Here is a 123,645-nt window from a genome sequence, read left to right on the forward strand (position 1 = left end):
TCGTGATGGTGACTGATGAATGACATATTTAGAGCACTCACTTCCTAAATCCAGATCTGGATTATCAGCTGAATCTTTTGATAATGTGAATTAGCTACTACTTCCAATGAACTAAGCATCCCATTACAAAATTCAGAAAAGGAATGCACTGAGAAGTTAATAGCTTGCCTGTAAATACACAGTCATCAGGTGGTGGAACTAATAGGAAAGCTCTAGTACCTGAAAGCCATTCAAATTTCAGAATGAACTTTAGGAAACTCCCCCGGAAGAAGAAGTAGGAGCTACATGTTTTAGTGTCAAAAAATGCTATCTCACAAAGAAAGCATGCACAAGCATCCCATCAGCAGGGAAAAAATGCACAGACACTACAAACAATTGACACGTTGTTTTTGTAGAACAGGATGTAAATATGGTTGTCTTTGACCTGGGAGAGGTGTGGGCGGCATGCTTGAAAGAAGAAATAAGGGGGTTGCAATTGCATGGGGAATATAAAAATAAAATTTAAAAAATAATGAAAAAAAAAATAAATTGTGAGCTGCTCTAGCTGGTATTTACTTTGTGGCCAGTGAAAGAAAAGAACCAGTGTGGATCTTCAAATGGATGAAGAATTTACAGGATATTATTTATAGTTTCACTGAACAATACTTTCCCTAATAAGCGAACAGTCTGCCTGACTAAGCCTTTCTCTCTGTTATTTCCTCAGGCAAAGGAGGTCCTCCAGAGCTTCCTGAAGTCACAGGCACCAATAGAGGAATCCATCCTGCAGGCAGACAAAGCCCTAACTGATGGGGAGAAGGCCATAGCAGGTATGGGGCAGAGAGGGAAGGTCCTGCAGTGCACTGACACAGGTGAAAGCAAAACTTTCCTGAAACAACCAGCATCCTCTATTTCTATGGGGAAAATGATACCTGTGAAATAAACCAGATGTGTGTTGTTGCTCCTGCAACCAACAGTGCCTTCCCATCACATTCTGACACATTCTCCATGTGTGACTACTAGGTGGTTTTAGAGATTTCCCTGACATTTTATAGACTATTAATATATATAGAATATATGGTAATATACTACGGAACTATTAAAGTCTATTAGCTCAGAAGGGTGCAGCTCTGCATTACTGTTATTTTCTTCCCCTGCAAAAACCATTGTGGAACAGCTGAGCGGGCCAAGAAGGAGGCAGCTGAGCAGGAACAGGAGCTCCTAAAAAAGAGAGAGAAGGAACAACAGGAAATAATAGAGGCTCAAGAGAAAACTTTCAAGGAAAACATTGAACAACTGAAAGAGAAGATGGAGAGAGAAAAAGAAGAACAACTTAGAGAGCAGGAAAAGATGCTGGATCATAAGCTGAAGGTATGTCTTCATGGCCTGAGCAGTGACTGAGGGCATAACTATGATTCCTCAGTAGGAAGAGAACAAAAAATTGAACTAAAATCATGGCCTAGAAGTAAATCCAAGACACATTTATTACCTGAAATATCAAATAAACCTGGATCGTGTGAAGCCTTAAATGTATAAGATTCAACACCTCCAGTGGCATTTCATTTTGCAGAATACACAAAAACACATGTTGTTTAGATTATTATAAGATCAGATTCTGATCCCAAAGTCAATAGGACAGTAGTCTTAGAGCCCTTAATGATACATAAAACCACAAAGAAACATGAAATAGATCCATTTGGTCTTGAAAGTATCAGATTTATGGTTGATATAAAATAGGAGATGCTGAAAACACTAAAATTGGGTCAATTATATTCCAAATTGCCTAATTCATTCCCTAGAGATAAGAATCTATAGAATGTGCATGAATAAGCCAGGAGGGCATTCTTAGAAGCATTCTTTGTCTACAACCTGGAATGCATTAACTGTGTTCTATAGAGAGCCAGCACTTCCCATTATTTGTTATGTCTGTTCTCATACCACCTCAGTGGAATCAAGAGATACTCAGAATTACATCTATATCCCCCTCCAAAGTGCACTCATAGGATTTGAACACATTGCTGGCATAGTGGTCAGGCCTGGCTCAGCCCCAACACATCCCACTGCAGTGATTGCTTTCAGGGGTCATAGGGAGATACAAACCATGGATACTTCCACTTTGCAGGTCCAAACATAGGGATATATTTTACAAACTCATCAAAAAGCACCTATGGTAGTTGGAAGTAGCAGGACATACTTAGCTGCTGAAATTGTTAAATAGAAAATACTGATAATTGGGTATTTTCAACAGGAGACTCTCTTCTTTTTTACAGATGCAAGAAGAACTACTTACTGAAGGATTCCAAAAGAAATATGAGGAGATGAAAAAAGAGGCAAATAATCTGAGAGAAGCTATTCAAGAAACTAGATCCAAAGGAATCCTTGATGGCCTCCTTGATGCTTGTAGTATATTGACTGCAGTAGTGCCCGGGCCTTTTAAGGTCATTGCTGCAGGCCTGTCTGCTTTGGGCACATTTATGAAATCTTGGTTGAAAAGAAAAAAGTTATTACCATAGTATATCAGGGGTTGACATCTTTAAAACAACATTCGTTTTGACTGAATTAATATAAGTTAATGGGAAACAAAATAGAATATAATGACTCAATAAGAGAAATGTTTCCCTCAAATGAAAAAGACAAATAATAAGATGAAGAAATCATCTGTAACCTACAGTATAGGCATGGAGATAATGTCTGTAAGCTATAATGAGATTATATCATCGGTGAGGAATTATTAGGAAAAAATTAAACTTTACAGATTATTAAAGATAGTCAAAGTAAAATTAGGAGTTGACTGTATCATCTGTCGAATATCACCTGGACAACTTTTCATAGTAGACCAGATTGGCACATTGGGAAACTGGCAGAGTCTCATATTTGCAGCAAGAGTGCAAATGGTAAAAATATGTATCTCAAAAATTGAAACGAAAACCTGTTGATTCAGCAAGTCTATATTGACCTTATAGATTTTATTTATCCAATTTGAAATAAGATAAATAGTAATGTATTTGTTGCAAGATTTTTGTAACTTTAAAAGATGAAACAACTTTAAAGTCCGTCTGTGAGTTATTGGTAGGGTAACTCTCAGTACATACTTTAAAAAGAAGACTCTACAGTCACTAACATGAAAAAGTAAAGTTAAATTTTACTGATTTTAATTTATTTAAACACAAGTAGATGCAATTTCTAACATGTGACCAGAATCAATAATCATGGATGGGGAGTTCCCACAGCAGGAGGAATAGGTGCTATACTAGGATTTCTGCTTAAGTCAGTTCCACAGAACACTCTGGTTACTACAGTAGGAAACAAAAAGTACAGATGAAAATCCTAATTTTAGCCTCTCAAAAAGCCTTGAAATTTTAGCCTCTCAAAAAGCCTAACCTATTTTCAGAATTAAGTCCTAAGATGTCGGCTGAAGTGGTTCCCAAAGTCCAGCACCACATTTTCAAGATGGTAAATTTCCAGGAAAATTTTGTTGAAAGAAAACTCAACATGTAGGAATTCATTCCAGCTGTCTAGAGCTTAAAACTCTTGGGTTAGAATGAAATGCTTGTCATTCCATAAACTGAACCTATTCTCTTGACTCAGCCTGTGCACACAGGACCCAAATTTCCTTAAACAGTGGTCTTCCTCATTCCCTACCCTCGATTTCCTGCCCTTTTCCTCCTCACCATTTCCCAACTGCCTGAGATGGGATAAAGTGTCTTCCTGTACTAACTTTGAACTACGATGGCTCTCCTATGGTGTCCTGACTAATTATGATTTAAAATCCAATTTAAAAATTTTTTTTGGATGGTTTGAACTTAATTTTGATGACTTGTTGGCGTGAAATTGTTTTCAAGTTGGACCTTTGGACTTTCTTAATCGCATGGACATTTGTCAGTAAAGTGTCATGCTGCTGAGTGATTATCGACTGGGACATACAAAAAAGTACGTCAGTATTAACGTAAGACAATGCTGGCAAAATTGTTGTCCTATCAATATGATATGCAGATGATGCTTCCATCATTAAAATTGTGAAATTGAGATGCCCTGTTTACAGCTATCTTCCTTACCTCATCACGAAAGGATATTGGATGGTTTTTGTTATCATTTATTTAACTGTTACTACCTGTCCAGCAAACAAGCACCATGTATTCCATAAGTATATGTGAATAAATATATGGGCCACTACTGTTTGGACAGGGTCTCAAAGTACCATTTCCTTTTTATATTGGCTGCTCTCTGGGTTTCTCAAAATAAAGAACTCAACTTTATGAATTCATGAAGAAGAGACTCAGAGGTAGTAAGGACATGAACGCCCTGCTGAATATGTCACCCTGTTTCTCTGAGAAACAGGTTTGGGTTCCTCAAGTTTCTTCTCCATGAAATTACCTCGCCATGAACAACAGACCCTGGCTCATAGGACAATTATGGTGATTAAAATTATAAAGCAAATCCTTCTATCACCCAAACCTCTCATTCCCACCACAATACCTCTGTCTCACAAGGTTCTGCTGAAATAGAATACTCTTTCGATTTAAGTAACAATTTAAGAAAAAAATTGTCTCCTATCAGATCTTAGAGGAAAAAACTTCATTTTTCACCTTGAATTTGACGTTAGTTGTGGCTTATATGGCCTTACTATGTTGAAGCATATCCCTTGTATTCTCATCTTTTGAGATTTTTAAATCATAAATGGATGCTTAATCTTGCCAGAACTTTTCTTGCATCTATGATCCACCATGAACATATATTGGAAATCCCCTGTAAGAACACCATATTTTCTATATCAAATACAATGCTGTAAGTAAAGAAGTTAGAGATAGTGATGAACATTGTAGTGTTCAGTTCACAGCTGGTTTCTTATCTCCATTTATACTGAAGGGTAAGAGTCAACTTACTCTCACTTCTTATCTTGCATAACTATGTATTCCGTTTCAAGGTATAAATTTTTCCATGTGAAAGGGGAAAACGTAATAGGGAAAATTTATGTACATTAAAGTGAACTATAAATGTTTCCCAAAGTGTTCACTATACTAAACAGTTATTTGTTATTGATGTTTTACTGACATGCAAATTTTGAAAAAAACCTCTATTTCACAATATATGAACTCAAAGATTTTCTCTTATTTGCCCTTACATTCTACACAATCCACAAAAACAGATTCAGCTACGCCTGGAGACAACTTCTTGGTACCTTACACATAAACAATACACATCATTCAGGAACATAAGCAGCTGATTTCTTAGCATTAATCCTATTTCAAAGCAGCACTGCTCTACTTTTTCTTTCAGTTACACTAATAATAACCTTGAAAAGCTTCCAATTGGTCTGCAGAAATAAGCGAAAGCATTTTCATGAACCGTAGAGCTAACATGTTTTTAAAACGATGTGATGAATTTGAAGAAATTTGTTACAGAAAATGTGGGTAAGCTAGATGAAAATATCGCTTTAACTTCAATATGCACTTTTAAATATGTGATTACTAAATTAACAAATGAATAAAATGTTCACTTAGGCATTTATTCTAATACACTTCAAAAGTTTATATATTCAAATGATCAGAATGGAAGGTTTCTCTCATATACTAATCACTGTATGTTTAGTGACATCATCCCATTGAGCCTGTTCTCTTTGCCAAGCTCTGTTCTAGGTGCTGGGGAAGCATCTGTGGACACAGGAGGTCCTTGCTCTCATATACATGAATTTCAGGTACTCATGAGGAAAAAATACAAATATCAAGGTGATATAGTGGAGAATAACAGAGGTTTCCGGACAGACCTCAATGAGTAGATGCCATTTTGCTGAGATTATTTGGAAGAATTTCAAACTAATACAAAGTAGTGTCAGCTTCAACAAATACCACTCATTACTATTTTTATTTCCTCCACGACTTTCCCTCTCTCTCCAATTATGTAATAGTTAATTCCATATACTTTCATCCAAAGGTATCAGCATCATATACTTTCATCCAAAAATATTTCAGATGTCTTTAACAGTAAGAACTTACCTCAAGTAAATAACCACAACATTATCAACTACAAAAACTAATTTCATAGAAACACCAAAAATCAAGATAGTGTTCAATTATCCCTCACTGTCTCTTTTCCCTAAAAGAAAATGTTTAAGAGAAGTTTAAGTTTACAATAAAATAGAGAGGAAGGAAGGTGGAGAGATTCTCATAAAATGCCTGCTCTCAGACATGCATGGTCTTCCCTGTTTTTAACATTATTAACCAAAATAGTACCTTGTTTAAAAGAACTAGACCACACATCGTAATTACCCAAAGTCCACTGTTTACTTAAAGGTTTGCTCTTGATGTTGCACATTCAGTGGGTTTGGTCAAATGCATAATCACATGTACTCTTCATCACAAAACCATACAGAATATTTTCATTGTTTCTTTCACTTATTAATATGTGTTTAAGCCTCCTTTTTGTCTTTTTGCAGGCTGATAGCTCATTACTCTTTAGCATTGAATATTCTTCCATTGTTAGGATCTAGCAAAGTTGATCTATTCATTCATCTACCAAAGAATGTCTTGGTTGCATTCAAGTTTTGTCAGCTATTAAGAAAGTGAGTTTTGTATTTTATATTATTTCCCCAAAGGAGCAAATATGGACCCTCTGTGGAGCTCTATGGATGCTCATTTCAGGAAAATAAGCCAGTCTAATGGGAAGAAGCTGTTAAAAATTACTTGAACATGTATCATGTTTGTTCACTATATACTGATTTTATTGCATGGGCCGTACAAGAACTGTATCAGGTAACTTCGGGTGCTTGCTGAGAAGACAGGGCTTGGGGTATTTTTAAACATTAGCCCAAGTGATTCTCATGAATCACAATAAAACTATTTCATTCTACTTGTTTATTTGGATTGGGCATTTCAGTGTGTTTTCAAAATGTGTTTAAAATGTTCTATTCATTCCCAAAGCTTTTTAAATATTTAGTCTATGCATCTTTGGATGCAACCAAAATTCTACAATTCTTCTTACACATAACACACAGGCGAGGGTTCACATTTAATTCCAAACAACCCTGCTACCACTAACTATTGGAAAAGAAATAAAATTATACAAATAAATTCTGATAAACAAATGAATGCCACTTTCTGATGAAAAGATTTGCATATGTTATTACTACTTAGATACTTGCAGCTCATTAAACACATTGATAAACTTTAATACATTGTTAAATTTGCTCATTTATTAAAGTGGTGCAGTAAACAGGAAATTTTTTTTGATTATTTAGATCCAGTCTGATAGCAATCTGTACAGTAATAATTAGGCAGGATTTATTTCTTTACCTATAATACTAGTTAGAAAATGGAGGCTTATTGGGCCTCCCTGTTGGCACAAGGGTTAAGACTCAACCTAAGAAGCTGTCCGCAGCTTCCAGAGCACAGTTCGATCCCGGCTGCCCAGGGAGCAACCCACATGGCACAGCAGACCTCTCCTGACTCGCCCGCTGCTCCCCTCAGCAGTGTACTTCTGTCAGTCTGCCTGTTCTGTTCCCCACTCTGGTGACCCCTCTCATCCCCCGCATCTTGGCCTGTACCCCAGCTCTTGCATGCATAAATAAATATATCTTTAAAAAAAGAAAGAAAGAAAGAAAATGGAGGCTTACAGATATACATTCCAAGGTCAAAGCTGTGAAAAACAATAAACATGTTGAACGCTTGGGGTTGAATCTTGGCAGTCTGACTCCAGAATGTGATATCCCAGGGTGGCTCTGGGTTCCTTTAACCTGACCCATCCTTGTCCACTTCCAGAGGGAAATCAGTCAGTGAGTCCCCCCACAGTGCTTATTTGGAAACAAAACAACAGAAGAAACAGACAGGCAGGGCGTGATCATGAAGACAGCATGTGCTCCTCCCTCTTTCCTCTTCCCACTGTCCTAGCTGACCTCTGAAAACCTCCTGCTAGCTCCCCTGGAAAAGGAAAGAGTGGGGAACGCCAGGCTTATGGGTTCTGTCATTTACTGTTTCACCCACACGCAGGTAAACTCTCTAGAGTCCTGACCTCGTTTAAATGGGTTCCGAATGTTGATTTCTACTTCCTCCACCATGTGGTCTCTCAGTCACCAAGCTGGTCCTCTCCTGCCTGCTCATCCTCCTCATGGCAAGTGTCCTCCACCTGCTTGCAACAGGGGAAAGTGTCCCCGCTTTAGTCCAAAGCCAATTCTTCACCCTATTTTAGAATCACCCTCCCTGCCTTCAGGGACACCCAATTTTTCATCAATATTGTATATAATTTACCACATATCAGCAATATTTTAGTAACACCATAAACATTATGAGATACGTGATCCTCTTAATGACTGTAACAGCAACAGTATTATTTTCTTTTTTTTTTTTTTAATATTTATTTATACAAGCACTGAGTACAGTCAGAAGCATGGGAGGGTAAGAAAATTCACCAGAGCCAGAGCGGGGAGCAGAGCAGGCAGAAGGACAGTATTACTTTCAATGTTCCCACTCACAGAAGAAAAAAATGGAGACACAGAGAAAATACTAATCTTTCCAGAGGTCACAAAACTAGGAGAGAATGGGAACATGTGAACGCTGCTTAGTAATGTATCTGAGGAAGCAAATGCACAGCCGAAATACTGGGACTGCTCGCTGTCTGTTGCTTTCATGAAGTAGCACATCATTTAAAAAAAAATTAACTAATATATTTATTTTTAATCAAAGCAACGTAGGGGTATTCCCACCAGGTATTCCCACCTCAGTGCACCCACCACCAAGTCACCTGCACTCCACCACCAAAGGCCATAAGCCTCCCTCTCTCCCTGTTCATCCCCCCACCACCCCGCCACTCTCCTTCCTGTTATCTCAGTTATCAAAGGTTAGTTCTGTAATCAGTGTTTTTTTTTTTAAATTTATTTATCTATGCATATAAGAGCTGGAGTACAGGCCAGAGATGCGGGGGGTAAGAAGATCCACCAGAGTCAGAGTGGGGAACAGAACAGGCAGAATGACTGAAATACACTGCTCATGGGAGCAGCGGGCGTGTCAGGAGAGGTCTGCTTCGCCATGTGGGTTTCTCTGTGGCCGGCTGGGGATCAAACTCCTGCCACAAAGGCTTTGTAGTGCTTCATGGACTGCTTCGTAGTGTGGTGCTTAACCCCTTGTGCCACCAGGGAGGCCCTGTAATCAGTTTTTAAAGGGTAGATTTTCAGCTTGTCTTTATTGGAATATTAATTTATTTACTTTATATTCCACATATAAGTGAAACCAACTAGTAATAATCTTTCTCTGATTTCCAGAGGGAAATCAGTCAGTGAGTCCCCCCCACAGTGCTTATTTGGAAACAAAACAACAGAAGAAACAGACGGGCAGGGCGTGATCATGAAGACAGTATGCTTACTATTATCCTTTCAAGTTCAATCCATGTGGCTGCCAATGGCATGAGTTTTTCCTTTTCTTTTACTTTATTTTATGTATATTTTACATCATTCTTCCTTTTTGTACAATGTATTCTTCTCAGGTGGTGTCGCTGTCAAATTCCAACCACCAGTTTACCCGTGCACTATTACCACAGTCCCTGACTCTTCCCTCCCCTGTTTTGATCCCTCTCCCTCCCCCTCCCCTGCAGAATGTTTCTTCTTTATAGTTTCCTGTTAATTTTGTTCTTTTCATTTATTATAATTATTATTTTCCTGATCCCTTATTTGGTTCCCCTACATTCCTCCTATAAGTGAGGCCATCCGATATTTTTCTCTTTCTTTCTGTTTTAGTTCACTGAGCATAATCCCTTACAGCTCCATCCATGTTGCTGAATGGCATGAGTTTATCTTTTTTGATTGCTGAGTAATATTCTATTGTGTATAATTACCACATCTTCACAATCCAGTCACCTATTTTTGCATATTTCTGATATGCACAGGGCTTGTGTCACCATTAGCTCTGACCTTCAGTGCTATTATTTTTTTGCAGTTGTTCCTCTGCATTACAGTTCACCGTGGCATCTGGATCCATCATGACAGTCCCTATCTGTCTAGTGGAAAAATGAGGAAAAGATGAGGGTAAATCAAGAAGCACTGAGGATTTTGGAGATCTCAGAGCCCGTGGTGGTGGTGGTCATTGCAGGGCTGTATCACACAGGAATTCCTACCTAATGAGCCGCCTGTAGGACAAAACCATGGTGAGTGCTGTTTTGAGGCAGGGGACACATGCTGGTTCAACAGTGAGGACAGAGGCTGATGGCATCTCCTTTAGGATCATTTAAGGAGAAGTCTAGCATTTTCCACTAAAGAACACTATCATTGCTACATTTATCACCTCAACCCCACCTGTCCCAAATCTCCCTTTCTTGCCCACTAATAAAAGAATTCCCCAATTTTATCAAAGGATACCTCATTAATTTAATCTTATTTGCTCTTATCTGCTCAGTAGCTCAGTTCCAGCAAGTATTCCCTTACTTGTTCCAGGATCAATTTGCCCTAAATTAGGGTCATTTCAAAAAACATACAAATATTGCTAAATAGGCCCTGTTTAAAAAAAAAATGGGTAGATGAAGAACAGATAGTGGAAATCCAGAATATTCCATATAAGTGATACTACCTAAAGCTTTTTTTCACATTTCATAGCAAAATATGATCAATTATACCCCCTTTTTTTCTCTATTTGGCATTTTCTAATGTGAAAACTATAATATATTCAGGGGTTGGCATAAAACCTATATATATAATGAATTTAATATAAACTTATAAGCTCTGTAATCACTGTCCACATGTAAAATTAAAAAAACAACAACATATAAAAGCCAATTTCCCTCTCCTACTAGAGTTCGCCAATGTTTGTTATTTTCATGGTACGTTCTTTCACTTTTCATTTTTAAATTAGTTTTATAATCAGCATATGCATTTTAAAAAATAGCTTAAACTTCATAGAAAGGGAATTATATTTCTGGTATTCCTGCTTCTATCACTCCACAGGACATATATAGTAAAGTCCTTAGAGGTTTTTTTTTTTTTTTTTTTTTTTTGTGGGACCCTCGCCAGCGGCTGGGGATCGAACCAGCACTGCAGAGGCTGCGGGCAGCCTCGCAGCCCTGTGCTCAACCACTGCGCCACCAGAGGACGCCCCCTTAGAGTTTGTTGTACATATATGTTATTTATTTTTACCACACTATCCTATACTATACTACTGTCCCAAAGGACCACAATTTATGTATCCATTTGTTGTTGATGAACACTGGTATTATTTCTAGTTTTATGAATGGTGCTGAATTCTTTTATTTAGATTCCTTGTGTTTGTGCTATTCCCAGAAGTAGAACTGTTTGTCCAAAGACTATATATATACTGTCAGCTTCTCTAGATATTAACAGATAGCTTTTCAAACTTACATGCAATTTATATGATTATTAGATAATAGCCATTGAGAATTATCCACACCGTCAAAAATGGTAAAAATACTAAGTACTGTTGATTTAGTGACTATTTATATGCATTATGTAGTTATTGGCCCCACTCTGTATAGTTTGAAATTTCCCCCGTATTTACTTACTATTTGCATTTCTTATTTCAAGAATTCTATTCTAACTTGTTGCCTCTTTTGGTATTTCCTATTTTTTAAGCTCCAAAAGAGGATGGATGGGTGTAGGGCCCAGAGCATGGAAGGCCTGAACTCTGGTGAGAACTATGGATGCCTTGATAGTGGGTGTGGTTGGTAATGTACACCTGAAGAGCTCAGTGAACCTATAACCTCCAATTCATATATGCTGTTATATACCATGTTACCGCAATAAAAATAAAACCATGTCTAAACACTTTTAAAAGAAACTAATTTACATAATTCAGTAATGTGACATAGTTTGAGTCCATAATAGTGTGAGATGAACCAGGAATACAAAGTCCTTCTTGAGAATTTTCTTTAGTGTAAAGTTGGATTGACTGTCCTTGCTGAAATAGTAGCAGTTTCCTCTCAAACAGGGACCAATTATATGCCCTCTCTTGGTATTTTCTATTGTGCAAGCTATACCACCACATAGACAGAATTGCATAAAACATACATATATGACAAATTTAGTCAATATAAACTGTTAAGTTACAGACAACAAGTTTAACCAATGTAACCCATGGACTTCCTGGACTATCTATTATCTAATTGTATATTACCAATAACACGTTCTCTCCTTCCATTTCAGGTTTCCCTCTGGGCTCACAGTGCAGTCTGAAACCAAGGCATCTGGATGTGTAGTGTGCCCCACCTCTCCAAGCCAAAGCACACCTGGTCCTTTTGGACACTGAGGGCCTGCGGGATGTGGAAAAGGTAAGGAAGACCATCTCCTTTGCACTCCATACCCTATTTATATTTCACTTTGTCACCTCAATTCATTTTTATGACATAATACTTTGAACAATGTGGTTACATTCTGTTTCTTGAATTCATTTCCTTTAAAAATCAGTACTTACTAGGAAAAGACATCATTTCTAATACTGCATTGAATGATACTAGTCAAAACCTTGCATGATTGCTGAATTGAGGTTTTGCATTAAGTACTATAGATACTAGAGTGAAGGAAGGAAACGCCCAGAGTCTAGTTAGGGAGATAAGAAATAAGCAGGTTATCAGTACAGGGCACTATATATATATAAAGTATGAAGTGAACTGTGCTATTCATGATAAAAAACATATGGAGGAAGCTATACCCTATGGGATGAATAAACTGTTCTAGTTAATGTGTGTGGGGGTAGTGGGCTGGGGAATTACTGGAGTTGAGAATAGGAACCGTGAAAATAGGAGTTCTGTGAAACAGTCTATAAAAATAATCCCCAGAATAGCTTCAATTATGCCAGGACTACTTATTAATTTTTAGTACAATTCTCTGAGTTTTAAAGATGAATTCTTCCTAATTATGTATAAGCATGAATAGATCCACCAAAAATATGCTAAGTGTAATAATTTTGATGTTATGTTTTTAGTCTAAGCGCCAAATAATTTTTTCTCCTTATTTATATAAGTCAGTCTGAATCGGAAGTAGCAGCAATGGTTCCTGGACTTCAATTACTACCAAAAGAGGGAGGGTATGAATTCAGAAATTCTGTATTTAAATATTTTGGCATAAAATACTCATAATCACCTCAATATAAACTCACAATGATCTACTGATTCTGAAGAGATTCTGCCCTTCATAAACCCCTATTGGAATGACGGTTATCAAAAAGACAAAGGACAAATATTGATGAGAATGTGGAGTACGCAACAGAATAACAGTGCATGTGTCTGGGCTATAAAATAAAGGATTAGACACACTTACTGGTATATATACTGTTGTAGGAAAAAAATCACAGTTGAAAGGGAAATTCTTTTTAAACAAATAAAATCAACAAGTAAATTGTTTTAAATGAGTATCTGTGGTAACTAAACCCAGTCCCTCACAAAAGTACCCAGGAGAGACAGACTGTTGAATTTTCTCAACCTACAATTGAAGACAGTGTGTGCTGTTACCATAATCACTTTCCTGCTGCTGCTGCTGCTGTTGCTTTTCACCCCATACCCTTAAATCACTATGGGTCTTGTCCTACAAATCTACAAAAGGGAATTCAGGGAAAACCTCTCAGAAAAATAAGCAAAGTCAAGGAAATCTTTACTTAGAAAGTAAAAAAAAAGTTTACTTATAGGAAAAAGAACAAGGGTGAAGAATCTAAGGCGGGAGCAAAAGATGCCTCTGAGGGCCCAGGTCTAGGAGATATTTTAAATTTTCTCCTCTATTCTAAAATCTCATCATCCTCAGCATCCTACTAAATGATGGGCTTTCTCTCCCAGTGTCTATTCTCTGGGCAGATGAGCCCATTTTCCCAGCTCTTCTCTTAGAGTTTCTCCTTTAACCTCCCCTGTCCAAGGTCTTATTCTCTCAAGATTTACTCTCCTTTTTTATTTAGTCCTCTGTAATTTCTCACCCCATCTCTCAGTATGTTTTGGTTGGCACCTCTTAGAATTTATTACCTTATCTCAGAAGCCTCTTTAACTCTCTTGAAGTCCCTGCTTGTCTGTATCTGAAGCTGCCTACTTAACCCTAACTAGCCTTAGGACTCACCATTACACTCATGCCTGCTTCTCTGTATTTATCCTGGAGTCAAAGAAGCTAAGTCACATGTAAAGGAGGAAAACCCTGGAATTCAAAACCAAGTGTGGTGGAACCTCACTTTTTCTCCCTCCTTATCACATGCCCCGCCTGGAAAAAAAAAAAACTGAAAATAAACTATCACTACCTAGAAAAAAGCACCTCCTTCCTTCTGGTTTCATTCTCTGAAAGCAGAATTAATGTTAATATCCATTAACAGGGCTAAACAGTCAAACATCTTGTTTGATCTTCAACTTAAAAAGAGAATCACTGCCTGAGTCCAAGGAAGGAGGAGAGGACCAGGGCAGCAAGGATAGCTGAGCACCCACTTGGCTACAGCACCCACTCCCGGTAAGTTCCCCCCTGAACTTGGTCTTGTATATTTATTTTAACAACAAAACAAATTCCCAAGTGCAAGGCCCACTCCAAAGGCAGCCAGAGGCAGCGTAAGAGTCCAGATGTAGTGAGGAGAGGGAGTGGGGTGTGGGAGTGGGGTGAAGTCAGGGTGGAGGGGTGAGGAGAGAACAGCGGTGTGAGTAGGGGTGGAGGAACGGGGGTGGGGGTTGTTCCATTAGCTCAGCCTCTCCTTTTGGACTTGAAGCAGCTGTGAGGTGAAGGTGCCCTCCTTCTCCTCAGGATCCCATCCAGGCTGCCTCAGAGAGCACTGCTTGGGAGGAGTGGATCCCCTCAGAACCCTGTCTGTGGAAACAGTGCTCGACCCATTTCTTAGTCCCACCCCCTCACAGAGGCACTGTGTGGGACTCCTGCTCCTCCATCTCCATCTGCCCCACCTCAGACATTTCCCGATTATGCCCTTCCCCCGCCTCAGTCCAACATCCAGCACCACCCCAGTCAGGCATTAGAGAATGCTGTTGAACAGTCATTAGAGAAACAGAGAGAAAAAAAGCTTCTTCATTTACAATTGGAATCCTTAATGATTGACTACAGATTATTTTTGTATTAGCAACATTTAATATTCCAAAGATACTACCTGACAGTGTTATATGGAATAATTCAACCTCACACTCACTAGTCCACTGTGAAAAATACCTGTAAGGTCTAATCATGTTTGTCTATCACTCACTGTGTATACTGCAAGGTCCACACAAGAGCTGTTTCAGAACAGTCCGATACTTGCTGAGAAGAAACAGTTTCAGGTATTTCCTTTTATCTGTCACTCCAGATGACGCTCATGAACAGAAAATTTTGGAAATTATCCAACAGGTGGCTCCATCTTATACAAGTGTTTCATAGGACTTTATTTGGAGTTTATAGCTGTGGGTGTTGTGTCTAAGTGGGTGCAGTGGCAGGGTCCAGATCAGCTCGGGTGGATTGTGGGAGAATCCAGAGACTGAGAGCTTAGAAGTAAAGAAAAGTCTTATTCCAAGGGAGGGAAAGGCAGAATTAAGTGACTGTCTGCAGAAGTGAGCAGCTGGAACCTAGCCTTTACATTTGAGTTTCCTTTCCCTTGGTTTCTTTATGCTCACTTAGCAAGAGCTGGGCTGGTGAATGCTGAGTACCTAAACTTTTTGTTAAAACTGTGACACAAGAAATAGCACAGGTAATTAGGGTGTTTATGGTGCCAATGAGGCAGATTTCTCACAAGAAATGCTGCTGGTGTCTGGGGTACCAATAAGGGCAACTAGCTCAAGGACCCAGTTTACTTTAATTTAAACCTATCATCATCAGTATACTTGCTGTAAACACAATTATTCCTTCCAACACTTTATTTTAAATTAATTTTAAAATTGTGGTAATATTAGGATTTCCACCATGAGTTATCACCACCATACTGCCCCCACTACCAAATCACCAGGACGACGAAGTCCACGCCCATAGTTCGCTGTGCTTCCTCCTTCCCTCTCTGTTCTTATGCCTCCCCCTCTGCTTTTGCAAAACTTTTAAAATATTCAATCTAAGAGGGCCTCCCTGGTGGCGCAGCGTTGGAGTGCTGGGTTGCAAAGCTGCCCACGGCCTCTAAAGCGCTGGTTTGATCCCCGGCTATTCCCGGGCCACTGGAGGAGGGTCCCACATGGCACGCAGACCTCTCCTGCCGCCCGCTGCTCCCCTCAGCAGTGTACTTCCTTCCTTCTGCCTGCTCTGCTCCCTGCTCTGGCTCTGGTGAATTCTCTCACCCTCCCGCGCTTCTGACTGTACCTGGTGCTTGAATCAATCAATCAATCAATCAATCAATCTAAAAAAAATCAATCTAAGAAATAAAGTCTATCATTCCTCCTGCATATAGCAAACACAAACAGACTTTTTCCATTCTTCTCACAATAACAATAGAAAATAGAGAGGTTTTTTACAGAAAACCTGTTAAACAAGTTGATGGTATTTTCTGACAAAATGGTTTTGGGTATTTTATATTTCCTGGAATTAGCAGCTCACTAATGTAACCATATAGTTTTACATATTTCCTAACATACTCATTGTCGAAATAGTACATTAATACTGGATTAAAAAATATTTAGTGCCTGTCTGTAAATAACCTGAATAATAATGATTCAGGCAGGAATTATTGTTCTTCCTATAACACTGATGACAATCGAAGACTAATAGATGTGCTCCTTTATCAAGGTCTCACAGACAAGAAGTGATCTGAACTCTGGGGATTGATCCCTGCCAGCCTGGCTCTAGCGTTTGTGCTCTGACACCCCAGGAATCTGCTTCCTCTGCCCTGACTCACTCTCCCTTTAATGCACCCTCAGCTGTCACCCTCAGCTGGTCCTCTCCTGCCTGCTCCTCCTCCTCATGACAGGTGTCCTCCCCTACTTGCTGCCAGGAGAGAGGTGCCACTGTTTCAGTCCAAAGCCAATCCTTCATCTTCATTTAGAGATTCCTCCCTACTCAACTTTTTATCATTACTTGGTCGCATTTACTTTGTACCAGCAATATTTGAAGAGCATTATAAAAATTATGAGATATTTGTCCACTAATTACCTTAATTATCCTCCCCAGGGGATTATGAATAGAAAGTGCAGTTTTCCAAAGAGTAACTGAGGCACAGTGACATTAATAATCTTTCCAGGGGTCACACAGCTAGGAAAATATGGGGACAGGTGAATGTTGTTTAGAATTTTCTTTGAGAACATGAAGTATTTGTCAAAGCTCTTTTCAGCTTTGTCCTGATTCATGTGATGCCCAATCACTGTGATGAAAAGTTAAACTAGAACGTTGCCCAGATGTAGGACTGTGACAGAGTTGGGAAGCTCCTAAATCGCCTTGACCACAACCTCTCTACCCTGTCACCCCATAAGTAAGAAATTTCAATCTGGCTACATAAATTAATTCCTGTACCCACTACAATTCCTACCCAGAGTCCTGGATAAGGTTGCACTTTAAGTGTGTTTCATCATAATTCCTGCACCCATAACTGTTCCAGGTATTATGGTGATGTGTTTTGAGAGAGTTCCATGCTTTCTCTGTTCTTTTGCTCAGGGTCACTCTTCTTCCAGCCTGTTCCTGCTGCCACCAATTCACCAACCTGTCCTCATCACCTTTGCTGATACATTTATTTTCTCATTCTAGGAAAGGCCTTCCATGACACAGCCCATATCTCTTCAACTACCTATGCCTATTACCTCATTGTTTTCAACCTTCCTATGCCTATTACCTTCAACTTCAACCTTCCTATGCCTATTACCTCATTATTTTCCTTGAGTATATACTGTATATACATGTGTGTGTGTTTTGTAATTTTGCTTCTTTGTTACTTGTCTATCTCTCCATCCCTCCAAACACACTAGAATTCAGCTCCGTGAACAAGTCTCACAGTAGGTACTCAAAAAATATTTCTGCATTAATGAGATATTGATTGATTCTAGACGCTCCTTATCTCTAGCTCCCTTTCTTTCTTCATTAGTCCCCAAATGTTAGTGTTTTACATCTTCATCATAAGTGCTCAGTTTTTATATTTTCATTCCATTCACTTTATAGATCAAGTTTAAAGATTCATCAGTAATATAAGGTTCATTAGGCCACTGCACCAATGTTGATGCAAGAGGCTATATGATGGTCTTTAGAAATACACAAAATGTCGAAAGTTGAGATATAGATTCCAAAGCAGAAGGCTGATATGTACATGGCTTGTGAAACCGTGAGTTCTGACCTGCAGTGCTCTTATTTTTTGGAGCTCTTCCTTTGGGTTACAGCTCACCATGGCCTCTGGATCCATCATGACAGCCCCCATCTGTCTAGTGGAAAATAGGAAAAAGCAGTTCACAGTAAATCCAGAAGCACTGAGGATTCTGGAGAAGATCTCGGAGCCCGTGGTGGTGGTGGCCATTGCAGGGCTTTATCGCACAGGGAAGTCCTACCTAATGAACCGCCTGGCAGGACAGAACCGTGGTGAGTGCTGTTCCGGGGCAGGGGACACATGCTGGTTCAGCAGTGAGGACAGAGGCTGATGTGGCATATCTTTTAGGGTCATTTGAGAAAAAGTCTAGCACTTCCCACTGGAGAACACTAATTATCATTGCTACATTTATCACTTCAACCCCATCTACCCTAAATCTCCCTTTCCCAAACTTTAACAAAGGATACCTCATTAATTAAATTTCCATGACTCATTTCTGCTTAGTAGCTCAGGCCCAGCAAGTATTTCTCTACTTGTTCCAACATCAGTTTTGTTCTAATTAGGGTCATATCAAGTAACACAAAAATATTCTCATAGGACTTCATTTTAAAAATGTATGGTTAAAGAGCAGTCAGTAGAAACCAGCATATTCCATATAACTGAGGCTATGTTAAAGCATTTTTGCATCATTTTATAGGAAAATTTGATCAGTTATATCCCTTTTTGTTCTCTATTTGGTGTTACCTAAGTGCAAGCTATAACATCGAGAGGGTTGCAAAATCATTGTCCTTATGTAAAAATAAAACATCAACAAAATACTAGAGTTCATCAATGTTGATGTTTTCACGGTGCATTCTCTCACTCTTCATTTCTATAATTAGTTTTACAATCTGCACATGTATGTCTCAGAAATAGCTTAAACTCTATATAAAGGGAATTATTTTTCTGCTATTCTTACTTCCATTGCTCAACAAGAGGTTTATAGTAAAGTCCTTAGACTTTGTCATAGGCATATGTTATTTATTTTTACCACATTATACTATACTAGTGTCCAATAATAGCACAATTGATGTATCATTTGTTCTCGATGAACACAGTATTATTTCTAGTTTTTATGCATGGTGCTGTATTCTTGTATTTAGATCTTTTGTGTTTCTGATATTCCCAGAAGTAGAACCGTTGCTTCATAGAATAGATATACTTTCAGCCATTCTAGATATTAGCAGATAGCTTTTCAAACTTTATCTGCAATTTAAATGCGTATTAGATATCAGCAATTGATATTATACACATCCTCAAAAAATAAAACTGGGAAAAAAGGCTGTTGAACTATTGCTGATTTAGTGACTATTTTTATGGAATATATAGTAATTAGTCTTCTGCAGTTATTGGCCTCACTCTGTATAGATTGAAATTATCCCCATATTTACTTACTACTAGCATTTGTTATTTCAAGAATTCTATTCTAACTTGTTGCCTCTTTTGGTACTTGCTATTTTTTGAGCTCCAAAAGAGGAGGGTAGAGGTGGGGAACAGAGCATAGAGGGCCTGCACTATGGTGAGAACTATGGATACCTTGATAATGGGTGTGGTTGGTAATGTAGACTGAGGAACTGTGTGAAATATAACCAACATATGCCATGTTACCTCAATAAAAAAAAATTCTAGAAATGTTTAAAATAAACTAGTTTACATAATTCAGTAATGTGACATAATTTGAGTCCATAATGGTGAGAGATGAACCAGGAATACAAACTCCTTCTTGAGAATTTCCTTAATAAGCATAAATTGTTTCCTTGTCCTTGCTGAAATAGTAGTTTTCCTTGCAATCAGGGATCAAATATATGCCCTTCTCTTTCTCTATTTGGTATTTTCTACTGTGCATCTATAACACACAGACAGAGTATATAAAACATACATACATAACAAATTTAATAAATGTAAACTGCTGAGCTACATACAAGTTTAAACATTGTAACCCATGGACATCCTGGACTATCTATTACCTGATTATGTATTATCAATAACACTCTCTCCCCTTCCATTTCATGTTCCCCTCCCGGCTCCACAGGGCAGTCTGAAACCAAGGGCATCTGGATGTGGTGTGTGCCCCACCCCTCCAAGCCAAAGCACACCCTGGTCCTTCTGGACACTGAGGGCCTGGGGGATGTGGAAAAGGTAAGGCACAGTATCTTCTTTGCTCTTGATACCCTACTTATATTTCACTTTGCCACCTCAATTTATGACGTAATACTTTGAACAATGAGGTTAAATTTTGTTTCTTGAATTTGTTTCCTTTAAAGACTAGTACTTTACTTATTAGCAATAGACCCTCTCATTTTTAACACCAAAAGTGACCTGGTTGCTGAATTGAGGCTTTTGTGTTAAGTACTATAGATACCACAGTGAAGGAAGGAAACACCCAGAGTCTAGTTTAGGGAGGTAAGAAATAAGCAGGTTATCAGTATAGGGCACCATGGATATAAAAATGAAGAACCAAACCTAATCATTCAGAATATGGGAAACATCTGGAGGAAGCTATAACCTATGGGGCCAATAGACTGTTTTAGTTAAGGTGTGTGTAGGGGGCGTGGGAGTTGGGGAATTAATGGAGTTGAGAATAGGAACCATGAAGACAGGAGATCTTGAAGTAGTCTATAAAAATAATCCCCAGAAGGCCTCCCTGGTGGCCCAAGGGGTTAGGATGCAACCTATGAAGCTATCTGCAGCCACTGCAGCAGGAGTTTAAGCCTTGGCCAGGGAGCTACCCACCTGGTGCAGCAGACCTCTCCTGACTTGCCCACTGCTCCCCTCAGCAGTGTATTTCAATCAATCTGTTATGTTCCCACTCTGTCTCTGTTGAATCCTCTCACCCCGCACACCTTGGCCTGTACCCCAGTCCTTGTATGCATAAATAAATAAATGTTTTTAAAAAAAATCCCCAGAAAAGCTTCAGCTGTGCCAGAACTACTTATTAGGTTTTAGTACAATACTCTGATCTTTGAAGAATTCTTCACTGATTATATAAAATCATGAATACACCCACCAAAAATATGATAAATGAAATAATTTTGATGTTATGTTTTTTAATTTAAAAAACTTTTTTTTATTTTTAAAATTTTTTATATTAATTTTTTTTAATTTTTTACATCATTGTTTATTTTTCAACAATATTTGCTTCCCCCCCCCTCAGGTGAAGTCCCCATAGAATTTTCTTCACCAATGCACCCCTGCACCATCACCTCAGTACCCTGTGCTCCTCCCTCCCTCCCTCTGATCACTCTCCCTCCTCCTCCCCTGCAGTATGTCAGATTTATATGTGTCCGTTTTTGCTTTGTTGTGTTTTGTACTGTTGTTATTTTTTTACACTGGTGTATTCTTGGGTTCCCCTATAGTCCTGCTATAACTGAAACCATCCGATATTTTTCTTTTTTTTTTTTCTGGCTTATTTTACTGAGCATAATTCCTTCTAGTTCCATCCACGTTGCTGCGAATGGCATGAGTTTATCTCTTTTGATTGCTGAATAATATCCCATTGTGTATATATGACACATCTTTTTGATCCAGTCATCAATTTTTGGACATTTGGGTTGTTTCCAGGTTTTGCCTAATGTAAATAATCTGCAATGAACATAGGGGTGCAGGTGTTCTTTTGAATCAATATTTTGTGTCCTTGGGGTAGATGCCTAGTAGTGGAATTGTCAGGTCATATGGTAGCTCCACTTTTAGTAGACTGAGGAACTTACAGACAGCTTTCTATAGTCATCAGAGCAGTTTGCACTCCCACCAGCAATGTAGGAGAGTTCCTTTTTCCCACATCCTTGCCAACATTTGTTGTTGCTTGTTTTTTTGATATGTATCATTCTTACTCGTGTAAGGTGGTATCTCAATGTGGTTTCAATTTTGCATTTCCCTGATTATTAGGGATGGTGAACATTTTTTCATATGCCTGTTCGCCATTTGTATTTCCTCTTTGGAGAAATGTCTTTTAAGTTCTTCTGCCCAGTTCTTGACTGGATTGTTTATTTTGTTTTTGTTGAGTCATGTGAGTTCTTTGTATATTTTGTGATCAGACCCTTAGCAGTTGACTGGAGTGCAAATATTTTTTTCCCCAATCAGTCGGGTGCCTCTCTATTTTGGTTAACGTCTCTTTTGCTGTGCAGAAGCTTTTCAGTTTGATGTAATCCCAGCTGTTTATGTTTTCCTTGACTTTCTTTGCTTTGGGTGATAAGTCTTTAAAGATGTTATCGTGATATATGTCTTGTAGTGTTTAACCTATATTTTCTTCTACATATTTTATGGTTTCAGGTCTTATGTCCAGTTTTTTTATTCATTTTAAGTTGATTTTTGTGCATGGTGAAAGGTCTAGTTTCATTTCTTTGCATGCGGTGGTCCAGTTTTCCCAGCACCATTTATTGAACAAACTTCTGTGTTTCATTGCATATTCATTGCTCCTTTGTCAAAGATCAGTTGTCCAATAAATGTGGCTTTATTTCTGGGCTCTCTATTCAGTTCCACTGGTTGGTGTGTCTGTTTTTGTTTCAAAACCAAACTGTTTTAATTATTATGGCTTTGTAGTATAGCTGAAGTTTGGAAGTGTGATACCTCTTTTCTCCTTTGTTTTCATCAGAAGGGATTTGGCTATTCATGTTTTTTTTGTGGTTCCATATGAATTTGATCAGTATTTGTTCTATTTCTTTGAAGAATGTCATTGAGATTTTTACTGGAATAGCGTTGACTCTGTATATTGTTTTTGATAGGTTGGACATTTTAATAATGTTAATTCTTCCAATCCATGAGCAAGGGATGTCTTTCCATTTCTTTGTATCTTCTTATATCTTTTAACAGTGTTTTATAATTTTCTTTGTATAGGTCTTGCACCCCTTGTTAGGTTTATTGCCAAGTATTTGATTTTTTTGTTTCAATTACAAAAGGGATGGTTTTCTTGATTTCTTCTTCTTCAGATTGATTGTGTATAGAAAGGCTACTGATTTTTGTGTGTTGATTTTGTTTCCTGCTACTTTACTGAACTGGTTGATTATTTTGAGTAGTTCTTCTGTGGAGTTTTTAAGGTTCTCTCTATAGATTATCATATTGTCTGCAAATAGTGATAGTATGACTACTTCTTTCCCTATCTGGATTCCTTGTATGTCTTTCTCTTGTCTTAATGCCCTGGCTAGGACCTCCAGTATTATAATGAGGAGCAGTGGTGAGAGAGGACATCCTTAACTTCTTCCTGATCTTTAAGGAAAGGACTTCAGCTTTTTGCCATTGAGAATGAGAATAATATTGGCTGTGTGTTTGTCATATATGGCTTTTATCATGTTAAGGTATGTTCCTTCTATCCCGAGAATTTCAAGGGCCTTCATAATAAATGGATGTTGGACTTTGTCAAATGCTTTCTCAGCATCTATTGATATGATCATATGGTTTTTATTGTTCTTTTTGTTGATGTGTTGGATTATACTGATAGATTTTCTTATGTTGTCTTTAACAGCAGCAGAGCCATTGCTGTCCTTGCAACTTGCAGTGCATTTGAGTGTTATCTGATTCTATGACAAGTCACTCATAACAGTCCCAAACCCCACTAAAGCCATGTCATCTACTGCCACACAAAAAACAAACCACAGTCAAATAAAACATTTGTAATACCTTATGTCTGCACTCTCACAGTTCCAATTGTCTTTTTTTGGTCCTTCTACATTTTGATTCATTAATCTTCACAATTCTACAACTGTCAATGCTTAGCCCATGCTGTTCAAAACATAATGCTATCATTCTATTTAGACATGAACACCTCTTACTCTGAATTAACAGAATACTTTTTAAAAAAATTTATTTATGCATACAAGAGCTGGGACACAGGCCAGAGGCACAGGGGGTGAGAAGATTCACCAGAGACAGAGTGGGGAACAGAACAGGCAGATTGACCAAAGTACACTGCTGAGGGGAGCAGTGGGGGGATCAGGAGAGGTCTGCTGCACCATGTGGGTTGCTCCCTGGCTGGCCGGGAATCGAACTCATTCTGCAGTGGCTGCAGATAGCTTCATAGGTTGTGTCTTAAGCCCTTGTACCAACAGGGAAACCCTGAATTAACAGAATACTTTTTCTGGTTTTTTGAAAGTCTCCTTTTGTCTTGAATATGCATTCATCATGGTTTCATTTCCATGGTGCCATGTATATCTGCTCCTCTCGAAAGATATCTTCTTGGGGCAGAAATTTTATGTTCACAAAAAGAAATTCAGCATCTGATATTTTGTTGATGTATAGTGAGAAGTGTAAACTTCATTTAATTGAATAATTGTGCCCCCAATAGAGCCAACGATTAAAAAAATATTACATAAGCATCATTGCTTACTTCTATGTCTAGTCATTGTCTTAAATATCTGACATACACTAATAGTGTTATTCATTGCTAAAGTTAATTGCAAAAGTATCTCAGGCCATGAGAGGAATAAACGTAAATTCCAAAATTGAGGTTTTCGTTTAGGATAGTTTTCAAAATTAATGATTTATACACCACTATTTAGCAACAGTACAAATGATGTAGTAAGTAAGGAAATGATTGATGAAAGAAGAGAAAGCTCCTACATCCCTTAATGTAATGACTTTCTAGGGTGACCCTAAGAATGACTCGTGGATCTTCACACTGGCCGTGCTTCTCAGCAGCATGTTTGTCTACAACAGCATTGGGACCATCAACCACCAGGCCCTGGAGCAGCTGCAGTATCCTTCATGGAGTGAGACCTCCTTGTATTACCATGTGTGTGGAAATAGCAATGACACTATTTTTTCTTTCCCGTAACTCAGTTCTCATGAATAACTGAGAAAAGGGAGAGGAGGGCAAATAGAAATGTTTCTAAAAGTGGCTTGGGAGTGAGATCTGAAAGTTTTGTTGAAAGACCCTTTTCTTTCCTTAGCTAAATCTCAGCTATGTGACTGAACTAGCAGACCTCATCAGGACAAAATCCTCTCCCAGATCTGATGAAAGAAATGACTCAGCCGAGTTTGTGAGTTTCTTTCCAGACTTTGTTTGGGCTGTCCGTGATTTCACACTGGAGCTGGAGTTAGATGGTCACCCGGTCACTGAAGATGAGTACCTGGAGAATGCCTTGAAGTTGATTAAAGGTATAGAGAATGTCCTGGTTGATGGAAGGTTCAGTGGAGGTAGGATGAACTATGCCCAGTCATTCAACAGTTGAGATGAATCTTTACTTGACTTTGGATTGAAATTTATGATATTGGTTATTGGTATATGATTGGTGGATATGGAGTCAATATCCTTACTGGAAAAATTCCAGTGATCAGAGTTTAAGCTCAACAATGAAATTTAGAATCCATTATTGGACCTAATGATTTCAGAAAAATTGATACCTTGAAAGTTCATACTTACAATGAGTGCTCAAGCTTTCTAAAGCCCAAATATCTTTCTTACTAATTCAGTTTAAGTGTTCCTCCATCTGTATTTAGAGAAAAAATGTCCATTAGATTAGAAATAGGTAAATCCAAAAGCACAAAGATATCTAATTACCAAACTTTCAAAATATATTTCATGTTTTATTTTACTAAGTTACATAGTTACATATAAATAATTTTATGCACTAAAGGTTTCCCCCAAAGCACTGATCTATCTCTCCAGTGAGACTGTCCCCTTCATTCTTGGTTCTGTATAGAGATAAGATTCTCCACATATTGTGTTGAATTATATAAGGTTGATTTACATGATCATAAAAAGAAAAATTTACAGGCACAGGATCTAGATGGATCAAAGATCCCTGGAATGAAAGTCTTCAGCTCCCGGCTTGAAAGCATTCCCTCAGTGATTATTTTTTCTTCACACATAAAGGTGATAATACCCAAACGCAAATGTCCAACCTGCCTAGAGAGTGTATCAGGAAGTTCTTTCCGAAATGGAAGTGCTTTGTCTTTGACCGACCTACAAGTGACAAAAAGCTGTTACACCGCTTGGAGGAAGTGTCAGAAAATCAACTGGATTCAAGTTTCCAAGAGCAATCCCGAAAATTCTGTTCCTATATCTTCACACATGCAGAAGCCAAGACCCTGAGGCAAGGGATCACTGTGACTGGACATGGTGAGTCTATTGTCACAACATGTCTCTGTGGCTCAGTGTGTGTGATGAAGCTCATTGCTCCCTGGACTTGTTGGCACTTTTGAGTCTTGTTCTATGTAGAGTAAGGCAGATGTTAATGTCACACATAGAAATGCATGTTCCTTCATTAAAATATCCCTGTTTTTTAATTTTAACATTTATCATTTTTTACCTTTTTTTAGACAATATTTGCTTCTACCCCACCCCTTCAGTTTGAGTATTCATAGAATTTCCTTCCCCAAGGCACCCATGCACAATCACCACAGTCCCCTGTGCTACTCCCTCCCTCACTCTCATCCCTCTCCCTCCTCCTTCCCTGCAGTATGTGTCTGGTTTATAATTGTCTGTTTCACTTTGTTCTGTTTTGTCACTGATGTCTTTATATGGTTTTTTTTTTTTTACACTGATGTCTTATATGGTTCCCCAATATTCCTGTTATAAGTGAAACCACCTGATACATTTCTTTTTCCTTCTGCCTTATTTCACTGAGCATAATTCCTTCTACCCCCATCCATGTTGCTGTGAATGGCATGAGTTTATCTTTTTTGATTGCTTTATAATATTCCATTGTGTATATATACCACATCTTCTTGATCCAGTCATCTATTTTTGGGCATTTGGGTCGTTTCCACACTGAGATTCCACGTTACACTAGTAAGAATGGCACATATCAAAAAAAAAAACAAAAAAAAAACAAGCAACAACAAGTGTTGGCGAGGATGCGGTGAAAAAGGAACTCTTCTACATTTCTGGCGGGAGTGCAAACTGGTCCAGCCACTGTGGAAAGCTGTCTGGAGGTTTCTCAGTCTACTAAAAATGAAGCTACCATACAATCCGACAACTCCACTCCTAGGGATCTACCCAAAGGACACGAAAACATTGATTCAAAAGAGCACCTGTACACCTATGTTTATTGCAGCACTGTTTACAATAGGAAAATATCTCTGGTAAAGTATTTTGAGCTCTCCTTTGTCTCATGAAACTTACACAGTAATGACATAAGCACCGGATTCTGTTAAGATTAGAAATCTGCATGCAGATGAGTTGATGTGAAAGTGTTTATTGGTGAAGAGACACAAGATGTACTGTGAATTTACAGCAGTTAGGAAATAAATAAGAGGACATGAGACTCTGAAAGCTCACTGAGTGTTTGAGAAACTGCTTAAATATGACCTTACCTCTTGAGCTGGATCATGGATAGGCCACCTGGGCAGACACACTGTGTCTTGTATACAGGTGGACTCATGCCTGAGGGAGGAGTGTGGCACTGGCCTGAAATTCATAATGATTTTTTTTATAAGGGGGCCCTTATTTTCATATGGAAAGAATTCCAATAAATTATGCACTTCACTTAGCTGTAAAGTAAGTTCCTTCTCATTTTATATCTGTGAGTAAAGTTTTCCAGAGAATCCTTGACTACATATTGATATCATTGACTTATGATTGAAACATGATGAATTAGAAAACCATAAAAGAGAGGTATAAAATATACAAAGTGATGTTATTGCCAGGATGTTGATTCATAGAAGAGGAAAGAGGAGAAGGCAATGATGAGAACAAGGTTGAAGATGAAGCAAAGATGAAAATGAAGTTGTTTCAATGAACTTTTTTTGATTTTTAGAATGTTGGTCTCCAAATGTTGTAAATTCCTTTTATTCCCTAAATATCATGACATTCAGGGCTGGGGACTCTAGTTGTGGCCTACGTGGATGCCATCAACAGTGGAAGTGTACCTTGTTTGGAGAATGCTGTGACAACTCTGGCCCAGCTTAAGAACTCAGAGGCTGTGCAGAAGGCAGCCGACCACTACAGCCAGCAGATGGCCCAGAGAGTGCAGTTCCCCACCAACACGCTCCAGGAGCTGTTAGACCTGCACACAGCCTGTGAGAGGGAGGCCATTGCAGTCTTCATGGAACATTCCTTCAAGGATGACCAGCGAGAGTTCCAGAAAAAGCTTGTGGTAATAAGTCTCATCTTTGTTTGCCTTATTTTTGTGTTTCCAGAAAGATGCCTAGATTTACCCTGCTCAGTCCTCGGATTCATGTGCTCTCATTACAGAAGGAACTTGATATAGTCCTTCCTTTTTCTAAAAGATTGAGTCGTTTTTTCCTATTATAACAAAACTAGTTACCATGAGCGCAGTATCTGCACTCTGCTCATGTACAATTAAAAAGCAAGTTTCAAATGAGTTTATTTACTATATGGAGACCCTGGGAACCAACCTTCTTTTTTTAATCCACCAAGAGCACATGCCATCCTCCTTTTGTTCTCAAATTTTACATGACAAACTTCTCTGCCCCAACCTACAGAAAATGCTTTTAAAGGATTTAAATGATTAGGTAATGACCAAGTGGAACTCTCTCTCAAAATCCATTATCTTTACATATCCCATTAATAGGATTGATATTCACAGTCCCAGAGAAAATGCAGAGTGTAAACATCAGAGATGAGACTATTGGGGTCTATAAATTCCTCTTAGAAAGGGCTCCTTTATTCTAAGTTTGCCTTTGAGTTTCCCTTTGACTATTTGACCAATCACAAATATCATTTCATTCATATAGAAGAGAGAACTGAAATTCTAACTAGACAAACAAGTTTTGTTCCTAATATTTATGCACACAAGCACTCATTTAAAGAACTTATGAGAAATTCAGAACTCTGTTCAGATACCACTTAATTCACAATGAGCAGCTGATATGCTATGTATATAATGTGCATCATACCACTCCAAGTAGAGAAGAAAGTCTACTTCTCATCATCCAATAACTTTCCATTATTCATTGTTGATGGATGGAGCATTGTTAATTCTACAATCTAAAGTGAACCATCGATAATACTTTATTGCATGTTTAAAGTGCTTGGGGGATAGATCATAAAAAATCTCAGTAAAAGGAAAAAATTCACAACTATGTAAGATGAAAAACGTTAACTAGAGTTATGTTGTGAACATCGTGCAATGTTGACAAATATCAAATTATTAAGTTGAACAAATGAAACTAATAAAATATTTTATGTCAGATACACCTCAATGAAGAAAATAATTGGTAGTTGACAGTTCATGACTACCAACCCCATCATTTCTGAGACAGTGACCTCAGCCCACAGGAGATGAGGGACTTTGAACCAGTTATGAAGAGAATTGATCAGAACTGGGACTAATACAAGACTCCTGGCTCCTGGTCATTTTGTGTTTCATCCACTCTTAGGTCACAAGACTGCTTCTTCCAGAAGGATCCCAGATGGACTTTACCTCCTAACAACTTCTTTTTTTGGATTTCTCCATTTTCCACTGGCAGGAAACCACAGAGAAAGAGAAGGAGAATTTCTTGCTGCAGAATGAAGATGCATCTCTCAAATATTGCCAGGCTGAGCTTTGGAAGATTTCAGAGTCCTTAATGGAGAGCATTTCCAGAGGAAGATTCTCTGTGCCTGGAGGACACAGTCTCTACTTAGAAGCTAAGAACAAAATTGAGCAGGACTATGAGCTGGTGCCCAGGAAAGGAGTTAAGGTGAGAAAAAAACAGAGCTGAGAAAAGCAAAATTGAGTGGTAGGGTCCAAGACTATAGTATTATTTGCATAGATAAAGGAAAATATAGAGGTAGGTCATTTTAGCTTTTATATCCAAATTACTTAGATTTTCTCAAATAAACCAGAAATATTTCTTCCCAAATGTAAGATGCATTAGCAGGAATCTAGATGAGAAAGACCATTCCTTTCACTTAGCAAACAATGTAACTCTTTTTGAGCTGCATATGGAAAATATATAATGAAAGAAACAAAAAATGTTCTCAGGAAGTTTAGTGTTTCAGAAAGGGACAAATAAATAGTCCATAGTTGAGGTAACGATTATCACAAAGGTATACACTGAGGGGATGATGACAGTGATTTTCGTGATGGTTACTGATGAACGACAATATTTAGAACACTTATTTCCTTAATCCAGATCTTGATTATCAATTTAATTCTGAGATATTGTGAATTAGCTACTACTTCCAATGAACTAAGCACCCCATTATAAAATTCAGAAAAGGAATGCACTGAGAAGTTAATAGCTTGCCTGTAAAGACACAGTCATCAGGTGGTGGAGCTAATAGAGAAGCTCTGGTACACGGCAGCCACTCAAATTTCAGAATGAACTTTAGGAAACTCCCCCGGAAGAAGAGGTAGGAGCTACATGTTTTAGTGTAAAAAAAAAAAAGTTATCTCATAAAGAATATGTGCATAAATATCCCATCAGCAGGAAAAAAATGCACAGACACTGCAAACAATTGACACTCTGTGTTTGCAGAACAGGATGTAAATCTGGTTGTCTGTGACCTGGGAGAGGTGTGGGTAGCATGCTTGAAAGAAGAAACTGTAGAACTAAAATGTGAGCTGTTCTCGCTGGTGTTTACTTTGTGGCCATTGAAGGAAAAGAACCAGTATGGATCTTCAAATGGATGAAGAATTTACAGGATATATTTTATAGTTTCACTGAACAATACTTTCCCTAATAAGAGAAGAGATGTTGCTGCCTGACTAGGCCTTGCCCCCTGTTGTTTCCTCAGGCAAAGGAGGTCCTCCAGAGCTTCCTGAAGTCACAGGCACCAACAGAGGAATCCATTCTGCAGGCAGACAAAGCCCTAACTGATGGAGACAAGGCCATAGCAGGTATGGGGCTGAGAGGGAAGGTCCTGCAGTGCACTGACACAGGTGAAAGCAAAACTTTCCTGAAATAACCAGCATCCTCTATGTCTGTGGGGAAATTGATACCTGTGAAATAAACCAGATGAGTGTTGTTGCTCCTGCAACCATCACATTCTAACACATTTTCCAGGTGTGACTACTAGATGGTTTTAGAGATCTCCCTGACATTTTATAGACTTAATATATATAGAACATATGTTAATATATTACTAGACTATTAAAGTCTATTAGCTCAGAAGGGTGCAGCTCTGCATTACTATTATTTTCCTCCCCCTGCAAAAACCATTGTGGAACAGCTGAGCGGGTCAAGAAGGAGGCAGCTGAGCAGGAACAGGAGCTCCTGAAACAGAAAGAGAAGGAACAACAGGAAATAACAGAGGCTCAAGAGAAAAGTTTCAAGGAAAACATAGTCCAACTGAAAGAGCAGATGGAGAGAGAAAAAGATGAACTACTTAGAGAGCAGGAAAAGATGCTGGATCATAAGCTGAAGGTATGTCTTCATGGCCTGAGCAGTGACTGAGGGCAAAACTATAATTCCTCAGTAGGAAGAGAATAAAAAATTGAACTAAAATTGTGGCCTAAAAGTAAATCCAAAGGCATATTATTACCTGAAATATCAAATAAACCTGGATCATGTGAAGCCTTAAATGTATCAGATTCAACACCTCCTGTGGCATTTCATTTTGCAGAATACAAAAAACACACACGACTATATTATTTATAAGATCAGATCTGACCCCAAATTCAATAAGACAGCAGTCGTAGAGCCCTTAATGGTACGTAAAACCACTAAGAATAAGGGGGGTGGGAATTATATGGACTATAACAAAGATGAAAATGCATACATTGTGCATAAATGCATATATTTATATCAAAATGAAAAATGATATAAAGAATATTTCTAAAAAAACTACAAAGAAACATGAAATAGATCCATTTGGTCTTGAAAGTAAAAGATTGTGGTTGATATAAAATCGGGATGCTAAAAACACTAAAATTGGGTCTATTTTATTCCAAATTGCCTAAGTCATTCCTAGATATAAGAGTGTATAGAATGTGCATGAATAATCCGGGAGGGCATTCTTAGAAGCATTCTTTGTCCCCAACCTGGAATGCGTTAACTGTGTTCTATAGAGAGCCAGCACTTCCCATTATTTGTTATGTATGTTCTCATACCACCTCAGTGGAATCAAGAGATACTCAGAATTACATCTACATCCCCCTCCAAAGTGCACTCAAAGGATTTGAACACATTGCAGGCATAGCCATCAGGCCTGGCTCAGCCCCAACACATCCCACTGCAGTGATATGTTCAGGGGTCATATGGAGATACAAACCATGGATACTTCCACTTTGCAGGTCCAAACATATGGATATATTTTACAAACTCATCAAAAAGCACCTATGGTTGTGGGAAGTAGCAGGACATACTTAGCTGCTGAAATTGTTAAATAGAAAATACTGATAATTGGGTATTTTTAACAGGAGACTCTCTTCTTTTTTACAGATGCAAGAAGAACTACTTACTGAAGGATTCCAAAAGAAATATGAGGAGATGAAAAAAGAGGCAAATAATCTGAGAGAAGCTATTCAAGAAACTAGGAGCAATAGATCCACAACAATCCTTGATGGCCTCCTTGAGGCTTGTAGTGTATTAACTAGAGTACTGTCTATGCCTTTTATGGTCATTGATACAGGCATGAAAGCTCTTGGCACAATTATGAATACTCTCTTTGGTGGCTGTTGCATTCAATAAATTCAAAAAGTAAAAAGTTACTACCATAGTATATCAGGGGTTGACATCTTAAAAACAACATTCATTTTGACTGAATTAATATAAATTAATGGAAAAAATAGGATATAATGACTCAATCAGAGAAAAGTTTCCCACAAAGAAAAAAGACAGTGAGCTGAAGAAATCATCTGTAACCTACAGTATGGGTATGGAGATAATTTCTCTATATAATGAGATTATATAATCTGTGAGGAATTAATAGAAAAAATTTAACTTTTCTGATTATTAAAGATATTCAAAGTAAAATTAGGAGTTGACTGTATCATCTGTCAAATATCATCTGGAAAACTTTTGATAGTAGACCAGATTGGCACATTGGGAAAGTGGCAGAGTCTCATATTTGTAGCATAGTGCAAAGGGTACAAATATGTATCTCAAAAATTGAAATGAAAATGCTGTTGATTCAACAAGTCTACATTGACCACATAGATTTTATTTATCCAATCTGAAATGAGATAAATAGTAATGTATTTGTTGCAAGATTTTTGTAACTTTAAAAGATGAAACAACTTTAAAGTTGCTCTGTCAGCAGGCAAGGTAACTCTTAATACAGCCTTTAAAAAGAAACCTCTACAGTCAATAACTTGAAAGTAGAAAATATCTTTATACTGACATGAAAAAACTCTATGATTTTTCATGAATCAATAAAAGATGCAGAAAATATATAAAGGTGTACCACTGAATTTACAAAATAATGAACAGATCATCTGTCTCCGGGAAGCACAACTAAATTGTTACTGTGGATACACAGTAGCAACATGGGAACATAACTTGTTTTACTTAGTATGTTCTTTGTGCCTCTTCTATCTAGTAAGAATTATAATTTATTTAAACACAAGTGGATGCGAGGGGCGGAGCAACATGGCAGCGAGGAGACGCTGCGAGTAAGATCTCCCATTAAAAAAAGTTAATAGGGAGGAAAAGCGGCAGGTCCCAGTGAGAACTGGGACACGGAAGATAAACGGACGACTCCAGCAAACTGCCCGAAGAAGAAAGTGGCCATAAAAGAGGACCAGAAGGGAGGGAAGCGCAGAACCCTGCTCCCCTCCCCCGCCCACAGAGGCGGCACTCTCCGACCGGCAGAGAGGAGGGAAACAACAAACCAAAACGGCCAACAAGAAAAACGGACGCAGCAAGTGGGACTGTGAGTGGAAAGGAACTATTTCAGCCACCACACCCCGTGAACGGGAGCTGTGGAGAACCCTGCAGGATCCGCCGAGGAGGTGAGCTCCAGGCGCCATTAAAGAGAGCCCCGCCCCCCAGGAGGAGACCAGCACCAGCACACAGCCCCGGCCGCCCGGTAAGCTTGCACAGAAACCTCGGAGGCCCTCCCTGAGTGAGCAGGAACAAGGCACCCAGGCAGGGGAGCGGGATTCAAAAGGCGCCATTCCCGCGCCACTGATCTGGGCTACAGCCCGCGTCCTGGAACTGAGGGCTTTGGAACTGAGACCCGGGGCACGAAATTAGGGGCGTGGGTTCCCCACGACGGTGGGGCACAAGGCAGACACAGCACCCCAAAGCCGTTGAGGTGTACCCTACCATCCCCGCTCTGCTCCCTGTCCCACGGGGTGGAAAATCAGCTCCCCAAGGGCTCTAGGAGAGATCTCTGGTGCCACCTAGCGACTTGACCCCAGCACAGGCTACTGAAGGAGCTAGTGGCCAGCTGGGGAGTTAGCCCACACCGGGCCCCTTCTGAACAAGTAGTCTGAGCCCACAGGGAGAGCGAGCACCCACAGCCGGGGCAGACCAGGCGCGCAGAAGAGTGTGCCTGAGACCAGAAGCGCAGGGAGTGTGTCCCACATCACCATTTTAGAACAGGGACATTTCTTCAGTAAAGACTACCTGCAGAAGGCTTCCTCAGGAGCCAGAGGTGAGCGGGGGAAGTTCGCCCACGCCAGACCCCCTCTGGCCTGCAGTCCAAGCCCAGAGGGGAGCAGGAACCCACCGCCGGGGCAGACCAGGCGCACAGGGGAGTGTGTCCCCACATCGGCATTTTAGAACAGGGACCTTTCTCCAGTAAAGGTTGCTTGAAACTGACAGATGACTCCTGGAAGAACCAGAGGGGAACAGAGAAGCCCACCCAAGATGCCGGCAAGTCCCAACAACACAGTGTCCCAACGCATACGGCAAATTAGAAAACAGACAGTAGGGAGGAGAAGAACCACACGCAACCTAGCAACTCTCCAGAGAAAAAGCACACCACAAAAAGAAAGCCAGCCCCCAGATTGCAACGACAATAACTTGGAAGAATTTCTGAGACTTCCAGAAAGAGAATTTAAAATTGCCGTGATTAAAAAACTGACAGAAGTCATAAAGGAAAACAATGATAAGGGAAAAATAATCAACGATCAGAAGAATGCAATTGAGTCCCTAGAGAGGGAAAACAATGGTCAGAAGAAAGAAATTGAGTCCCTAAAGAGGGAAGTAAAAGAAATGCAGGAGATCAAAGAATTAATGGAAGAACTAAAGAATTCTGGGAAAAGCAATGAAAGCAGAATAGATGAAATGGAAGAACGAATAAGTAATCTTGAAGACACAGAAATAAAAAGAACCAAAACAGAAAAGGAAAGAGAAGTACGAAGGAAAAAGAACGAAGAAAGACTTCGGGAACTATCTGACTCCATGAGGAAAGGAAATATAAGAGTTATAGGAATACCAGAAGGAGAGGAGAGAGATGTAGGAACAGAGAAAATATTCAAAGAGATAATTGAAGAGAACTTCCCAAATGTGAAGAAGGAGCTGAAAATTGATATACAAGAAGCAAGAAGAACACCAAACTTCCACGACGAAAGGAAAAATACAGCAAGACACATAATAGTAAAGCTCCCAAGAATCCAGGACAAGGAAAAAATAATGAAGCTGGCAAGAGGGAAGAAACAGATAACATTCAAAGGAAAACCAATCAGGCTGACATCAGACTTCTCCGAAGAAACACTACGGGCAAGGAGAGAGTGGAAGGACATAGTCAACAGACTCCAAGAAAACAGATGCCAACCAAGAATACTCTATCCCGCAAAGCTCTCCTTCCTCTTTGAAGAAAGAATATGGACCTTCCCAGACAAACAGAAACTCCGGAATTTCATTGCAACTAAACCCCCACTCCAAAAAATACTACAAGGAGTCCTAAAGCCAGAACCTCAGAGGGATGAATAACAATGAAAGAAGGCCAAAAAAAAAAAAGTTATTACAAGAATAAATAAATAAAATCAAAGGAAAGACAAACACAATGGCAAATACAGATGCTAACATATCAATATTAACTCTAAATGTAAATGGACTAAACTCTTCAATAAAAAGACACAGAGTTGCAGCCTGGATTAAGAAACAAAACCCAACCTTTTGCTGTCTCCAGGAAACACATTTAGCTACAAAAGATAAAAATAGGCTCAAAGTTAAAGGATGGAAAACAATCCTACAAGCAAATGGACCAAAAAAGAAAGCAGGAACAGCTATACTTATATCAGATAAAACAGATTTCAAACTCAAAAAGATAAAAAGAGACCCCAATGGTCACTACATTATGATCAAGGGGACAATACTTCAAGAGGAAATAACACTCATTAACATATACTCACCAAACGAAGGAGCACCAAAATATATCAGACAACTGTTGTCCTCTCTGAAAACAGATATCAGAGGAAACACATACGTAGTGGGAGACTTCAACACACCACTATCAACAATGGATAGATCAACAAGACAAAAAATAAGTAAAGAAACCAAAGCTCTAAATAAGGACCTAGAGCAATTGGGCTTAACAGACATCTATAGAACACTAAACCCCAAAAAAACGGAGTACACATTTTTCTCAAGCGCACACGGATCATTCTCCAGGATCGACCACATACTGGGGCACAAGACAAACATCAACAGATACACCAAAATTGAAATCATATCAACCATCTTTTCTGACCATGAAGGCATCAAACTAGAAATAAACCATAAAAAGAAGGCAAAGAACTTTCCTACCTCATGGAGATTAAAAACCACACTACTGGAAGACAATTGGACTAATGAGGAGATCAAAGAAGAAATTAAAAATTTTTTTGAATTGAACGACAAGGAGGACACCAATATCCTAAATGTATGGGATGCAGCAAAAGCAGTAATAAGAGGAAAATATATAGCAATAGAAGCTCACATCAAGAAACAAGAAAGAACGCAAAGAAACAACCTAATCTCGAAGCTCAAAGATCTAGAAAAAGAACAACAAAAAAAACCCAAAACCAGTAGAAGAAAAGAAATAATAAAAACCAAAGCAGAAATAAATGAGATCAAAACTAAAAAAACAATCCAAAAGATCAATGAAACCAAGAGCTGGTTCTTTGAAAAAATCAATAAAATAGACAAACCCCCAGCCAGGCTCACAAAGGAAAAAAGGGAGAAAGCACAAATAAACAGGATCATCAATGAAAGAGGAGAAATCACAACGGACACAGCAGAAATCAAAAGAATAATCAGTAACTACTATGAACAGTTATATGGAAAAAAGTTTAACAATCTAGAGGAGATGGACAAATTCCTACAACTCTACAATCACCCAAAGCTAGATAAAGAAGAAATAGAACACCTAAACAGACCAATTACAATTAGCGAAATTGAAATGGTAATCAAAAACCTCCCTAAAAACAAAAGCCCAGGACCTGATGGATTTACAAATGAATTCTACCAAACATTCAGAGACGAATTAGTGCCTATCCTTCACAAACTCTTCCAAAAAATTGAGAAGGAAGGGACAATACCAAACACGTTTTATGAAGCCAACATTACACTAATACCAAAACCGAACAAGGACAACACAAAAAAGGAAAACTACAGGCCAATCTCCTTAATGAACACTGATGCAAAAATCCTCAATAAAATTTTAGCTATCAGAATCCAACAATGTATCCATAAGATAATTCACCACGACCAAGTAGGATTCATTCCAGGGACACAAGGATGGTTTAACATCCGAAAATCAATCAATGTTATCCAACACATCAACAAAAAGAAATATAAAAACCATATGATAATATCAATAGATGCTGAGAAAGCTTTCGACAAAGTGCAACACCCATTCATGATAAAAGCCCTTGAAATTCTTGGGATACAAGGAACATACCTCAACATCATAAAGGCCATCTATGACAAGCCAACAGCCAGTATCATTCTCAATGGTGAAAAGCTGAAAGCAATTCCATTAAGATCTGGAACAAGACAAGGATGTCCACTGTCACCACTGCTTTTCAATATAATACTGGAAGTCCTAGCCAGGGCAATAAGACAAGAGAAAGACATCCAAGGAATCCAAATAGGAAAAGAAGAAGTCAAACTATCACTATTTGCAGACGATATGATATTATACATAGAGAACCCCAAAAACTCCACAGAAAAGCTAATTCAACTCATCAATCAGTTCAGTAAAGTGGCAGGATACAAAATCAACACGCAAAAGTCAGTAGCCTTCCTATACACAAACAATAAATCTGAAGAAGAAGAAATCAAAAAAACCATCCCTTTTGTTATTGAAACAAAAAAAATCAAATATTTGGGAATAAATCTAACAAAAGAGGTAAAGGACCTATACAAAGAAAACTATAAAACACTGTTAAAAGAAATAGAAGAAGACACAAAGAAATGGAGAGACATCCCCTGCTCATGGATTGGAAGAATAAACATTATTAAAATGGCCATCCTTCCAAAAGCAATATACAGATTCAATGCTATTCCAATCAAAATTTCAATGTCATTCTTCAAAGAAATAGAACAATTATTGATGAAATTCATATGGAATCACAAAAAAACCCCGAATAGCCAAAGCTCTCCTGAAAAAAAAAGAAGGGAATGGAGGCATCACACTCCCAGACTTCAAACTATACTACAAAGCCATAATCATCAAAACTGCATGGTATTGGAACAAGAACAGACATACAGACCAATGGAATCGAATAGAAAATCCAGAAATAAACCCACAGATTTATGGTCAACTAATCTTTGACAAAGGAGCAAAGACTATGCATTGGAGCAAAGAAAGTTTGTTCAATAAATGGTGCTGGGAAAACTGGGTCGCTACATGCAAAAGAATGAAGCTTGACCACTACCTCACACCATACACAAAAATCAACTCAAAATGGATTAAAGAACTAGACATAAGACCTGAAACCATAAAATATATAGAAGGAAATATAGGCGAAACACTACGTGATTTGCACATCAAAGACATCTTTACAGACACATCACCCAAAGCAGTGATAGTGAAGGTAAAGATAAACAGCTGGGACTACATCAAATTAAAGAGCTTTTGCACAGCAAAAGAGACAATAACAAAAACAAAGAGAAACCCCACCAACTGGGAGAACATTTTTGCACCCAACACTAATGATAAAGGACTGATCACAAAAATCTGCAAAGAGCTGATCAGACTCAACAACAACAAAGAAAATAATCCAGTCAAAAAATGGGCAGAAGAGCTAAAAAGAAACTTCTCTGAAGAGGAAATGCCAATGGCCAACAGACATATGAAAAAATGTTCAACATCACTTGTCATCAGGGAAATGCAAATCAAAACTACCATGAGATACCATCTTACACCAGTGAGAATGGCACATATTAAAAAAACTAGCAACAACAAATGTTGGCGAGGGTGTGGAGAAAAAGGAACTCTTCTGCACTGTTGGTGGGAGTGCAAACTGGTCCAACCACTGTGGAGAGCTGTGTGGAGATTTCTGGACCTACTAAACATAGAGCTTCCATATGATCCAGCAATTCCACTCCTAGGTATTTACCCAAATGACACAGAAACATCAATTCCAAAGAACACCTGCACCCCTATGTTTATAGCAGCACTGTGTACAATAGCTAAGCTTTGGAAACAACCCAAATGCCCAAAAATAGATGACTGGATCAAGAAGATGTGGTACATATATACCATGGAATATTACTCAGCATTCAAAAAAGATAAACACATGCAATTTGCAGCAACATGGATGGCGCTGGAAGGGATCATGCTCAGCGAAATAAGCCAAAAAGAAAAAGAAAAATACCGGATGGTCTCACTCATAGCAGGAATCTAGAAAACGTAAATAAGGGACCAGGAAAATGAATAACTATAAGAAAATGAAAATCAAAATCAACAAAAAACTATGAACCAGAGACACTTTTAGGGGGGCCGGAGGGGAGGGATTGGGGTCAGAATGGGGGGGCTGCAATTGTATGGGGAATATAACAATAAAATTTATAAAAAAAAAAAAAAGAATAAAATGTACTAAATTTAAAAAAAAAATAAAAAAAAATAAATAAACACAAGTGGATGCAATTACTAACATGTGACCAGAAACAATAATCATGGATGGGGAGTTCCCACAGCAGGAGGAATAGGTGCTATGCTAGGAGTTCTGCTTAAGTCAGTTCCACAGAACACTCTAGTTACTACAGTAGGAAACAAAAAGTACGAGATGAAAATCCTAATTTTAGCCTCTCAAAAAGCCTTGAAATTCTAATCCCTAACCTATTTTCAGAATTAAGTACTAAAATGTTGGCTGACATGGTTCCCAAAGTCCAGCACCACATTTTCAAGGTGGTAAATTTCCAGGAAAATTTTGTTGAAGGAAAACCTAACATGTCGGAATTCATTCCAGCTGTCTAGAGCTTAAAACTCTTGGGTTAGAATGAAATGCTTGTCATTCCACTGGGGTACAGGCCTGAGGTGTGGGGGATGAGAGGATTCACCAGAGACAGAATGGGGAACAGAACAGGCAGACTGATTGAAATACACCGCTGAGGGGAGCAGTGGGCAAGTCAGGAGAGGTCTGCTACCCCATGTGGACAGCTCCCTGGCCAGTGATCAAACTCGTGCTTCACTGACTATGGACCACTTCATAGGTTGCATCTTAACCCACTGCACCACCAGGGAGGCCTGGGTAGCCATTTTAAAGAAAATTATAGCTCAAACATAATATTGCACTTCCTCATTCCAGGCATCTCCAACGGATGCCTAAACCTAAGATACATTCTCGTATATATCATGGACACATTCCTAAAAAACACACGATTTCTAATACTTATAAAACCTTCCAAAAATTGAAGATTTTAGTTGAGAAAACATGTGAACCCATATAACCTCTTACTAGCACGACTTCCAGAAATCCTTTTCTGGTTGTTGACTCACTGCTTTGTCCCCTGTTCAGTTTCATGTTATTCTACATCTGTTAGAAGTTCCTTTACTTCTGACTATTCTCTCAAGGAAATCCAGAGAGCTGCGTGACATTGGAAGGATGACATATAAATCCAACTATGCAGTGACAGACACAGAAGTCACTAAATCATTCCACCTCAACAGAGGAGAGAAACAGGTAAGATCTACTACTTTCTCACCATAGCTGCTTTCTTTCCAGCTCCACAGGAGTTCTCGTCTGGGAAAAGGAGCCCAGGATGAGGTTGGGACAGGACAGAAGGGATTTTTGAAAGTCAGCTTTTTTCTAAAACCTGAGCATCACCAAGATATGCCTGACATGGGCCATCAGCTTTTCTGAAGAAAATCTGGGTGTTTTGAGGTGACTGGGTATCCCAGCTGTTACTACTGTGCTGGTGAGGAGTTAGGCAGCAAGTGTGACAGGTACTGAGAGACTGAAATGCATCAGGAGTGTCTTTCTCGATGCTGATATTGTCTGTGTTGCCAGGAGACACTGACCACAATGCTCTGTGAGGGAACTTGCCATGAATGTGCCAACTCACTCCTCACCTCTTACCCTAGTTCTTGACTATATTACTTTACTAAACAGCTTCCTCTTCAAAGTATCAGCGGTGGTAGTTTTATACACATGAGCTCTCAGTGCTCCCAAGCAGTTTTGACCCTGCCTTCTGGAAAATCTTCCCTGAGTTCCCTGCTTGTCACTATCTTCATTCGTCATCTACTGTCTGACAGTTCTTTCTCTCCTTTTCAGCAACTCTTCCCCTTCCTGCTTGTCCTCTTTTCCTCCTGCCATACCTCCTCTTCTTCTCCCTGCTTCTATTTCTCTTCTATATTGTGTGTGCGTGTGTGTGTGTGTGTGTGTGTGTGTGTGTGTGCGCGAGGGGGATAACTAACAGAAATCAGTGTGTGGCTGGAAATGTAGATATTTATTTGACTATATTCATCTCTAGCTCTCCTCATCTGTCTTCTGATCTTTTCAACCCTATTTCATAGTCTTTTATTCACTTTCTGACACATATCTACACAAGCATGACTTTTAGGACCATTCAGTATTTGCAACAATGCAGTTGCACCCCTATTTAGCTAGAGGCTAATTTAATATAAGACTAATGAAGATTAACTTAAGGATTGTGTGCATATATAAGCTTGTAATAAGGCTTTGGAAGGGTATCTGATATGTGTTTCACAAAGTCATATATAATTTTGTCTAGAACTTTAAAAATGTTTTATTTGGAAGAATTTCAAACTAATACAAAATAGAGTCAGCTTCAACAAATACCACTCATTACTATTTTTATTTACTCTACATCTTTCCCTCTCTCTCCAATTATGTAATAGTTAATTCCATCTTCTTTCATCCAAAGGTATCAGCATCATATACTTCCATCCAAAAATATTTCAGTTGTCTTTAAAAGTGAGAAGTTGCCTCAAGTAACATACTCACAATGTTGTCAACTACAAAAACTAATTTCATAGAAACACCAAAAATCAAGATAGTGTTCAATTATCCCTCACTGTCTCTTTTCTTTAAAAGAAAATGTTTAAGAGAAGTTTAGGTTTACAATAAGTTTAGGTTTAAAATAGAGAGGAAGGAAAGTAGAGAGATTCTCATAAAATGCCTGCTCTCAGACCTGCATGGTCTTCCCTGTTTTTAACATTATTAACCAAAATAGTACCTTGTTTAAAAGAACTAGGCTGCACATTGTAATCACCCAAAGTCCACTGTTTACCTAAAGGTTTGCTCTTGATGTTGCACATTTAGTAGCTTAGGTCAAATTCATAATAACATGTATTATTCATCACAAAACCATAGAGAATATTTTCATTGGTTTCTTTCACTTATTAATATGTGTTTAACCTCCTTTATGTCTTTTATCAGGTTGATAGCTCATTACTCTTTAGCATTGAATATTCTTCCAATGTTAGGATCTAGCAAAGCTGATCTATTCATTAATCTACCAAAGAATGTGTTGGTTGCATCCAAGTTTTGTCAGCTTGAAGAAAGTGAGTTTTGTATTTTATATTATTTGCCAAAAGGAGCAAATATGGACCCTCTATGGAGCTCTATGGATGCTCATTTCAGGAAAATAAGCCAGTCTAATGGGAAGAAACTTAAAAATTACTTGAACATTTATCATGTTTGTTCACCACACACTGATTTTATTGTGTGGGCCTTACAAGAACTGTATCAGGTAACTTCTGGTGCTTGCTGAGAAGACAGGGCTTGGGTATTTTTAAACATTAGCCCAAGTGATTCTCATGAATCGCAATAAAACTATTTCATCCTACTTGTTTATTTAGATTGGGCATTTCAGTAGGCCTGTGTTTTCAAAATCTGTTTAAAAATTTCTATTCATTCCTAAAGCTTTTAAAATGTTTAGTCTATGCATTTTTGGATGCAACCAAAGTTCTACAATTCTTCTTACACATAACACACAGGCGAGGGTTCACATTTAATTCCAACAACTCTGCTACCACTAACTATTGGAAAAGAAATAAAATTATACAAATAAATTCTGATAAATAAATGAATGTCACATTCTGATGAAAAGATTTGCATACGACATCAAAGACATCTTTACAGATACATCACCCAAAGCCGTGATAGTGAAGGCAAAGATAAACAGCTGGGACTACATCAAATTAAAGAGCTTCTGCACAGCAAAAGAGACAATAACAAAAACAAAGAGAAACCCCACCAACTGGGAGAACATTTTTGCACACAACACTAATGATAAAGGGCTGATCACAAAAATCTGCAAAGAGCTGATCAGACTCAACAACAACAAAGAAACTAATCCTGTCAAAAAATGGACAGAAGAGCTAAAAAGAAACTTCTCTGAAGAGGAAATGCAAATGGCCAACAGGCATATGAAAAAATGTTCAACATCACTTGTAATCAGGGAAATGCAAATCAAAACTACCATGAGATACCATCTTACACCAGTGAGAATGGCACATATTAAAAAAACTAGCAACAACAAATGTTGGCGAGGGTGTGGAGAAAAAGGAACTCTTCTGCACTGTTGGTGGGAGTGCAAACTGGTCCAACCACTATGGAGAGCTGTGTGGAGATTTCTTAACCTACTAAATAAACATAGAGCTTCCATATGATCCAGCAATTCCACGCCTAGGTATTTACCCAAATGACACAGAAACATCAATTCGAAAGAGCACCTGCACCCCTATGTTTATAGCAGCACTGTTTACAATAGCTAAGCTTTGGAAACAGCCCAAATGCCCAAAAATAGATGACTGGATCAAGAAGATGTGGTACATATATACCATGGAATATTACTCAGCATTCAAAAAAGATAAACACATGCAATTTGCAGCAACATGGATGGCGCTGGAAGGGATCATTCTCAGCGAAATAAGCCAGAAAGAAAAAGAAAAATATCAGATGGTCTCACTCATAGCAGGAATCTAGAAAACTTAAATAAGGGACCAGGAAAATGAATAACTATAAGAAAGTGAAAATCAAAATCAACAAACAACTATGAACCAAAGACACTCTATGGGGGATGGGGGCAGGGAGGGGAGGGACTGGGGTCAAAATAAGGGGGTTACAATTGTATGGGGAATATAAAAATAAAATTTATTTTAAAAAAAGATTTGCATACCTTATTACTACTTAGATACTTGCAGCTCATTAAACACATTGATAAACTTTAATACATTGTTAAATTTGCTCATTTTTTAAAGCGGTGCAGTAAACATGGTGCAGTAAACAGTGTATTTTTTTTTTATTATTTAGATCCACTCTGATAGCAGACTGTACAGTAATAATCAGGCAGGATTTATTTGTTTACCTATAATACTAGTTAGAAAATGGAGGTTTATTGGGCCCCCCTAGTGGCACAAGGGGTTAAGATGCAACCTATGAAGATGTCCGCAGCCTCCACAGCACAAGTTCGATCCCAGCTGGTCAGGGAGCAAACCACATGGCGCAGCAGACCTCTCCTGACTCGCCCACTGCTCCCCTCAGCCGTGTACTTCAGTCAGTCTGCCTGTTCTGCTCCCCTTCTGTCTCCTGTGACACGTCTAACCCCCTGCATCTCAGGCCTGTACACCAGCTCTTGTATGCAGAAAGAAAGGGGGGGGGGAGAGAGAGAAAGAGAGAGAAAGAGAAAAAGAAAGAAAAAGAAAGAGAAAGAAAAAGAAAGAAAGAGAGAAAGAGAGAAATAAAGAAAGAAGAGGCTTACAGAAATACATTCCGAGGTCAAAACTGTGAAAACCAATAAGCATTTTGAACACTTGGGGTTGAACCTTGGCAGTCTGACTCCAGAATGTGATATCCCAGGATGGCTCTGGGTTCCTTTAACCTGACCCATCCTTGCCCACCTCCAGAGGGAAATCAGTCAGTAAGTCCCCCACAGTGCTTATTTGGAAACAAAACAACAGAAGAAGCAGACAGGCAGGGCGTGATCATGAAGACAGCATGTGCTCCTCCCTCTTTCCTCTTCCCACTGTCCTAGCTGACCTCTAAAAACCTCCTTCTAGCTCCCCTGGAAAAGGAAACAGCGGGAGAACGCCAGGCTTATGGGGTCTGTCGTTTACTGTTTCACCCACACACAGGTAAACTCTCTTGAGTCCTGACCTCGTTTAAATGGGTTCCGAATGTTGATTTCCACTTCCTCCACCATGTGGTCTCTCAGTCACCAAGCTGGTCCTCTCCTGCCTGCTCATCCTCCTCATGGCAAGTGTCCTCCACCTGCTTGCAACAGGGGAAAGGGTCACCGCTTCAGTCCAAAGCCAATTCTTCACCCTATTTTAGAAATTACCCTCCCTGCCTTCAGGGACACTCAATTTTTCATCCATACTTTATATGATTTACCACATATCAGCAATATTTTAGTAACACCATAAACATTATGAGATATGTGATCCTCTTAATGACCAGAACAGCAACAGTATTACTTTCAATATTCCCACTTTATGGAAGAAAAAAACCGAGACACAGAGAAAATACTAATCTTTAAAGAGGTCACAAAACTAGGAGAGAATGGGAACATGTGAACGCTGCTTAGTAATGTATCTGAGGAAGCAAATGCACAGCCGAAATACTGGGACTGCTCGCTGTCTGTTGCTTTCATGAAATATCACATCATTTTTAAAAAATTAACTAATATATTTATTTTTAATCAAAGCAATGTAGGGGTATTCCCACCAGGTATTCCCACCTCAGTGCACCCACCACCAAGTCACCTGCACTCCACCACCAAAGGCCATAAGCCTCCCTCTCTCCCTGTTCTCCCCCCCCTCACTCTCCTTCCTGTTATCTCAGTTATCAAAGGTTAGTTCTGTAATTGTTTTTTTTAAGATGTTTATTTATGCATATAAGAGCTGGGGTACAGGCTAGAGATGCAGGGGCTGAGACATCCACCAGAGACAGAATGGGGAACAGAACAGGCAGACCGACTGAAATACACTGCTGAGGGGAGCAGCGGGCGAGTCAGGAGAGGTTTGCTGAGCCATGTGGGTTGCTCCCTGGCCAGCTGGGGATCGAAATCATGCTGCAGAGGCTGCGGACTGCTGCATAGTGTGGTGCTTAACCCCTTGTGCCACCAGGGAGGACCTGTTATCAGTTTTTAAAGGGTAGGTTTTCAGCTTGTCTTTATGGGAATATTAATTTATTTCCTTTATATTCTACATATAAGTGAAACCAACTAGTAATTATCTTTCTCTGTTTGATTTTTTTGCCTACTATTATCCTTTCAAGTTCAATCCATGTGGCTGTCAATGGCATGAATTTTTCCCTTTTCTTTTACTTTATTTTATATATATTTTACATCATTCTTCCTTTTTGTACCATGTATTCTTCTCAGGTGGTGTCCCTGTCAAATTCCTACCACCAGCTTACCCGTGCACTATCATCACAGTCCCTGACTCTTCTCTCCCCTGTTTTGATCCCTCTCCCTCCCCCTCCCCTGCAGAAGGTTTCTTCTTTATAGTTGCCTGTTAATTTTGTTCTTTTAATTTATTATAATTATTATTTTCCTGATCCCTTATTTGGTTCCCCTACATTCCTCCTATAAGTGAGACCATCCGATATTTTTCTCTTTCTTTCTGTTTTAACTCCCTCACATCTCCATCTATGTTGCTGAATGGCATGAGTTTATCTTTTTTGACTGCTGAGTAATATTCCATTGTGTATAATTACCACATCTTCACAATCCAGTCATCTACTTTTGTATATTTCTGATATGCACAGGGCTTGTGTCACCAACAGCTCTGACCTACAGTGCTATTATTTTTTTTTGCAAATGTTCCTCTGCGTTACAGTTCACCATGGCATCTGGATCCATCATGACAGCCCCCACCTGCCCAGTCGAAAATGAGGAAAAGCAGCTGAGGGTAAAATCAAGAAGCACTGAGGATTTTGGAGAAGATCTCAGAGCCCGTGATGGTGGTGGCCTTTGCAGGGTTGTATCACACAGGAATTCCTACTTAATGGACTGCCTGGCAGAACAGAACCACAGTGAGTGCTGTTCCAGGGCAAGGGACACATGCTGGTTCAGCAGTGAGGACAGAGGCTGATAGTATCTCCTTTAGGATCATTTGAGGAAAATTCTAGCACTTCCCACTAAAGAAAACTAATCATCATTGCTACATTTATCACCTCAACCCCACCTACCCCAAATCTCCCTTTCTTGTCCACTAATCCCCAACTTTATCAAAGGATACTTCATTAATTTAATCTTATTTGCTCTTATCTGCTCAGTAGCTCAGTTCCAGCAAGTATTCCCTTACTTGTTCCAACATCAATTTTGCCCTAATTTATGGTCATTTCAAAAAAATATACAAATATTGCTGAATAGGCCCTGTTTTAAAAAAAAATGGGTAGATGAAGAACAGACAGCAGAAATTCAGTGTATTCCATATAAGTGGCACTACTTAAAGCTTTTTTTCACATTTCATATCAAAATATGATCAATTATACCCCCTTTGTTCTCAATTTGGCATTTTCTAATGTAAACACTATAATATATTCAGAGGTTGGCATAAAACCTAATATGTGATGAATTTAATATAAACTTGCAAGCTCTGTAATCACTGTCCACATGTAGAAATAAAAAAACAGGGCCTCCCCGGTGGCGCAGCGGTTGAGCGCTGGGTTGCGAAGATATCCGCAGCTTCCGCGGCACCGGTTCGATCCCCGGCTGCTCCCCGGGCTCCGGAGGAGGGTCCCACATGGCGCGCAGACTTCTGACTGTGCCCAGTGCTTGTATAAATAAATAAATCTTAAAAAAAAAAAAACCAACAACATATAAAAGCCAATTTCCCTCTCCTACTAGAGTTCACCAATGTTTGTATTTCCATGGTACATTCTTTCACTCTTCATTTTTAAAATTAGTTTTATAATCAGCATATGCATTTGTAAAAAATAGTTTAAACTTTATAGAAAGGGAATTATATTTCTGGTATTCCTGCTTCTATTGCTCTACAAGAAGTTTATAGTAAAGTCCTTAGAGTTTGTTGTACATGTATGTTATTTATTTTTACCACACTATCCACACTACTGTCCCAAAGGACCACAGTTGATGTATCCATTTGTTGTTGATGAACACAGGTATTATTTCTAGTTTTATGAACGGTGCTGAATTCTTTTATTTAGATTCCTTGTGTTTGTGCTATTCCCAGAAGTAGAACTGTTTGTCCAAAGACTATATATATATATACTCTCAGCTACTCTAGATATTAACAGATAGCTTTTCAAACTTACATGCAATTTATATGATTATTAATAACAGCCATTGAGAATTATCAACACCCTCAAAAAAGTGGTAAAAATACTAACTATTGTCGATTTAGTGACTATTTATATGCATTATGTAGTTATTGGCCCCACTCTGTATAGTTTGAAATTTCCCCCATATTTACTTACTATTTGCAATTCTTATTTCAAGAATTCTATTCTAACTTGTTGCCTCTTTTGGTATTTCCTATTTTTTAAGCTCCAAAAGAGGAGGGATGAGGGTAGGGCAGAGAGCATGGAGGGCCTGAATTATGGTGAGAACTATGGATGCCTTGATAGTGGGTTGGTTGGTAATGTACACCTGAAGAGCTGGGTGAACCTATAACCTCTGAATCATATATGCTGTTGTATACCATGTTACCACAATAAAAATAAAACAATGTCTAAACACTTTTAAAAGAAACTAGGTTCACATAATTCAGTAATGTGACATAGTTTGAGTCCATAATAGTGTGAGATGAACCAGGAATACAAAGTCCTTCTTGAGAATTTTCTTAAGTATAAAGTTGGATTGACTGTCCTTGCTGAAATAGTAGCAGTTTCCTCTCAAACAGGGATCAATTATATGCCCTTCTCTTTGTCTATTTGGTATTTTCTACTGTGCAAGCTATACCACCACATAGACAGGATTTCATAACACATACATATATGATAAATTTAGTCACTATAAACTGTTAAGTTACAGACAACAAGCTTAACCAATGTAACCCATAGACATCCTGGACTATCTATTATCTAATTGTATATTACCAATAACACGTTCTCCCCTTCCATTTCAGGTTTCCCTCTGGGCTCCACAGCGCAGTCTGAAACCAAGGCATCTGGATGTGGTGTGTGCCCCACCTCTCCAAGCCAAAGCACACCCTGGTCCTTCTGGACACTGAGGGCCTGCAGGATGTGGAAAAGGTAAGGAAGACCATCTCCTTTGCACTACATACCCTATTTATATTTCACTTTGTCACCTCAATTCATTTTTATGACATATTACTTTGAACAATGTGGTTGCATTCTGTTTCTTGAATTCATTTCCTTTAAAGATCAGTACTTACTAGGAATAGACCTTCTCATTTCTAATACTGCATTGAATGATACTAGTCAAAAACTTGCATGATTGCTTAATTGAGGTTTTGCGTTAAGTACTATAGATATTACAGTGAAGGAAGGAAACTCCCAGAGTCTAGCTAGGGAGATAAGAAATAAGCAGGTTATCAGTACAGGGCACCATATATATGAAAAGTATGAAGTGAACTGTGTTACATGATAAGGGACCATATGGAGGAAGCTATACCCTATGGGATGAATAAACAGTTCTAGTTAATGTGTGTGGGGGTAGGGGGCTGGGGAATTACTGGAGTTGAGAATAGGAACCGTGAAAATAGGAGTGCAGTGAAATAATCTATAAAAATAATCCCAGAAAAGCTTCAATTATGCCAGGAGTACTTATTAATTTTTAGTACAATTTTCTGAGTTATGAAGATGAATTATTCCTAATTATGTATAAGCATGAATAGACCAACCAAAAATATGCTAAGTGGAATAATTTTGATGTTATGTTTTTAGTCTGAGCTCCAAATAATTTTTTCTCCTTATTATGTAAGTCAGAGTCCAGCAATCGTTCCTGGACTTCTATTACTACCAAAAAGAGGGAGGGTATGAATTTAGAAATTCTGTATTTAAATAATTCAGCATAAAATACTCATAATTACCTCAATATAAACTCACAATGATCTACTGATTCTGAGGAGATTCTGCCTTTCATAAACCCCCATTGGAATGACTGTTATCAAAAAGACAACGGACAAATATTGATGAGAATGTACAGTATGCAACAGAATAACAGTGCATGTGTCTGGGTTATAAAATAAAGGATTAGACACACTTACTGGTATATATATATATATTGCTATAGGAAAAAAATCACAGTTGAAAGCGAAATTCTTTTTGAACAAATAAAATCAACAAGTAAAATGTTTTAAATGAATACCTGTGGTACCGAAACCCAGTCCCACACAATAGCATCCATGAGAGACAGACTGTTGAATTTTCTCAACCTACAATTGAAGACAGTGTGCACTATTACCTAATCACCCTCCTCCTCCTCCTGCTGCTGCTGCTTTTCAACCCATAAGCCTTAAATCACTATGGGTCCTTGTCCCATGAATCTCCAAAAGGGAATTCAGGGACAAACTCTAAGAAAAATAAGCAAAGTCAAGGAAATCTTTACTTAGAAAGTAAAGAAAAGTTTACTTAGAGGAAAAAGAACAAGGATGAAGAATCCAAGGCGGGGGCAAAAGATGCCTCTGTGGGCCCAGGTCTAGGGGATATTTTAAATGTTTTCCTCTATTCTAAAATCTCATCATCCTCAGCATCCTACCAGTGTCTATTCTCTGGACAGATGAACCCATTTACCCAGCTCTTCTCTTAGAGTTTCTCCTTTAACCTCCCCTGTCCAAAGTCTTATTCTCTCAAGTTTTACTGTCCTTGTTTATTTAGTCCTCTGGGATTTCTCACCCCATCTCTGGAGTATGTTTTGGTTGGCACCTCTTAGAATTTATTACCTTATTTCAGAAGCCTCTTTAACTCTCTTGAAGTTCCTGCCTGTTCTGTCGCTGAAGCTGCCTACATAACCAAAGTAGCCCTAGGACTCACCATTACACTCATGCCTGCTTCTCTGTATTTATCCTGGAGTCAAAGAAGCTAAGTCACATGTAAAGGAGGAAAACCCTAGAATTCAAAACCAAGTGTGGTGGAACCTCTTTTTTCTCCCTCCTTATCATATGCCCCACCTTTGGGGAAAAAAAAAAAGATAACTGAAAATAAACCATCACCTCCTAGAAAAGAGCACCTCCTTCCTCCTGGTTTCACTTCTCTGAAAGCAGAATTAATGTTAATGTCCATTAACAGGGCTTAACAGTCTAACATCTTGTTTGATCTTCAACTTAAAAAGAGAATCACTGCCTGAATTCAAGGAAGGAGGAGAGGACCAGGGCAGCAAAGATAGCTGAGGACTTGCTGCCTGGCTACAGCACCCAATCCTGGTGAGTTCCCTCCTGAACTTGGTCTTGTATATTTATTTTAACAACAAAACAAATTCCCAAGTGCAAGGCCCACTCCAAAGGCAGCCAGAGGCAGCATAAGAGTCCAGATGTAGTGAGGGTGGGAGTGGGGTGAAGTCAGGTTGGAGGGGTGAGGAGAGAGCAGTGGGGTGAGTAGGGGTAGAGGAATGGGGGTGGGGGTTGTTCCATTAGCTCAGCCTCTCCTTTTGGACTTGAAGCAGCTGTGAGGTGAAGGTGTCCTCACCCTGTCCTCAGGTGCCCTCCATCTCCTCAGGATCCCATCCAGGCTGCCTCAGAGAGCCCTGCTTGGGAGGAGTGTATCCCCTTAACCCCTCTCTGTGGAAACAGTGCTTGACCCATTTCTTAGTCCCACCCCCTCACAGAGGCACTGTGTGGGACTCCTGCTCCTCCATCTCCATCTTCCCCACCTCAGACATTTCCCGATTATGCCCTTCCCCCGCCTCAGTCCAACCTCCAGCACCACCCCAGTCAGGCATCAGAGAATGCTGTTGAACAGTCCTTAGAGAAACAGAGAGAAAACAAAGCTTCTTCATTTACAATTGGAATCCTTAAATGATTGACTACAGACTATTTTTGTATTAGCAACATTTAATATTCCAAAGATACTATAAGACTGTGTAGTATCTCACACTCACTAGTCCACTGTGAAAAATAACTGTAAGGTCTAATCATGTTTGTCTATCACTCGCTGTGTATACTGCAAGGTCCACACAAGAGCTGTTTCAGAATAGTCCGACACTTGCTGAGAAGACATGTTTTCGGGTATTTCTTTTTATCTGTCACTCCAGATGACTCTTGCGAACAGAAAATTTTGGAAATTATCCAACAGGTGGCTCCATCTTCTGCAAGTGTTTCACAGGACTTGTTTGTTTGGAGTTTATAGCTGTGGGTGTTGTGTCTAAGTGGTTGCAGTGGCAGAGTCCAGATCGGCTCAGGTGGATTGTGGGAGAATCCAGAGACTGAGAGCTTAGAAGTAAAGAAAAGCCTTATTCCAAGGGAGGGAAAGGCAGAATTAAGTGACTGTCTGCAGAAGTGAGCAGCTGGAACTTTTACATTTGAGTTTCCTTTCCCTTGGTTTCTTTATGCTCACTTAGCAAGAGCTGGGCTGGCAAATGCTGAGTACCTAAATTTTTCGTTAAAACTGTGATACAAGAGGGCCTCCCCGGTGGCGCAGCGGTTGAGCACTGGGTTGTGAAGCTGCCAGCAGCCTTTGCGGCGCTAGTTCGATCCCCGGCTGCTCCCCGGCCACCAGAGGAGGGTCCCACATGGCAGGCAGACCTCTCCTGCCGCCCGCTGCTCCCCTCAGCAGTGTACTTCGGTCCTTCTGCCTGCTCTGCTCCCTGCTCTGGCTCTGGTGAATTCTCTCACCCTCCCGCACTTCTGACTCTACCCAGTGCTTGTATAAATAAAAATAAATAAATCTTTAAAAAAAAAAAAAACTGTGATACAAGAAATACCACAGGTAGTTAGGGTGTTGATTGGTGCCAATGAGGCAGATTTCTCACAAGAAATGCTGCTGGTGTCTGGGGTAGCAATATGGGCAACTAGCTCACAGGACCCAGTTTACTTTAATTGAAACATCATCATCAGTATACTTGCTATAAACACAATTATTCCTTCTAATACTTTATTTTAAATTAATTTTTAATATTGTGGTAATTTTAATTTTTAAAATTGTGATGATAACATGAGTTATCACCATCATACTGCCCCCAACACCAGATCACGTGGACGACCAAGTCCACAACCATAGTTCACTGTGCTTCCTCTTTCCCTCTCTGTTCTTATGCCTCCCCCTCTGCTTTCCCTAAACTTTTAATATATTCAATATAAGAAATAAAGTGTATCATTCCTCCTGCATATAGCACAACACAAACAGACTCTCTCCATTCTTCTCCCAATAACAATAGAAAATGGAGAGAGGTTTTTTACAGAAAACCTGTTAAACAAGTTGATGGTATTTTCTGACAAAACGGTTTTGGGTATTTTATATTTCCTGGCAATTAGCAGCTCACTAATGTAACCATATGGTTTTACACATTGCCTAACATACTCATTGTCAAAATAGTACATTAATACTGGATTAAAAAATATTTAGTGCCTGTCTGTAAATAACCTGTATAGTAATGATTCAGGCAGGAATTATTGTTCTTCCTATAACAACTGATGACAATCGAAGACTAATAGACTTACTCCTTTATCAAGGTCTCACAGACAAGAAGTGATTTGAACTCTGGGGATTGATCCCTGACAGCCTGGCTCCAGCATTTGTGCTCTGACACCCCAGGACTCTGCTTCCTCTGGCCTGACTCACTCTCCCTCTAATGCACCCTCAGCTGTCACCCTCAGCTGGTCCTCTCCTGCCTGCTCCTCCTCCTCATGACAGGTGTCCTCCCCTACTTGCTGCCAGGAGAGAGATGTCACTGTTTCAATCCAAAGCCAATCCCTCATCTTTGTATAGAGATTCTTTCCTAAACACTCAACTTTTTATCATTACTTGGTAGCATTTACTTTGTACCAGCAATATTTGAAGAGCATTATAAAAATTATGAGACATTTGTCCACTAATTACCTTAATTATCCTCCCCAGGGGTTTATGAATAGAAAGTGCAGTTTTCCAAAGAGTAACTGAGGCACAGTGACATTAATAATCTTTCCAGTGGTCACACAGCTAGGAAAATATGGGACATGTGACTGTTGTTTAGAATTTTCTTTGAGAACATGAAGTGTTTGTCGAAGCTCTTTTCTGCTCTCTGCTGATTCATGTGATCACCCCATCACTGTGATGAAAAGTTAAACTAGAACGTTGCCCAGATGTAGGACTGTGACAGAGCTGGGAAGCTCCTAAACCACCTTGACCACATCCTCTCTACCTGTCACCCCATAAGTAAGAAATTTCAATCTGGCTACATAAATTAATTCCTGTACCCATTACAATTCCTACCCAGAGTCCTATATCTGGATAAGGTTGCATTTTAAGTGTGTTTCATCATAATTCCTGCACCCATAACTGTTCCAGGTATTATGGTGATGTGTTTTGAGAGAGTTCCATTTTTCTCTGTTCTTTTGCTCAGGGTCGCTCTTCTTCCAGCCTGCTCCTGCTGCCACCAATTCACCAACCTGTCCTCATCACCTTTGCTGATACATTTATTTTCTCATTCTAGGAAAGGCCTTCCATGACACACCCCATATCTCTTCAACCACCTATGCCTAGTACCTCATTGTTTTCAACCTTCCTATGCCTATTACCTTCAACCTTCAACCTTCCTATGCCTATTACCTCATTATTTTCCTTGAGCATATACTGTATATACATGTGTGTGTGTTTTGTAATTTTGCTTCTTTGTTACTTGTCTATCTCTCCATCCCTCCAAACACACTAGAATTCATCTCCGTGAACAAGTCTCACAGTAGGTACTCGAAAAATATTTCTGCATTAATGAGATATTGATTCTGGACACTCCTTATCTCTAGCTCCCTTTCTTTCTCCATTTAGTCCCAAAATGTTAGTGTTTTACATCTTCATCATAAGTGCTCAGTTTTTATATTTTCATTCCATTTACTTTATAGATCAGGTTTAAGGATTCATCAGTAATATAAGGTTCATTAGGCCACTGCACCAATTTTTTTTTCTTTTTTTTTTTTAAAGATTTATATATTTATTTACACAAGCACTGGGTACAGTCAGAAGCACTGAGGTTAAGAGAATTCACCAGAGCCAGAGCAGGGAACAGAACAGGCAGAAGGACCGAAGTACACTGCTGAGGGGAGCAGCGGGCGGCAGGAGAGGTCTGCGTGTCATGTGGGACCCTCATCCAGTGGCCAGGGAGCAGCTGGTGATCAAGCCAGCGCTGCAGAGGCTGCAGGCAGCTTCGCAACCCAGCGCTCAATCGCTGCGCCACCAGGGAGGCCCAGACTGCACCAATGTTGATGCAAGAGGCTATATGATGGTCTTTAGAAATACACAAAATGTAGAAAATTGAGATATACATTCCAAAGCAGAAGGCTGATATGTACATGGCTTGTGAAACCGTGAGTTCTGACCTGCAGTGCTCTTATTTTTTGGAGTTCTTCCTCTGGGTTACAGCTCACCATGGCCTCTGGATCCATCATGACAGCCCCCATCTGTCTAGTGGAAAATAGGAAAAAGCAGTTCACAGTAAATCCAGAAGCACTGAGGATTCTGGAGAAGATCTCGGAGCCCGTGGTGGTGGTGGCCATTGCAGGGCTTTATCGCACAGGGAAGTCCTACCTAATGAACCGCCTGGCAGGACAGAACCGTGGTGAGTGCTGTTCCAGGGCAGGGGACACATGCTGGTTCAGCAGTGAGGACAGAGGCTGATGTGGCACCTCCTTTAGGGTCATTTGAGGAAAAGTCTAGCACTTCCCACTGGAGAACACTAATTATCATTGCTACATTTGTCACTTCAACTCCATCTACCCTAAATCTCCTTTTCCCAAACTTTAACAAAGGATACTTCATTAATTATATTTCCATGACTTATTTCTGCTCAGTAGGGCAGTCCCAGCAAGTATTTCTCTACTTGTTCCAACATCAGTTTTGTTCTAATTAGGGTCATATCAAGTAACAAAAATACTGCTCACAGGACTTCATTTTAAAAATGGATGGATAAAGAGCAGTCAGTAGAAACCAGCATATTCCATATAACTGAGGCTATCTTAAAGCATTTTTGCATCATTTTATAGCAAAATTTGATCAGTTATAGCCCCTTTTGTTCTCTATTTGGTGTTACCTAAGTGCAAGCTATAACATCGAGAGGGTTGCAAAATCATTGTCCATATGTAAAAATAAAACATCAACAAAATACTAGAGTTCATCAATGTTGATGTTTTCATGGTGCATTCTCTCACTCTTCATTTCTATAATTAGTTTTATAATCTGCATATGTATGTCTCAGAAATAGCTTAAACTCTATATAAAGGGAATTATATTTTTGCTATTCTTACTTCCATTGCTCAACAAGAGGTTTATAGTAAAGTCCTTAGACTTTGTCATAGGTATATGTTATTTATTTTTACCGACTATACTATACTAGTGTCCAATAATAGCACAGTTGATGTATCCACTTGTTCTTGATGAACATCAGTATTATTTCTAGTTTTTATGTATGGTGCTGCATTCTTGTATTTAGATCTTTTGTGTTTATGATATTCCCAGAAGTAGAACTGTTGCTTCATAGAATAGATATACTTTCAGCCATTCTAGATATTAGCAGATAGCTTTTCAAACTTTATCTGCAATTTAAATGCATATTAGATATCAGCAATTGATATTATACACATCCTCAAAAAATAAAACTGGGAAAAAAGGCTGTTGAACTATTGCTGATTTAGTGACTATTTTTATGGATTATATAGTTATTGGTCTTCTGCAGTTATTGGCCTCACTCTGTATAGCTTGAAATTATCCCCATATTTACTTACTACTAGCATTTGTTATTTCAAGAATTCTATTCTAACTTGTTGCCTCTTTAGGTACTTGCTATTTTTTGAGCTCCAAAAGAGGAGGGTGGGGGTGGGGAACAGAGCATAGAGGGCCTACACTATGGTGAGAACTATGGATACCTTGATAATGGGTGTGGTTGGTAATGTAGACTGAGGAACTGTGTGAAATATAACCAACAAATCATATGCCATGTTACCTCAATAAAAAAAAATTTTCTAAAAATGTTTAAAATAAATTAATTTATATAAATCAGTAATGTGACATAATTTGAGTCCATAATGGTGAGAGATGAACCAGGAATACAAACTCCTTCTTGAGAATTTCCTTAATAAGCATAAATTGTTTCCTTGTCCTTGCTGAAATAGTAGTTTTTCCTTGCAATCAGGGATCAAATATATGCCCTTCTCTTTCTCTATATGGTATTTTCTACTGTCCATCTATAACAGAGACACATAGTATATAAAACATACATACATAACAAATTTAATAAATGTAAACTGCTGAGCTACATACAAGTTTAAACATTGTAACCCATGGACATCCTGGACTATCTATTACCTGATTATGTATTATCAATAACACTTTCTCCCCTTCCATTTCATGTTCCCCTCTGGGCTCCACAGTGCAGTCTGAAACCAAGGGCATCTGGATGTGGTGTGTGCCCCACCCCTCCAAGCCAAAGCACACCCTGGTCCTTCTGGACACTGAGGGCCTGGGGGATATGGAAAAGGTAAGGCACAGTGTCTTCTTTGCTCTTGATACCCTATTTATATTTCACTTTGCCACCTCAATTTATGACATAATACTTTGAACAATGAGGTTAAATTTTGTTTCTTGAATTTGTTTCCTTTAAAGATTAGTACTTTACTTATTAGCAATAGACCCTCTCATTTTTAACACTACATGGAATGATACTTGTCCAAAAGGGACCTGGTTGCTGAATTGAGACTTTTGTGTTAAGTACTATAGATACCACAGTGAAGGAAGGAAACACCCAGAGTCTAGTTTAGGGAGGTAAGAAATAAGCAGGTTATCAGTATAGGGCACCATGGATATAAAAATGAAGAACCAAACCTAATCATTCAGGATGGGAAACATCTGGAGGAAGCTATAACCTATGGGGCCAATAGACTGTTTTAGTTAAGGTTTGTGTAGGGGTTTGGGAGTTGGGGAATTAATGGGGTTGACAATAGGAACCATGAGGACAGGCGTTCTTGAAATAGTCTACAAAAATAATCCCCAAAGGGCCTCCCTGGTGGCACAAGGGGTTAAGATGCAACCTATGAAGCATTCTGCATCCACTGCATCAGGAGTTTGAGCCCTGGCCAGGGAGCTATGCACATGGTGCAGCAGACCTCTCCTGACCTCTCCTCTCCAGACCTCTCCGCTGCTCCCCTCAGCAGTGTATTTCAGTCAATCTGTTCTGTTCCCCACTCTGTCTCTGGTGAAACCTCTCACCGCCCACACCTTGGCCTGTACCCCAGTTCTTGTATGATAAATAAATAAACGTTTAAAAAAATCCCCAGAAAAGCTTCAGCTATGCAGGACTACTTATTAGGTTTTAGTACAATACTCTGAGTTTTGAAGAATTCTTCACTGATTATATACACCCACCAAAAATATGATAATGAAATAATTTTGATGTTATGTTTTTTATTTTAAGCATTCCTTTTCTTTATTTTTTAAAATTTTATATTTAATTTTTTAGTTTTTACATCATTGTTCATTTTTAAAAAATATTTGCTTCCCCCGCCACCCCTTCAGGTGTAGTCCCCATAGAGTTTCCTTCACCAATGCACCCCTGCACCATCACCTCAGTTCCATGTGCTCCTCCCTCCCTCCCTTTGATCACTCTCCCTCCTCCTCCCTGCAGTATGTCTTTGATTTAAAAGTGTCTGGTTTTGCTTTGTTGTGTTTTATACTGTTATTATTTTTTACACTGGTATATTCTTGGGTTCCCCTATATTCCTGCTATAAGTGAAACCATCCGACATTTTTCCTTTTTTTTTTTTTTCTGGCTTATTTCACTGAGCATAATTCCTTCTAGTTCCATCCATGTTGCTGTGAATGGCATGAGTTTATCTCTTTTGATTGCTGAATAATATCCCATTGTGTATATATGACACATCTTTTTGATCCAGTCATCTATTTTTGGGCATTTGGGTTGTTTCCTGGTTTTGCCTAATGTAAATAATCTGCAATGCAGGTGTCCTTTTGAATCAATTTTTTTGTGTCCTTTGGGTAGATCCCTAGTAGTGGAATTGCCAGGTCATATGGTAGCTCCATTTTTAGTAGACTGAGGAACCTACAGACAGCTTTCCATAGTGGTTGGACCAGTTTGCCCTTCCACAAGCAATGTAGGAGAGTTCCTTTTTCCCACATCCTTGCCAACATTTGTTGTTGCTTGTTTTTTTGATATGTATCATTCTTATTGGTGTGTGGTGGTATCTCAATGTGGTTTTAATTTGCATTTCCCTGATTATTAGCGATGGTGAACATTTTTTCATATGCCTGTTGGCCATTTGCATTTCTTCTTTGGAGAAATGTCTTTTCTTTCTTCTGCCCAGTTCTTGACTGGATTGTTTATTTTGTTTTCATTGCATCATGTGAGTTCTTTGTGTATCTTTGTGATCAGACCCTTAGCAGTTTACTGGAGTGCAAAGATTCTTTCCCCAATCAGTGGGGTGTCTCTCTATTTTGGTTAATGTCTCTTTTGCCATGCAGAAGCTTTTCAGTTTGATGTAATCCCAGCTGTTTATGTTTTTCTTGACTTTCTTTGCTTTGGGTGATGTGTCTTTAAAGATATTATTGTGATATATATCTTGTAGTGTTTTACCTATATTTTCTTCTATATATTTATGGTTTCTGGTCTTATGTCCAGTTCTTTTATCCAATTTGAGTTGATTTTTATGCATAGTGAAAGATAGTGGTCTAGTTTCATTTTTTTGCATGTGGTGGTCCAGTTTTCCCAGCACCATTTATTGAACAAACGTCCGTATTCCATTGCATATTCTTTGTTCCTTTGTCAAAGATCAGTTGTCCATATCAGTGTAGTTTTATTTCTGAGCTCTATATTTGGCTCCATTGGTCTGTGTGTCTGTTTTTGTTCTAATTCCAAACTCTTTTTTTAAAAAAAAAAAAAAGATTTATTTATTTATTTATACAAGCACTGGGTATAGTCAGAAGCACGGGAGGGTGAGAGAATTCACCAGAGCCAGAGCAGGGAACAGAACAGGCAGACTGGCAAAATACACTGCTGATGGGAGCAGTGCGTGCGGCAGGAGAGGTCTGCATGCCATGTGGGACCCTCGCCGGTGGCCAGGGATCGAACCAGTGCTGCAGAGGCTGCAGGCAGCTTCGCAGCCCAGCATTCAACCGCTGCACCACCAGGGGAGACCCCTAATACCAAACTGTTTTAATTATTATGGATTTGTAGTATAGCTTGAAGTTTGGAAGTGTGACACTTCTTTCTCCTTTGTTTTCATCAGTAGGGCTTTGGCTATTCATGGTTTTTTGTGGTTCCATATAGATTTCATCAGTATTTGTTCTATTTCTTTGAAGAATGTCATTGAGATTTTTATTGGTATAGTGTTGAATCTGTATGTTGCTTTTGGTAGGATGGACATTTTAATAATGTTTATTCTTCTAATCCATGAACAGAGAATGTCTTTCCATTTCTTTGTGTCTCCTTTTCTTTCTTTTATCAGTGTTTTATAATTTTCTTTGTATAAGTCTTTCAGCTCTTGTTAAGTTTATTCAAAGTATTTGATTTTTTTGTTTCAATAATAAAAGGGATGGTTTTCTTGATTTCTTCTTCTTCAGATTGATTGTGTATAGCAATTTTTTTGTGATTTTTGTGTGTTGGTTTTGTATCCTGCTACTTTAGTGAACTGGCTGATTATTTTGAATAGTTTTTCTGTGGAGTTTTTAGGGTTCTTTATGTAGATTATCATATCATCTGTAAATGGTGATAGTTTGACTTCTTTCCCTATCTGGATTCCTTGTATGTCTTTCTCTTTTCTTAATGCCCTGGCGAGGGCCTCCAGTATTATATTGAAGAGCAGTGGTTAGAGAGAACATCCTTGTCTTGTTCCTGATCTTAAAGGAAAGGCCTTCAGCTTTTCGCCATTGAGAATAATATGGTAGTGGGTTTGTCATATATGGCTTTGATCATGTTAAGGTATGTTCCTTCTATCCTGAGAATTTCAAGGCCTTCATCATAAATGGATGTTGCACTTTGTCGAATGATTTCTCAGCATCTATTGAAAAGATCATATGGTTTTTATTTTTCTTTTTGTTGATGAGTTGCATTACACTGATCCATTTTCATATGTTGAATCACCCTTGTGCTCCTGGGATGAATCCTTCTTGATCATGGTGTATTATCCCTTTGATGCATTCTTGGATTCTGTTGGCAAGGATTTTGTTGAGGATTTTTGCATTAGTGTTCATTAGGGAGATTGGCCTGTAATTTTCTTTTTTGTGCTGTCTTTGTTTGGTTTTGGTATTGGTGTAATGTTGGCTTCATAGAATGTATTTGGTAGTATTCCTTCTTTTTCAATTTTTTGAAAGAGTTTGTGTAGGATAAACTCACTGCTGAACATTTGGTAGAATTCATTTGTGAAGCCATCTGGACCTGGGCTTTTGTTTTTGGGGAGTGCATTGTTTACTGCCTCAATTTCATTGCTAGTAATTGGTCTGTTTAGGTGTTCTATTTCTTCTTTGTCTAGTTTTGGATGACTACATCATTCTAGAAATTTGTCCATCTCTCTAAGTTGTTGAATTTGTTTGCATATAAGTGTGTTCATAGTAATCTCTGATTATTCTCTTGATTTCTACTTAGTCTGTTGTGATTTCTCCTCTTTCATTTATAATCCCATTTATGTGTTTTTTCCTGTTTTAACTTTGTGAGCCTGGCTAGAGGTTTGTCTATTTTGTTTATTTTTTTCAAAGAACCAAATTTTGCTTTCATTGATCTTTTGGATTGTGTTTTTAAATTCTATTTCATTTATTTCTGCTTTGATTTTTATTATCTATTCTTCTACTGGCTTTAGGGTTTTTTGTTGTTCTTTTTCTATCTCTTTGAGATGTGAGATTAGGTTGTTTCTTTGAGTTCTTTCTTGATTCTTGGTGTGAGCCTGTATTGCTCTATATTTTCCTCTTATTACTGCTTTTGCTGCACCCCATACATTCTGGAAAGTGATGTCCTCCTTGTCGTTCAACTCAAAGTATTTTTTAATTTCTTCTTTGAAGAAGTCCAGTGGTCTAGAAGTCCAGTGGTCTTCTAGTAGTGTGGATTTCAATCTCCATGAAGAGGGAGGGTTCTTTATTTTCTTTTCATGATTTATTTCTAGCTTGATGCCTTTATGATCGGAAAAGATAGTTGGAATGATTTTGATCTTCCTGTATCTGTTGATGTTTGTCTTGTAGCCTAGTATGTGATTGAGTCTGGAGAATGATCTGTGTGTGCTTAAGAAAAATGTATACTTGGATTTTTTGGGGTGCAGTGTCCTATAGATGTCTGGTAAGTCCATGAGTTCTATGACTTTATTTCAGGCTCTAGTGTCTTTATTTATTTTTTGTCTCATTGATCTCTCCATTAGTAAGAGTGGAGTGTTGAAGTCTCCCACTATGTATGTATTTTCTTTAATGTCTATTTTCAGAGCTGATAATTGTCTAATATATTTTGATGCTCCTTCATTTGGTGGTATATGTTGATAAGTGTTGTATCTTGTATCTTCCTGATGTATTGTTCCCTTGATCATAATGTAGTTTCCTCTATGTTTCTTTTACTTTTTTTAAATTTGAAGTCTATTTCATCTGATATAAGTATAGCTATTCCTTCCTCTTTTTTTTTTTTTTTTGGTCCATTTGCTTGTAGGATTGTTTTCCAACCTTTTACTTTTAATCTGTGTTTATCTTTTGTTGTTAAATGTGTTTCCTGGAGACAGCAGATGGATTGATTTTGTTTTTTTAATCCTGTGTGCTACTCTGTGTATTTTTATTGATGAGTTTAAGTCATTTACATTTAGCGTTAATACTGATATGTTGGCATCTGTATTTGCCATGTTGTCTTTTTTTGTGATTTTATTCTTTGCTTTATTCTGTTCTTCATGATCATTCCTTCTGTTGGTTTTGGCTTTAGAACTTCTTGTAGTATTTTCTGGAGTGGAGGGTTAGTTGTAAGGAATTTCTGTTTGTCTGAGAAGGTCCATATTTTTTCTTCATAGAGGAAGGAGAGTTTTGCAGTGTAAAGTATTCTTGGTTGGCATTTGCTGTCTTGACATTTGTTGAATATGTTACTCCATTCTCTTCTTTCCTCTAGTGTTTCTTCAGAGAAGTCTGAGCTTAACCTGATTGATTTTCCCTTATAAGTTATCTGTTTCTTCCCCCTTGCCAGTTATTTTTTCTTTGTCTTGGACTTTTGCAAGCTTTACTATTATGTGTCTTGCTGTAGTTTTCTTTTCATTGTGGTAATTGGGTGTTCTTCTCACTTCTTGTATGTCTATATTTATCTCCTTTTTCACGTTTGGGAAGTTTTCTTCAATTATCTCCTTGAATAATTTCTCAGATCCTTTGTATCTATCCTCACCTTCTGGAATAACTATACCTCTTATATTTCCTCTCTTCATGGAGTCTGATAATTGTCTAAGGGTATTCTCATTCTTCTTACTTTGCACTTCTCTCTCTTTTTCTCTTTTCATTTGTTCTATTTCTGTATCTTCAAGAGTACTGATCCAGTACTGTTCTCAATGCTTTGACAAGAGCTCTTTGTCTCCTCCAGTAATCTTTTAGTCTCCTCCTTTTCTTTTATTTCCTTTTGTAACGTCTCATTTTCACTCTTCATTGATTATTCATCTCATTTCATTATACTTTTTGATCATGATGATTACTAATTCTCCATCTGACAGGCAGAGAAGTTCTTCCATGTCATTGTTGAGCTCTGGAGATTTATTTTCTTTTTGTGGTGTGTCTTTCTCCTGGGGGATTGCTTGGCTATTTGTACTTTTCCTTCTCCCTGCTGTTTGCTTTCTAATTTGTTCTATGTGTTGGGACGTTGTGCCACTGGTGTTCGTGGGCTACTCTTTGGATTGCTTCTTCAGGGGTGTCAAAAATAGTTTACCAGACTGATACCAGCACTGGTAGGCCAAAACTCCACCAGGGTGTTAATGCTGTGGTTGTGTTGCTGGGCACTGTCTCTTACAGTTCCCTCCTTACGTATTTACTCAGTTCCAGCAGGGAATCACTTAGCTGGTGATTTTGCTCTGGTCACTAGGTGGCACTAGAGAAATGTACTTACTGAACTGTGGTTTTCCCCTGGAGTTTTCTCTGAAAAACGAAGGAGGGGAGGGGAGCACCTCGATACAGGGGCTGTTGTTCATGCTAGGTGCTGTGTCTTCCCCGTGTTCACCCAGTGCTGTGCCCATTGCTATGTGGATCCTGTGCCCTGTTTTCTGTGCTCTAGTTCCGAACCTCAGAGTCTCAGATCCAAAACAATGGTTGTCACCCTGTGCAGTGCCATTGTTATGGCACCTCCATGTCCCAAATACTGAGCCTAGTTCTCAGTTCCAGAATGGGGTCTTGCTCCATGCCTTTTTTTCCCTTCTTAGCCCTGTTTGCATGGCCCACCCCATTTCAGAGCCTTAAGGTGGTTTTGGAAACTCTGGCTTCCAAATATTAGGAAGTTGGTGATTTTGTTCAGATCACTAGCTGGAACCAGAGATCATTCCTAGTATCCTTTGAAAGCTGTGCTTTTTCCCCCATGGGTCTCCAGGGAACTGAGTGGGGATGGCGTGGAATGGCTCAATGGTGTGGGGGTGCTGTCTGCCCTGTGCCACGCGTCATGGGGATCCCATGCACTGAATTTTGTGCCCTGGATCTCACTTCCAAAGCACTAGGATCTGTGACATGGCCAGTAGCCCAGTTCAGTGTCCACAGAAATGGTGCTTTTTGCACCCCACTCCTGTGCCCGAATGCCTGGTTTTTGATTACTCAGTGAGGGTCATTTACCTCAGTGACCATTCCCATGTTGGGCAGCAGCATCTGCATATGCTTTTTGAGTGTGCATGCTTTTTCACACAAGCTTACCGGTTGGCCTTGGGCTATATGAAGGTCTCTCCCCTGAGTCCTTATCTTCCTCTAATGGTGCATGGGGCCATTTGATCACCTCCATGGTGATCCCCCCACAATTCTCCACAGTTCCCATTGTGGGGTGGTGCAGTGCCGGCAATAGTTCCTTTCCACTCACAGTCCCGCTTGATCTATATTTTGTTCTCATTGTTGTTTTTTTCTTTCTGTTGGTTGGAGTGTGCTGGCTTTGTGAGTGGGGGAGGGCAGTGGGGATCTTAGCTTTCCTTCATTTTTGTCCTCTTTTATGGCAACTTTCCTCTCAGGCAGTTTGCCAGAGATGCCCATTTATCTTCCATGTCCTGGTTTTCGCAGGGACCTGCCGCTTTTCCTCCCTATTAACTTTTTTTTTAATGAGAGGACTTATTCACAGTGTTTCCCCACCACCATGTTGATCTCCTCAGACAATGTTATGTTTTTAGTCTGAACTCCAAACAATTTTTTCTCTTTATTTATGTAAGTCAGAGTCTGAATTGGAATTAGCAATGGTGGCCCCTCGATTTCCAATACCAACAAAAAGAGTGAGGGTATGAAATTAGAAATGCTGAATTTAAATATTAGAGCATAAAATACTCAATAATTACCTCAATATAAACTCACAATGATCTATTGATTCTGAAGAGATTGTGGCTTTCATAAACCTTCTTTGTATCTAACTGCATATATCAATGTACCAAAACATACCAGCAGCAAAGCCATTGCTGTCCTTGAAACTTGCAGTGCATGTGAGTGTTATCTGATTCTATGACAAGTCAATCATAACAGTCCCATGTCAACTACTGCCACACAAATAACCAACCACAGTCAAATAAAAACCTTTGCCATACCTTATGTCTGCACTCCCACAATTCCAGTTGTCTTTTCTTGGTCCCTCTACCTTATGGTTTATTAATCTTCACAATTCTACAACTGTCAATGATTAACCCATGCAGTTCAAAACATAATGCTATCATATTCTATTTAGACATGAACGCTCTTACTCTGAATGAACAGAATACTTTAAAAAAAAATTGTTTATGCATACAAGAGCTGGGGTACAGGCCAGAGGTGCAGGGGGTGAGAGAATTCATCAGAGACAGAGTGGGGAACAGAACAGGCAGATTGGCCAAAGTACACTGCTGAGGGAAGCATTGGTGTAATCAGGAGAGATGTGCTGCCCCATGTGGGTTGCTCCCTGGCTGGCTGGGAATTGAACTTGCGCTGCAGTGGCTGCGGATAGTTTCATAGGTTGCGTCATAATGCTTGTACCACCAGGGAGACCCTGAATTAACAGACTACTTTTTCTAGTTTTTTTGAAAGTCCCCTTTAGTCTGGATTATGCAGTCATCATGATTTCCTTTCAATACTACCATATATATCTGCTCTCTAGAAAGACATCTTCTTGATGCAGGAACTTTATGTTCACATAAATAAATGCAGCATCTGATATTTTGTAGATGTGTAGGAGGGAGAACTGTTAACTTTATTTAATTGAATAATTTGCCACCAATAGAGCACAATTATTCAATGATTATTAAATGATTAAAAAAATTTACAAACATCATTGCTTACTTCTATGTCTAGTCACTGATTAATTATCTGATACAAAAGAATAGTGTCATTCAGGGCCTCCCGGGTGGCGCAGCGGTTGAGCGCTGGGTTGCAAAGCTGCCCGCAGCCTCTACAGCATCGGTTGGATCCCTGGCTGCTCCCCTGCCACAAGAGGAGGGTCCCACATGGCGCGCAGACCTCTCCTGTTGCCCGCTGCTCCCCTCAGCAGTGTGCTTCCGTCCTTCTGCCTCTTCTGCTCCCGCTCTGCCTCTGGTGAATTCTTTCACCCTCCCGTGCTTCTGACTGTACTCAGTGCTTGTATAAATAAATAAAAATAAATCTTCAAAAAAAAAAAAAAAGAATAGTGTTATTCATTGCTAGAGTTAATTGCAAAAGTATCTCAGGCCATGAGAGGAATAAATGTAAATTCCAAAATTGAGGTCTTTTCATTGAGAATTGTTTTCAAAACTTATGGTTATTTTACACCACTATTCAGCAACAATACAAATGACGTAGTGAGTGAGGAAATGATTGGTGAAAGAAGAGTAAGCTCCTACATCCCTTAATGTAATAACTTTCTAGGGTGACCCTAAGAATGACTGCTGGATCTTCACACTGGCCGTGCTTCTCAGCAGCATGTTTGTCTACAACAGCTTTGGGACCATCAACCACCAGGCCCTGGAGCAGCTGCAGTATCCTTCATGGGGCAAGACTACCTTGTATTACCACGTGTGTGGAAATAGCAGTGATACTATTTTTTCTTTCCTGTAACTCAGTTCTCCTGGAGAACTGAGAAAAGGGAGAGGAGGGCAAATAGAAATGTTTCTAAAAGTGGCTTGGGAGTGAGATCTGAAAGTTTTGTCGAAAGGCCCTTTTCTTTCCTTAGCTAAATCCCAGCTACGTGACTGAACTAGCAGACCTCATCAGGACAAAATCCTCTCCCAGATCTGATGAAAGAAATGACTCAGCTGAGTTTGTGAGTTTCTTTCCAGACTTTGTTTGGGCTGTCCGTGATTTCACACTGGAGCTGGAGTTAGATGGTCACCCCATCACTGAAGATGAGTACCTGGAGAATGCCTTGAAGTTGATTAAAGGTATAGAGAATGTCCTGGTTGATGGAAGGTTCAGTGGAGGTAGGATGAACTATGCCCAGTCATTCAACAGTTGAGATGAATCTTTACTTGACTTTGGATTGAAATTTATGATATTGGTTATTGGTATATGATTGGTGGATATGGAGTCAATATCCTTACTGGAAAAATTCCAGTGATCAGAGTTTAAGCTCAACAATGAAATTTAGAATCCATTATTGGACCTAATTTCAGAAAAATTGATAACTTGAAAGTTAATAGTAACAACCAGTGTTCAAACTCCCTAAGGCCCACATATCTTTCTTACTTACTCTGTTTAAGTGTTCCTCCATTTATATTTAGAGAATAAATATCCATTAGATTAGAAACAGGTAAATCTAAAATCACAAAGATATCAAATTACCAAACTTTCAAAATATATTCATGTAGTTTATTTTACTAGCTTACATAGTTACATACAAATAGTTTTATAACCAAAAGGTTTTTTCCTCCAAAACATTGATCTATCCCTCCAGTGAGACTATCCCCTTTATTCTTGTTTCTGTATAGAGAAAAGATTCTCCATATATTTTGATGAATTATACAAGTTTGATTTACATAATTATAAAAAGAAAAAATTAGAGGTACAGGATCTACATGGATCAAAGATCCCTGGAATAAATGTCTTTAGCCCCCAGCTTGAAAACATTCCTTCAGTGATTATTTTTTCTCCACTCATAAAGGTGATGATACCCAAACACAAATGTCCAACCTGCCTAGAGAGTGTATCAGGAAGTTCTTTCCAAAACAGAAGTATTTTGTGTTTGACCAACCTACAAGTGACAAAAAGCTGTTACACCACATGGAGGAAGTGTCAGAAAATCAACTGGATTTGAATTTCCAAGAACAATCCCGAAAATTCTGTTCCTATATCTTCACACATGCAGAAGCCAAGACCCTAAGGGAGGGGATCACTGTCACTGGACATGGTGAGTCTATTATCACAACATGTCATTGTGGCTCAGTGTGTGTGATGAAACATTGCTCCTTAGGATTGTTGGCACTTTTGAGTCTTGTTCTATGTGGTAAAGTAAGGCAGATGTTAATGTCACACATAGAAATGCAATATCCATCATTAAAATTTCCCTGTTGAAAGGTTTATTGAGGCCCATTTTATCTCATGAAACTAACACAATAATGACATAAACATTGGCTGCTCTTAAGAATAAAAATCTGCATTCAGATGAGTTGATGTGAAAGTGTTTATCAGTGAGGAGATGCAAGATGTACTGTAAATTGGGTTTTCCCTGGTGGCCCAGGCGGTTGAACGCAGTGCTATGAAGCTGTCCAAGGCTCTGCAGCGCTGGTCCGATCCCGGCCGGCTGGCGAGGGTCCCACATGGCGTGGCAGACCTCTCCTGTCGCGCCCGCTGCTCCCTTCAGCAGTGCATTTCGTCAGTCTGCCTGTTCTGTTCCCCGCTCTGTCTCTGGTGAATCCTCTCACCCTCCCGTGGATCTGGCCTATACCCTGGTTCTTGTATAAATAAATAAATAAATCTTTAAAAAAAAAAAGATGTACTGTGAATTTACAACAGTTAGAAAATAAATAGCAGGATATGAGGCTCTTAAAGCTCACTGAGAGTTTGAGAAACTGTTTAAATATGATCTTACTTCTTGCGCTGGATAATGGACAGGCCACCTGGGCAGACACATGTGTCTTGTATTCAAGTGGACTTGTGCCTGAGAAATATGTGTGGCACTGGCCCAAAATTCATAATGATTTTTTTATAAGGGGGCCCTTATTTTCATATGGAAAGAGTGCCAATAAATTAGGTACTTCACTTAGCTGTAAAGTAAGTTCCTTCTCATTTTATTTCTGTGAGTAAAGTTTTCCTGAAAATTCTTGACTACATAGGTTGATATTATTCACTTATGATTGGAAGATGATGAATTAGAAAACCATAAAAGAGAGGTCTAAGAGATACAAAGTGACTTTATTACAAGGATATTGATTCATAGAAGAGGAAAGAGGAGAAAGCAATGATAAGGACAAGGTTGAAGATGAAAATGAAGTTGTTTCAATAAACTTCTTGTGAAATTTAGAATGTTGGTCTCTAAATGTTGTAAATTCCTTTTATTCCCTAAATATTATGACATTCAGGGCTGGGAACTCTAGTTTTGACCTACGTGGATGCCATCAACAGTGGAAGTGCACCTTGTTTGGAGAATGCTGTGACAACTCTGGCCCAGCTTAGGAACTCAGAGGCTGTGCGGAAGGCAGCCGACCACTACAGCCAGCAGATGGCCCAGAGAGTGCAGTTCCCCACCAACACGCTCCAGGAGCTGTTAGACCTGCACACAGCCTGTGAGAGGGAGGCCATTGCAGTCTTCATGGAGCATTCCTTCAAGGATGACCAGCGGGAGTTCCAGAAAAAGCTTGTGGTAATAAGTCTCAGCTTTGTTTGCCTTATTTTTGTGTTTCCAGAAAGATGCCTAGATTTACCCTGCTCAGTCCTCGGATTCATGTGCTCTCATTACAGAAGGAACTTGATATAGTCCTTCCTTTTTCTAAAAGATTGAGTCTTTTTTCCTATTATAACAAAACTAGTTACCATGAGCGTAACATCATTGCAACTAGTTACCATGAACGCAGTATATGCACTGTGCTCATGTACAAGTAAAAAGCAAGTTTCAAATGGGGTTATTTACCATATGGAGGCCCTGGGGACCAACCCTCTTTTTTTAATCCACCAAGAGCACATGCCATCCTCCTTTTGTTCTCAAATTTTACATGACTACCTTCTCTGCCCCAACCTACAGAAAATACTTTTAAAGGATTTAAATGATTAGGTAATGACCATGTGGTACTTTCTCTCAAAATCCATTATCTTTACATATCCCACTAACAAGATTGATATTCACAGTCCCAGAGAAAACGCAGTGTGTAAACCTCAGAGATAAGACTATGGGGATCTGTGCCTCCCCTGTGCTGCAGTGGTTGAGCGCTGGGCTGTGAAGCTGCCCAAAGCCTCTGCAGCACGATTCCATCCCCACCTGCTGGGGGAGGGTCCCACATGGCGCACAGACCTCTCCTGCCACCCACTGCTCCCCTCAGCAGTGTATTTCGTCAGTCTGCCTGTTCTGCTCTCCACTCTGGCTCTGGTGAATTCTCTCACCCTCCCATGCTTCTAACTGTACCCGGTGCTTGTATAAATAAATAAATGAATCTTAAAAAAAAAAAAGACTATTGGGGGTCTATTAATTCCTCTTAGAAAGGGCTCCTTTATTCTAAGCTTGCCTTTGAGTTTCCCTTTGACTATTTGACCAATCACAATTATCATTTCAATCATATAGAAGAGGGGATTGATATTGTAACTAGACAAACAAGTTTTGTTCCTAATAATTGTGTACACACTCACTGAAAGAACTTATGAGAGATTCAGAACTCTGTTCAGATACCACTTAACACACTAATGAGCAGTTGATATGCTATGTATATTATGTGTATCAAACCACTCCAAGTAGAGAAGAAAGTCTACTTCCCGTCATCCAATAACTTCCATTATTCATTGCTGATGGATGAAGCATTGTTAATTCCACAATCTAAAGTGAACCACTGCTAATACTTTATGTTGTGATCATCGTGCAATGTTGGCAAATACCAAATTATTAAGTTGAACAAATGAAACTAATAAAATATTTTATGTCAGTTACACCTCAATTCAGAAAGTAATTGGCAGTTGGCAGTTCATGACTACCAACTCCATCATTTCTGAGACAATGACCTCAGCCCACAGGAGATGAGGGACTTTGAACAGGTTATGAAGAGAATTGATCAGACCCGGGGCTAATACAAGTCTCGTGGCTCCTGGTCATTTTGTGTTTCATCCACTCTTAGGTCACAAGACTGATTCTTCCAGAAGGATCCCAGATGGACTTTTCTGCCTAACAACTTCTTTTTTGGAATTTCTCCATTTTCCACTGGCAGGAAACCACAGAGAAAGAGAAGGAGAATTTCTTGCTGCAGAATGAAGATGCATCTCTCAAATATTGCCAGGCTGAGCTTAGGAAGATTTCAGAGTCCTTGATGGAGAACATTTCCAGAGGAAGATTCTCTGTGCCTGGAGGACACAGTCTCTACTTAGAAGCAAAGAACAAAATTGAGCAGGACTATAACCTAGTGCCTGGGAAAGGAGTTAAGGTGAGAAAAAAAAGAGCTGAGAAGAGCAAAATTGAATGGCAGGGTCTAAGACTATAGCATTATTTGCATAGATAAAGGAAAATATAAAAGTAACTCATTTTAGCTTTTATATCCAAATTATTTAGATTTCTTCAATAACCAGAAACATTTCTTCTCAAATATAAGATTTATTATCAGGAATCTAACTGAGAAGACTATTCCTTTCACCTGGCAAACAGTATAACTGTTTTTGAGCTGCATATGGAGAATATATAAGAAAGGGAAAAATACATAGTCCATAGTTGAGACAACAGTTATCACAAAGGTATACACTGAGGGGATGATGATAGTGATTTTCGTGATGGTGACTGATGAATGACATATTTAGAGCACTCACTTCCTAAATCCAGATCTTGACTATCGATTGAATCCTGAGATAATGTGAATTAGCTACTACTTGCAATGAACTAAGCATCCCATTATAAAATTCAGAAAAGGAATGCACTGAAAAGTTAATAGCTTGCCTGTAAAGACACAGTCATCAAGTGGTGGAGATAAAAGGGAAGCTCTAGTACCTGACAGCCATTCAAATTTCAGAATGAAATTTAGGAAACTCCTCTGGAAGAAGAGGTAGGTGGTACATATTTTAGTGTCAAAAAATGATATCTCATAAAGAATAAGTGCACAAACATCCCATCAGCAGGAAAAAAATGCACAGACACTGCAAACAATTGACACTTTGTGTTTGCAGAACAGGATGTAAACCTGGTTGTCTGTGACCTGGGAGAGATTTGGGCAGCATGCTTGAAAGAAGAAACTGTAGAACTAAAATGTGAGCTGCTCTAGCTGGTGTTTACTCTGTGGCCAGTGAAAGAAAAGAACCAGTGTGGCTCTTCAAATGGATGAAGAATTTACAGGATATTATTTATAGTTTCACTGAACAATAATTTCCCTAATAAGAGAAGAGATGTTGCTGTCTGACTAGGCCTTGCTCCCTGTTGTTTCCTCAGGCAAAGGAGGTCCTCCAGAGCTTCCTGAAGTCACAGGCACCAATAGAGGAATCCATCCTGCAGGCAGATAAAGCCCTAACTGATGAGGAGAAGGCCATAGCAGGTATGGGGCAGAGAGGGAAGGTCCTATGGTGCACTGTCACTGGTGAAAGCAAAACCGTCCTGAAACAATCAGCATCCTCTATTTCTGAGGGAAAAATTATATTTGTGAAATAAACCCAGGGTTGTTTTGTTGCTCCTGCCACCAGAGTGCCTTCCCATCACATTCTGACACATTTTCCTGATGTGACTACTAGTGGTTTTGGAGATCTCCCTGACATTTTAAAGACTATTAATATATATAGAATATATATTAGTATATTACTAGACTTTTAAAGTCTATTAGCTCAGAAGTGTACAGCTCTGCATTACTGTTATTTTTGTTCCCCTGCAAAAACCGTGTGGAACAGCTGAGCAGGCCAAGAAGGAGGCAGCTGAGCAGGAACAGGAGCTCCTGAAACAAAAAGAGAAGGAACAACAGGAAATAACAGAGGCTCAAGAGAAAAGTTTCAATGAAAACATACTCCAACTGAAAGAGAAGATGGAAAGAGAAAAAGATGAACTACTTAGAGAGCAGGAAAAGATGCTGGATCATAAGCTGAAGGTATGTCTTCATGGCCTGAGCAGTGACTGAGGGCAAAACTATAATTCCTCAGTAGGAAGAGAATAAAAAATTGAACTAAAATTGTGGCCTAAAAGTAAATCCAAAGGCAAATTATTACCTGAAATATCAAATAAACCTGGATCGTGTGAAGCCTTAAATGTATCAGATTCAACACCTCCTGTGGCATTTCATTTTGCAGAATACAAAAAACACACATGACTATTTATATTATTATAATATCAGATCTGACCCCAAAGTCAATAAGACAGCAGTCGTAGAGCCCTACATAAAACCACTAAGAATAAGGGGGTGGGAATTGTATGGGGACTATAACAAAGATGAAAATGCATACATTGTGCAAAAATGAAAAATGATATAAAGAACATTTCTAAAAAAAACTACAAAGAAACATGAAATAGATCCATTTGGTCTTGAAAGTAAAAGATTGTGGTTGATATAAAATCGGGATGCTGAAAACACTAAAATTGGGTCTATTTTATTCCAAATTGCCTAAGTCATTCCTAGATGTAAGAGTGTATAGAATGTGCATGAATAAGCCGGGAGGGCATTCTTAGAAGCATTCTTTGTCCCCAACCTGGAATGTGTTAACTGTGTTCTATAGAGAGCCAGCACTTTCCATTATTTGTTATGTCTATTCTCATACCACCTCAGTGGAACCAAGAGATAGCCAGAAATACATCTACATCCCCCTCCAAAGTGCACTCAAAGGATTTGAACACATTGCAGGCATAGCCGTCAGGCCTGGCTCAGCCCCAACACATCCCCACTGCAGTGATATGTTCAGGGGTCATAGGGAGATACAAACCATGGATAATTCCACTTTGCAGGTCCAAACATAGCGATATATTTTACAAACTCATCAAAAAGCACCTATGGTTGTGGGAAGTAGCAGGACATACTTAGTTGCTGAAATTGTTAAACAGAAAATACTGATAATTGGGTATTTTCAACAGGATACTCTCTTCTTATTTACAGATGCAAGAAGAACTACTTACTGAAGGATTCCAAAAGAAATATGAGGAGATGAAAAAAGAGGCAAATAATCTGAGAGAAGCTATTCAACAAACTAGAAGCAAAAGATCCACAGCAATTGTTCACAGCCTCCTTGAGGCTTGTAGTGTATTAACTAGAGCACTGCCTGGGCCTTATAGTGTCATTGATACAGGCCTGACTGTTCTTGGCACAGTTATGAATACTCTCTTTGATGGCTGTTGCATTCAATAAATTTGAAAAGTAAAAAGTTATTACCATAGTATATCAAGGGTTGACATCTTAAAAACAACATTCATTTTGATTGAATTAATATAAACTAATGGGAAAAAATAGAATATAATGACTCAATTGGAGAAAAGTTTCTCACAAAGGAAAAAAGACAAATAGTGAGATGAAGAAATCATCTGTAACCTACAGTATGGGCATGGAGATAATTTCTCTATATAATGAGATTATATAATCAGTGAGGAATAGAAAAAAAATTTAACTTTACTGATTATTAAAAATATTCAAAGTAAAATTAGGAGTTGACTGTGTCATCTGTTGAATATCACCTGGAAAATTTTGATAGTAGACCAGATGGGCACATTGGGAAACTGGCAGAGTCTCATATTTGTAGCAAGAGAGCAAAGGGTACAAATATGTATCTCAAAAATTGAAATGAAAACATTATTGATTCAGCAAGTCTACATTGACTGTACAGATTTTATTTAGCCAATCTGAAATGAGATAAATAGTAATGTATTTGTTGCAAGATTTTTGTAACTTTAAAGATGAAGCAACTTTAAAGTCCCTTTGTCAGATATTGGCAAGGTAACTCTCAATACATACTTTAAAAAGAAGCCTCTACAGTCAATAACTTGAAAGTAGAAAATATCTTTATACTGACATGAAAAAACTCTATATGATTTTTCATGAATCAATAAGAGATGCAGAAAGTATATACAGGTAACCACTGAATTTACAAAAGAACGAACAAATCATCTGTCTCTGGGAAACACAAACTAAATTGTTACTGTGGATACACAGTAGAGACATGGGCCATAACTTGCTTTACTTTGTATGTTCTTTGTGCCTCTTCTATCTAGTAAGAATTATAATTTATTTAAACACAAGTAGATGCAATTACTAACATGTGACCAGATACAATAAACATGGATGGGGAGTTCCCACAGCAGGAGGAATAGGTGCTATGTTAGGAGTTCTGCTTAAGTCAGTTCCACAGAACACTCTAGTTACTACAGTAGGAAACAAAAAGCACAAAATAAAAATCCTAATTTTAGCCTCTCAAAAAGCCTTGAAATTCTAATCCCTAACCTATTTTCAGAATTAAGTACTAAAATGTTGGCTGACATGGTTCCCAAAGGCCAGCACCACATTTTCTTTGTTTTTTTTTAATTTTATCTTTCATAAATAAATAATCTTAAGAAAAAAAAAAGAAGACACAAAGATATGGAAAGACGTCTCCTGCTCATGGATTGGAATAATTGAAATTATTAGAATGGTCATCCTACCAAAAGCAATTTACAGATTCAATGCTATTCCAATAAAAATATCAATAACATTCTTCAAATAAATAGAACAAATACTACTAAAATTCATATGGAACCACAAAAAACTGCAAATAGCTAAAGCCCTACCAATGAAAACAAAAAAGAAAGGAGGTATTACACTTCCAAACTTCAAGCTGTACTACAAAGCCATAATAATTAAAACAGTTTGATATTGGAACAAAAACAGACACTCAGACCAATGGGACTGAATAGAGAGCCCAGAAATAAAGCCAAATTTATATGGACAACTAATTTTTGACAAAGGAGCAAAGATATGCAATGGAATACAGTCTGTTCAATAAATGGTGCTGGGAAAACTGGACCACCACAGGCAAAAAAAATGAAACTAGACCACTATCTCTTACCATGCACAAAAATCAACTCAAAATGGATGAAAGAACTGGACATAAGACCTGAAACCATAAAATATATACAAGAAAATATAGGTAAAACACTATAAGACACATATCGCAATAACATCCTTAAAGACTCATCACTCAAAGCAAAGAAAGTCAAGGAAAACATAAACAGCTGGGATTACATCAAAATGAAAAGCTTCTGCGCAGCAAAAGAGACACTAACCAAAATAGAGAGACACCCCACTGACTGGGAAAAAATTTTTGCACTCCATACAACTGCTAAGGGACTGATCACAAAGATATACAAAGAACTCATGCAATACAACAAAAACAAAATAAACAACCCAGTCAAGAAATGGAAATAAGAACTTAAAATACATTTCTCCAGAGAGGAAATTCAAATCAAAACAACACTGAGATACCACCTTATCCCAGTGAGAGTGGCACATATCAAAAAAACTAGCAACAACAAATGTTGGTGAGGATGTGGTGAAAAAGGAACTCTCCTACATCACTGGTGGGAGGGCAAACTGGTCTAACCACTATGGAAAGCTGTCTGGAGGTTCCTCAATCTACTAAAATTGTAGCTACCATATGACCCGACAATTGCACATTAGGCATCTACCCAAAGGACACAAAAACGTTGATTCAAAAGAACACCTGTACTCCTATATTCATTGCAGCACTATTTACAATCGGTAAAACCTGGAAACAACCCAAATGCCGAAAAATAGATGACTGGATCAAAAAGATGTGGTATATATACACAAAGGAATATTATTCAGCAATCAAAAAAGATAAACTCATGCCATTCGCAGCAATGTGGATGGAACTAGAAGGAATTATGTTCAGTGAAATAAGCCAGAAGGAAAAAGAAAAATATCAGATGGTTTCACTTAAAGCAGGAATATAGGGGAACCAAATAAGACATCAGTGTAAAAAAAAAATAATAACAGTACAAAACACAACAAAGCAAAAACAGACAATTACAAATCAGAGACATCCTGCAGGGGAGGAGGAGGAGGGATGAGAGGGAAGGAGGGAGAAGCACAGGGGACTGAGGTGATGGTGCATGGGTGCATTGGTGAAGGAAATTCTATGGGGACTACACCTGAGGGGTGGGGGAAAGCAAATATTGTTTAAAAATGAGCAATGATATAAAAAATAAAAAATCAATTAATGAAAAAAGAAAAAAGAAAAACAAGAGTTGATTTGCCTTTATGGGGCAGATGGCAAAATCCCCTTAAGCATGAAGTTTGGGATCTCCCAGGTGCCCATCAGTCTGCCCACTAACACAGATTTCTTAAGCTGACCCTCAAACAGGAGATACACTCATATCATGGACATTTTCTTAAAAACAACAAATGACCTCTAATCTCTTTGGAGATCTTCAAAAAAAATAAAGATTTCATTTGAGAAATCATGTGAGAACAATGTAACTCCCTCCTAGGAGCAAAGTCCAGAATTTCCTTTTTGGTTGTTGACTCACTGCTTTGTCCCCTGAACTTTCAGTTTCATATTACTCTACATCCGTTAAAAGTTGTTTACTTCTGATTGCTTGTTCTCTGAAGGAAATCCAGAGAGTCACACAGCAGTGGAAGGGTGATAAAATAGTGCCAACATTCAGTGAGGGACACAGAAGTCACAGAAATCACTCTACCTCAACTGAGCAGAATAAAACAGGTAAGATCTACTATTCTCTCAGCAAGTTTCTTTCTCTCCAGCTCCAAAGAAGCTCTGTTCTGGGAGCTGGAGCCCAGGGTGAGGCTGGGACAAAAATGGAAAGAATTTTGATAGCCAGTTTTCCAAAACCTGAGCAGCACCAAGATAGGCAGCAGCTGAGCCTGACATGGGACAGAAGCCAGAGGAATCCCTGGAGATATGAGGTGACAGTGTGTCCCGGCCGTTACTACTATGCTGGCGACAATTTGGGCAGCAGCAGGTGTGACAGATACTGAGAGGTTGAAATGCACCAGAAGTGTCTTTCTCTTCGCTGACATTGTCTGTGTTGACTGGGGACACTAACTACAATGATTGTGATGGAACTTGTCATGATGTGCCAACTCATTCTTCACCCCTTACAACTACAACTGGCTTCACTACTTTAGTAAACAGCTTCCTCTTTAAAGACTGCTGTGGCACAAAGCAAAGGCAGTGTCTTTGGGTGAGCTCTCAATGCTCGCAAGTATTTTGATTCTGTCTTCTGGAACCTCCTCCCTGAGTTCTCTGCTTGGCACTAGCTCCATTCATCACCTACTGTCGGATAGTTCTCTCTCTCTCTCCTTTCACTTCCTCTTGCCCTTCTCTCCCTACATTCTTCCCCTTCCCCACACCTCCTCCTCCTGCTTTTCTGCTTCTACAAAATGGGGGAGGGGGGAAGAAAGAAAATAACAGAGTGGCTGGAAATGTAAGTATTTACTCAGTTCATCTCTAGTTCTCCTCATCTCTCTCCTGAATTTTTCAACCCTATTTCATAGTCTTTTATTCACTTTCTCACACATATCTACACAAGCATGATTTTAGGACCATTCACTATTTACAGTTATAATCTATGACTATGCAGTTATAAGCCCACTTAGCTGGAGGTTAATTTATATGAGATTGATGGAGTTTAAGTTCAGATCTCCTTGCTTACACAAGCCCATAACAAGGCACTGGAAGCATCTCTGGACTTGTGTTTCATACAGTCATATATATGTTTAAAAAAAACTTTAAAAATGGTGTTTGGAAGAATTTCAAATTTATACAAAATAGTGTCAGGTTCAACATACAGCACCTCATTACTAATTTTATTTCCTCCAAATATTTTTTCTCTCTCTCCAAGTGTTTTGATAAATTCCAGATACCATATTCTTTTAGCCATAAGTATTTGAGGTATCTTTAAAAGATTAGAACTTGTCTTAAAATATAAATACAATATTATCATCTATAAAAATTAATAATAATTTAAAATACTATAAAACATCAATACAATGTTCAATTTTCTCTCATTGTCTTTTTTTAAAGAAAGAAAAAATTTAGAAGAAGTTTCAGGTTTACAATAAAATAGAGAAAAAGATAGGGAGATTTTCATATAATCCTTGATTTCACACAGATATGGTCTTCTCTATTTTCAACATTACTAACCAAAACAATACCTTTAAAAAAAAAACTAGGCTGAGCATTGTAATCACCCAAAGTCCAGGGTTTACCAAAGGGTTTGCTCTTATTGTTGCACATTTAGTGTGTTTGGATAAAAGGGGAATACTATGTATTCTATCATTACAATAAAATACAGAATTTTTTACTGCTCTAAAAATTCTCTACCACCACCCTGGCAACCACTAAGCCTTTTATTGAGTCCAATTATGCCTTTTTCAGGATGCCATGCAGTTGGGATCATAGAGTATGTATGATTCTAGATTGGTTTTTGTCACCTATTTATATATGCTAAGCCTCCTTTATATCTTAAGACCATTTGATAGTTCTTCTTTTGTGCACTGAATAGTCTTCCACTGGGGAATGTAGTAAAGTTGATTTATTCATTTACCTGTTGAAGGTAGTCTTGGTTGCTTCCAAGTTTTGGCAATTACATATAAATTTGCTACAGACATTCATGTGCAGGCTTTTGTGATATTTGCAGAATGTTATATCAGTTCCATTTCTGGAATGGCAGCATGACATGTTCAAAGAACCCTATTCCAGCTAATTAGTTAGCTTGACTGATATGGGATAGGGGAGTGAAGCATATTTAAAATCTCTGGAAGTTTTCCATAGGTGTATATCAAATGATGAAATATTTATTCCTGTGTCTTTATAGTGAGAATTAATGAATAAAAAAAACAAAACTGAATTTCTGACATATAACCAGGATGTGAAATAAATATAAAGCCTACTCAATATTCTATTAATGTCTAGTTGACTGTTTAAAAGAATCTAATCGGGAAGTTTTCCATGGTAAATTAAAGATGGTGCATGAAATTGGGTGTAAGTTGGTAAATCCCTTCATACCAGTATTTTTTCCAAAGGACAACTGCTATAAACTTCCACAACTTCCTAAACTGATACAGAGCTCCCCTCATCTATCTCACAATTAATAAAAGACTTTTTTTTTAAATCTTAAGTTTTTTTATTTTTATTTTTTAAATTTTTTAAAAAATATTTATTTATTTATACAAGCACTGGGTACAGTCAGAAGCATGGGAGGGTGAGAAAATTCACCAGAGCCAGAGCAGGGAGCAGAACAGGCAGACCGACGAAATACAGTGCTGAGGGGAGCAGTGGGCGTCAGGAGAGGTCTATCGCACCATGTGGGACACTCGTGGGTGGCCGGGGATTGAACTGGCACTGCAGAGGCTGAAGGCAGCTTTGCAACCCAGCGCTCAACCGCTATGCCACCGGGGAGGCCCAACAAAAGACTTTTGACCACACTGAAGAATGGAAAACACTATCTTCTGAACGCAAATGACCTGGTACAAATTCTTGATCTAATTAGACTGAAAATTTCATTCATCCCATCTCTTCCCACGCAGATAAGGGAACATCCTGAACATGACCTCAGAGATGCACATGCCAGACCCAGCGTGCCTCATAGAGAACACTCAAAACAAACTGGTGGTCAATCCAAAGGCTCTGGAGATCCTGTCTGCCATCACACAGCCTGTGGTCGTGGTGGCTATTGTGGGTCTCTACCGCACAGGCAAATCCTACCTGATGAACAAGCTGGCTGGCAAGAAGAGAGGTGAGTGACACCAGCAGCGCTCTGTCAAGTCCCCTCTGTCCACCTACACTACCAGCATTCAGTATGGTGCTGTGAGGACAAACGTGAGAGATGGGGGAGGAAGATGGTAGATAAATTGTGATCCATAGTTATGTTTTTATCTTTATCTTCAATGTGATATCAAGTCAGCTCATCTTTCTTCCCACTTGGCCTTAGTTTCCCCTTTTAAATGAAAATGCATACATTGTGCAAAAATGAAAAATGATGTAAGAATTATATAAAATAAAATACATGGAAAAAAACCAAATTGTTCCTTTCTGAGCTAGACTAAGGCAGTAATAAAAATAATGTACTTAGTGATGAAGAGTAAGACAGTTGCTGAAATGTTCATGTAGTAAGAACAATTTTCCACTGATCTTTAAAATCTTACTTAAATCTGAAAAGGATATTCTTTTTTTTACTGTTTCAAAATGTACTTAACAAAAAAAAAATACCATTGCAACTCTTTTTTAGTGTACATTTCTGTGGCATTAGGTAAACTCACATTCACCTTCGTAAGTTTTCCTCTTCTCCAATAGAAACTCTTCGCCCATTAAACAATAACTCCCCCAAGCTTAGCAACCACCTTTCAACACCATGTTTCTATGAAAATGACTGCTCTGGGTCTCTTATAATAGGAATCATATTTTTGTCCTGGTCATACTGTAATTGGCTTATTTCACAGCATAACATCTAAGTTACATCACTGTGGTAAAATGTGTCAAATTATATTCCTTTTTTAAGTCTAAATTGTTACATATGCATAGCAACATTTTATCTGTGAGTGGACAACTGGGTTGTTTCCATCTTTTGGCTATTAAAATTATATTACTAAGAAATCAGGTGTACAAATATCTGAGTTCCTACTTGCACTTCTTTTGGGTAAATACCTAAAAATGGAATGGCTGGATCAAATGGCAACTTGATATTTAATTTATTTTAAAAATCAACATATCACTTTCTATAATAATTGTTCCATTTTATATCCCCACTGGAAATGCATAAGGGTTCTAATTTCTGTACATCTTCGCCAATAATTGTTAATCTCTGCTTGTTTGTTTCTTATATTGGTCATACTGATAAATAGTAAGAAGTATGTCACTGTGGTTTTGATTTGTATTTCCTAATAATTGGTGACATTGAGCACTTGTGATTATTTGCATATTTTTCTCTAGAGAATTATCTGCTCAAGTTCTTTTTTCAATTATTTACGGGTTTGCTTTTTATATCTGTTGGATATCAACCCCTTATCATATTCATGACTAGCAAATATTTTCTCCCCTTTTCAAGTTACCTTTTTCACTCTGTTGGTAATATCCATTATTTATTTATTTATTTATTTATTGCTTAGAAGAACTGGAGTGTAGGCTGGAGGTACAGGGGTGAGCGGATTCACCAGAGACAGAGTGGGGAGCAGAAAGGTAGAATTACTGAAATATATTGCTAACGGGACAGCAGGTGAGACAAGAGAGTTCTACTGTGCCATATGTGGGTTACCTCCCTGGCCAGGGATCGAACTCAGGCCTTAGTGTTGATAGGGCTGAGACTTAACCCCTAGGCTACCAGGGAGGCTCCAGTAATATCCTTTAATGCATCAAAGTTTTAATTTTGATGTGGTTGAACTTGTTTTTGATGTGGTTGAACTAACTTTTCTTTTGTTGCTTATTCTTTTGGGGTCATATAACATGAAATCATTGCTATCTCCAATATCTTGGAGCAGAGCTCCTATGTTTTCCACCACTAGTTTTTCAACTTTTACTCCCACATGTATGTCTTTGATACATTTGTGTACACTTTTATTGCAGGAAATTTTTCTGTCTTTCACTATTGAGTATGATTTTGGCTGTAGGTTTTTCTATTTTTAGCTTTTACCATGTTGAAGTAATTTCCTTCTATATGTTTTTGGTTGATGGTTTCTGTCATAAAAACATGTGAAATTGTTTCATGTACTGAATATTCTATTTTCCCCATTTCTGTGATACTACTGGTTGATATCAGTTTTCTCTCCTAACCCTTAATTTCCAGATCCCACTCCCATTAAAACGCCACCCTTTTTTTTTTCTTTTATCTCAATCTTCCCCTGAAGGCTTCTCCCTGGGCTCCACAGTGCAATCTCACACCAAAGGAATCTGGATGTGGTGTGTGCCTCATCCCAAGAAGCCAGACCACACCCTGGTTCTTCTGGACACTGAAGGCTTAGGCGATGTGGAGAAGGTAAGGGTTGAGGACTCAACTTGGAAACAAGCCTCTCACCTCTGCCATATTTCATTTTTCCATAAATAAGAATGTACACTCAACCATAATATTGTTTGCCTTTCTCTTCACATGTCATGAGAACAAGTTTAGCAACCACAGGACAGGAAAATATAAGGGAGAATATTAGAAAAGCATGGTAGTCAGTACTGTATTCTAATTAAAACAATACCAGATAACACAGTTGCATGCACACAGTAGAAATAAAATCAGTTTCATGAGGCTTAAACAGCAGAGAACTTTAGTTAAGGAATTTGGCCCCAAATCCTACTACTTCAATTTAAACAATATCACTAACTTGATAGCTTGAGAAAATTATTGGACTTCTTTTAACATCAGTTTCCATTTGGAAAACAGACCTACTAGATCTGTATTTTTCTCATATTTGTTTCAACAGATGTAACAGATCTTTATTTGCCTGATTTGTAAAGCAGAATTAACCTGTCTAAATATTCCTCATAGTAGTAAGAGAAACAAAATACAAAATTCAGGTACAAAATAATTGCTAAATAAATAGCTATAAGTATTATTACTCTTGTATATGTCAATTTTACTACAAAAGAAAGAGAAAATTCTTGCTATTGAAGGCCTTAGAATGGTCATTAACCTTGACAACTTCTTTTGCAATTATCTTCCAATATCCATAATAGGACCTAATGAGAATCAGTGTAAACCAAAAATACTTAGCAGAAAACTACTCAAAACACATGTTCTGCTAACAAGTATTTTTGTTTGAAAGTGGTCTTTAATCTTAAAAAAATACTATAAAACACCTCTAATGGAATGAGCATATTTTTGCCACTGCTGATCTGTAAAGTACCCTGAGAATGAAACCAAATCCTGCCCCAATGTGCTCTCATTTCCAGGGTGACAACCAGAATGACTCCTGGATCTTTGCCCTGGCAATCCTCCTGAGCAGCACCCTTGTGTACAACAGCATGGGCACCATCAATCAGCAGGCCATGGACCAACTGCAGTATCTTTTTGCCATTCCTAACACATCAATGTCAGGGGGGCGACCTGTACTAAAAAACAGCTTCCTAAATGTGAACACTGGTGAATCAAGCACAAAAGAGAAATCAAAATAATACTTTGAGGACAGGGGGGAAAAGTCTATGTACCTACTGAGAATTTACACTTGGGTTAAGAAGAAAGGGAAAGGAAAGTTCTACAATCTGTGGTGCTAATATGGGATGTGGGGACTGTTCTTGTTCGCCAATTTCCCTTAGTTTGCTGCTCAGCTATGTGACAGAACTGACAGATCGAATCAGGGCAAAATCCTCACCTGATACCAATGAGGTTGAGGATTCAGCTGACTTTGTGAGCTTCTTTCCAGACTTTGTGTGGACCCTGAGGGATTTCTCCCTGGACTTGGAAGCAGATGGACAACCCATCACACCAGATGAGTACCTGAAGAATTCGCTTAAGCTTAAGCAAGGTAAAGGGAACTTACAATTGGCAGATTATATGGAGGATAAAACTCGAGAAACTATCATTTCTTAGTTTACTAATAATACTTCAGTTGTCGTCAATTCTTCTCAACTAGGTAGATTATTTAAGATCTGAATTAACAAAATATATTTTAAATTATACCTACTCTGTTCAAAGAACAAGTTTCTTTTCACCTTTTCCTTGCTGTGATCAAATTAACTTTACTTCCCTGCTCTGGTTTCATGATGTAATTAGCCAAAGAGTATGACAGAATGGACATGTATGAATAAAAGTAGATTCAAGCACGAACACTGCACTATTTCAGAGACTTGCATTCTGTGGTCACTGGCAAAGGATGACTAAGCTAGCCTACCAGAAGTCCTTCAAAATAAGTCTTTATTAGAATAATGTTTTGCCCATCCACATATGACAAGATTCTACTGCTATTTAAGTTTAGCATTCCTGTGTAACTTTCTTGAATTCAGAATGTTATATAGTATAGAAGCAATTGCCATACATTTAGTGGAAAATTTTGGAATGTCCCCAAATCCAAAATCTAACCCACAAAATCATATTGAATAACACATGAAATCTAAAATAACACCAATCTATCATGAAAGCAGGAATGTGATGAGTATACCACCCATAAATAGTAGAGATAAATTAAGTTTCATTTATCACAACTGAGAAGACAGCGAGCACCTTGAAAGGAAAAAAGATGATGTTGATGGTTTCTTAGGCTAAATCATCAGGTTGGGTGTGGGAGGTACAGGAGCTTGGCCTGCAGGACTGAGAGGAAAAGCGTCACCTGCAGATAGTCATTGTCATTAGAATTCATTAGAGCTAGTAAGTAATCAAAGTCTACACCACCTCCTGTGTCTGTCAGCCTTGATGTTCCAAGTCAAGGCTCATCTTCTGTCGTGGCTGATGTGGCTAATGCAGAAAAGGTGAAATCGCACAGAGTGTGTGACTGCTTAGCCTTATGCATTTTTCCATCTTAGGCTTTCCTGATATCTTAGGACATGTCTTGCGAAGGGACATACAAATGATGGAGATGAAGCACACACCTTTAGAGACACAGTTTAATGCTCTGACAGGTTGAGGCTGAGATGCTGAACTAGCTTCAGGGACAGGAAATGGACAGTACCCTCAGGATGCTTGGTGGGGGTGCTTTGCCTCTGTGACAGCTCTCTAAAAGACCAACATTGAGTGCTAGTTTCACTTTTTGCCTCTTGTGATAATCGCAAACATCCTCTTCAGATCACTTTTTGTTTGTGAAAACAGGAACTATATGTAGGCCTTTGGTAAAAGTGAAGTGACTTAAGAAAACTTGTGAGAAGTGGGGGATACTTGTATTGTCGATGGCTACTTTCTGTTGTAATTGAGGATATGCAAAAACTAAAATATTTTGTGTGACCCTTTACAGTAAAAGTTTGTAGTTCCTATATCAGCCAAATACCTTTTTTGTCTTCCTCCAGGTTCCAGTAAAAAAGATAGAAATTTTAATCTGCCCCGACTCTGTATCCGGAAGTTCTTCCCAAAGAAGAAATGCTTTATCTTTGATCGGCCCACTCACCGGAAGAAACTAGGCCAGCTTGAGACTCTGCATGATGATGAACTGGACTCTGAATTTGTGCAACAAGCTGCAGTCTTCTGTGACTACATCTTCAGTAATGCCAACACTAAAACAATTTTGGGAGGCATCCAGGTCAATGGAACCCGTGAGTCCTCTTCCAGTCTTTATTCTCATTGATGACACTAAACCTGGAAGGGATAGCATCTGCCTTGCAGAATTTCTTGGGTGAGAAGAGATGGAATGACTGAAAGAACCACACCAACACCTCTGATATGCATACATATCACCTGGGTATTGCCAGAGAGGATGATCTAATCCAGTTGGTCTAATCTAGAGGCAGAATCTGCATTATTAGCAACAATCTCCCAGGTGATGCTGAGGACAGTGTTGCTGTGAGGCAAAAGGTGGTAATACACATAATTACAAACTTTCATACCAGAACATTTCTTCACCCCATCTACAACAAGATTATCATTTGTTCTCTGTAGGTCTAGCCAAACTGGTGGTGACCTATGTCGATGCCATCAGCAGTGGGGATCTGCCCTGCATGGAGAACGCAGTCCTGGCCTTGGCCCAGATAGAGAACTCAGCTGCAGTGCAAAAGGCCATTGCCCGCTATGAACAACTGATGGGCCAGAAAGTTCAGCTGCCCACAGAAACTCTCCAGGAGCTGCTGGACCTGCACAGGGACTGTGAGAGAGAGGCCATTGAAGTCTTCATGAAGAGTTCCTTCAAAGATGTAGACCATTTATTTCAAAAGGAATTAGCGGTATTTTTTTTACTCAACTTTACATGGATTAGGGTCTCAGAAAGCAAAGTACTACTAGAAAATGGTTATTTAAGAACCAATTCTTACTAGACTTTAAAGTGATAACAACCAATAGTCATTATCATTATAGGAAGAAGAAATAAGGCTATTATAATGGACCCGAAGAGCTCAGTTTTTTTGATGAATAAATTAATCATCTTCCCCATAATTTAATGAAATGCACATCTGTAACAATTAGGGCTTCCAATCAAACTGTATCTTCATGTTATGATACTGATTTAATATTCTAGCCAAAAGCAAAATAAAGGGTTCTCTCAGTGCTCTTCAGCAGCCTTATGATAAACTACATTTATTCCATATGCACTCATAGGTCTAATTTAAAAAGCAGAAGTTTATCTCAAAAAGTGTAACCTAAATCTTTGCTCTGAACCTCACCTCTAAGGAAAAATGTATTCCATAGATCAGAAGGGTGGAATGCTAATGCTGTGATAACTTTAAGTTTCTCTAGGGTCATAGTCTAATTTTTGAGAGGACTTTCCACAAATTCTGAGATCAACATAACACCTTATCTTATTTATTCCATATCTTATTTTGACATTAAAGGCCCAGCTAGAACAAAAGTGGGACAACTTCTGTAAAAAGAATTTGCAAGCATCATCAGACCGCTGCTCAGCTTTACTTCAAGATATCTTCACTCCTCTAGAAGAAGACATAAAGCAGGGGATATTTTCTAAACCAGGGGGCTATCATCTCTACATCCAGAAATTACAAGAGTTGAAGAAATCGTACTCTCAGCAACCTAGGAAAGGGATACAGGTACCCAGATCGAGCTGTTGATTCTGGGAAAGTGACATGCATCCTTCAAACACCAATGTTACCAAGTGCAACTGCACACAGATATGCAATTCAGGGCTGACAGCATTCACACTTTCATTCAATTAACATGCACAGAGAACCTGTTTTATCAGATATGTCCTATGTGCTCTCCAAGAGGGTGCATCAATTAACAACTGAGTTATAAATTGGATATCAGATTCTTGACCTACCAGGTTATTGTAATCTATCACAGCCAGATCCAAATGTGGCAAAGGCAGAAACCTAGTGACAGTTTATTGAACAAAAATATAATTTACTAATTTATGGTTCAAACTGACTTTATCGGTTGCTGTTATTCCCCCTCAAACCCACACTTCCCTCCCTCCCACTCTCCCTCCACCTTCTTTACTCTGATGTGCCTTCTGCATGATGGTTTCATTTTCTACCACGCTTATTCCATATGGAACCATAGCACTATAGCTCCAAAATTAGATTCCTTACTCTGTAAGAACAGATTCCTATGTTTTCAGTATATATGATATATATTATGATACAAGATATAAAATGTAATCATGTATTACATATAATTCTGCTTAACAGGGTTAGCAGATTGGCAGCCCAGAACATGCACCCACACTGCTGTGACAGGACTCTTGACCACCATTTCACAGGCCTAGGAGGACAAAGTCCTAGAGGAAAAGGTGGTGGACAGTCAGGCAGGAGCAAGTGCTTGCAGATATTTCCTGTCACTAACTGCTTGTTCTCTGGGTCCTAAGGCTGAAGAGATTCTTCAGAAATACTTGGTATCCAAGGAATCTGTGACTGATGCCATTCTACAGACAGACCAGATGCTCACAGGAAAGGAAAAGGAAATTGAAGGTGAGGAGCTTATCAAGAGACTAGAGAACCTGAAAATCTCTTAGTTTAACTAACTTGGCTGGGATCCTCAGCAAGAACAAAAGCAGCAAAGATGCCTCTTACTGCTGAGGTCATTTCTGACTAGGGCATCTGCAGTCAGCAGCAACGATGAAGGTCAGTGTACAAGGAACAAAGAGACAACCTGGTTATGCACATACATTTTTTTCTTCCTCTTCCTCCTGACAGTGGAACGTGTGAAAGCAGAATCTGCTCAGGCTTCAGCAAAAATGTTAGAGGAAATGCAAACAAAAAATGAACAGATGATGGAACAGAAAGAAAAGAGTTATCAGGAACATGTGAGACAATTGACTGAGAAGATGGAGAGGGACAGGGCCCAGCTGCTGGAAGAGCAAGAGAGGACTCTTGCCCTTAAACTTCAGGTATTTAATTGCATCACCTTCAGGTGTCTGTCTGTCTTCTCTCTAGTCTCCCTGATCAGGCCTTAGTGTGGTGGTGAGGATATGAAGCCCAGAAGCAGGGCCTTGCTCGCCTACTTGTACTTTTCATTATCTTAAAACCAGCCTGAATGCCCTTGCCTGTGTCTGATGGTTAAGATCTTATTTGCAGTATATCAACTCAGTTCTTTACCAATGTATCCTTCAATCACAGGTAGCTATTATCTGCTAGGCATTATATATATATATATATATATATATATATATATATATATATATATATACATAAACTCTTTATCTCCTGCTTAATATGATATGAAACATGAACTGCAATGTCCTAGTCACTTAAGAACAGACAAGACGTTGAAAAAAGAACAAATAACTTTTATAGGATCACACAACTGGTAGGACATCTGAACTGATTTCAGTACTTAGTGGAATCCACAATGATTTTTTTTTCTGTCATGCCTGGTATTACTATAGCTGTAAGAGAACCTTTATGAGCACAAGGACTGTTAAAGTTTCACACATGTGTCAGTCTGCCACACCTTCCTGTTATGCATGGCCTCCTCCCTGTTGTTTTGAGTTGAAAGTTGAATACAAAATCCAACTTGATCCATCTGGGACTCTGATTTCCTTGATTCTATGCTGCACTTCTGGCACCAAGGTGTGGATATTTATATCTAACTCCATGATATAAAATTTAGACACATCAGGGCCTCCCTGGTGGCATATGGGTTAAGTCTCAGTGCTATCACCTCTACTGCCTGAGTTGGATCCTCAGCCAGGGAGTTAACATATGGCGCATCAGACCTCTCCTGTCTTGCCTGCTGCTCCCGCCAGTACATTTCAGTAAATCTGCCTGTTCTGTTCCCACTCTGTCTCTGGTGAATCTTCTCACCCCCCCCCCACACCTCTGGCCTAAAACCCAGCTCTTCTATGAACAAGTAAATAAATAAATCTTTGAAAAAAAACCAATTTAGACACCTCATCAGATTTGGAAAATTCTGTATTTTTGTGTTGTGTGTGTTGCTAAGTGTTATGTGTGTATGAAAGTGTCTATAATGTATTGGTTTGAAAGCAAACATATGATGAATATTGCCCACAAAGATTGTATAGAAATAATGGGAAAAGAGATCAAGATTGATAATTTATGTTTATCAATATATCAGGGAATATAAGTAAAAAATCTTCCTTAGCTGAAGTAGACTCAAGATAAGTAATCAAGGAACTACTGTGCCCAGGAAAAAATATAATGAAAATTAAGGGTAGAGAAAATTTTAAGAAGGAATTAAATACCAAAATGTCCATGAATGTAGGAACTAGATAGCAGTTAAAGAGCTACTTAACACTACATTCTACTCAGTTTCTGTTTGCATTTTAGGAACAGGCCCAGCTACTAAAGGAAGGATTCGAACATGAGAGCAATCGGCTCACTAATGAGATACAACTTCTCCAGAAGAGGATGGAAAAACCAAAGAAGAGATGTTTGTTAAGCTAAAGACCTAAAGAAAAAAATCTATCCTAGTCACTCTTAATCAGGCACAGCTCAAGCATTTTTAGAACTTGGAAAAACATCACTATACCTGATAATAATTGGTTTTTGCATTTTTATAACACTTAAATTTATAAAGACATTCAGTATGATAATGAAAACCATGTCTATCTTCCTAAAAAAAAAAAAACATAAATTGTATAATAAGGATACATTTACTACTGTACCAACACAGCAGGGATCACGAGCTAGTACTACTTAAGAGAAGCTAATTCTTCCAGATGACTATTAGTAGAAAATTGAATACTGAGCAGAGTTTTAGAGAAAAATCTTAGGACATAGTTGTTCATCTTTTTCTCCAAGTGTACAAGTTCCAATGTCGGGAACAAGCATCTTAGATTTTTAGTGCAGACAATGAACATTTTATTTATTGTCTCAATGTTGTATGATCTGTGAACTACAATGTGATTTCTGGGCATTGAGATGGAGAATCCTCTCTGATGGATTCCCAGATATAGCAAATTACCTTATACAGAGATCTAGAAACTTCAGAATTTCCATAGGAAGACTGAAGAAACCTTAACATGAGTAGGAGTTGAATAATAAACAAACAAGTTAAAGAAAATTTTCCCTTCTTGCTCAATTCATCCAACTTCTAATGTTAAAGGGACACTTAGAACTTTAACTGACACTGGACTATACATAGTATATAATGATAATCATATTGTTTATGAGTGGCACAAACCATTTACAAAGATGAACTGGACACAAAAAATGGTAGAATACTGAGCTAACAATTAGTAGCTATCTTATATTCCTAAAGCTCAAGCTATCAGTTCCACTTTTTAAAAATTGAAATAACATTGCATTTTGACATTGTATAAGTTTTGCGTGTGCATCATTAAAAATCAGCATGTGTGTATACAGCATTAAGTTCATCACTAAAAGTACAATTCTATCCTTCACCACACAACTGATCCCTTTCATCTGATTTACCCACATCTCATTCCCCTTAGTCTTACTTGAGAGCCTGCTGGTTTTCTCCTAAAGAGACTGGAATTGTTTCTAACCTTTTTGACTAACAAAATAATATTATGTGTATTACTTAGTTTATGTAGACTTTATTCTAACTGTCAAAAGTCCTGGGAAGTAGTTGTTGTGTCTTAAAGCATTAAGAGTTATTATTTTCAATCTGGAAATAAAATGTATTTCACAATCCTTTTTTTAATTTTTGATGAGTTTAAAGTTTTTCACTAAAAACTAAGGCTCGAGTCTTCATAGCAATGACTAGATAGCTTTTCAGAAGAAGATCAGATAGTAACTGCCCATGGATCTGTGGATCACTGGTCATACAGTCTCTCAATAGTTTTTACTCTGCCATTAAAATGAAGCAGTCATAGGCATAGATATAAGAGAATGGGCATGCCTGTGTTCCAATAAAACTGTTCTCAGATGGTGCAGCAGACCTCTCCTGTCTCGCCCGCTGCTCCCCTCAGCAGTGTGTTTCAGTTGGTCTGCCTGCTCTGTTCCCCACTCTGTCTCTGGTGAATCCTCTCACCCTCCTGCATGTCTTGCCTGTACCCCGGTTCTTGTATGTATGTATAAATAAACAAACAAACAAACAAACAAATAAATAAATAAATAAATAAAATCTTAAAAAAAAGAAATAGAAGAAAACACACAAAAAAGGAAAGATATGCTATACTCATTGATTAGAAGAGTTATCACTGCTAAAATGACCATCTTACCAAAGGCAATACAGAGATTTAATGTAATCCTATCAAAAAACAATATATTTCGAGGATATAGAGCAAACATTAATGAAATTTGTATGGAACCATTAAAAGCCCTGATAATTCTGAGGAAAAAAAAAAATGTAGGTATTATATTCTCTGACTTCAATTTATACTACAGGGCAATAGTAACCAAAACAGTATGGTATTCACCTCAGTAACATCTTTAAAGACACATCACACAAAGCAGTGATAGTGAAGAAAAGATAAACAGCTGGGACTGCATCAAATTAAAGAGCTTCTGTACAGCAAAAGAGACAGTAACCAAAACAAAGAGAGACCCCACTGATTGGAGAAAATTTTTGCACACAACACTTATGATAAAGGACTGATCACAAAAATATACAAAGAGCTGACAAGACTCAACAAAAACAAAATAAATAACCCAATGAAAAAAATGGGCAGAAGAGCTCAAAAGAAACTTCTCCAAAGAGGAAATGCAAATGGCCAACAGGCATATGAAAAAATGTTCAACATCACTTCTAATCAGGGAATTGCAAATCAAAACCACAATGAGATACCATTTTACACCAGTGAGAATGGCATATATTAAAAAAACTAGCAACAACAAATGTTGGCGAGGATGTGGAAAAAGAACTCTCCTGCACTGCTGGTGGGAATGCAAACTGGTCCAACCACTAGGAAGAGCTGTGTGGAGGTTCCTCAATCCACTAAAAATGGAGCTACCATATGATCCAGCAATCCCACTCCTAGGTATTTACCCAAAGGACACAAAAACATTGATTCAAAAGGACACCTGCACCCCATGTTTACTGCAGCACTATTTATACTAGGTAAGCTATGGAAACAACCCAAATGCCCAAAAATAGATGGCTGGATCAAGAAAATATGGTACATAAACACAATGGAATTTTACTCAGCAATCAAAAAAGATAAACCCATGCATTTTGCAGCAACATGGATGGTGCTAGAAGGGATCATGCTCAGTGAAATAAACCAGAAGGAAAAAGAAAAATACCACATGATCTCACTTATAGCAGGAATTTAGAAAACCTAAATAAGGGATCAGGAAAAAGACTAATTATAATAAAGTAAAATCAAAATCAACAGGCAACTATAAACCAGAGATACACTACGGCGGGAATGGGTGGAGGGGATGGAGTAGGATCAAAACAAGGCGGGGTGGGAATTTTTACAGGAACAATAACCAAGATGAAAATGCATACATTATACAAAAATGAAAAATTATGTAAAAATATATAAAATAAAAATGAAAATAAAAACAGTATGGTATTGAAATAATAATAGACACACAGATAATTGGATTAGAATTGAGAGTTAATGCTGTCGATGCTTCTGGTCCTATGATTTGGGCTAAGACATTGAAACTTCCTATTCCTTGGTATGAATAAAATCCTGGAGGAATGCTGTTATGAGATATGAGTCATGTGACTCAGGTAAAGCAGTCAGCACTGAGTCTGGAACACAGAGTAATACATGGCACCCCCTCCTGACTGCACTGGGTATTAAGTGCCAGATGCTTGGCCCAGTGCTGGTGTTGCCGAGTGTGTCGGACATGCCTTTTCCTCACTTATTGCATGTATAGATAAGGAACCAGGCTTACTGTAAGTATAACCATTTTAAAGAAAAGTATAGCTAAAAAATATGTTTTCTCATTCCAGGTTTCTCAATCTTATCTCCAAACCTGAGATATATTCTATTATATATCATGGACATTTTCTTAAAAACAAGTGGTCTCTAATCTATTTTGAAATATTCAAAAACTTTGAAGATTTCTCTTGTGAAATCATGTGAAACCCATGTAACCTGCCACTCCCTCAGCTTCGTGGATTTCCTGTTACCGGACTCACTGCCTTGGGCCTTGTGCTTTCAGTTTCACATTACTCTACGTCCATTAGAAGTTGCTTTACTTCTGATTACTTGGTCTCTGAAGGAAATCCAGAGAGCCACACAATGGAAGGGCAACATAAAAGTCCAACCATCCAGTGAGAGACACAGAAATCACAGAAATCACTCCACTTAAACTGAGGTAAGATCTCTTAATATTTTCTCACCAAAGTAACTTTCTCTCTGGCTCCAAAGAAGCTCTGTTCTGGGAGCTGAAGCCCAGGGTAAGGCTGGGATAGGATAGAAGGGATTTTGATGGTCAGTTCATTTTCCAAAACCTGAGCAGCACCAAGATAGACAGCAGCTGAGCCTGACTTGGGACACAAGTCAGAGGAAACCCAGCTATTATGAGATGACCATGTGAACCTGTCATTACTACTGTGCTGGTGAGGAGTTAGGCAGCAGGTGTGACAGATAGTGACAGTGTTAGGAGGAAAGGATGTCCTGAGCAAACTCAATACAGGCTTTGTTCACTCCATCCCCACTCCATCAAGACACTGGGAACTACAAATACTGTGATCCCCAAAGGGAGGTTGCGAGGACCTGAGGGCGGAGTTAAGCAGCCATTTTTCTCAGGTTTGTGTTTATAACCGGCCATCTGAGTGGGGTCTCACTCTCTCTTGGCTCCTGCTCCCTGCCGGCACAGCACATGGTCTCAATGGGTCATTTGGGATTCCAGGTCAGCAGAACGGGTAGAACGCATTTAAGAATTTATCTCCCTCTTTTTCTCCCTGAGTTGTTCATTTCCTCATTTCCCCTTCCCTTGTAAATAAACCTTTTGCTAACGTTTTGTGTATGCCTGCAGTTTAAGTCCCCTTTAAGCACGCAGGTGAGGACCCCCAGTCAGGCAACCCATTTTATATTGGGGTTGCCCTGCAACAACAGGTTGAAATGCATCAGGACTTTCTCTTTGCTGACATTGTCTGTGTTGACTGGAGACTCTAACTACAATGCTCTGTGATGAAATGTGCCATGATGTGCCAACTCACTCCTCACCCTTTACAACTAGAATTCAACCTCACTCTTTACTAAACAGCTTCCTCTTTAAAGACTCTGCTGTGGAACATTACAAAGGTAGAGTCTTTGTATAAATGATCTCTCAGTGCTCTCAAGCACTTTTGGTACTGTCTTCTGGAACCCCCTCCCTGAGTTCCCTGCTTGGCAATAGCCCCATTCATCACCTACTGTCTGATAGTTCTCTCTCTCCTTTTCAGCAACTCTTTTCTCCCCTTCCCATGCTCTCCGCCTTTCCCTACCCCTCTTCCTCCTCTTCCCACTTCTTTTTCTTTTGTGCCAAATGGGGAAAAAAGAAAATAACAAAAAAAAAAAAAAAGAAAAAAAACTGTGTGGCTGGAAATGTAAACATGTTTGACTAACTCCAAATCTAGCTCTCCTCTTTCTCCTAATCTTTTCAAACTTATTTTATAGTTATTTGTTCCCTTATACACACCTATATACATAAACATGATATTTAGCAATATTTAGTATTTATGATTGTGCAGTAATACCCCCTCTTAGGTGGGGACTAATTTAACATGAAGCTAATGAAGTTTAAGTTTCTGAGCACCTTGCCTGCAGAAGTCCATAGCAAGGCTTTGGAAGAATCCCTACATGTGTTTCACATGTTCATATAGTTTTATAAAATTCACACAAAAAAAACATTAGTTGCAAATCTGGAATACAGATGAGAAGTATGGAATCTCATTTTGGCAAAATGATTATAAATTTTGGAGAAAAGAAGAATTTCTTATAGATTGAAAAGTGAAATAAATCTTTCCTAAGAATATGATTTTTGTTTAGTGTCTAGTGTAAATGCTTTAATGAGACTTTAACTCAAGAGTTTTCCATGGTAATTTAAAGACTTTGTGCATGAAAGAGGTTAAATGTTGGTAAGTCCCTGTCATACCAATATATTTTCCAATGGACTACTGTTAAAATGCTTCCATAACTGTTTTTTTAAGATTTATTTATTCATGCATACAAGAACTGGGGCATAGGCCAAATGTGCAGGAGGGTGAGAGGATTCACCAGAGACAGAGTGAGGAACAGAACAGGCAAACTGACCGAAATTCACTGAGAGGGGAGCAGCAGGCAAGACAGGAGAGGTCTGCCGTGCCATGTGGGCATCTTCCCAGCTGGCTGGGATAAAACCAGCGTGCAGAGACTGTGCACAGCTTCACAGCATTGTGCTCAACTGCCTATGCCACCAGGGAGGCCCGCTTCCATAACTTTTTAAAATGGTACAGATCCTCCCCTCATCTGTCTCACAATTGACACAAAACTTTTGATGACGTTGGAGAATTTTAAGCCCCCATCTTCTGAATGCAAATAACCTGGAGCAAGTTCTTGATCTACTTAGACTGAAAATTTAATTCATCACATCTCTTCCCTTACAGACAAGGGAACATCCTGAACATGACCTCAGAGATGCACATGCCAAACCCAGCATGCCTCGTAGAGAACACTCAAAACCAACTGATGGTCAATCCAAAAGCTCTGGAGATCCTGTCTGCCATTACGCAGCCTGTGGTTGTGGTGGCTATTGTGGGTCTCTACCGCACAGGCAAATCCTACCTGATGAACAAGCTAGCTGACAAGAAGAAGGGTGAGTGACACCAGCAGCACTCTGTCAAGTCCCCTCTGTCCACCTACACTACCAGCATTCAGTAGTGCTGTGAGGACAGATGTGAGAGATGGGGAAGATGGTAGATAAATTTTGATCCATAGTTATGTTTTTATCTTTATCTTCAATGTGATATCAAGTCAGCTCATCTTTCTTCCACTTGAACTTAGTTTCCCCTTTTAAAAGCATAAATTGTTCCTTTCTGAGCTAGACTAAGGCAGCAATACAAACAATAAACTTAGTGATGAAGAATAAGACATTTGCTGAAATGTTCATGTAGTAAGAACAATTTTCCACTGATCTTTAAAATCTTGTTTAAATCTGAAAAGGATATTCTTTTTTATTTACTGTTTTAAAATGTACTTAAAAAATTTACCATTGCAACTCTTTTTAAGTGTACATTTCTGTGGCACTAGGTAAATTCACATTCATCTTCATAAGTTTTCCTCTTTTCCAACAGAAACTCTGTGCCCATTAAACAGTAACTCCCCTCCCCATTAAACAATAACTCCCCCAAGCTTAGCAACCACCTTTCAACACCATGTTTCTATGAAAATGACTGCTCTGAGACACTCTATGGGGCATGGGGGGCGGGGAAAGGAGGGCTTGGGGTCAAAATAAGAGGGTTGTAATTGTATGGGGAATATAAAAAATAAAATTAAAAAAAGAGAAAATGACTGCTCTGGGTCTCTTATAATAGGAATCATATTTTTTTTTTCTGGTCATAGTGTAATTGGCTTATTTCACAGCATAACATATAAGTTACATCACTGTGGTAAAATGTGTCAAAATTATATCCCTTTTTAAGGTTAATTGTTACATATGCATAGCAACATTTTAACTGCAAGTAGACAATTGGGGTCTTTCCACCTTTTGGCTATTAAAATTATATTACTAAGAAATCAGGTGTACAAATATCTGTCTTGCACTTCTTTTGGGTAAATACCTAAAAAATGGAATGGCTGGATCATATGGCAACTTAATATTTAATTTATTTAAAAAATCAACATATCACGGGCCTCCCTGGTGGTGCAGCGGTTGAGTGCTAGGCTGTGAAGCTGCCTGCGGCCTCTGCAGCACTGGTTCAATCCCCAGCCCCCAGCAGGTTTCCCACAAGGCACGCAGACCTCTCCTGCCATGCCTGCTGCTCCCCTCAGCAGTATATTTCATCAGTCTGTCTGTTCTGCTCCCCGCTCTGACTCTGGTGAATTCTCTCACCCTCCCGCGCTTCTGACTGTACCTAGTCAGAAGATTTTTAAATTAAAAAAAAAAAAATCAACATATCACTTTTTATAACAATTGTTCCATTTTATATCCCCACCAGAAATGCATAAGGGTTCCAATTTCTGTACATATTTGCCAATAATTGTTAATCTCTGCTTATTTGTTTTTTATATTGGTCATACTGATAAATAGTAAGTAGTATGTCACTGTAGTTTTGATTTGTATTTCCTAATATTTGATGACATTGAGCACTTGTTATTGCTTACTTGCATATTTTCTCTAGAGAATTATCTGCTTAAGTACGTTCTTTAATTATTTATTGGTTTGCTTTTTATGTCTGTTGGATATCAACCCTTTATCATATTCATGACTAGCAAATATTTTCTCATTTTTTTCACTCTGTTGGTAATAAGCGTTATTTATTTATTTATTTATTCATTTATTCATTCATTTATTTATTTTTTGCTTAGAAGAACTGGAGTGTAGGCTGGAGATACAAGGGTGAGCAGATTCACCAGAGACAGAGTGGGGAGCAGAAAGGTAGATTAACTGAAACATACTGCTAAGGGGAGCAGCAGGTGAGACAAGAGAGGTCTGCTGTGCCATGTGTGGGTTAGCTCCCTGGCCAGCGATCATACTCAGGCCTTAGTGGTGATAGGGCTGAGGCTTAACCTCTAGGCCACCAGGGAGGCTCCAGTAATATCCTTTAATGCATCAAAGTTTTAATTTTGATGTGGTTGAACTTGTCTAAATTTTCTTTTGTTGCTTATTCTTTTGGTGTCATATAACAAGCAATCACTGCCATATCCAATATCCTGGAGCAGAGCTCCTGTGTTTTCCACTACTAGTTCTTCAACTTTTACTCTCACATGTATGTCTTTGATACATTTGTGTACATTTTTATTGCAGGAATTTTTTCTGTCTTTCACTTTGAGTATGCTGTTGGCTGTAGGTTTTTCTTTTTATTTTTAAAGATTTTTTGTATTTTTATTTATACAAGAGCTGGGGTTCAGACCAGAGGAGTGGAAGGGTGAGTGAATTCACTGTAGTCAGAGATAGGAGCAGAAAAGGCAAATGGAGCAGCCGGCGAGACAGGAGAGATCTGCTGCGCTATGTGGGAATCTCCCTGGTCGGCCAGGAATCAAACTGGTGCTGTAGAGGCTGCAGACAGCTTCAAAGCACGTGCTCAACCCACTGCACTGCTAGGGAGGCAGGCTATAGGTTTTTCTATTTTTATCTTTTACTATGTTGAAGTAATTTCCTTTTATATGTTTTTGGTTGATTGTTTCTGTCATAAAAACATGTGAAATTGTTTCATGTATTCTATTTTCCCCATTTCTGTGATACTATTGGTTGATATCAGTTTTCTCTCCTAACCCTTAATTTCCAGATCCCACTCCCACTAAAATGCCACCCTTTTTTTTTTCTTTTACCTCAATCCTCCCCTGAAGGCTTCTCCCTGGGTTCCACAGTGCAATCTCACACCAAAGGAATCTGGATGTGGTGTGTGCCTCATCCCAAGAAGCCAGACCACACCCTGGTTCTTCTGGACACTGAGGGCTTAGGCGATGTGGAGAAGGTAAGTGTTGAGGACTCAACTTGGAAACAAGCCCTTCACCTCTGAATAGTCTCTGCCATATTTCATTTTTCCATAAATAAGAACATACACTCAACCATAATATTGTTTGCCTTTCTCTTCACATGTCATGAGAATAAGTTTAGCAACCACAGGACAGGAAAATATAAGGGAGAATACTAGGAAAGCATAGTCAGTATACTATATTCTAATTAAAACAATACCAGATAACATAGTTGCATGCACACAGTAGAAATAAAATCAGCTTCATGAGGTTTAAACAGCAGAGAACTTTAGTTAAGGGTTTTGGTCCCAAATCCTACTACTTCAATTTAAACAATATCACTAACTTGATAGCTTGAGAAAATTATTGGACTTCTTTTAACATCAGTTTCCATTTGGAAAACAGGCCTACTAGATCTGTATTTTTTTCATAGTTGTTTCAACAGGTGTAATAGTTCTATATTTACCTGATTTGTAATGCAGAATTAACCTGTCTAAATGTGCCTCAAGTAGTAAGGGAAACAAAATACAAAATACAAGGCCTCCCTGCACAAGGGGTTAAAACATGACCTATGAAGCTAGCTGCAGCCACTGCACACGAGTTCAATCACTGCTCAGGAAGCCACTCACCTGATGCAGCAGACCTCTCCTGAGTAGCCTGCTGCTCCCCTCAGCAGTGTATTTCAGTCAATCCACCTGTTCTGTTCGCCACTCTGTCTCTGGTGAAATCTCTCACCCCCCACAACTCTGGCCTGTACCCCAGTTCTTGTATGCATAAATAAATAAATCTTTAAAAATAAATAATACAAAATACAGGTACAAAATAATTGCTAAATAAATAGCTATAAGTATTATTATTCTTGTATGTGTCAATTTTACTACAAAAGAAAGAAAAATTCTTGCTATCGAAGGCCTTAGAATGGTCACTAACCCTGACAACTTCTTTTGCAATTATCTTCCAGTGGCCATAATAGGACCTTGTGAGAATCAGTGTAAACCCAAAAATATTTAGCAGAAAACTATTCAAAATACACATTTTGCTAACAAGAATATTTGTTTGAAAGTGGTCTTTAATCTTAAAAAAATAATATAAAACACCTCCAGTGGAATGAGCATACTTTTGCCACTGCTGATCTAGAAAGCACCCTGAGAATGAAACCAAATCCTGCCCCAATGTGCTCTCATTTCCAGGGTGACAACCAGAATGACTCCTGGATCTTCGCCCTGGCAATCCTCCTGAGCAGCACCTTTGTGTACAATAGCATGGGCACCATCAACCAGCAGGCCATGGACCAACTGTAGTATCCTTTGCCATCCTAACACATCAAAGTGGGGGAGATTTGTACTAAAAAACAGCTTCCTAAATGTGAACCCTGGTGAATCAAGCACAAAAGAGAAATCAAAAAGTACTTTGAAGGCCTCCCCAGTAGCACAGCGCTGTCAGGCTTACCAGTCACTGCAGCACAAGTTTGATCCCTGGCTGGCCAGGGAGCTGACCCACATAGTGCTGCAGACCTCTCCTGTCTCGCCCACTGCTCCCCTCAGCAGTATATTTCAGTGGATCTGCCTCTTTTGCTCCCCATTCTGTCTCTGGTGAATCCTCTCAAACCCCGTACCTCTGACCTGTACCCCAGTTCTTGTATGCATAAATAAGTAAATCTTTTTAAAAAATACTTTGAGGACAGGGGAGAAGAGTCTATGTACCCACTGAGAATTCACACTTGAGCTAAGAAGAATGGGAAAGGAAAGTTCTACAATCTGTGGTGCTAATATGGGATGTGGGGACTGTTCTTGTTTGCCAGTTTCCCTTAGTTTGCTGCTCAGCTATGTGACAGAACTGACAGATCGGATCAAGGCGAAATCCTCACCTGATGCCAACGAGGTTGAGGATTCGGCTGACTTTGTGAGCTTTTTTCCAGACTTTGTGTGGACCCTGAGGGATTTCTCCCTGGACTTGGAAGCAGATGGACAACCCATCACACCAGATGAGTACCTGAAGAATTCACTTAAGCTTAAGCAAGGTAAAGGGAACTTACAATTGGCAGATTATATGGAGGATAAAACTTGAGAAACTATCATTTCTTAGTTTACTAATAATGCTTTTCTTATTTTTATAGTTGTCAATCTTCCTTAGTAGGGTATTATTACTAAAAATAATTATTAAATATCTGAATTAATAAAATAAATTTTAAACATATGTACCCTGTTCTAAGAACAAGGTTTTTTTCTTTCACCCTTTCCCGTGCAGTGGTCAAATTAACTTTATTTCCCTTCTCAGGTTTCATAATGTAATTAGCCAAAGAGTGTGACATAGAATGGACATGTATGTCCACTGAATTAGATTCAAGCGTGAGCAATGCACTCATCCAGAGACTTGTGTTCTGTGGTCATGGCAAACGATGATTAAGGCAGCCTGCCCACTGTCTTTCTAAATAAGTCTTTATTGGAATAAAGCTTTGTCCATTCATTAAAATACAAGTTTCTCCTGCTAGTCAAATGCAAAGTATGTCTATGAAGACTTTGCTAAGTCAAAATGGCATAAAACCAGAGACAATTGCCATGAATTTATATGGAAAAAATTTTGAGTATCCCCCGATCCAAAAAATAACCTACAAACTCACACTGAATAACACATGAAAGTTAAAATACTACTACCTAGCATAAAAGCAGTAATGCAATAAATACACTACCCATAAAAAGCAGGGTTGAGTAGTAAGTTTCACTTATCAGAACCGAGAAGAAATTGAGCATCCTGGAAGACTGAAAGGTAATGGGGTGTTTTAGGTTAAGTATTCAGAGGTTGATGTGGGATATACAGAAGCTTGACCTGCAGGACTGAGAGGAAGATGGTCACCCGAAAGTAACACATTGTTACTTGAATTCATTAGAACAGGTAAGGCCACACCTCCTTCTGTATCTGCAAATCTCAATATCCCAAACCAAGGCTCACCTTCTGTTGTGGCTCATGTGGCTAATGCAGAAAAGGTGAAATTGCAGTGTGTGTGACTGCTTAGCCTTGTGCATTCTTTCTTCTTAGGCGTTGCTGATACCTTAGGACACATCCTGCTAAGGAACGTACAAATGATCAAGATGAAGCACACACCTTTACAGACACAGTTTAAAGCTTTGACAGGTCGATGCTGAAATACTGAACTAGCTCCAGGGGCAGGACATGGGCAGTGCCCTCAGGCAGCTTGCTGAAGTTGCTCTGTCTCTATAACAGCTCTCTAAAAGACCAACACTGAGTGCTAGTTTCACTATTTGTCTATTGTGATGGTTGCAAAAATCCTCTTCAGATCACTTTTGGTTAGTGAAAAGTGAAGTGACTTTGGTTTGGTAAAAGAGAATTTGTGAGAAGGGTATTTATATTGTCAATGGCTACTTTCTGTTGTAATTGAGGACATACAAAAGCTAAAATATTTACTGTTTGACCCTTTATAGTAAAAGTTTGTAAGAACCTATATCTGCCAAGTACCTTTTTTGTCTTCTTCCAGGTTCCAGTGAAAAAGATAGAAATTTTAATCTGCCCCGACTCTGTATCCGGAAGTTCTTCCCAAAGAAGAAATGCTTTATCTTTGATCGGCCCACTCACCGGGAGAAACTAAAGCAGTTGGAGACGTTGCATGATGATGAGCTGGACCCTGAATTTGTGCAACAAACTTCAGTCTTCTGTGACTACATCTTCAGCAATTCTAAAACTAAAACAGTTTTGGGAGGCATCCAGGTCAATGGAACCCGTGAGTCCTCTTCCAGTCTTTATTCTCACTGATGACACTAAACCTGGAAGGGATAGCATCTGCCTTGTAGAATTTCTTGGGTGAGAAAAGACAGAAGGACTGAAAGAACCACACCAACACCTCTGATGTGCATACATATCACCAGGGCTCTTGCCAGAGAGGAGGGTCTAATCCAGAGGCAGAGTCTGCATTAATAGCTGCAAACTCCCAGGTGATACCGAGGACATTGATGCTGTGAGGCAAATAGGTGGTAATACACATAATTACAAACTTTCATACCAGAACATTTCCTTGCCCCATCTACAACAAGCATCATCATTTGTTCTCTGTAGGTCTACAGAGCTTGGTGGTGACCTATGTCGATGCCATCAGCAGTGGGAAGCTGCCCTGCATGGAGAATGCAGTCCTGGCCTTGGCCCAGATAGAGAACTCAGCTGCAGTGCAAAAGGCCATTGCCCGCTATGAACAACTGATGGAGCAGAATGCGCACCTGCCCGCAGAAACCCTCCAGGAGCTGCTGTATCTGCACAGGGCCTTTGCCAGAGAGGCCACTGAAGTCTTCATGAAGAGTTCCTTCAAAGATATAGACCATTTATTTCAAAAGGAATTAGTGGTAATTTTTTTCTCAAGTTCATATGGATTAAGGTCTCAGAAAGCAAAGTACTATTAGAAAATGTAATGGACTCAAACACTTCACATTTTTTTTATGAATAAATTAAACATCTTCCCTATGCAACAATCAGGGCTTCTAATCGAATTGCATCCCTATGTTATGAGACTGATTTGATATTCTAGTCAAAAGCAAAGTAAACTATAGTTTCAGTTCCTTTCAGCAGTCTTAGCTGAACCACCTTTACTCCATATGCAATCATTGGTCTAATTTAAAAAGCAGAAGTTTATATCTAATGGTATGATATAAAGTTAGCAGATTTCACCTCCAATTATAAAGGGACTTGCAAAGAAATTCTGAGGTCAATGTATTACCTTTTCCTTATTATTTTCATACCTTATTTTTTACATTAAAGGCTCAGCTAGAAAAAAAGCAGGAAGATTTTTTTAAACAGAATTTGAAAGTATCATCAGATCGTTGTTCAGATTTACTTAAGGATATTTTCACTCCTCTTGAAGAAGATGTAAAACAGGGGATATATTCTAAACCAGGGGGCTATTGTCTCTACATCCAGAAAATACAAGAGCTGAAGAAAAAGTACTTTCAACAACCCTGGAAAGGGATGCAGGTAATCTAGATTTAGCTGTTAATTCTGGGAAGGTGCTGACATGCACCCTTTTAACAACAAAGTGGCCAAGTGCAATTGTACATAGATGTGCAATTCACACTTTCATTCAATCAACTTGCACAGGGAGCCTGTTGAGTTTCTATGATATACATCCTATACTCATCCAAGAGTGTACACTTAGTTAACAAGTGAATTATAAGTTGGTTTATCAGATTAATCACTAGGCTATTTGCAATTCACTATTACAGCTGGGGTCAAATATTGCAGAGAAGGGCCTCCCTGGTGGTCTAAGGGTTAAGTCTCAGCACTATCACCACTACAACCTGAGTTTGTTCCTTAGTCAGGGAACTGACCCACATACAGTGCAGCAGACCTCTTCTGTCATGCTCGCTGCTCCACTTAGCAGTGTATTTCAGTGAATCCACCTGTTCTGCTTCCCACTCTGCCTCTGGTGAATCCTCTCACTCCCCACACCTCTGGCCTACACCCAATTCTTCTGAGCAAAAATAGAAAATTAAATTAAAAAAATAGTACAGAGGACAGATACCCAATGATAGTCGCTTTCAAAATCATGGTAATTTACCAGTTTAGGTTTCAAACTGCCCTTAAGTAGCAAATACAAGAATTTAAATCATGTTATCATCTGCCTCTCTGCAGTTATTCTCCCTCAAACCCACACTTCCCTCCCTCCCTCTCATCCTCCGCCTGTTTTGCTCTGATGTGCCTTCTGCATGATGCCTTCATTCTAAAGCAACTTCACCCCAAATGGGAACATAGCACTAGAACTCCAAAATTAGATCCCTCTGTCTATAGGAACAGAATCTTATATTTCCAGTTTATACATATATATACACATATATGCATATACCCGTGTGTGTGTATATATATACACACACATATATATAACTTTGCTTAATAGGGTTAGCAGATTGGCAGCACAGAACATGCACCCACACCACTGTGACAGGACTCTTGACCACCATTTCACAGGCCCAGGAGGACAAAGTCCTAGAGGAAAAGATGGTGGACAGTCAGGGCAGGGGCAAGTGCTTGCAGATATTTCCTATCACTAACTGCTTGTTCTCTGGGTCCTAAGGCTGAAGAGATTCTTCAGAAATACTTGGCATCCATGGAATCTGTGACTGATGCTATTCTACAGACAGACCAGATGCTCACAAGAAAGGAAAAAGAAATTGAAGGTGAGGAGACTAGAGAACCTCAAAATCTCTTAGTTTAACTAACTTGGCTGGGTGAATCTCAGCAAGAACAAGAGCAGCAAAGATGCCTCTTACTGCTGAGGTCATTTCTTTCTTTTTTTTTTTTTTTTAAAGATTTATTTATTTACTTATACAAGCACTGGGTATGGTCAGAAGCGCAGGAGGGTGAGAGATTTCTCCAGAGCCAGAGCAGGGAACAGAACAGGCAGACTAACGAAGTACACTGCTGAGGGGAGCAGCAGGCATGGCAGGAGAGGTCTGCGCGCCATGTGGGACCCTTGCCAGGGGCCAGGGATTGAACTGGCGCTGCAGAGGCTGCAGGCAGCTTCGCAGCCCAGTGCTCAACTGCTGCGCCACCGGGGAGGCCCTGAGGCCATTTCTGACTAGGGCATCTGCCGTCAGCAGCAACGATGAAGGTCAGTGTACAAGGAACAAGGTAACAACCTGGTTTCCCACATACAATTTTTTCTTCCTTTTCCTCCTGACAGTGGAACGTGTGAAAGCAGAATCTGCTCAGGCTTCAGCAAAAATGTTAAAGGAAAGGCTAACAAGGAATCAACAGATGATGGAACAGAAAGAAAAGAGTTATCAGGAACATGTGAGACAATTGACTGAGAAGATGGAGAGGGACAGGGTCCAGCTGCTGGAAGAGCAAAAGAGGACTCTTGCCCTTAAACTTCAGGTATTTAATTGCATCACATTCAGGTGTCTGTCTTTTCTCTAGTCTCCCTGATCAGCCTTAGTGTGGTGGTGAGGATATGAAGCCCAGAAGCAGGGCCTTGCTTGCCTGCTTATACTTTTCAATATCTTAAAAGCAGCCTGAATGCCCTTGCCTGTGTCTAGTTGTTAAGATCTTATTTGCAGTTTTATCAGTCCAGTCCTTCATCAGTGTATCCTTCAGTAATCCAGTTTGGTATATCTAGGACTCTGATTTCCTTTCCTAATGTTATTACTCCTGCCACCAAGTTATGGAGATTACATCAGATGCTATAATCTAAGATTCAGATACTTCAACAGATTTTGAGAATTCTTTATTTCTGTGTCATATATCTGTGTGCAAAAGAGTATATAATGCATAGATAATATTTGATGCCAAATATCTAATGAAATTGCCCACAACAAGTATATAGAGGTAATGGGAACAGAGAATAAGGCTGGTAATTTAGGTATATCAATATATCAGGATGTTTAAGTTGAAAATTTTTCTTAGCAAAGGATAATAAAAAAAAAGTAATTATAGGGCTAGGTTGTCCATAAGAAGAAGAATAAAAATTAAAAGTAGAGAAAATTTCAAAAAGAAATTACTGAAAAAGGGCCGCCCTTGGTGGTGCAAGGGGTTAAGAGGCAGCACTATGAAGCTATCCACAGCCACTGCAGCACCGGTTCAATTCCTGGCCAGGGAGGTGACCCACATGGCGCAGCAGACCTCTCCTGACTTGCCCGCTGCTCCCCTCAGCAGTGTATTTCAGTCAATCCACCTGTTCTGTTCCCCACTTTGTCTCTGGTGAATCCTCTCACCCCCCACACACCTCTGGCCTGTATCCCAGTTCTTGTATGCATAAATAAATAAATCTTTTTTTTTTAAGAAATTACTAAAAAAAAAAAACTATGAATGTGGGAACAAGATAGAAGATAGAGGTCTACTTAATACTATACTTTACTCAGTCTCCATTTATCCTTTAGGAACAGGCCCGACTATTAAAGGAAAGATTCTATAATGGATCAGAAAACTCTAAATGAGATACAGAATCTCCAAAAGAGGATGGAAAAACCAAAGAAGAGATGTCTGTGAAGGTGAAGACCTGTACAATAGCATTCCTGGTCACTCTTAACTTAGGTATAACTCAAGCACTTTTATAATATTGGAAAAATCACTACACTTGATATTAATTAGATCTTGTATCTTTATAATACTTAAAATTTAAAAAGGTATTTAGTATTTTAATTGAAATCATGTCCATCCTCCTAAAAAAAAGTATTATATAAAAAGGAGGCATCTTATCTCTGTGGCAACATACCCAGAATCATGAGTTAGTTTTTGTCATCTTCCACATGACCACTGGCAGAAAACTAAATATTGAGCAAAGTCTTATATACTATATTGGGACATAGTTGGGCCATTAGTGTGGCCAAGTGGGTTTCAATATCAGATACAACATTGACTCTTTTTTAATTTTATTTTATTTTTATATTCCCCTTACAATTGCAACCCCCTTATTTTGAACCCAATCCCTCCTTTCCCCGCCCCCTACCCCCCATAGAGTGTCTCTGGTTCATAGTTGTTTGTTGATTTTTATACTTTCTTTCTTATAGTTCTTCTTTTTCTTGGTCCCTTATTTAAGTTTTCTAGATTCCTGCTATGAGTGAGACCATCCAGTATTTTTCTTTTTCTTTCTGGCTTATTTCGCTGAGCATGATCCCTTCCACAACATTGACTCTTAAGAAAGACAATGTAGGGCCTCCCCAGTGGTGCAGTGGTTGAGCGCTGGGCTGCGAAGTTGCCCACTGCCTCTGCAGCACTAGTTTGATCCCTAGCCGCTGGGTGAGGGTCCCACATGGCGCACAGACCTCTCTTGCCACCCACTGCTCCCCTCAGCAGTGTACTTCATCAGTCTGCCTGCTCTGCTCTCCCCTCTGACTCTGGTGAATTCTCTCACCCTCCCGCACTTCTGACTGTACCCAGTGCTTGTATAAATCAATCAATCAATCAATCAATCTTAAAAAAAAAAAAGAAAGAAAGACAATGTAGTTTTCCATTGCATCAAGACTGACAGCCTGTAATAAATGATGGGATTCCTGGGCATCGGGAATGACAATCCTCTCTGGTGGATTTCAAGCTAAAGTAAATCATCTGATACAGAAATCTAGAATCTGCACAGAATTACCATAAGAATATAGGAGAAACCGTTAGTGTAACTAGCTGTTGGATCATTAACAAGTGGAAATTTTCCCATCTTGCTCACCCAGATTATAATTTTAAAAGGACACTAGAACTTTAGATAATTCACACTGCACTAAACATATTAATATGATGACAATTACGCATTTGTAGCAACATATCATTCAGAGATGGAACTTCAATGATGATAATGTGTTAGAAACCTGAGCTAAATTAGTAGATCATATATAATCCTTAAAGCTTAGGCTGTCTTCTCCCACTTGTTTTTTATTGAAGTAACATAGAATTATAACATTGCTTAAGTTTCAAGTATGCATCATTAAAACACTAACATACATATATACTGCACTAAGTTTACTATTAAAAGCCCAATTCTATCCTTTGCCGTAAAACTGATTCCTTTGGCACTATTTGCCACTCAGATACCTCTTTCCCCTCAGTCATACTTGAGATTCTGTTGATTTTCCCAAGCGAATACAGACTTTTTTTGACATGTTGATCAATAAAATAATGCTCTTAGTGTGACTATATGTAGAATTCATCCTAATTATCAAAAGCCTTTGGTAAGTGGTTGGTATTTCTGAAAGCAATTAAGAGTAATTTTCAAGTTACAAATATATTTCACTGGACTTTAGATTTCTGAAGAGTTCATTTAGGTTTTTCACCAAAAAGTAAGGTTTTAGTCTTCATAGCAATGGTGGATAACTTTTCAGTAAAAGACTAGACAGTAATTATTCATGAGTTTGTGACTTATAGTCTGTCTCAACTTTTAAATCTGCCAGGGTGACAGCAGTCCTAGGTACAGACATAAATGAATGGCCATACCAGTGTTCCAATAATAGGTGGTGCCCACAGACATAGTTTACAAACTCTTACTGCATAGACATATTGGTCAAATTCTTATATATTTGCCTTAGTTGCTTACATTTATAAGGAATATATGGATTTGCTTGTATATGTTAAGATCTTGAAAATATTTGGTGATAGGAATTTTACAGGGATTACACCTGAGAGGAGAAAGCAAATATTGTACAAAAATGAAAAATGATGTAAACAATGATGTAATATATATGTATATGTATATAAATAAATATTAAAGAAATTATTACATGATGGAAGAAAAGAAATTACATGATGGGAGAAAAGCAGAGAAGCAGCTGATGCCATTAAATCCATATTAATAATCTGATTGCATTTGGGCAATAAAAATTTGGGAATAAAAATTCATTTGAATACCCCACACCCTCCCATCGAAGGTAGAATGTGTCCTTCCACTGCTAAGTGGTGTTTCCTCACTTAAACTGCAACTTCATAGGGAATTAGATGAGACCCACAAGATGCTAGATGGAATGTTTATGTCTGTATGCTTTGTATTTTCTTTTCCAAGCTGTATTGTCATTAAAGAATAAGTAAAATACATTTTTACTAGTTGAAGAAATTTCATGGTAGAAAAAATAAGTGCCTTCAAAACCAAATAATGGTTTCTTTATTAACCATATGAAATCAAGAAAATTGAAGCTAAGCAAAATTAACTTTTATTCCTACCTTGATGGTATAAGTATATACCAGATTCCAAATTACATAACATCTTGTTTAGTGCTTTTTTTAAAAAAATAATATCTCCAGGAACAGATTAAAAACTGTCTTTCTATAAAGGTATGTTTCCTTCACTAGTAGTTCTCAATCTAGATGTATGCTAAAATCTAAATATTAAATATAAAGATTCCTACCCCTACTTTTCCCCTGACGCACCACATCTGAGATAGATCATTCGGATGCTAAGACACAAAAAAGGGTAATATAAGGTTGTACACTTAGTTTGCCAAAGCTACCATATGTAATGGCCAACACTTGCTGACCCTATGCTGTTTCTATGTCAAAATACTTTTTAACTTAGAGAGTACGTCTTTCCAAGTTTAAGTGACAGGTTCTTCTTGTCACTACTTTTCCTCTTATGGGCTTAATGAAAGGAAATATAAGCTTTGTAATCTAGGGATTTCACACCAAACACAGAGATCCTGATGAAGTAGTACAATTCCCTTATGTCCAGGGCCAAGACTCAACTAGACCAGTGAAAATGTATTCACTGAACAATAACACAAACATAAAGAGCTAAGAAATTTTTTTTTAAAGATTTATTTATTTATACAAGCACTGGGTACAGTCAGAAGCACGGGAGGGTGAGAGAATTCACCAGAGCCAGAGTGGGGAAGAGAACAGGCAGACTGATGAAATCCACTGCTGAGGGGAGCAGTGGGCATGACAGAAGAGGTCTGGGCGCCATGTGGGTCCCTCGCCGGCGGCCGGGGATCGAACCGGCGCTGCAGAGGCTGAGGGCAGCTTCACAGCCCAGCGCTCAACCGCTGTGCCACCAGGGGAGGTCCGCTAAGAAATATTTTTAATATTTCAACTTTATTACTACTTTCAACTTAGAGTTTCAGCAACTTGAATGAAATGAATCAACTTCTTTAAAAGCACAAACTACCAAAACCCATCCATGGTCAAACAGATGATCTGAATTGTCCTATAGCTTATGCAGAAACTGAATTTGCAGTAAAGAATAAATCCTTAAGTGACATCAGCAAGACAATGGAATGGGAAGTCATGAACCTCATCCCTCAAGAGAAACACCAATAAAACAACGTAAATGCCATACTACCCAAATATTACTCTTGGGCATATATCCACAGAATACAAAACCACGAACAACAACAAAAAATATGTTCCACAATATTCACAGCAGCATTATTTACAATAGGTAGGACATGGAAGCAGCCTAAATCTCCTTCAATGCATGAATGGATAGAGAAAATGTAGTACATACATACCATGGAGGATTATATAGCCACAAAGAAAAAAAGACTGAAATCAGCCACTTTCAACAAAATGAAGGGAATTTGAATTACATGCAGCAATATAAGTCAGAACGATGAAAGCAAATATGGATATTCACATAACAGATAATTTGACAACATAAAATTCTTTCAACTAGTGGACATCAACAAACATTCTGAGGGCTCCAGGGTTAAGAGGGTGGGGAGAGAGAAAGGGATAAGGAGACGTAAGGGATGGTGGTGGAGAAAATAAGAACTTCATTAAAAAAACAGGGATAATATTTCATTATTATTTTAATTTGCTTCTGTAACTACTACAAGTTTCAGCATTCTCTTAAATTGCTTATTACCTCTTGTGTTTGTAAAAACATAAATAAATTTTGGAAATCTATGCAAAAAAGCTAGAAGGCATCCCCATTGCATAATGGATGAAAGACAAACTCTTTGGCAAGTCAAATAAAATTTTCCAAGATCTTACCTACCAGTCTGTTGTCCTGCCAGCCACCACATATCACATTCTGTTGTTGAGCCCTCACCCCTTGAATGACAGATTCTAGGAAAAAAAAATGATTAAAGAACTTGAACAGACATTTCTCTAATACCTAAATAGATACTCACACGAAAAGAATCTGAATGAAATGATACTCAATATCACTAATCATCGGGAAGTGTTAATCAAAGCAACCCCAAAAGGTAGTGTTGACAAGAATAAGGAGAAATTGGAATCCATATACAGTGTGAGAGGGATTGCAAATCAATGCAGTGACTATGGAAAATAGTATGGATTGGCATCAAAACTAGAACTACCATCTACTCCAACAATCCCACTTCTGGGGATATATACAGAAGAATTAAAATCAAGGTCTTGGGCCTCCCTGATGGCGCAAGGGGTTAAGTCTCAGCACCAAGAAGCTATCTGCAGCCACTGCAACATGAGTTCAATCCCTGGCCAGGTAGCTAACCCACATGGCACAGCAGACTTCTCCTGTTTCTCCCATTGCTCCTCTCAGCAGGGTATTTCAGTCAATCCACCTGTTCTGTTTCCCACTCTGTCTGTAGTGAATCCCCTCACTCCCCTGCCCCTGCACCTCAGGCCTGTACCCCAGTTCTTGTATGCGCAGCAGTTGAGCGCTGGGTTGTGAAGCTGCCCGCAGCCTCTACAGTGCTGGTTCGATCCCCAGCCACCGGGTGTGGGTCCCACAGGGTGCACAGACCTCTCCTGCTGCCCCCTGCTCTCCTCAGCAGTGTACTTCGTCATTCTGCCTGCTCTGCCTCCCACTCTGGCTCTGGTGAATTCTCTCACCCTCCCGCGCTTCTGACTGTACCCAGTACTTGTACCCAGTACTTGTATAAATAAATAAATAAATCTTTAAAAATAAATAAATAAAATCAAGGTCTTGAGGAAATATCTGCACTCATATTCATTCCATCAACATCCAAACACAAGATAGAAAAACTGTGAAAAAAGAATATCAAATCAATAAAATTTGAAAACAATACAACAGAAAGTTTTTAAAATAATAAAATGTAAGATGTTAACAATACCATTTATAATAGCTACCAAAAATATGATATATGAAATATGAAATATGATGAAAAGATCAGAAGAGAGATCAGAATTCTTGAATTTTCTTATATTCCACACCCTACTAGTTTATATGTTGTTCCACCTATTTACTGTAAAGAAGGTTCAAGACGGGCCTCCCCTGAGTGCTGGGCTGCAAAGCTGCCCGCAGCCTCTGCAATGCCGGTTCGCTCACGGGCCGCCAGCGAGGATTCCACATGGAGTGACAGACCTCTCCCACCGTGCCCACTGCTCCCCTCAGCAGTGTATTTTGTCAGTCTGCCTGTTCTGTTCCCCGCTCTGGCTCTGGTGAATTCTCTCACCTCCTGCGCTTCTGACTGTACTCAGTGCTTGTATTAATAAATAAATAAATCTTAAAAAAAAAAAGTTTCAAGACACTTTAGTCTTGAGTTAGCCCTGATGAAAGCATACACCAAACAGTGGTTAAGTTTCACTGGGTATTAAACATATATTCACTATGTGTATTATCTAGGTAGAATGCCAAATAATATAACTACCATCTACACACATGTACTACCCTTCCTAACCACTGAAAGTTCTTTCAGAGAGAGCAGTTCTTAGAACACAAGATGGGCAAACTTACCCAGATTTTCTTGTAGAAAATATTTTCCAACCTATCTCCAACCTATCTGGAGATCCCTAGGAAGCTAGCTGAGGCTTCATGGGAAACAGCAACCCCATTAGACTAGTTCCATCCCTGCCACCAGCGAGGGTCCCACAAAAAAAAAAAAAAAAAAAAAAGATAACTAGTAAGTATCTTCTAAATACTCTGCCAAGGACTGGGAAGGTTGTAGGCTCTCTGATAGTGAGCAGTTAAGTCTTATGTCACAGGTGTACAGCGGTATTAACAAATACAGAAAATTAAATTGAGCAGCGATTTCCATGACTTAATAAATCTAACATAGTTGATCTAATACCTCTCATCATGGTATCTCTTACAGCTCCTTAGTATGTCTTTTTTTTAAACAAGTGATTATCACTTTATTAAAAAGGTTGGCTTAAGCGTCTGCTATGGTGACTTCAACCTCAACTCCTGGCTCAGTGCTGAAGGAAGCAATCTATTTAACAATCTCAGAAGGACTGTGCAAGTCAATGAGTCGCTTGTGAATCCTCATCAGAAAACGATCCCAAGTCTTAGAACTTTCACTACATGGAGTTTTCCTTGTAGTGATTCCCAGAGTCTTGGTAGGCATGCGAACAGGTCCTTTAACTTTGAGGTTCTTATCCTTTGCATCTCTGATCAAGTTGGCACACACCTTCTCGGAAGATTTCACACCGTGTCTGGTTACCGTAATTCTAATTCGGTGAATCGCCACCTGCGGTTCCACGGTGTCTTTCGGTGTCTTTAAAAGCCATGGCTGCGAGCGGCTTCCTGACCGACTGGTTCCTGGGCAAGAGACAACAGCGGTGAGTCAGGAACAGAAGCCCGAGGACTACAGATCCGACCCTACTGCGTCCGCGTCTTGCCCGAAAAAAAAAAATTAAATAAATAAATAAATAAACAAATAAAAGTTCCTTATTATGTCTTAATCAAACTACCTTCAGTCAAGGAGTAGAAAAAAAAAAACACAAATTTGGATGGAGAGGTAGGAAAGAGAGCCATGTCACCTAACCCTAAAACAATTTTAGTGGTATCATGTTAGCAGCTGTTCTTATTAACTGAGAGAAATTAAGAAAGTTATGAACTCCATCTAGTGGCCAAATTTTTTTATTTTTCTTCACAGTTTTTTAAATCACCTGAGTTTATTTTATTGCTTGTCTCCTCCACTAGAAGCTCCGTATAGGCAGAAAATGTGTCTGTTTTGTTCATCACAGAATCAGCACAGCCTAGATAGGTGTCCAGCACGCAGTAAGCCTCCATGCAATAAATACTTTAAACATATGAGTAAATTACTGTATACTGTCCCATTTCCATTCCTGATTCTTCTAACTAAAAGTTTGATTACCATGTTGATTATTTCATTCATTTAAGTTACTTATACTCTTATACTATGTAAAATAAATCTTCCTTGCTCTCTCCCAAAGAAATTCATCATTATTTCTTCTTCATAGATCTAGAGAGCCTGGTGTTGATTTATGCTCCTGTCACCTGGGGGTCACCTGGCAAAAAGCATGTGGTCCTGCCTTTGCACTAGAAGCAGAGCCTCTAGGACACTGCACATTATGACAAATTGAGGAAACAAAAGGCGATTTCCATAGAAATTTTCCAGGAGTTGAGAACCTGCATATTGCCTATGAGAGAAGCCTCTGAAAACTTTACTCCGTGGGCAGTCTTTCTATGGGTAGATGTACAATTCCTATTACATGTCTGAAACATTTTAATTAATGTTTGTACAGGTATTATTATCTGACTGGAAAACATTAATTTACTATAACAATTCACACACGATATTACATTTAAAAGAGCTAGCAATATAAGGCTGAAACTGAACATAATTCTTTGATAAATACAATTGTATATTTAAAGTATACAATGTGGTGATATGAGATATATATATATATATTAGAATAATTACAAAGATCAAGGTAATTACTATATCCATCACCTAACACAGTTAATGTGTATCTGTGTGCTACTATTTTCAAAAACTTTCAAGAAGATAATTCTTTTGTTTGTTTTTATATATTTTTACATCATTTTTCATTTTTGCACAATGTATGCATTTTCATCTTGGTTATAGTCCCCATACAATTTCCATCCTCCTTGTTTCAATCCTACTTCCTCAAAAAGATAATTCTTTCTTTTTTTAAATTTTTTTATTTATTCAAGACCTAGGGTACAGGCCAGAGTCACAGGAGATGAGAAGATTCACCAGAGACAGAGCACAGGCAGGCAGACCAAAAGCACCGCTGAGGGGAGCAGCGTGCAAGGCAGGAGGGATCTGCCTCGCCATGTGGGATTCTCCCTGGCCTGTCAGGAATCGAACCAGCGCCACGGAGGCTGCGAACAGCTTCACAGTGCAGCACTCAATGGCCTGCACCACCAGGGAGGCACAAGAAGATAATTCTTTACAGCAGGAATGTAAGGTGGAAAAGGTTTTAGGAAGCTACAAGCCTGGACTTAATGGTATTTTTGACCTAGCACAGATCCTTCTTAGCATACTGCCCTACGGTTATAAGATAGAGGAAGAACCTTTACCTGTTCTGTCTCTCTGACACTTAACACCTAGAAATGACAGAAACCTCTTGAGAAGCATTTCCAGATAATGAGGCATTGCTAGTATCTTCCTCCCTGCCACTCCTCTATTGTTACCTCGAAGGCCCATGTAGGGGTGGCTTTGGTAAGTAAATTATGAGTTAGTAAAACATCACAGCCATCTTATTGCTGCTTATCACAAAATCCAAATAAAAGAGTTAAATAAGGGCCTCCCTGGTGGCGCAAGGGGTTAAACACAGCACTATGAAGCAATCCCCAGCCTCTGCAGCATGAGTTCAATCCCCAGCAGGCCAGGGAGCAACCCACATGGCGTAGCAGACCTCTCCTGTCTTGCCCACTGCTCCCCTCAGCAGTGTGTTTCGGTCAGTCTGCCTTTTCTGCTCCCCACTCTGTCTCTGGTGAACCTTCTCAACTTTCAGCATCTCTGGCCTGTATGCTCTTGTATGCATAAATAAATATTTTTTTTTAAAAGAGTTAAACAAAGTGGAAGCTGATTTTTCTCTCATGTAAATAGATCCCCCTCCAGGCCCCCACCTCTAGTCTGCGCAACCCTGACAATTGGTCCCCCTTCATCTTCACGAGAAATTATCAATTTATATTCTGGAGAGAGCAAACAGGGAGTCTGTATGGGAAAAAACCAAGCACAGGTGACAGCAGAGGGACAGCACTGGAACAGAAGAAAGTCGTGAATGTCAGCCTAATTAATGTTGACATCCTTAGCCCTTTCCCCTTCTTTGCCACCACCTTCATCCCAGCCAACATCATTTCTCATTCTGAAAAAACTTCCTAACAGTTCCTCCTGTGTCTACTTTTACCTACCAATAAGCCTCCTCTCCAAAGTAGCTAGAGTATTTTCTAAAAATGTAATTTAAATTACATTATTTCTGACTGAGATTTTCCCATACCTGCTTCAGAATAAAATCGAAATTCCTCTCCGTGGTCTGCAAGGCTCTGCACTGTCCAGCCCAGACCTTCCTCCCCACCCTCATCTGTATGGACATCCCTGGGATCACCAAATATAGATACACAGGGGGCTCTCTTTAATTCTTTGAGCAAGCCAAACCTGTTCCCATGCCAGGGTTTTTTAATTGCTACTTTCCTTTCCACAATAATTTTTTATAAGGTGGCCTCTTCGTCCTTCAATTCTGGATTCAAACATTACCTTTCCTGACCAGTGGATTTAAATTATCTGTTGTTTCCACCCGCCATTGTTATTTTTTTTTTATATCCTGTGAAGTCATCTTACTCACTTATGTATAGCTGCCTGTTTCTCCCTCTGTAAGGTTTAAGACACATACATCTTTGCCTCAGTTTTTTCCAGTAACCTCAGTACCTATGTTCTCAATTCCTATTTGTTAAATATGAGAAAAAGAAAATCAGCAGCTGACCTCAGAAACTGAACTGACACCCTTCAGTGTTGTTAAAAACTGGCCATCGTCCCCCCTGTAAAATATAACATCTGATGGAACACCAACATCAAAGTCAGGCTGTGATCAAGATGAGGTGAGACCAAAGACAAACCCAATTAATAATCTTGTCTAGACACAGATTAAGAACAAGATCACTGTGAAAAGCACAAACACATCAACTTCCTCCTCTCCCGTGCAGTAAAACTGTGGCTTCTTTACCAAAGAGACATTTAGCCTTGCAATTTTCCTTTCCTTCTACAGAAGATGTAATATGATATCCATTCTTAGACTAACCCCACTTCCTAACAGCATCCAACACAGAATGAGTCTCCTCCATTTCAGTGAACTCTCCCCCGCAAAAAATCCCAAAAACAAGGCATGTTCTGGTGATCGCCCCACACACCAGATAAATTTCTCTAATAATAGCTATTTACAATAGGTCTAGGGGTAAATTCTCTATTTCACACAATAATTTCTCCATTCACCTAAACATCTAACAGCCTCCTTGAGAAGAGGATATTACTTCAGCCAAAAATTATCTTTGTTCTTTCCTCTCAGCCTAAATAGCAACGCTACTGCTGCCCCCCTTCTCTCTACCTTGTCACCTTTTTTTTTCTTCCCTACTTTGTCACCTTCTTAAAAGAGGAAAAAATTCAGTTATAAAACTTGGTTCCTAAGAGAAACTTTCCTTTCCTCAATTCACCTTCCCAAAGTTGTACCTCATGGTGTTCCTTTTTCTATTAGCGGATTTTTCTCCTTCACTTTCTTTTTTAAAATATTTATTTTTATTTATACAAGAACTGAGGTACAGGCCAGAGGTATGTGAGAGAATTCACCAGAGACAGAGCAGGGAACAGAGCAGGCAGAAGGACCGAAGTACACTGCTGAGGGGAGCAGCGGGCACGAGAGGAGAGGTCTGCCACGCCATGTGGGTAGCCCCTTGGCCGAGATCGGGGATCGAACCCGCGCTGCAGAAGCTGAGGACAGCTTCACAGCGCAACGCTCAACCCGCTGCGCCACCGGGGAGGCCTCTTCCTCACTTTTAAAGTGTCATTTAGGGTCCTGTTTCGCTCTCACATCTCCCTTTCCCTCCCCACGCTTTCATCAAATTCATTTTACTCCTCAGGAACGGACAGTCCTACTCTCCTCCCACCCATCACAGGTGGTGAACACATCTACAAACCCTCTTCGTCTTGTCCTCCGTCCGGCACCCTCCAACATTATTTTAATTGCATCTCCCCCCTGCCTATACCCGGCGGTCCCACCGCCTGCCCTTTCCCCCAAATCACTCCCCGCCCCACCGTCGCCCCGTCCCACCGGCCAGTTACAACTCCGGGGCCAAATTTCACGCCCAATCCCCGGGCTGCCCTACGTCCCCGCCCAGCCCCACCCCCTATTAGGCACCCAGGCCTGCCTAATAACCCCGCCCCGCAGCAGCCCGCACCTCCACCGGCCCCGCGGGTCGGGATGTCAGATTCCTCACGGTCAGCTCGCGCCGGGTGTGAACCCGAGAGCCAATCTCCGGTCTCCTCAGGACGCCCCACGGTCCCGCCCGGTCACCGCCACCCGCCCAGCTCTTGCCCCGCCTCTTCCCCACCCGCCGTCCGCTTTCCTCCAATCGGGACGAGCCCGGCCGATCCCTCAGCCAATCCGCGCTCGGAATCTAGGCCCCGCCCCCGCTTAATCCCGCCTGCGGGGCCGCCAAGCCCCGCTGGCGGGACTCTGGTCCCGGGAGGGAGGCGAGGCGGTCGCGCCTGGCAGGTGAGTGGGCGCGAGCTCTGGGGCTCCGGGCGCGGTGACCGTTGGGCGCGCTCTGCGTAGTTGAGTCCGACCCGGGGTGGGGGGGTGGAGGGAGAAGGGAGGGCGGCGCAGGCGCACTCGCCGGAGGCTTTTGCATGATGGGGCTGGGAGGAAGAACTGGGGCTGGATTTCTTCGGGAATCGGACTCGCCCTCCCCGAGGCAGAGGCGTGAATCAGGGGCTGCGCCCCGAGACCCTCGGCCTTGGGGAACCGCAGGGACGACGGCAGAGGGACCGCGCTGAAACCTGGAGCTTTCTCTGGCGGGGCAGTGGCTCGGAGGTGGCTGACCGCGCGCACCACTGGAGCCGGTTCTTCCTCTTGATTTTGCCATTTTGGCTACAATTTGGAAAGCATAATTAATACCATCCTGTCTGAATAACAAAGCTCACGATGTTAACTGGTCACACAAGTGAACTTAGTGGAATCAGTAATTTTTTTTAAAGATTTATTCATTTATGCATACAAGAGCTGGGGTACAGGCCAGAGATGTAGGGGGGTGAGAGGATTCACCAGAGACAGAGTGGGGAACAGAACAGGCAGACTGACTGGAAACACTGCTGAGGGGAGCAGCGGGCGAAACAGGAGAGGTCTGCTGTGCCATATGGGTAGCTCCCTGGCTGGGGATTGAACTCGTGCTGCCAAGGCTGCAGATTGCTTCATAGTGCTGTGTTTAACCCCTTGTGCCACCAGCTTGCCCCTGAATCCATAATTTTTTAATAAGTAAGAAAAGCAGTCCAGTCTGTTGTTTTTGGGGTAGCAGTAGCTCTGGAAGTGCTAACCCCCAACCCCATATGGAAATCAACCACTTCCCAGACACAGGGGTGCCAAGACAGCCTGCTAATGCTACAAGGAGCTGTGAATCTACCATTAGAAAGGTTTGACTTACCTTGTGCTAAAACCTAGTTACTGCTAACTTGAGCTAGTCAGCCATACAAATTCCCTCTTAGGAAATGTATAATTACTGTACACGAATCCCATTTTCGCAGAGCAGCTTTTCGGCAATTTCAGGATCATGTCACCTTAAATCTGGTGCCTAATAAATATGGCTGATATTCACAGTGACTTTGAGGCTTATTATTTCTTCTGTGCTTACACAACCAGTACCTTGTTCACCTCCTACATGCCCTGTATCAGCTCAGTGAACCAGACAAGCTTCTGGAGGTCGACTAGCAGGTGGAGCATGAAGCAAAAACGATCTTTGTCTTGATCAGACTCTTACAAAGTTGTAAACTGCGATTTAGTCCTGTTTGCATTCACATCCCTGTTCATCTTACTTGAACATGCAGTTAATCTGAACTTTCAGGACTTTTGTCATATTAACTAAATTTCTTCCTACCTCCCCATAATGCAAAGTGTTGTCAGTAGATCATTTGGAGTTAAGACCCAGACCTGTAAACTTTTTAAAACTGATTTTTTTTAAATTGCTTTGCCTGCCTTTTAAACTCTGGATTCTGCCCCCTAATAAGTCACTAGCCTTCTTAACTTCAGGTCATCCCCAGATTTGCAAAGCTTGCCTTCTTTTTTTTTTTTTTTTTTTTTGTGGGACCCTTGCTGGTGGCGGGGGATCGAACTGGCGCTGCAGAGGCTGCAGGCAGCCTCGCAACCCAGCGCTCAACCACTGCGCCACCAGGGGAGGCCCCCAAAGGTTGCCTTCTATATCTTCATTCTAAACAGTCCATCCCAGTGATAATAAATTGACAGTTTAATTTTCCATTGATCCTGTGGATTTGAATATGACAGTTACCTTATGTATAACATACAATAATCAGGTTTACCAGGTCACCCTGATTCACAGTTGGTTGGTTTTCTTCATAGAACATTGTTTTTAAGAATTAACTAGAAAAACACTGTAAATATATTGTCTAAAACTAAAGCCTTCTGATTTTCTCCAAATTGTAAGTGACATTCAAATTTATTTAGATTATTGGCAAGCATACATATAGAATATTAATTGCATTAGGAAAATATTGCCCAAAGTGTATATATTTAAAGTACAAAGAAAAATAATTTAAGAGGTTCAGAATCTTATCAGTCAGCTTAGATATCTTGGAGCCATTTTTCCACTAGTGTCACCACAGTTCCTTCCCCATTGAAATTACCTACTGAGAGAGTAACCAGTGAGAAGAAAGGAGAACCCAGGTTAGAGAGAGAACTTCCATCCTTAAATGACAGATTGGAGGAGAGGTAGTGTTAGGGGGAAATAATGTCAGGGCTGCCCTGTAACAGTAGGAGGAGAATGAAGGAATTGTGTGCCAGAAACCAAAGGATTTTATCAGCAGTGTCAGAGCCCAAGGAAAGAGAGAATTGCAAAACGTTCACTGAATTTAACAATACGAAGGTCAAAGTTGACCAAGAGCTGCCTCTATGGAGTAAGAGGTGAGATTACACCAGATTGAGGAAAAAGAGACAGCTCATGAAATGGTAACGCTCAAATTTTGCTTTCTAGAGAAAGTAATGAGGAATTTTGATTTGAAGAGGAATTGAGTAACGGGGAGGAGAAGCTAGAGTCAAGTGTTTTGTTTTTTTAACTGGCGGAGTCTTGTGCTAGGAAGCTGAATATGTAGAAGAAAGAGGAACTAATCGATAGAGCAAGGTCTCTGTAGAGGTCAAAGGAAATGAGACCTAAATCATAGGAAAAAGTAGTGTCCATTTATAGACGAGTCATTTCCCTTATTTTAATAAGAAGAAAGAAAAATTATTTTTGAGTTTTTTTTTTTTTTTTTTTTTTTTAGATTTGGATAATTGAGAGTTACCATCTGATGCTTCTGTGGTTGGAAGTAAGACCATTTCCTTAAACTAAAGAGGGCTGTAAATTAGAGAAGTGTGGAAAACATTAAAACAATCATCTGGACTATGGGAAAGAAGTATTAATGATCCTCTTAGTGTTTTCAACTGGACTTGAAACTGGACATTAAACTCCAATAAGACTGATTAATTAGAGAATAAGCACACAAATTTAATAATGACACAGCAGCTCCTAGTGTTGTAGGGCAGCCCCGATACAAAATGGGGTGCCTGACTGTGGGTCCTCACCCGCACACTTAAAAGGACTTATCAATGCTCTACTGCAGGCACACGCGAAAGGTTAATAAAAGGTTTATTTACAAGGGAAGGGGAAATGAGGAAATGTACAGCTCAGGGAGAAAAGTTTTAAATGAGTCCTACCCGATCCGCCAATCTGGAATCCCAAATGGCACTCGAGAGCTGGCTGTAAGCCAGGAGCTGTGAAGCCAGGAGGCCAGCAACAGCAAGCCCGCCCAAGACCCACGTGTCTGGTTTTTATACCCAATCTGGCTGCTTAACTCCATCCTCAGGTCCCAGCCACCTTCCCTTTGGTGGTGATGGGATTTGTCTTTCCCAATGTCTTGATGGCTTTAGACTGGAGTGGGAGTGGAGTCCACAAAGCCTGTAGGGGATTAGCTCAGGACATCATTTCCCCCTAACACTACGAGGAAATACAGGTTCAAAATATGGCAAAATCTGAAAGTTTTTATGTGGAAAAGTAAGTAAAATATATGGGGAGGCTAAAGGAAGATAAAAATTATTTTAGCAAGATTCATTACAGAATTCTATCAACTTCAACTCCCATCTAAGAATGTTCCTCCTTTTCTGTCTCAGGGAGGGCATCTT

At 39.2% G+C, this 123,645-nt stretch overlaps 5 protein-coding genes and 1 pseudogene across 6 annotated transcripts in view; 5 read left to right on the forward strand and 1 right to left on the reverse strand.

The window, feature by feature from the left end:
• Window positions 1-6,463, forward strand: part of LOC311176669 (guanylate-binding protein 3-like) — a gene marked incomplete at both ends in the record, with an annotated part of 22,544 nt that extends 16,081 nt beyond the window's left edge. The window contains 4 exons of the mRNA XM_084242320.1: window positions 704-806; window positions 1,154-1,347; window positions 2,247-2,414; window positions 6,410-6,463. Coding sequence (XP_084098446.1) covers window positions 704-806; window positions 1,154-1,347; window positions 2,247-2,414; window positions 6,410-6,463 — 519 coding nt within the window. The remainder of the gene's footprint in view (window positions 1-703; window positions 807-1,153; window positions 1,348-2,246; window positions 2,415-6,409) is intronic.
• An 11,705-nt stretch (window positions 6,464-18,168) lies between these two features.
• LOC311176670 (guanylate-binding protein 3-like) lies at window positions 18,169-52,591 on the forward strand (the record flags this gene model as incomplete). Its single annotated transcript, XM_084242321.1, has 14 exons — window positions 18,169-18,421; window positions 20,179-20,285; window positions 24,724-24,833; window positions 25,039-25,235; window positions 25,954-26,199; window positions 27,897-28,177; window positions 29,514-29,726; window positions 30,766-30,868; window positions 31,201-31,394; window positions 32,412-32,546; window positions 40,868-41,032; window positions 47,158-47,353; window positions 49,411-49,461; window positions 52,497-52,591. The coding sequence occupies exons 1-14, from the start codon at window positions 18,190-18,192 to the stop codon at window positions 52,589-52,591; spliced, it is 2,325 nt and encodes a 774-aa protein (XP_084098447.1). The 5' UTR covers window positions 18,169-18,189.
• A 3,166-nt stretch (window positions 52,592-55,757) lies between these two features.
• On the forward strand, window positions 55,758-74,979 carry LOC311176671 (guanylate-binding protein 7-like; the record flags this gene model as incomplete). The annotated part of the gene is made up of 10 exons (XM_084242322.1): window positions 55,758-55,995; window positions 57,782-57,905; window positions 67,415-67,524; window positions 67,730-67,926; window positions 68,646-68,891; window positions 70,063-70,343; window positions 71,890-72,102; window positions 73,092-73,194; window positions 73,541-73,734; window positions 74,731-74,979. The coding sequence occupies exons 1-10, from the start codon at window positions 55,802-55,804 to the stop codon at window positions 74,977-74,979; spliced, it is 1,911 nt and encodes a 636-aa protein (XP_084098448.1). The 5' UTR covers window positions 55,758-55,801.
• Window positions 74,980-81,190: 6,211 nt separating this feature from the next.
• Window positions 81,191-91,216, forward strand: LOC311177049 (guanylate-binding protein 1-like; the record flags this gene model as incomplete). The annotated part of the gene is made up of 10 exons (XM_084242770.1): window positions 81,191-81,380; window positions 83,485-83,612; window positions 84,518-84,627; window positions 84,893-85,089; window positions 86,561-86,803; window positions 87,147-87,427; window positions 88,031-88,243; window positions 89,020-89,122; window positions 89,348-89,541; window positions 90,941-91,216. 10 exons carry the CDS (start codon window positions 81,191-81,193, stop codon window positions 91,055-91,057), a joined length of 1,776 nt encoding a protein of 591 aa, XP_084098896.1. The 3' UTR covers window positions 91,058-91,216.
• Window positions 91,217-97,113: 5,897 nt separating this feature from the next.
• On the forward strand, window positions 97,114-108,071 carry LOC311176334 (guanylate-binding protein 1-like; the record flags this gene model as incomplete). The annotated part of the gene is made up of 10 exons (XM_084241740.1): window positions 97,114-97,318; window positions 100,012-100,139; window positions 101,331-101,440; window positions 101,964-102,160; window positions 103,634-103,876; window positions 104,209-104,489; window positions 104,902-105,114; window positions 106,211-106,313; window positions 106,820-107,013; window positions 108,015-108,071. The coding sequence occupies exons 1-10, from the start codon at window positions 97,129-97,131 to the stop codon at window positions 108,069-108,071; spliced, it is 1,716 nt and encodes a 571-aa protein (XP_084097866.1). The 5' UTR covers window positions 97,114-97,128.
• A 6,576-nt stretch (window positions 108,072-114,647) lies between these two features.
• Window positions 114,648-115,005, reverse strand: LOC311177986 (small ribosomal subunit protein uS10-like; annotated as a pseudogene). Its single transcript has one exon. The product of its transcript is annotated as a small ribosomal subunit protein uS10-like (transcript).
• Window positions 115,006-123,645: the final 8,640 nt, after the last annotated feature.

The sequence above is a fragment of the Talpa europaea genome (genome assembly GCF_964194135.1).
Source record: "Talpa europaea genome assembly, chromosome: 9".
NCBI lineage: Eukaryota > Metazoa > Chordata > Mammalia > Eulipotyphla > Talpidae > Talpa > Talpa europaea.